At 39.3% G+C, this 102,714-nt stretch overlaps 2 protein-coding genes across 4 annotated transcripts; one reads left to right on the top strand and one right to left on the bottom strand.

The window, feature by feature from the left end:
- Positions 1 to 251: 251 nt before the first annotated feature.
- On the top strand, positions 252 to 7,241 carry ATP5PF (ATP synthase peripheral stalk subunit F6). 2 transcript variants are annotated; one of them, XM_079704432.1, is made up of 4 exons: positions 252 to 378; positions 3,805 to 3,981; positions 6,439 to 6,563; positions 7,068 to 7,241. In XM_079704432.1, exons 2-4 carry the CDS (start codon positions 3,818 to 3,820, stop codon positions 7,103 to 7,105), a joined length of 327 nt encoding a protein of 108 aa, XP_079560558.1. In that variant the 5' UTR covers positions 252 to 378; positions 3,805 to 3,817; the 3' UTR covers positions 7,106 to 7,241. The 2 variants fall into 2 exon arrangements, with proteins under 2 accessions (XP_079560558.1, XP_079560557.1); XM_079704431.1 differs by lacking the exon at positions 252 to 378 and adding an exon at positions 396 to 519.
- Positions 7,242 to 17,853: 10,612 nt separating this feature from the next.
- Positions 17,854 to 85,047, bottom strand: JAM2 (junctional adhesion molecule 2; the record flags this gene model as incomplete). 2 transcript variants are annotated; one of them, XM_079705590.1, is made up of 10 exons in its annotated part: positions 17,854 to 17,930; positions 19,510 to 19,552; positions 22,251 to 22,266; positions 24,021 to 24,128; positions 28,757 to 28,856; positions 32,987 to 33,189; positions 35,944 to 36,096; positions 37,521 to 37,628; positions 44,711 to 44,776; positions 84,966 to 85,047. In XM_079705590.1, 10 exons carry the CDS (start codon positions 85,030 to 85,032, stop codon positions 17,898 to 17,900), a joined length of 897 nt encoding a protein of 298 aa, XP_079561716.1. In that variant the 3' UTR covers positions 17,854 to 17,897. The 2 variants fall into 2 exon arrangements, with proteins under 2 accessions (XP_079561716.1, XP_079561715.1); XM_079705589.1 differs by lacking the exon at positions 37,521 to 37,628 and having other exon boundaries at positions 84,966 to 85,032.
- Between the last annotated feature and the right edge of the window lie 17,667 nt (positions 85,048 to 102,714).

Here is a 102,714-nt window from a genome sequence, read left to right as displayed (position 1 = left end):
CAGCAGGTTGCGCGAAACGAACGCCCAAGGCAACGGGGGCTCACGAGGCACAAGGGAGCCCAACGCCCCCAATCCGCTTTGTTTTACACTCTGTCACTTTGCCTACACAGTCGTACACCTCAACCACCCCAAGGAAGAGGACGCTGACTCGGGGCGGTGGGGATTGAACTAGGGGAAAGGCCAGTCCAAGTGCGCATGCGTACATAACAAGGTTTCCGAGAGGGAAAAAGAGAGCAGGTCAACTTGGGAGAAGGAAAGATGGCGGAGGCGTCGCCATGGGACCCGGAAGCACTTACCATCCACTTCCTCCTCCTGTTTGGCGTCTGTCTCACCTAGAGCCGTCCGGTCGCCGACTGTCTCCGAGACGCTTCCTGTCCGGTGAGTGTCGACCGACTGAAACGGCAGCCCATAATGCATTGCGATGGCGGGTAGGCGGGGGGGGCGGAGCCAGGGCCGGAAGTAAAACGGTAGCGGCGGTGGCTCTGGCAGCTCGGGACCGAGTGCAAGGTGACTGGGAGGGTAAGTGGACTCACTTGGCCTCTAGGGACGAGCATTCTGTTTTTTTTCACGAGGTCTGGGATGCCTATCACCTCCGCCCTTCTGGAAGAGAGAGCAGCCTGTATCCCGGACACCTTCACGGCCTGGCCCGGAGTCATTGCTGACCTCGGCGCCTTTAGGCCTTGAAGTTTGGGGTAGACTCAGTAGGTAGCACTGATAATACCGCTCTCAGGGCCAGCCTGACGCTCAGGGTGGCGTGGGAGGCAGGGGTCCGGCGCTTCATGGACCCGCCGCCCGGCTGGGGCAGCCAAGGTCGTGCCCGCGGGGCCGGTCTGCAGCCAGGCCTGCTCAGCCCTGGCGCGCGGGCGATTGTTCTGAACTACAGCATTTAAAAGTAGAACGTAAGAGGAGAAAGGATAATAGTAATCTTAAAAGTTTGCGACCCACCTAAAAACGTTGGTGGTGCTAAAACTTGGTTAAGCAGCTTTGTTTTACATCACGGATTCCAGGAGGGAGAAAGAGAGCCGGTTAAGTCAGGCGAGTTGTGGATTGACTTCAGCATTGAACATGCGCCAAATACGCAGCGAAAGGCTGGTCGGTCATCACTGTAAACGGGAGAACCGTGCTACCTCTCAGCACAAGGCCGCCTCTTACGCTGTACCCTTTTCTTGCTGTTGCCTTCCCCAGTCTTTCTGAGTGTGTCAAATCCCTATCATAGGCTGGCGTGGCCCCTCATAGTGCTCGAATAGAGAACTCAATCATAGTTGGTATTTTATACCTATTTGTGTAATAACATGTATCTTTCTCACTAGATCTTTACTCAGTGGGGGGAAAAATGAAACGGAATAAAGGAAAAGGAGCAAGGTTTGATAGTGAGATTATGTGTTCATATTTTAGATAAGTTGAATTTGAGGGCCCGGTAGGACTTAGGAAAGGATGAGAGCTGTATAGGTTTGGAGTTCAGGAAAAAGACCAAAATTAGAGATGTGATTTGGGAATCATTCGTACTTAGATGATAGAAATAGAAAAAATGAAAATGGGTTTTACCCATGTTGCAGTAGGAGTAACATGATCTTTGCGATGTTAGACTTAGAGCAGATTAACTGTGGGAATATGAATAATTTAATCACTTTTCTTAAACATTTCCTTATCTGTAAAGGAGGGATAAGAACACCTTCCTCTGTTTCTTGACAGTATTGCCATAAGGGTACAAGGAGAGAATATGTCTAGAAGTACTTTGCAAAATACCTAGGGCTGAACAAGTGTTAGGTGACCACATTGCAGAGTGTTGTGTGTCTTTACGTTGCCAAAAGGGAAAATATACACTGAATTGCACAATTTGGAAAAGTATGTTTGTGTCCTGTCAAATTCTACTGTGTAACCTGGGATCAGGTACTTACCGCTAAGCCTCAGTTTCTGTGTGTGTAAAATGAGAATGCTATTAAGTGGCAACTTAAGGTCGTTTGTTGTTTGCTTGGAGTCTCCCCTCTCCTCCTTTTTTTCCTCTGATGAGGTATAAGAGTGATGTATGATGAAATCTCTAATTTCTTCAAATAGTTTTCTTTCATGCTGGCAAGTGAAGGATATTTGGTTGATTGTAGGATTTCTTTTGGTGGTTTTTATGTGCAATTTCAGGGCTTCTCAACCTTAGCACTGTTGACATTTTCGACCAGATACTTCTTTGTTGTGGGCAGGCTATTGTTATTATTGTTGTTGTTATAGGATGTTTGGCAGCATCCTGGTTTTTATCCACTAGAGGCCAGTAACACTCGCCGCTATCAAGACAACCAAAAATGTCTTCAGACATTGCCAGATATCTCCTGGGGGATACCGCCACCTGTATTTGAGAACTGCTGTGCTCCTCCACTGTCGTCTAGCTTAGTGCTTTCCAACTCTCATTAGTAAAGGGCCATTTTCCCCTCAACCCTTGTGGATATTTTTGAAGAATACAGTAAAAATGAATTACTGGAAAAATTAGTAGATGAAAGACAAAACAATGAAGACACACAAAATATGAACTCTTTTTTGTATTATTAAATTCAACAGATATGAATTACTCTGTCAATTTGCTGTAAAAGTTTCTAAATGCTTATTGCCAATTTTGGTATTGCTATAGACCAGTAAGTCAATACTACCGCTGGTCCCCAGACCACACTTTGAGCAGTAGTATTATAATTTAATAGTAGTCCAGTGTCAGTGAGATGATGCTTATTGTTATTGTTGTTATTAGGTAATTTGGGGGGGCATGGGAATCATGTTAGCGTGTTGGGTTTTCACTTTAAGGTTCAGAAGTTTTACCAGGCTGTACTGAGGTGTGAATCTTTATCATCATTCCAGAAGGGTTTGGTAAGCCCTTTCAGTTTAATCAGGCTTTCTTCATCTTGGGCAGTTTTTTCTAATTATTTATGGTCTCCTTAATTATTTCTTTTCTTTTGGAATTTCTGTTTGCATACAGTTTTTTTTTTTTTTTTTTTTTTTGCATTTGATCTTTTCAGGACACTAAATGAGGTCTCAACTGAGATCATCCTCTAATTTATATACTGTAATTTTTTAGTTAGATGACCATGTATTTTAGCTTCAGGAAGTCTAAGGACTTAGAAGTCTTTAAGTCCTTATTTTAAAAGTTCAGACTTTCTTCTCCTTCACAAATTCTATTTCACTGATTAGATTGTACTGCTTGACTTTTCCTCTCTTGTTGGTGGGCTCCCTTGGACTAGTTCCTGTTTTCCTTGCTGGTTCTTTTGCACTTAGATTTGGTTTTTACAGTGTCCTTGAATGTCTAGAATCCTGCAGTTGTAACAAGCAGAGCAATTTCTTTCCCTGTGGGCCCGGGAAGTAGAAACTGAGGCTCAGGCAACTGTTTCCAGTCTCCCTGCACAGCTCCCTTTTTGCCTTTTGAGGGAGTCAGGGAAACCTGGTACGTTAATTTGGGGGTCAGTATTATTCTTTTTCTGCTGAGGGTGGGCAGCCAAGACTAATAAATTCATGGAGAAGAAAACATCCCATCCCAGATTCTGAGCTTTCTTTCTGCGTCTGACCCTAGTGGAGCCGCACACAGGCCTGAGTGGTTCCTAACTGCTGCTGGGTCCCGGGACCTTTTGGTTAAGAAGAAAAAAACTTGCAGTGTTGGGTAGAGAGGGGAAGGAAGCTATTGTCAGGTGACTGTTCTTAGTGTTTACTGAGTTCTGGTATGATTTAAGTTCTGTAGCAATTAGTAGAATTAGATGCCCACTGTAACATATTAACAAGGTGTTTTACAATTATATCTGTTTTAAAGTATCTTCACATTCTGGTGCTTGTTTCCAGTAACAGAATCACCATGATTCTTCAGAGGCTCTTCAGGTTGACCTCTGTCATTCAGTCTGCAGTCTCGGTCTCTTTGAGGAGGAACATCGGTTTTACAGCAGTGGCATTTAATAAGGAACTTGATCCTGTACAGAAACTCTTCTTGGACAAGATTAGAGAATATAGAACTAAGCGACAGTAAGTGGGTAGATAATCAACCATGGTGTAAGTGTGAATATTCAAAGTATGTAAGTTTTGAGATGGTAATAAAAAATTATTTGGCGTTTGAAAGTGTCTAAGACCTTCACTGAGCTGATCTCTGTCATAAAGTTTCATTACCTGCTCCAAAGAAGAAGATGAGAATCTTGATTTTTTTTTTAAGTCCCAAATTTTATCTTCCTTATATGGGTTCCAAGGGAGAATCCCATTAAATCTAGTGCCATTTTAGATATATCCCTACTATAATGTCATTTATTATAAACTAGAATCAATTCATACAAGTACATGGGATCTTGGAAATCATTTAGGAACCATATTTGAGAAAACTAAGCCCCTTAGACATTGATTAGCCTAAGGTCATAAAACTAATTGTGGGGAAAACGTAATCAAAATATTCTAACTCTCAATTCAGTGCCCTTTCTGTGACGTCATGATTTGGGGGAAATGTATAGACACAGCATTTTTTCTTTAATGCTACTTCCATGTTTGTATATTTCTGGGAATATCAAAAGACTCCTGCTTTATGGCATAAAGCAAGTCCAGGAGCAACATAATAATAGAACCACACAGTTTTGTAGATGAATGATGACCTTAGTCAGCATCAAGTTCAATGCCCAAATCTTTGGAAAAGTGATACAGATCAATTCAGAGTTTTATTTGGTTGTCTACCATGTGCAAAGCACTGGACTATTAACAGTGGTGGGCTACAAAGAAAGAAGCCACTTTGCATTTACACAATATTCTTAAAGTCTGATGGGGTAGAAAGTTTCTAAGCAAGTAAATACAATATAAGTTTAAATAGGTTAGATGCTAAGATAGTGACACATTCAGTGTTTGGAGAACTCATAGGAAGAAATGCTTCTTTCTAGCTGGTGCATTTTGGAAGGCGGCTTGGAAGAGTGAATGTTTCTAAAAGCTTGTGGATCCCAGAGCTGGACAACAGTCATCAAAGTATTTGGTTGAAGGCTCTATCTAGAACTGAACTGTATATCTCTGTAGCTATTAATCACATGTGACTATTCAAATTCTAATGAAGTGTAAATAAAAATTCAGTTCCTCAGTTGCCTTAGCCACATTTCTATTGCTCAATACCAGATATGGCTACTGGTTACCATATTAGATAGCACATACATAGAGCATTTCTATTATCACAGAAGGTTCTATTGCACATGCTGATGTAGAAGAAAATTGGGTCCATAACAAGAAACATCATTAACAAGTTCTTAAATTAGAGCTGGCTCAGTATTTTTTGTGGAAATTCTGTAGCATAAATAAGATCCTATGCTTTTATCATAGGCATGAGTGAAAATATTAGCCTTGATAGAATTTTCACTTATAAATTTTTTTATTATATTGTTCATTGATAAGTGGGCAGTAACATTATGACAAACAGAATTTGTGCAAATAATTAGATCTAATTGGCCCACTGCTGGTCCATGATGCTATATTTATCTTTCCAAAGCACAGCTCTAATTTTGTCATTTTATTGCTTAGCAAACAAAATACAAACTCCCAGGCTTAACATTCTCGGCCTCCAGTGATCTGGTTCCCGCTGGCTTTTCCATCTAGGCTGTTTAGTGTTCCCTACATACAGCCAGTGCTTTACCACCTCCTCATCCTTGCTTTTTCAGTCTTAGAATGTCTCAAATTAAAATCTGACCCAAATGCATGGTTTGTCACAAATGCCACCTTTTTAAAATGAAATTTCCCTGTTTAGCTAAGCAAAAGTGATCCCTCAATTCAAGTAGCTTTTTGTTAAACCGTGTCTTTGTAGGTTATCACCTAACTCCCTTACAGCATAATTGTTTATAAACATGTTATTTTTTCCTTCTAAATGGCAAAACCTCTGGGGGTAGGAAGTAATTTGCTTCTTTGTTAGGCCCCTATTATAGAGACTTAAAGTTTTTGAATGCCGTCCAGTGGTGGTTGATTTAAATCATAGTGATAGTAGATAACTGAGTGCTCACTGTGTGCCAGACACTGTGCTGAGTGGTACATGTACACAATCTCTCTTTCTCTCAACGCCACCATCAGGTAAGACTTTGAGTTGTAGATGTAGAGTTTAGTTCACACAGTTTGCTCTAGTTCACACAGTTACTAAATTGTAGAGCTGGCGCTGAAACGGAAGCAGTCATTCACCCCAGACCCCGCAGACTTGGCCATTATACCTTATTGCTGCTTAGACCCTGAGAGGTTGACTTTTAATAAGTATCCTTGATACTGACAGACCTTGAATGTTAAAGTTTGTTTGAAGTTGCTTCATTTATGTGAAACCTCGTAATAGTTAAAATAGTTTGAGCTGAAATTCAAGTGGAAATGCTTGTTATCTTTCAGAAAAGTCTGCTTTCCCCTACATTTAGAAGATCTATGAAACTTAATTTTGTTTTTGTAAACTAATGCTTAAAATCTGTTTTTACTTGGTCGTTTACACAACAGGACATCTGGAGGACCTGTTGATGCTGGCCCAGAGTATCAGCAAGACCTAGACAGGGAGCTTTTTAAGCTTAAGCAAATGTATGGTAAAGCAGACATGAATACGTTCCCTAACTTCACATTTGAAGGTAAGTCTTTTTAATCACAGATTCATTGTTGTGGGAGATCATTTTTAAGTGGAGAATATTTATACTTACTTGGGTTGTGTAGAGGATTAAATGACAATTACATGTGAATTTATTAGAATAGTGACATGTGCATGGGAAGCTCTGGGATAAATGCCATTGGAGTGGGAGATCACATAGCATAGAGGTTAAACGGCAGGGATCTAAAATCAAACTCCTGACAATATCACTTATGAGCTGTGTGATTTTGGATAGTTAATTGGTCCCTCTTTCTCATCTGGCATTTGGGGATAATTATGCTGTTTTCCTCATAATGATAGTTGTAGTTAAATGACATAGAGAGCCTGGCTCACTGTAAGTCCTGAATGAATCTTAAGCAGTTGTTATATTTCCATGTAGATGTTTCTTTAAAAAATCAGAAGATTGATGAGTTAAATATTAAAACTTTCTAGAAGATGCACTTCATTGCAGTATGGCTAAGCTTGAACCTTTTTTTCCTCTTCTTAGATCCCAAGTTTGAAGTCATCGAGAAACCACAGTCCTGAAGAAATAATGTAAAATTTATCTGGTAATTTGTCCTAGATTAATTGTACAACTGATGAGAAGTAACAGAATCAACATACATTTCACAACTGTCATATGTTCTTTTAATTCTGATTTCAAATAAATTATTTGATGGTGTTGGGTGTACACTTGAGTGTATTGAATTCTGTGTTTTTAGATCCTCCCGTTTGGTTATATCAAAACAGATGGAGACCTTGGATTAATTGGGTACCACTTGCCCATAACTTGCCAGATTCTTCTGAGTGCAGGGGTGTCCTTTTTGTTGCGGAGACTTACTGCTGGAGGGGAACCACCCTGATTTAAGGAATGTTTGCTGTGGAGAATGTTATACCCGTTCCCAGAATATGAAGAAATGGTTCATAAGTCCTTTTTCATAGCTTTTTCAGGAAACTCAAGTGTGATTGTGAATATGTCCAGGAACATCCATTGTGTTTTAACTTCCATCTCTTCATATGTTAAATGGTTTTATTATCCCAGTAACTCAGGTCCCTCCTCTTCCCTTGCAGTGTAATGATCACAGTGTCTATTACGGGGCTATATGGATAGATCAGGGGGAGCTGGGAGCCGGCGAGGGGAGGGTTCTACAAAGGAATTTCCTTTAAAGTATTAAGCTGTATGGTGTTGTTTGCCCAGCTGATGGAAGATCCAGCAGATGTGATGTGCCAGAGAAGTGGCAGAGCAAGCACATCAAAATTTCAGAGAGTAGATGGTTCTGTTTTTAATTATTCTTTTTTAAAAACAGGAAAAACAGCTGTGCCTTTTTCTATCTGACAATCTCTCTGACTTGTGTCAGTAAATACCTGTCTTTAGTAAAGCTTTAGAGATTTTCTTTAAAAATGTGAAGTCAAAAATTCAGCCTTTCTTACCAGGTTAGCTCACTTCAAAAGAGAAATAGATTTTTACTATGGCATGCCATACTAGCTGAAGTCTCAGCCTGGTGAGGAATACCTTTTTCGAAAGATCCACAAATATTCCCTAATGGTATAGGTGTGATTAGTAAGAGGTGAAGAGATGGAATTGGGGAGGGTAAAGTAGTAGGAAGAAACTGCCCAATTTTCTTCAAATGAAGCTAAGCAATGACGGGTCAGTTGGGCTACTTTTAAATAGTTGTAGACGTTGAAACAGAATTCGATGTTTCATTATGGCACCATGAAAGGTAACCAAGGAAGCCTCGTTGATCTGTTCCTTTGTCTAACCTCCCCTCCCCTGAAGTGGCTCTACTTCACGCTCCTGTGGCCGGCAAGCAGCCTGGGGTCAACAGCGACCCTGCCAGTCTAGGTGGAGATGGGGCTGACCCTTTCCGTTCCTGTTTCCCTCCCCCGTTCAGAGTTTACTTGAATTTTACCTTTTATAATCTCACACCTATTATCTTCATAAACTTTTTTTTGTCTGTCTCGCAACTACTTGGGAGTTTGCTTGAACATCCCAATCTCTTCATTATGTAAACAGAAGGACTCTGTGGCTTTCTGCAAGAATACTGTGTTAAGCATCCTGCTCATGCCCTGCATCTTAGGACTATGCATTTAGCTAAATTTTGACCAGAGAAATGCTCTTGTTTTTTCCAACTGAATGCTGTAGTGGTGCTTTGAGTCATGGATGTTAACCATTGCCCCATCTTCCTCATAGCCCCTTCAACTTTCTGGTAAGGCTTCCCCAAATTTGCAAACTCCAGCCTTTATCTCTTACTTCAGCCTACAAGAAAGTGGTCCTGCACTTATTATTTGGGACCACCTTATATGTTATTACAAATGACGTCAACCTTCTAGGATTTTAGCTGTTTAAAATGGCATTTTTCTCCCTTGCCTGGTGGTGTGGGCTGAACCAGGTTCCCCTAAAACTCATATGTTGAAGCCCTAACTCTCAAAACCTCCCAATGTGATTGTATTTGGGGATTGGGACCCTTAAAGGGGATTAAGTTAAAATGAGGTTATTAGGGTGGGCTTGAATCTAGTCTGACCGGTGTCCTTATAAGAAGACTGGTGTTCTTTTTCTTTTTTTTTTTTGCGGTACGCGGGCCTCTCACTGTTGGGGCCTCTCCCGTTGCGGAGCACAGGCTCCGGATGCGCAGGCCCAGTGGCCATGGCTCACGGGCCCAGCTGCTCCGCGGCATGTGGAATCTCCCCGGACCGGGGCACGAACCCGTGTTCCCTGCATCGGCAGGCGGACTCTCAACCAGTGCGCCACCAGGGAAGCCCATGGACTGGTGTTTTTATAAGGGCATATTTGAGTTGAGGAAAGGTACAGGAACTGGAAATGGACATGTGCCTGCCTGTTACGTGTCTAGTACTCTCTTTAATAATAACAGCAATAACCAAAGAGGGCTTTCGTTCTAGGCAATTTTTACTTAAATCCATTTAGTGTAGAATTTTGTTTCTGATTGTTGCTACCCTTGGTGTGGCAGGCCTATAAATGCTTACTCTGGTTAGATTCTTAATGTATGAGTTCTTGGAAGGCTCTGTGGGCTAGAAAGTTTCCTCATTATGCAAATTACCTTAAATGGGAGGTCCGACCCATCCCTTCCAAACTCACCTCAGCTCCCACCTCAATGGTACAGTTCACAGACTCTTGTTTCAGATGTTTGCTCTCAGACGCTGGCAAGAAGGCTCAAGGCCAGCTCCTTTCAAAGATGCCTACTTGACCACAGGAAACTCACACATCCTTGCCCTGAGACACAATGGGAAGATAGGTGCTTCACCATTTCCCCTGCTCTCTACCTTGATATCTTTTTCCAACTCTCTTTTCACTCTGCTCAGATAGCTCTTTGCTTCTTGGCATGTGCCTTCAATTGTTGCAGGTGATTCTCTTTAAAATTCTCTTTACTTGCCTTGGGGGTGAGTTGGGAAATAGAACTCACAACTTTGACAAACTCACACGACTTGGACAACTCATTCTCTGTCTCTTTCCGTTGCTCCCCACCCCCAATCCATCCCTACACACTTCAGTTTATGGATTTTGTGTGGTGGGGTAAAGGAGAGAGGACTAGGGTAATAATTTCAGGGTAGCACAACTGTCTCTTCATGAACATCAAAGCAGGTATTTATACCCAAATTAGTTATGGGTTTCTTTAGAAAATGAGGTACTTGTCAGCCTTCAGGCAACAGGAAAAATCCCAGTTGACATTGTTACATGAATATGTCTTTACGTATAAAACTTCTAATTCTTTTTGCTCTATGTTATCCTAAAATGTAGAAAACTAAGTTTCTTGACCTACAGCAACTTCAGTATAATTCATGGTAGTTAAATATTTGGAAGGAAAGGAGGCTTGAGAATGAAAAGTTAAATGGCAGGGGGCAACTTTAGGAATCTAAGTACAGGTCATAAAAAATCAATTTTTATACCATCTTTAAGAAGCACTTCTGTGTAGCACATTCAGTGTTGAAAACATCATAAAATGGAGTTTTAAAACCGTCTGCCCTCAGTCTTAAAGAAGTTAAACAAGTCCTTTGTTGACACACTATTCATTTGTTTTGAGAACATTTTCTTAGTATAAAGACATACTCTAGTATGTCTTACTTGAAAGTAGAAAAGTATTTTAAGATCTTTTTAAGAACTGTGTGGAAATGGATGCCTAATAACTAATAGGAGTAGACTAAAAGTCATGTCTGTCCAGCCTTAATTCATGGAACATTAATTTGTGTGACTGTATAACAAATGAACTGGATTATAATAACACTGCAAAATACACTATTAATATTCTAAATCTATGGAGAAATTTTATCAGTAAATACTCTTTAAATTGCCCTTTCACAAGTACTCTTTTGATCTTAAAAAATGCATTTAGCACTTACTGGATACTGACTACACATTAGATACAGTTAAATACTTTGGGGCTTATAAATATGTATGTAAAACGTGGCTCTTTTCTCAAAGTGCTTCTATTAATAGATTGGTGGTGATGCCAGAGATGTACATACATAACTGTATTAAGAAATATAAAACCAAGAAGTGCCATAAGAAAACCAAGTGCTATGGAAATTCAGAGAAGAAAGAAACTTCTTCCAGAAGGGAGAACGAGGGAAGGCTGCGTAGAGAAGTGGAATTTGAAAGATGTCCTGCTAGAATCTACATATCTTGTGATTAGGAGAATCAGCTTTCCAGGTAAAGGAGGAGGAAAAAAAGGGTCGTTGAGATACAGTGACCTTAGTTCAGTTTGATGGGTGCATGAGGCAGCTAAAGAGGAACAGGGGAACATGTGGCTGAACAGGTAGGTGTGACAATATGACAACGTGTGTACGTGGGGGGAGGCCCTGAATTTCAGGCTAAAATGTTTAGACCTCGGTGAGAGACTGTAAAGGAAAAGAGTGAAAGGTTTTCAGCAAGGGGATGGGAGAAAAGGGAGAAGGGAGTTGACCAAGAGAGTAATCTGGCAGTAACTGTTAGACTGATGGGGTGTGTGAGGGGGAGACTAGCGGGCAAAGGAGCCTTCAGGACCGGAGAGTTTAAAAGTGCTACTAAGTGTATATATGTCCATGCCACGCTCTCACTTTGTCCCAGCTTACCCTTCCCCTCCCCATATCCTCAAGTCTACTCTCTAGTAGGTCTGTGTCTTTATTCCCGTCTTACCCCTAGGTTCTTCATGACTTTTTTTTTCCCTTAGATTCCATATATATGTGTTAGCATATGGTATTTGTTTTTCTCTTTCTGACTTACTTCACTCTGTATGACAGACTCTAGGTCCAACCACCTCACTACAAATAATTCAGTTTCGTTTCTTTTTATGGCTGAGTAATATTCCATTGTATATATGTGCCACATCTTCTTTATCCATTCATCTGTTGATGGACACTTAGGTTGCTTCCATCTCCTGGCTATTGTAAATAGAGCTGCAATGAACATTTTGGTACATGACTCTTTTTGAATTATGGTTTTCTCAGGGTATATGCCCAGTAGTGGGATTACCACACGTAAAATAGATAGCTAGTGGGAAGCAGCCGCATAGCACAGGGAGATCAGCTAGGTGGTTTGTGACCACCTAGAGGGGTGGGATAGGGAGGGTGGGAGGGAGGGAGACGCAAGAAGGAAGAGATATGGGAACATATGTATAACTGATTCACTTTGTTATAAGCAGAAAGTAACACACCATTGTAAAGCAATTATACTCCAATAAAGATGTTAAAAAAAAGTAGAAACTAAAAAGTAAAACTAACAAAAACATTTGTTATTATATAAAAAAAAAAATGCTACTAAGAGAGGGGGTACTTGAGGGAGGAAGGTACCAGAAGACAAAAGGTGTGAGATAGTAGCCGAAGATAAAAAGTAGTGACAATGGTGCCAATGAATGATGGAGTCTGTGAATAAATGGGAGGTTGAAAACGGAGATAGGGAGGGTGGTAGTGGTAGAGAATATAATTTAAATGGTGGTTAAATTTAAATCGTGGTTAGTTTCAATCTTGAAAAAAATAAGATTAAAGATTTGGGTGTCTGTGGCGAGGGGATGAAATGATCCACCATGGCATTTACCTGGGGTAGGGGCAAAGGGAAGGCAGAAAGCATCACAGGCTGTGAGACTAGGCAGGGTGAAGGGAAACTGTCCTAGGAGAGAAGAATTTGAGAATTTTAAAGGAAGGAATGTTGGGGGCAGAGAAAACACATCTTGTGTAAAACAGCGGGTAGACCTGGGTCACATAGACACTGCCTCTTGTCAGCTTTGTAAACTTGGCAGTCAGACTCAGTTCATCTCAGTTTCCTCATCTGTAAAATGACGACATTGCCCTCTTTATACAATCGTTGAGGTGAATTTGAGATTTTATACAGCCTCAACTCCATCCACCCCCCACTTCCACGACATATATAAAGTGTTCAATAAATAGTTGTGACATTTTACTTTCAGAGCATTTTTTCAGCATTGGAAAGGTTGGCAGGCACCCAGACTGAGAGATGAGATTCTCATCTTAGGCAGCTAAAGCGTTAGCCTTCTAGCTACAGACCGTAAGAGGGACTAGTTTCCTGGGTTTCTTTGAATAACAATAGGTGAATGACTCTTCCCCTGCACCATTAAATGGGGCTAAAAAATTGAACACGTTCAGCTATTTTTATTAATGTAGACTTTAATCAGACAAAACCACCTGTGAGATGAAGTTTTTTGCAAGGCTGTATTGAAAAACAGTTGTTCCAGATTTAGTTAGGTTAAACCCCCAAGTAAAAATAAATTAAATCTAGTTACAATGATAATAATTAAAACAAAACTTGCTATTAAAGATACTAACGCCCTAACCTTTATAAAACAATTTTACTTCACGAAAACAAAATCAAAATGCTCTAAGAATTATAATGATAGTTTTGTTTTTTTTCTTTTCATGCTTCATCACCAAGAGCTGGGAAACTATGCATGTGGGCCAGATCCTATCTGTGCCTGCTGTTTTTTTAAAATCTTTATTGGAGTATAATTGCTTAACAATGGTGTGTTAGTTTCTGCTTTATAACAAAGTGAATCAGTTATACATATACATATATTCCCATATCCCCTCCCTCTTGCGTCTCCCTCCCACCCTCCCTATCCCACTCCTCCAGGCAGTCACAAAGCACCAAGCTGATCTCCCTGTGCTATGCGGCTGCTTCCCACTAGCTATCTACCTTACGTTTGGTAGTGTATATATGTCCATGCCACGCTCTCATTTTGTCCCAGCTTACCCTTCCCCTCCCCATATCCTCAAGTCCATTCTCAAGTAGGTCTGTGTCTTTATTCCCGTTTTACCCCTAGGTTCTTCATGACATTTTTTTTTTAATTCCATATATATGTGTTAGCATACGGTATTTGTCTTTCTCTTTCTGACTTACTTCACTCTGTATGACAGACTCTAGGTCTATCCACCTCATTACAAATAGCTCAGTTTCGTTTCTTTTTATGGCTGAGTAATATTCCATTGTATATATGTGCCACATCTTCTTTATCCATTCATCCGATGATGGACACTTAGGTTGTTTCCAGCTCCGGGCTATTGTGAATAGAGCTGCAATGAACATTTTGGTACATGTCTCTTTTTGAATTATGGTTTTCTCAGGGTATATGCCTAGTAGTGGGATTGCTGGATCATATGGTAGTTCTATTTTTAGTTTTTTAAGGAACCACCATACTGTTCTCCATAGTGGCTGTACCAATTCACATTCCCACCAGCAGTGCAAGAGTGTTCCCTTTTCTCCACACCCTCTCCAGCATTTATTGTTTCCAGATTTCTTGATGATGGCCATTCTGACTGGTGTGAGATGATATCTCATTGTAGTTTTGACTTGCATTTCTCTAATGATTAATGATGTTGAGCATTCTTTCATGTGTTTGTTGGCAGTCTGTATATCTTCTTTGGAGAAATGCCTATTTAAGTCTTCTGCCCATTTTTGGATTGGGTTGTTTGTTTTTTTGCTATTGAGCTGCATGAGCTGTTTATAAATTTTGGAGATTAATCCTTTGTCAGTTGCTTCATTTGCAAATATTTTCTCCCATTCTGAGGCTTGTCTTTTGGTCTTCTTTATGGTTTCCTTTGCTGTGCAAAAGCTTTGAAGTTTCATTAGGTCCCATTTGTTTATCTTTGTTTTTATTTCCATTTCTCTAGGAGGTGGGTCCAAAAGGATCTTGCTGTGATTTATGTCATAGAGTGTTCTGCCTATGTTTTCCTCTAAGAGTTTGATAGTTTCTGGCCTTACATTTAGGTCTTTAATCCATTTTGAGCTTATTTTTGTGTATGGTGTTAGGGAATGATCTAATCTCATACTTTTACATGTCCCTGTCCAGTTTTCCCAGCACCACTTATTGAAGAGGCTGTCCTTTCTCCACTGTACATTCCTGCCTCCTTTATCAAAGATAAGGTGACCATATGTGTGTGGGTTTATCTCTGGGCTTTCTATCCTGTTCCATTGATCTATCATTCTGTTTTTGTGCCAGTACCACACTGTCTTGATTACTGTAGCTTTGTAGTATAGTCTGAAGTCAGGGAGCCTGATTCCTCCAGCTCCGTTTTTCGTTCTCAAGATTGCTTTGGCTATTCGGGGTCTTTTGTTTCTCCAAACAAATTTTGAAATTTTTTGTTCTAGTTCTGTGAAAAATGCCAGTGGTAGTTTGATAGGGATTGCATTGAATCTGTAGATTGCTTTGGGTAGTAGAGTCATTTTCACAATATTGATTCTTCCAATCCAGGAGCATGGTATATCTCTCCATCTATTTGTATCATCTTTAATTTCTTTCATCAGTGTCTTATAATTTTCTGCATACAGGTGTTTTGTCTCCTTAGGTAGGTTTATTCCTAGATATTTTATTCTTTTTGTTGCAATGGTAAATGGGAGTGTTTTCTTGATTTCATTTTCAGATTTTTCATCATTAGTGTACAGGAATGCCAGAGATTTCTGTGCATTAATTTTGTATCCCGCTACTTTACCAAATTCATTGATTAGCTCTAGTAGTTTTCTGGTAGCATCTTTAGGATTCTCTATGTATAGTATCATGTCATCTGCAAACAGTGACAGCTTTACTTCTTCTTTTCCAATTTGGATTCCTTTTATTTCCTTTTCTTCTCTGATTGCTGTGGCTAAAACTTCCAAAACTAAGTTGAATAAGAGTGGTGAGAGTGGGCAGCCTTGTCTTGTTCCTGATCTTAGTGGAAATGGTTTCAGTTTTTCACCATTGAGGACAATGTTGGCTGTGGGTTTGTCATATATGGCCTTTATTATGTTGAGGAAAGTTCCCTCTATGCCTACTTTCTGAAGGGTTTTTATCATAAATGGGTGTTGAATTTTGTCGAAAGCTTTCTCTGCATCTATTGAGATGAGCATATGGTTTTTCTCCTTCAACTTGTTAATATGGTGTATCACATTGATTGATTTGCGTATATTGAAGAATCCTTGCATTCCTGGAATAAACCCCACTTGATCATGGTGTATGATCTGTGCCTGCTGTTTTAAGAACACAAACATGACCATTTTAAAAGTATTGTCTGTGGCTGCTTTCATCTACAATACAATGACTTGAAAAATGGCAGAGTTGAGTACAGTACAGGCAGTTATGGCAGGGACCATATGGCCTACATGTCTTAAAATATCTACTACCTGGCCCTTTACAGAAACTGTTGGAAGGGGTCTGGTGAGAATCACTGAATGTCACAGACAAGTGGGGGCAGTGTGACAACAGTCATCTTCCCAGTGACCTGGTGTCCAGGCACATATTCGGCACTTGGTGAGTACTTAATCCAATTGTCTGTCCCGTGAATCCTGGCGATTAGCTCTGCCTATTGGGCAAAAAGAGTGGACTCCTTTAAAAGCAGTTTAACCATGTTCAAAGTTGTCAAAGTTAGTGAGGGACCTTTTCATCTAGATTTGCCTGGAACTGGAAATGCCCTAGCCATACTGTCTTTTCAATATGAAACGAATAATCAAAATAAGTTCTGGATGGGGCTTCCCTGGTGGCGCAGTGGTTGAGAGTCCGCCTGCCGATGCAGGGGACACGGGTTCGTGCCCCGGTCCGGGAAGATCCCACATGCCAAGGAGCGGCTGAGCCCGTGAGCCATGGCCACTGAGCCTGCGCGTCCGGAGCCTGTGCTCTGCAACGGGAGAGGCCACAGCAGTGAGAGGCCCGTGTACCGCCAAAAAAAAAAAAAAAAAGTTCTGGATGATTATGCTTTTAACACAGTCTAATTACTCTCCCTATTACATGGATCATTGGAATTTTCACTTTGTAACACTAGCTGGAGGTCTTTGTCATCTATCAGTTTAGAAACCAGATGATCGGACCCATTTTTCATTTCATTTCTCCTGTGTTTTCTATGTATCAAGCGTAGCACCAGGTGCCAGTAGCCACACTGAGCTGTTTCATCTCATTTTACTTGTCAGGCAACCTCTCCTCCCCTCCATATCCCTGACTTTGCCATAAGCAGGGTTGGAAAACCACTGGCCGTAACAGTAAGGGACTCGGCCCAATGCAAAATTTCACTGCACGAATTTTAGAGACAGAGAGATGTGATAGTCACCATCATGCAGGGACAAGTATCTGTAGGGTTATGTGTGTTGGTTCCAATGGCGAGTTCTGATGTCAAAGTCACTGATCCTCTTCAAAGGGGTCTTAGGGGAAGGAAATAGCAACAAGCAGCTCTGGGGGTGAAATAAGACACTTGGGTTTGTGTTTAACTCTCAGACCGATGTTTAATGAAGAAATCAACGACACACACCAGGTGAGTGAGCTCTGGTCATTAGGCATTTTTCTTCATGTTGCTTTTGGTTCTCAGACATGAAAATAAACAAAAAGTGCAAATCCTTGGGTATAAGACCCCTCCTGCCACTTCCCTTCTGTGAATATATTAGTGATAAATGAGCAACAGAATAAGGATTGTATTAGGGGGAAAAGGAGGATTCTGGTAGAAATGAGACCAGAGGTTCCTTTTGCATCTGTCAGAGTATTTTCTGAACCCTCTAAATCAGACTCTTGCACAGAGGGTGCATACAGCTTATATTTTCATGCTCTGTGGATTAATTTCACAACCAGTATGATATATTTTTAGTAACTTACTCTAGAAGTTACGATATTTAACATTTCACAAGCCCCAGAATATTACAAAGTATTTTGACTCCTTTAACTTTGTCCAGACACAAGAAGCCAGACTGTATTTTAGCTGCTGACAAAACTATTTGTGTAAAATAAAAATTTCAAGTGATGTAGCAGTCATAAAGATTATAATGAAACACCAATTTCACCTCCTCATGTACCTCTTTGCAAATGTAAGACAAAGCAGAGTTTTATAATCTTTTAATAGTGCAACAACTGTGGTTTTGGTGCATTGCAAAGGTGGAATTCTTTTAAATTATAAAGGATTTTGTGTGCTTGAAATCCTAGGAAAAGAAAGAAAAACCAAGTTTAAATATGATGTATTACTTAACATTTAAAGAAATATAGAAATCTTATGAATACAAAGATACATCCACTATGAGAATCTTGCAGGTACAAACCAGCGTATATTTAATTAAATCTATTTTATGGTGAATTAAATAATTAAATACCAGGAGACAAATCCTTGAAACTTTGCCTAAAGAGTAAACAGGTAGGAGTGGGAATTCGAACAGGAGAAGTCCTGTTTGCTGGGGGGATGATACTGGCATCTAGCAGGTAGAAGTCAGGTGGTCCTAAGCATCCTACAACGTACAGGACAACAAAGAATTATGTGAATTATAAAAAAATTCGTTATATAAGCCTTAGAAGAAATTGTCATTTCTTATATAAATTGTTATATAAGAATTAGAAGAACATGTCAGTAGTGCCAATGTTGAGAAACCCTGCTCTAGGGCAGAATTCAAATTGGATACTCTTGCTCTTGGCTGATGAGGGCAATGGAGCAGAAGACAAAGAAAAAGAGCGAAGCTTTTGTTCTTCCGACTCAGCCACAAAGTGTCTCTTCCTGTTTGGTCAGGTGAGATCATTTTAGTCCGCACTCAAGGAATATTTTCTACAAATTATAGGAGCAAATATAAAGTTAACATGTTGCTTGTCTGCTAATTAATGAACAATATGCTTTGGTATTGTAAACCACAAAATAAAGTGATTTCCATGGTAGATTCTGCAGTAGACAATTTTTAAAATTTTTGGCAGAAAAAGTCTATGGAACAGTATGTAGGTCTTAAAGGTCAGTGTCCATCAGAGTCACTTAAGTGTTTAAAATACACGCCCCACCCCAAGCTCTACTGAAAGGAAATCTAAGCAAATCCCTGCCACAGAGTACTAAGGAATTCAGGAAAGTAGCGCTCCATTTCTCAAGAAAGGGCTTGGACTTCTAAAAGCATCGGGAACCTCCCTTCCCTCACTGTATTGCTGAAAAATAGTCCAGAAGGCTGAATAACCATCCAAAGAGCTACAAAATCTGAGCAATGATGGTATTTACTGCTTCAGTGTAGTGCTTACAAATGCAAAAGTACACAAGGGTCCAAGCATCTAAATTATGTTCCCTTAACCATCTGAATTAGATAATTCTTGCATCTTTTCAAGGATTTCTGAAATGTTCCTTTCTGCAAAAGCAGAGGATATTCCATATCCTCAAAATTTCCAAGTGCTTTGAATAACCACAGGAGAGTCCTGGAACCACAGATCTCTGGAAGTGATCTGCTTGGTCAAGCTGACAAAGAATCAAGGTACCTGGGTCCCAGCTTGGCCATTGTAATACTGTGACAATGTGTGTCCTAATTTCTTCATCTCTAAAATGGAGCCGATAATGCCAGATCTAATGATACTAAGGAGGCCGACTAATAATAGAAAACACCATGAGAGAAAATAATGGGATGGTAAAGCCCCACTGCTCTACAAAAGCTGCCTTCCCAGACAGGGGATAGGAGCTAACATTTATTTAGCTCCTTCTAAAGACCAGCGGTAGACACTAGTACAGGGTATATTAAAAGTGAAATATGCTTTAAAAATACTCACATTTTCACTCATTGCAATGGCTTTAGGTGCAGAACTACTCTTCCTGTTTGTGGAACATAAAAGACAGCATTTACTATATTATTGCTTCCAATTCTAAAACATATATCTTCTTTTAGTTAATGTTACTTCCACACATTTTCTCAACAGGAAGATGAACATTTATCTTAGTAAAAAAGGTACAAAAGCCCCCAGAAATTCTAACTGAATTTCTTATATTTATAGATAGTATTCATAGAGAAAACCATGCAACAAAATATCAATATGTGTGAAGCCCTGTGTGTCTATTTGTAGCCTAGGTCTAGATACTAACGACTTTTGCGGAATATGCAAACCAGAGACTTACTAACTTTTAACTCAACTCATTGACATTTACTATTTTGAAAGTTTAGTCATTATAATCTCAAATTTCATTTTTTCCATGGAAAGAAAGTTTTATGTGGTGACTACGGTTCCAGTTACCTGTTATGGGCTGAACTGTGTCCCCACCAAACAGTCACAGGTTCAAGTCCCAATCTCCCAGTACCTCAGAATGTGACCGTATTTAGAGACAGGGTCCTTAAAGAGGTAATTAAATTAAAATGAAGTAATTAGGGTGGGTCCTAATCCAATATGACTGATATCCTTATAAGAACAGGAAATTCAACATAAAGAGGGATGTTTAAACATAAGATCCTGTGAAGACAGGGAGAACACCACCTTTAAGTCAAAGAAAGAGGCCTGGACTTCTAGCCTCCAGAACTATGAGAAAATAAATTTCTGTTGTTTAAGCCACCAGCTGATGGCACTTTTAAGGCAGCCCTAGCAGACTAATACAACATCCAATTCATTGTCCAACAAATTTTGAGGAGCATGGATTTGACAAACAGAAGATGTGTCTAGGAATAAAGATATCGCCTCCCTGGGTTAATAGAGAGACAGTAATAGGGACTGAATGAAAGAATAATAACCTCCCTCACCCTAGCATTGCCAGCCTTTCTCCATATATAAGATGATGTCTCTCCTCTGTTCATAACCCTCCCTCCAATCACTTTCCATCTTACTCAATAAAAGTGGGAATCCTCACAATTGCCTGGAGCGCGATGGGGAATTGGCCATACCACCATCAGGCTACCCCGCTTTTCAGAACTCACTCCTGACCTGGCTACTGCTAGCCCTGTTAACTTGGACCTCATCCTGGACTTGCACTGGGATATTATGAAGACCATCTTCTTGGTCTTCAAAAGACTTAGGAGATGACAAAGTCTCCGAAGCATGGCATTTGAGAGTAGAGGGGAACGCCCATAGAGTCGAGGTTGGGTCTGCCATTTCCATCCATACAAGAAGGACAGGCACAGATCAACTGCAAATACACTGGAGACTCTGGTGATCTTATCCAGATCTCATGTACCAATGACTCCTAAATTTCTAACTCTAGTTAAGATGTTTCCCCAAACTCCAGATTCATATATTCAGTTACTCACTAAGTATCTCTACGTGGCAGTATAATAGGCATCTCAAATATTGAAATTTCAAAGCACTCCAGACAGACCTCTCTACCTACCTCCACCACCACTCTCAAACATGCTCCTCCTGAAACCTTTCGCACTTCAGTAAATAGTAACTTCATCTTTCCTAGAGCCTTGGAGCCACCTTTGATTTCTCTCTTCTTCTCACAGCCCACATCCAACCAACCAGCAAACTGTTCAAAATATATCCAGAATCCTATCACTTCTCATCATTTCTGACACCATCACTTTGGGACCAAACGCCATCTTCTCGTTTAGATTAGTTAGTAGTTTCCTAACTGTTCTCCCTGCTTCCCCCACCCTCTGTCACCTTACAGTTCATTCTCAACAGAGCAGTCAGTGTGAGCTTCTAAGAATTAAATAAGATGCTACCCCTCTGTTCAAGGTCCTCCAATGATGTCCCATCTTACTCATAACCAAAGCCAAACTCCTCACAACTGCCTGGAACAGACTCCATATAATCTGGCCCCCACTACACTACTTGTGTTCACTCATCTCCTCCCTGCATTGTTCTCACTCTGTTCCAACCAGCACTGGTCCCCTTGTTGTTCCTCAGATACTCCAGGCACGCCTAGCTTCCAGATCTTCCCCTTTGTTCTCTCCCCTCTGCTTATCTGAATATCTCACTCCCTCAGCTCCTTCAGGCCTTTCTCAGACGTCCCCTCATCAGTGAGGCCCTCTCTAACCACCTATTTACAAGGGCAATCTCCACTCCTCCCCTGTGCATTCTCTGTTCTCTTACCTGCTTTATCTTTCTCCGTAATACTTATCACAATCTGACATACTATTGCGCTCATCTGCCTTACTCTACGAGAATGCAAGCTCCATGGGGCAGAGGGGTTTTTTGGTCTATTTTATTCACTGCTCTGTTATCAGTCCCTAGGACAGGGTTGGACAGATATTTGGTATTCAATTAAATGTAAAAATGACTGTTAGGGAAAAATTTATTTGAACATTTTAAATTTAGCAAAACACAGAAAAATAGTTTTTCAAGTAGTACTATGGAAATGCATACAAAGTCAAATTAGTGACTATATTTCTTCACTAGGTAACTAAACATCGTTGACAAGTTGGCATGAGGCATGAGGTGGGATGTGTTCCTTGATGGATTTGAGTCACCGCCCATAGAATTAAACCCACACAAACAACCCAACTTCCCACTTTTGACTTTAAACGGATGATGAACAAAAAAGTAGTTGATATGGGGGAAGGCATGCATTAAGAAAGTATACTTACTGGAAGGAGGTTTCTTCTGCAAAAGAACAAGTATATATTGTTAATGCAAGAATTAATAGGGTATGATACAGATTCATATAAAAATGAGTTTGAGCTTAATTCCTTTTTCTCAGTTTTGATTCTCACTTGCTGACATTGTATACCTTCTAAATCAAACGTTGGCAAACTTTTTCTGTAAAGGTCCACATGGCAAATATTTTAGGCTTTGTGGGCAAAGAGGTAAAATCGAGGATATTAAGTAAGTACTTACATAACAAAAGAGAAAACAAATTTTCAAAAATTTTTATCAATGAATTAAAAATATAATAATAATAAAGTCTCATAATACAGGTCTACTAATTAGAAGAATGGAATTCTTTGGAAGGATAACATTTCTCTTATTTGGGGGTTCAATGTTAGGGTTCTCTATTATCAAATAGACTGCAATGTTTATATGTAAAAACCATTCGTAGCTCGTGGGCCATAGAAAATCAAGTGGCAGACCAGATTTGGTCCATGGGTCATAGTTTGCCAACCCCTGTCTGAAATGCAAGTTCAAGAAAGTGGTTCTCTTAGATAGATTTTCTGCTAGATGAAAACGGGAGTAACATTCTTAGCTAATGAACTAATAATATTCACGTAAAATCTTTAATTAATTCAGCATTTTAAGAAAAACCGTTTACCAAGTCTTTAATAAAAACACTCAGACAGGTATTCTTTGCAGGTAGAGAGAAAAGACAAGAATTTGGAACGAGCAACCTTATCTGTCTGTACTTCCACTGTTGACCAGCAGGGGGACTCAGCCGGATTACATTACACTGGACTGGATAGGAGCACCACACAACAGCTACTATTAATTCACAGAGCAGTTATTCTTAATTATAGGGAATATCCTTGAAACCACATTCATGGAAACATTTTACAATACCTATTTATAAGTATTATTAGAAACCCCCTTTAAATTTAAGTTTTATTTTGGTATAAGATATTTTTTAAACCTAAATTTCAAAATGAATGCTCACTATAAAACAGCAGGTCTAAAATTTGTTCATGCTATAAATTTATTATCCTTAAAAATCTACTTTATACACTATTTTTAGTGGACTTGATGGATTTGTGCAACTTTGAAGGTCTCAGATAATTTTAAAGACTGGGAGTAAAGAAACACATTAAGAGAATAAAACATTTAAAAATCTCATCCATTTACATCAAACCTATTGTATCACCAAACGGGAGTTCCAACAGACCTAAACTTGAAGAATTAAAAACCTCAGAAGCAACTATAATACAATAGGTTTCCAGTTTTTAATTGAACAATTGTCTTCTACATACAGTTGTGCTAAATTTGACATTCAACATTCCACTATTCTATACTGAGAAAACATTTCGCAGATTTATTCCAATGAAATTTCTTATCATAAAACTAGAAATTAATTTTCATATTGAGATATACAATCCCTTACTTAAAATAAAAGGATCTTAAATACATGTACATGCACTATAAATATCCATCCACATGGCACATCTCTCGGTATTGCTTCACTATGCCCCTCCCCGGTGCCTCTCACATATTCTGTGATGATTCCTGGAATGTTGCGATGAGACACCTTTGCCTTTCCTCCCTATATTCGCCGGGGTGCTTCATGAATCACCTTCATGTCATCTTGGACATTTTCTAATTAACAAAAAATATTCTCCAGAGTCTGTTAGAACATCTTAGGAGAAACAGTGTCTCAGAAGAAAACTCTATATCCATAGGAAGTTGTCTGGCAAAGAGTGAAATTCACTTACTTGAAAAGTAGCCTTTCCTCTGAGCATAGCACACGCCAAGGCCACAGACAGAAATCACTAAGGCCACAACTACTACAGCTGCTATGATGCCACTTATGTTGAGATCATCTGGAATGCAAAATAAACCATGCATGAATTCATGGCAAAAAGATGGACCGATGTAGTCATTAAATTGCAAAAGCTCAAAAAACTCCCCTCGGACTTCCCTGGTGGCGCAGTGGTTAAGAATCTGCCTACCAATGCAGGGGACACAGGTTCAAGCCCTGGTCCGGGAAGATCCCACATGCCACGGAGCAACTAAGCCCGTGCGCCACTACTACTGAGCCCACGTGCCACAACTACTGAAGCCCGTGCTCCTAGAGCCCGTGCTCCACAACAAGAGAAGCCACCGCAATGACAAGCCTGCACACTGCGTTGAAGAGTAGCTTCTGCTCGCCACAACTAGAGAAAGCCCACGCGCAGCAACGAAGACCCACACAGCCAAAAATAAATAAATAGGGCTTCCCTGGTGGCGCAGTGGTTGAGAGTCCGCCTGCCGATGCAGGGGACACGGGTTCGTGCCCCGATCCCGGAAGATCCCACATGCCGCGGAGCGGCTGGGCCCGCGAGCCATGGCCGCGGAGCCTGTGTGTGTCCGGAGCCTGTGCTCCGCAACGGGAGAGGCCACAGCAGTGAGAGGCCCACGTACAGAAAAAAATAAATAAATAAATAAATAAATAAATAAAAACAAAAACAAAACAAAACAAAAGCTCCCCTTTGTAGCTATACCATAAACACAGATAGTTTCATGCTTTTTAAGCCTGTTCCACTAACTCACTTTCACGGATATGGTTCAAAATTGATTGAAAATATTAACAGAGCTAAGTCTTGCAAGAATCTTAAATTTTAAAAAGTTCTATGATCCAGAAATAAAATGTATGGTATTCTCTTGCATGCATTTGGAGATGCAATAATCCATATGATTAAATATCAGATTGGAAGTGAGCTTTGAAATTCAGTGAGTTCAAGTATTCTACTACAACACTCCCCTCAAATTTTCCTTAAAATTCCTCTACATAGTCATCTGTGTCAATTTCACAAATACGGAAAATTCATTCAGCCCCAAAGAAAGCCCATGTCACTGTTGTTCTATAAAACTAAGTATCAGAAACATCTTCTTTCTTGAATTTATATGGGCTTGTGCGTGGGTGCGTGTACACATGCACACATACACACCCACATACATATATGCCATTAAACTGTTATCCCACTAAGTTAAACATGAATTAAACTTCTCAAGGCTTTCTCCTGTTACTACTAAGTCATCTTTCCTCTAACCCAATACAACTGCATTTTTTGGACCTAACTTTGAAAAATCACTACCATGTTACCAACTTGTGAGGTTTTTCCAGTTACTGATTCTGTTGCCCAAGAATTAGATTATTGATCTTCTGAGGTTAATATTTCTGCAACTGGGAACTGCACCAAAAATACATTCAAGGGCTTCCCTGGTGGCGCAGTGGTTGGGAGTCCGCCTGCCGATGCAAGGGACATGGGTTCGTGCCCCGGTCCGGGAAGATCCCACATGCCAAGGAGTGGCTGGACCCGTGAGCCATGGCCGCTGGGCCTGCACGTCCGGAGCCTGTGCTCCGCAACGGGAGAGGCCGCAGCGGTGGGAGGCCCGCGTACCACAAAAAAAAAAAAAAAAGTACATTCAAGTCATTAATAAAATGATAAACATGACTTCGGGGAAGAACTATTCAACAGGTTATTAACATATATCTTCATATAACAAAATTTACTAGCATGATTTACAATCCATCTGCACATTCAATTTGGGTCACATCTTTCCATCTTGTCCAAGAGGATTTCATGAGCCATACTCTTCTGTCATTTAGACACTTCTTATGTATTGATTAATACGCAAATTCCTACACTTTTTAAAGGAACAAAGGGTTCTTTTTTTTAAAGCAAGTATTAATTAACATATGGTTAAATAACTTGGAGAAAATACTAGGTACCAGTTTCTCACTAGTAATTTTAGATATTTTAAAGCAGTGCACATTTTGGGAATGATTTTTTAAGAAATATTATTTGAATGAGTCTGCTTATCATAAAACTTCCTGGTCTTAAATTTTTTTCTTAATGCCAAGTGTTATTAATTTTTCCAGATGCCTCTGAGATATTAACTGATTTTTTTTTTAAAAAGGGAACTGGGTCAATCTTTCGAAAGGCTGAGTAATTTAACTAGGGTAGGAAACCTTAATTATTGCTTGATATAAACTCAGTTCATATTTGCTTGGGTATTGGGAGGTGGAGATTCATCTATTTATTCACTTGGACAAAAAATAGCAGAGAGGAAAAAAAGAACTACACAATAATCATAATCTAAGGCAAAATTAAATTAATAACTAAATAAAACTCCTGAGAACCAAACTGCCTACAATTTTCTTTGTAATAGTCAATGATTTGACACCTACAAAGGGTTTAACCTAAGGGCTATAATCACCCTTAGATTGAAATTTTCATTGACAAAAAACTGTCCTGTAGTTTGTCAATGAATCTGACATCCATGAAGGATTCAAGCTAAAGGCAAATTCTAAACAAAAAAACTGTCTTATCCTGTAAGTACTAAGTCATGGTATAAATGTTATTTTATTTTCATCAAAAAATAGAAGATAGAAGACTTGTAAGTTAGAGGTAAGTTGTGTTCATCCCATTTGTCATTACTGTGAGATTCTGAGCAAGTAATATGTCCGCCTTATTATGCCTCACTAAAGAGAAAATGTAATAACACGTATGAAAATACTGTGTGTTCTTTCTTAAAAAAGCCACAATAAAAGGAGGGTATCATTATTCTAAAATAAAAGGAAAGGAACCAAATGCTAAAATGCTAAGTGTGAGCAGAATTTTCTGGAGTTGTACAATGAAGCAGCCTGGGAATAATCAGCAAACCCATGATTTACTTTCTTTCTGTACTTCAGAAAGGATTTATTTAGAACAGTAAACAGATCTGGTTTTGGTTACAAGTTGTTGGTGATAATTCACAAAGAAAACTGGAAATGAGACTTCATGAATTATGTATTTCCAAAGATCTGAATTCCAAACCAAGGATGTAAAACATTGAGGATCAATGGATGAGCTTTAAACAAAGCAATTCTAACTTTTAAGTCAACTTATACCAGAAAGAATAGATATGTGGAAATCATGTTCAAATTAAAGTGATACTACTAGCAAAACACAGAACTCTAAAGTTTGGTATGTATTTATTCACTTCATGCTAGGAAAAATTCAACTAGTATGTCAAAATCATGACTTCACCTATATTATTTCTTAAGATAAAACTAAATTAGGCACTGAAATTAAACATGATCATTTAAAGAAAAAATAAAATGTGATAGTGAATTTTCTAATAACTCCAAAGCAGCATTGAGAGGGATATTTTCTGATAATTTAAGCAAATGCTTATGTTTGACTTTAAATGTCAACACTTGAGTGAGTTGGGTAGATAATATGTGTCCCCGAATTTTAAAAAAAACCTGAAATTCAAACTTACTTGTGGAAATTAGAGTATACTATTGAATATCTTATACTTTAGGATATTGTGAAGTCTAATAAGATTATATTTTCTTTAAAATATCATGCCAAGGGTTAACTGTACACAGACAATATAAATTACTGCCCACGTATCTGCATAGCTCAAGACGCGTTGAAAAAATGAATTTCTGACCCCACAAAGCTGAGGACAAGCTCCTGAAACCTAGGGTGCAGCCCCCTCCGGAGTGACCTTTAACCCCTCGGGTGCCATCTCCAGCTCATTCCTCTCTATTACACAACCATTTTCAAAACACGGCTTTCATACGAGAACGAATTTAACCAAATTGTTAAAAGTAAAATGAAAAACAGTGTTTGCTCTGAAACTCATGTAATCTGAAAAGATAATTGAGCCTGAATTTTACTCAACTCTAAGATGCTTATTTTGTGTAATATAATATATGGCAGCTATGTTTTATAGCAAATTAGATCCATAACTATATTCAATATGCCTTGGGAGTTGCCTGGTGGCCTAGGACTTGGCGCTTTCACTGCCGTGACCCGGGTTCAGCTCCTGGTTGGGGAACTGAGATCCTGCAAGCCGTGAAGCATGGCCAAAAAAATGTCTTTTTGGACAGCCTACTCTGCAATAAGTATAAACGTAGTATTTCAGGGGTTGGAAACAAATTACCAACAATTAAAATAGTCAGTACCTATATAGTGCTCGAAATACACCAGTGCCATTCTAACACTTTTGAATATTAATTATTTTAATCTTCCTAACAACTCTATGAGGACAGTGTATTATAACTTCAATTTTGGGGAGACTGAGGCACAGAGGTTAATTAACTTGCCCAAGAGCCTGTAGTTAATAAGTGGCAGAGCTGGAATTCGAACCCCCATTCTGAATTCTTGACTCTGAGCAACTTATAGGACTCTTAGCTTTTGTTTGAAAGAGGATTGCTCAGATGAGCATATTTTAAAATTAATTATTTGAAAAATTCAAAAATCTGTAAAATACAATGATAAATATTCCTGTCTTGCTTGGAAGCTAGATTAAAACAGCATCTTTGTTTTTTGTAACATTATGTCAAACTGATTTTAAACATTCCCTTACATTTATCCTTCAAATCACTCAGCTCTTACTTACTCCTTGCTTCTTCCACCCCCAAATATTTGCACTAATTGCAAACCATTTGTTCCTCCCAATATTTCGTGCTTACCTACTTGCATTCGTTTCCCAGGACACCTGCGATGTCCAACAGAATTACGGGCTTCGCAGGAATATTCTCCACTGTCCAGTTTTGAAACAGTATTAAATTGCTATTTGTAGAAGAAAAAAATACATATTTATTTAAGCAATAAATCTATCAGTAGACTCCCAAAAGAACTGTGTTCCTTAAATTTATCATTAAGTTGATCTTTCCTTTTCAGTGACTTAGGACTTTATAAATTTTTTTTAAATTTTATTTTATTTTTGGCTGCAGTGGGTCTTCGTTACTGCACGCAGGCTTTCTCCAGTTGAGGCAAGCGGGAGCTACTCTTCTCTGCAATGCGCAGGCTTCTCATTACGGTGGCTTCTCTTGCTGCGGAGCATGGGCTCTAGTCGAGTGGGCTCAGTAGTTGTGGCTTGCGGGCTCTAGAGTGCAGGCTCAGTAGCTGTGGCGCACGGGCTTCGTTGCTCTGCAGCACGTGGGATCTTCCCGGACCAGGGATCAAACCCGTGACCCCTGCGCTGGCAGGCAGATTCCCAACCACTGTGCCACAGGGAAGTCCCTAGGACTTTATACCTTTACAGTGAATTCAGAAATCTGCCATGTCTTCAAGGAGTAATTAGCTAGGCCTCTGTTTAATTTGACAAAGACTTAAATATATACAGAAAGTGTCTTTTTTAGTGTGTGATACTGAAAAAGTAGTACAGTTAGGAAGACAGTGGGCATTTTAAAAAGTTTACAGCACATGGTAGAATTAAGTATTGTAGGTAGTTCTAAGTCCTAGGAAACACCATTTATAAATAAAGGCCTCCTTGGCCTTAAAGGCAGTTTTCTAAGTCACAAGTGAGTTCACTGCAGCAGCAAACAATGAACACTTCCTCTAAAGAGCCAGAGTTACTACCAGGAAGTAGCATAGGGCCTAGGAAAGTCTTACTGTCATTTTTAGGATTACAAATTCTATCGGTTGTAGAATTTGTGAAAATTATGAAAAGATAAAGTCCAACCAATGCTTGTTCTGTCTACTCTGTGCCAAAGCAACTGAAAGGCAAGACGTTGATGTAACAGGCTTCACAGTAGTTTAGCACCTTGGAGAATTTCAGGAAGGAAGGAAGGAAAGAGGGAAGGAAGGGAGGAAAGAAAGAAGGAAGGGAGGCAGGCGGGCAGACAGGAGGAAAGAAACAATGGGTAGATAGGTGGATAGAAGGAGAGAAGTTGTTTAGGTAGTTAGTAAGAGGGGGGGAATTCAGTGTGTTCTGGAAACCTTCAAGGATCCTGCCAGGACCTAAGGATGGTGAGAGGGGCGCTCAGACTCATTCTTTCAGTATCCTCCTGTCACACCCTCGGTACCACAGTGGTTACTGCTGACTGCAACCATCCAAGAGAGGCCATGAACCTCTAAAGAGCACCTCCTTATTGTCTTGTATCCTCATGTAATACAAGTGCCTAAAAACAGCCAGGGTTTTGATCTACTTAAGGCCTTTTCCTCTCTTTTCCCTACCCACTTACCCATATACCTCTTCTTTCTGTATCCTTCAACATGGTGGGATAGAAAGCTTTCCCTTGTGTATTCTCACTTTATGGACTCGTCAGTCCCAAGAGCCAGACTCCTTTAAAGATATTCACCATGAACTCAAAGCCAAGGTTATGTATAAACAATAAGTTAGACTAAAACCGAAAATGATCTTCCAGGATATTCTAACTGGTGATTAAAAGGAAGCCGTTGTCTTCCATACACTGGAGTCTTTGTTTTGCTCATTTTTCAGAAAATAATCCATCCTGGTTCTGCCCTGGTGCACCCCTTTGACATCACAGATATTTCAAGGGTGGAGCTGAGGAAAGTGAATCTATATCTTTTCAGACTTGGCTTGGGGCTTTTCATCAACTGCTCTAAGAAAAAACAAATTTGAAAAGTAAATATAGCCAAGTGTGACAGCAGGTTTTCTGCCCAATTTCTCAGTGTAAAATGACTCAGACCTGCTGACTGAGCCTGCTGACGCTGAAAGGGCCAGAGTGTCCCTTCCTTAGGGAGTAGCCACATCAATCCACCGATAGGTTTATCTTTCAGTCACTTTATCAATATGCTTTATTACTTACCAGAGGATCTAGTTTTTAAATGTTATCATGCACTTGTAGACTGAAGGGATGAAAGGAAATATTATACCTCCTCTAAAAATTTATTAAAATTTTTATTACCATACCTTTAAGATTCTTTTGATAATGGTTGTGAGAGTGATTCTGCCTTGCTGGAAATGCAGCATTTTTAAACTGACATACTACTTTGAATTAAAAAAAAAAAGCTTCAAATTTAATGGTCTTTTTTTACTCCCACCTCTACCCTAAAAAGTCAGAGACAAAAACAGTAAAAATACTTTTATTTGTAAATGTCATTAACTTTAAAGATCTTATTTACAGATTTCCAACAGGATTCCTTAGAAAGGCTTTTCAATCGATCAGACAATCTGGACTAAATCTAAAGTAATAGATACTCAAGTCACAAAGTCAGTTGTTGACGAGCTAGTCATGGAAGAGTTTAATGACACAGACATCCTATCATAGGTTGGCAAGAGTCACTATTCTCACACGGCTGGTACTGAGGTCAGGGCATCCCCAAGAGAGATTTTTTTTTTTTTTTTTTTTTTTTTTTTGGCTGTATGTGGGCCTCTCACTGTTGTGGCCTCTCCCGTTGCGGAGCACAGGCTCCGGACGCGCAGGCCCAGCGGCCACGGCTCACGGGCCCAGCCGCTCCGAGGCATGTGGGATCCTCCCGGACCAGGGCACGAACCCATGTCCCCTGCATCGGCAGGCGGACTCCCAACCTCTGCGCCACCAGGGAAGCCCGAGATTTTTATTTTTTAAAAAATTTTTATTAAAATATAGTTGACTTACAATGTTGTGTTAGTTTCTGGTGTTCAGTTATACATACATGTATATCTGTATTCTTTTTCAGAATCTTTTCCCTTATGGTTGATTACAAGATATTGAATATAGTTCCCTGCACTATACAGTAGGACCTTCTTGTTTACCTTTTTAAAAAATTTTTTATTTATTAATTTTTGGCTGCGTTGGGTCTTCATTGCTGCGCGCAGGCTTTCTCTTGTTTTGGCGAGTGGGGGCTACTCTTCGTTGCAGTGTGCGGGCTTCTCATTGTGGTGGCTTCCCTTGCTGCGGAGCACTGGCTCTAGGCGCGCGGGCTTCAGAAGTTGCGGCACGCGGGCTTCAGTAGTTGCGGCATGCGGACTTCAGTAGTTGTGGCTTGTGGGCTCTAGAGTACAGGCTCAGTAGTTGCGGTGCATGGGCTTAGTTCCTCTGCAGCATGTGGGATCTTCCTGGACCAGGGCTCGAACCCGTGTCTCCTGAACTGGCAAGTGGATTCTTACCCACTGCGCCACCAGGGAAGCCCTGTGTCACATTTTAGAATCCACAGATAAATGATGTCATATGATATTTGTCTTTCTCTGTCTGACTTACTTCACTTATTATGATGATCTCTCGGTCCATACATGTTGCTGCAAATGGCATTATTTCATTCTTTTATATATAAATATAAAAGAATGAAATATATGCGATATATATGTGTGTGTATATATACGTATGTATGTGTATATGTATATATATATATATATATATATATATATATACAGCACATCTTTTTTATCCTTTCATCTGTCAATGGACATTTTGGTTGCTTCTATGTCTTGGTATTGTAAATAGTGCTGCTATGAACACTGAGGTGCATGTATCTTTTCAAATTAGTTTTCTCTGGATATATGCCCAGGAGTGGGACTGCAGGATCATATGGTAGTTCTATTTTTAGTTTTATAAGGAACCTCCATACTGTTTTCCATAGTGGCTGCATCAGTTTACACTCCCACCAACAGTGTAGGAGGGTCCCCTTCCCAAGGGAGTTTTCATGCATTTCCCTGATATTATAAATATGAGACTGCACCTGGTACCTTTCCAGGCCTGATCCATCATCATGACTCCATCTTGGCCTGTGCCAGGCCCCTGGTGCAGACCTTTTTGTGTCCAACTCCCTAGTTCTCTGTTTTGTCTTCTCCTCTCCTGTGGCAGCCTTTTCCATCACTTCTCTGTATGAGTGCCACCATCTTTCCTGCTATCCTTTCCTCTCTCTACTTAACAAGCAATGGTATCAGCCCTCTACTCTCCATTATTTTAGTTCTAATATTTTTTTTTCCAAATGCAAGACAGTTATGAGGCCAATGCTTGAAATGACCTTACCAGAGTTCCAGATTTTGTATTCATTGTGTATGAGCTGTTGGCACTTGGGGAGCCAAGTTTTGGATTCTCTAGCAAACGGATGCCATCCTTAAACCACGTGTATTCAGGAGCCGGGTTGCCTTCTTTGTCTTGACATCGCAACTCCACCACAGTACCACGCAGTGCAGAACTGGGTACTTCACACGATGGAACTGCCGGAGCCACTGGAGGATGGAAGTCAAATGGCATTGGTTATTTACAAGCTAAATGAGGATTTTAACAGCCAGCTAAAGATGGATTTATTGGACACCTGTGACAGAGACTGGCTACTTGTTCAAGAAACTTCCTTTCTTCACAGGCACACAGCTAGACCACATTTGCCAGCCCCCTTGTAGCCAGATGGGATCACATGCATGAGTTCTGACCAATGGAATCTGGGGAAAAGTCATATATGCTATTCCCATGCCTGATCCATAAAAGCTTCCTGTATGATTCTCCATCCATTCCCTCCCCCTCCCCCTCCCACTACCAAGGAGGTGTCAATACCCATGGTGAACTCAGAAAGCTATGTATCAAAGATGTCATGCTTACATTAGCTTGGGTCCCTACTGATTTCATTAAGTAGGGCAATATAGTTCCACCACTGCTATCTCTGTCTCCAATTATTTAGACTTTACTTACATAAGAAAGGAACTTCTATTATGTAAGCCACTCACTGAGAGTTCAGGGCTTACCTGTTACACTTGCAAACACTACATTAGCTACTACAACAGCTATTCTTTTCTAGATAAACAATCGCTACTTTTCCCCTCATCAATGATTTTAATGTATTATTATCAACTACATTCAAACAAAGTCAAACCTGAGTATATTTTCAGGATCAGTACTCAAACTAAAATCTCATTCAGGCCAAGATAGAGAATATCTGAATTAAGGTTATTCTGGTCCCAGGGATTTGTAAAGTAAACCAGACCTTACTTAAATCCAGGAAAACCCAGAACTGTCTGTGTAGGCAGAGTTCTAACACGGTCCCCCAAGTTCCCCGGCCCTGGTGTATGTACACGTGCTCTCAGTTATTCAATCAAACACTAATGTAGGTACTACTCTGAAGGGATTTTAGAGATGTAATTAAGGTCCCAAGTCTCTTGTCTTTAAGGTAGGGGAGATTACTTAGATGGGTCTGCCCTAATGACATGACCTCTTTTTTAAAAAAAATATTTTATTTATTTATTTAGGCTGCACCAGGTCTTGTGGCATGCAGGATCTTCGTTGCAGCCTGCAGACTTCTTAGTTGTGGGCATGCCTGCGGGATCTAGTTTGCTGACCAGGGATCAAACCCATGCTCCCTGCATTGGAAGCGTGGAGTCTTACCCACTGGACCACCAGGGAAGTCCCCACATGACCTCTTTAGAAGTAGTTTTCTCCGGCTGGTCACAGAAGGGAAATTCAGAGATTCAAAACACAAGAAGGATTCAACATGCTTTTGTTGGGTTGTAGATAGAGAGGCCCCATGGCAAAGAATGTAGTGGCTCTGGGAACTGAGCGTGGCCTCCAGCTTATAGCCAACATGGAAAGGGGACCTCAGTTCTACAACCGTAAGGAACTGAAATCTGCCAACAAGAATAAATGAGCTTGACGGCAGATTTACTTCCAGAGCCTCCAGTCAAGAACTGAGCCCAGCTGACTCCTCGATCTCAGCCTTGTGATATTCTGGGCAGAGAACCCAGCCACATTGTGCTGAGCTTCTGATCTACAGAACCGTGAGCTAATAAATGGGTGGTTGTTTTAAGCTGCTAAGTTTGTGATCATTTGGTATGTAGCAGAAGACTAATACACCAGCTGAATCTCCTGCAAGGTTTTCTGAATGAAATTTCTTCTATAACAGTAAGTACATCATTAGAATTTTAGAAAGAGCCTGGACTATGTAGAAAAAGGAAGAGGAGTTGTTTTGTTCTCTTTGCTTAGTAGTTTATAGTAACATCTATGGAGAAGAACTGATCATTTCCTCCACTAGTTGTCATCATGGGCAGTTACTATCTATCAGTGAGTCTTAGAGTAACTAAATATATTGGCTTTGAAGTTAACCCCATCTGGATCCAAATCCTGGCCCAGATACTTACTAGCTCTTCAGCCTTAGGAAAATCACTTAGCATCTATCTCCTCATCTGTAAAAATCAAGTTGTCAGTGAAGATTAAGTGAAATTACACATGTGAAAGAGCCTAATGCATACTAGCTGCATAATAAATGCTAATTTCCTTTCTTTACCAAAACAACTTCTATACTTCCCCAGCCTACATTTTTAAAAAAATTTATTTTATTGAAGTATAGCTGATTTATAATGTTGTGTTAGTTTCTGCTGTACAGCAAAGTGATTCAGTTATACATATATATACATTGGTTTTCATATTCTTTTCCATTATGGTTTATCACAGGATATTGAATATAGCTCCCTGTGCTATACAGTAGGACTTTGTTGTTTATTCATTCTCTCTATATAATAGCTTGCATCTGCTAATCCCAATACTTTTTTTGTTTTATTGCTTTTCTATCATCTCATTTGAGGCTATTTTATATGGTAAGAGAATTACTACCTATGCTGAAAGTGATTGAAAAATAAACTCTTGATAAAGCAGAAACTAACACATCATTGTAAAGCAATTATACTCCAATAAAGATGTTAAAAAATAAATAAACTCTTGGGGAAAGAGTTTATTTACTTCTATGTAGAGTGGAGGACCATTAAGGTTTACCTCAATCTTAATTGAAAAGAGATTTTGTCATAATAAGTTAGTAACAGTAAAATTTCAGCAGCCAACGAGGTGAAAAGGAGTAATAGCTAAGATTTTGCAGGAACAGTGGTGCTGGTGGTCCACCTTTATAACTTTACTCGCTGGGGCCCTGAGTTGCCTCATTGCTCCAGGGCTGGATGATGGGGATGAGGGTGGGAACAGTAATCACACAGATACAAGTACATCACCTAATACTTCTAGAGTGAGTGTATCCTCTTCCAGGTTTTGACCTTGTTCAGATGGGGCACTAACTTCACAACGATATTTCCCGGCATCATTTCTCGTAACATTTTTGATCCGTATGCTGAAATCTATCATCTCAGCTCGATCTTTAAAATCTCCTTTTAGAAAAAGAGGACAATGATGTTAATAATGATATAATAACTTTCTATATACTACCTTTCTCTAGTCACTTCATTCAGTAACCACTGCATTTATTTTCCTATTAATAAATTCAATTTAAAAATTTAAAAATTGTATATGAGTGCTGCTCTTTCAAATTTCTATTTCTTTTTTAGAACGTCATACTGTTCACAAAAGAACACTCAGTTCCGTATTCCCATATTTTATTTTAAAGAATTCAACCCTCATTCCTGCCTCATCCCCTTTCTAGTATGCTAGAATAAATAGATTCACATCTTCAAAAGATACTGGAGAGCCTAGTTTAACTAGCTGGAACAGTAACTTTATGTGTGGTGGCTTGCATGATGCTGCCACAAAAAAGAAGGTGAGGGGGTCTTTAAAAATATTCTTTGGATTAGTTTTTGATAGTAATTTGTGCAGAATTAAAATGATGTTTTGTATCACGTTAGATTAGCATTACAGAAAATTCAAGTAAAGACAGCTGTGCTACTAGGCCTCTGCTGCCCGTAATCCTATCTTAACAGGTAAGAACCAGAGGGATATTTTAAATTTTCTATGAACTTTAAATATTTGCTCACTTGTTTAATTCTTTAAAATTAAAGTAAAACGTATTTTAAAATAATAACCTGTTTACTATACTTAAGTTATATTTCCAACTTTTAAAATAATTATAATGGAAAATTTCAAGCACGCACAAAATTAGAGAGTATAGTAAAATGAACCTCAACAAACCATCACCCAACTGTGATTTTAATCAATGCTACGCCTGTCTTACTACATCTGTACCTTTAACCACTGGATTATTTTTAACTAAATCCCAGACATTGCATTTTATCTATCATTACCAATACTTTAAATTAAAAGCTCACTATATATTCAACAAGAAGGATAGGGAGTATGAAGAAATGTATAACAATAAAAAATGTAAAAAAGAAAGCACTGGATAAGGGTAGCTGTATTTACCTTCCCCTAAGTCTTAACTCCCTAAACTTCTCAGTGATGGCCTTGCTTTCTCAATGGTGATATGGAAATAGGGTAAAGTTACTACAATTGAGCAGTGACCCTCCATCCCAACCCCACACCATCTTTTCTTCCTTTCCCTCAAGAGTTTAATCTACTAGGCCAGCAAGAACAATTGCATCTTACATCCTCTAGAAGTGAGGTGAGAAATGAGGGGTCCAGGGCCTCCATGAAGTTCATGCATGGAGGTGAACTACTTCTGTTCCCTGTCCTCTGTTTTTGTGGTTGTTGTGTTTTGGGTCTCAGCCTCTATTGGTTTCATCTCACACTTACAGAAACACATTCTCAGTCATCAGCCATGTCCTGCCCTCATTGGTTAATTAAAGGGCCTGGGGTATTTGGTGCTCTCTTGCTCTCACCTTATCGAATCCCAGCATCTTACCTTGAAGAGCCTGTTGATAGTAGACAAAGGAGACACTGCGCCCCAGTTTCTTCCACTCCAATCTGGAGGAAATGGTCTTCTTTGGGTATTTACAGGCTAAAATAACCTCTAGGAACAAAACCAAAAATACTTAAAAAAAATTGTCCCTCTGAAATAATATTTTATTTAATTAATAAATTTTCAACAGCCTTAAATTATTCTTTTATTCATTCATTCATTTATTTTTTCATAAATTTCCTCAACAGGTACCACGTTGGCTTAATTTAAAGATGAATTGAAAGCATTATGATTATTTCGGAAAATAATTTTGTGACACTATGCTACTTTCCCTAGTTCTTGAGCCTCAGTTATCATCTGTAAAATAAGATAGTATCTCATAGAATTGTTGAGTCTTCATATAAAATAATATATGCAAAGCACACATGCCTGGACATAGTAAGTCTTTAAAAATGGCAGCTATGATTAATTATTTATCTTTTTCTTCCCCATCTCAGTCTTAAAGGAGTTTACAGTTTGGTAGAAGAGACAAATAAGACAGTGTAATTTCAGTCCAAGGTGATGAGTGCCAGGATGGAGGTAAATAGTGGATACTTCACACCTACTGCCTAAGAAAGGCACTTAGCCCAGCCCAGGTCATGCTATGGAACCCCAAATGGTCCCTCAACACACTACATTCTCACTCAGATCCCTATTTTGATAACCTTCTCTGAAAATACATTAATACACACCCAATATGGTCTCCTAATAAATCATTGACTCCTACCCTTCACCTCAATCCAGAAAAATTATTCAGAGATTTCATCTTGGCATCAGGTTTAACCGCCTCAGTGTAGCTCACTAAGGTTACTTTACCACGGGCAATTTACTGCACTTATGTCATTAAAGAATTCCTGGAACTACCCAAGGAGCCCCCTCTTTTAACTGTCCAAACAAGATGATGGACGGAATAAAAACCCAGGGCTTGCCTGCCAACTGCTTCAAGTTGCCAAATGGAAACCTCTAGTTCTAACTATTTTTAAAGTATGTTTCAGCCAGCTCTCCAGAGTGTCAACTTCATATTTTTTTTAAGTTTTTATTTTATATTGGAATATAGTTGATTTACAATGTTGTGTTAGTTTCAGGTGTACTGCAAAGTGATTCAGTTATACATATACATATATCCATTCTTTTTCAGATTCTTTTCCCATATAGGTTATTTCAGAGTACTGAGCAGAGTTCCCTCAACTTCATATTTCTGAAACATTTTTTCCTCCACAATGCATACAGTTTGACCTAAAAAACACAGTATCTTTGACTAGAAGAGAAACTATGTTAAAATCCTTCTCATACCTCTGATTTTGATGTTAAGCAGACTTAATGCCGTTAAAAAAAATAATTCAGGATATTACATGACATGGTAGATTAGAAAGCAATACTTATAATATTTATCCCAGGTTTTATTAAAAGTATACACATAGATATGGACAAAAAGCCTGTATGAATATGTATGAAAATATTAACCCAGTGATGATTTCTGTGTGACAGAATTATGATTTTTCTGTTAAAATGTAGTTTCTAATTTTTTTTAGCTCCACACACATTGCTAGAAATATAGAAACAGAATAACAGGTAATGGAAGCTAGAAAGTAGGATAGAGAAAAGAAAGACAAGAAAAAAAAATCCAGAAGTTGTTTTTAAGGATGCCTAGTTTTAAAAGCAGGTTTTATGTTACAAACAGACATCATTTTACAGACATGTTTACAACTATGCTACACAGACAAACGTGTGCCGAGGGACTTGTCTGAGGAAACATGGCTCTGTTCTGTTGATTAAGGAGAATGGGTGGTGGCCTTCCGGAGTCTTGAGCTTTAGATAGGTTTCCTTCCCGTATTTTGTTGAGTTTCCAGCAATTAAACACACACCCACACTCATTTTTAGCTCACACTCCTAGGTCTTAGGAATAAATTTACACTCAAATAATCATATTGTTTCACATATTTAACTGGACACACACACACACACACACACACACACACACACTCCTTTTGGTGAATTCTTCTTGATTTCTATGCTCATTACTCTATGGAAAACTGCTGCAGAAATTATGTTAAAAATGTAACCAATGGTTTTCTTAAGTGAAGTGACTCCACTGCAGCCTCAATCTCATTGACCATATAAAATGTAGAGAAATGGTCTATGCAATTTGTCCAAAATATATTGAGTATTTACTGTGTGTCCGGCATTGTTCTTGAGCTATAGCAGTGAGCAAAACAAAGATCCCTCCCCTTTGGGATCTTACAATTTGCAGGGGGTCAGACACACAAGAAACATCACGAAGTGAATTATATAGTACGTTAAGTGGTCATGAGTGCTATGAAAATAAGAGTAGATCAGAGTACAGGAAGTTTGGGAATCTGGGGAATGGGGGTGCAGTTTTTAAAAATAGAGTAGTCAGAGTTCACCTCATTTAGAAGGTGATAATTAACCAAAGACTTAAAAGAAGGAATTTGAATTTTTGAATTTCCTGGAATCCGAATTTCGCCTTGTGGTTCTTTGGGAGTGTTCCAAGCAGGGGAACACCTTGACCTCCAAAACTGTGAGAAACAGTAAATCTACTGAATCATGGGGCCAACATCTGAGGATGAAGAACTAAGTGAACTGGTAAGCTAACTACCATGGACTCTCCTCTCTCTTTTCAGCCCAAATTCAACATTTATGGCCAGCATAATTTTCTGTGTCTAGCCCTCGGTGTTATTATGCCATAATATAGTAGTTTAAGGCACAGGCTTTGAAGTTAGACCTCTGCCATAAACCAGATGTGTGATATTGAGCAAATTATTTAACTTTTTAAAAAAAGATGTGATTGTGTTCACATCTGTAAAATTACAAGAACAACATTACTCATCTTGCAAAGTTGTGGTAAAGATTAAATGAGATAATATATTTACATACTTGGGTGCACATGGTACTCTGCATATAGTCCATGTTCCATAAATGATTATTATTACTTTTACCCATGAGGCACTTCTCTTACTTGTAGTTGTAAGCTTGCCTTGGCATGGTAGAAATTCATACTTAATACCATCATAAATCTACCCTCAAATTACTCAGATTTGAGCTAAAGTGTTTCCTGTGTTTGAGACAGCAAAGAAAATAATACAGACATAAATCATACTTTCTCAAAGCAAGGCATATTAGAACAGAAAAATGCACCAAGTTTTTCTATTAAGATGATTATTACATCTGTTCCAGTTTGGATTGAGAAAAGATAATTCTTTGTTTGTAAAAAGCATTTGTTCAACATGTAGCAAAATAATCACTTTAAGGAATCACACAGCTAGAATCACTGTGAACTTTAATTTTTCTAAGATTCTGTATTGTTGACTCTTGTTTGATTTCATTCTCTGTGCTCAAGTTAAAAATCATCAAAATCTTACATAATGCAAGAAGAGAATGTATACTACCAAAGTAGTTCTGGAGAATTACCATAAATTATTACTTCTGTGGAGAAAAGCATGCTATTAAATTCTGAGTTATTGCTCTCAGGGTTGTGCTCTCTGCATAAGGCTGCTCATGTAACTTACAAACCTGGCAGAGGAGCCCTCGCTTTACTCTCATTCTGCTTTTGGCATCACTATGGGAAGTGATACAGAAAAGCAGTACTGAAAAGAAGGAATTAATTAATTCATGATTTATTGACATCATAGAGGCAAGAGACAAAAAACTGAATGAATTGGGGGGAACACACATACACATATACACAAAGCATAAAATATTTTAGTACAACTCAACAACAAAAAAACAAACCACCCAATCAAAAAATAAGCAGAAGACCTAAATAGACACTTCTCCAAAGAAGACATACAGATGGCCAATAGGCACATGAAAGATGCTCAATATTGTTAATCATTAGAGAAATGCAAATCAGAACTACAATGAGGTATCGCCTCATACCAGTCAGAATGGCCATCATTAAAAAGTCTACAAATAACAAATGCTGGAGAGGGTGTGGAGAAAAGGGAACCCTCTTGCACTGTTGGTGGGAATGTAAGCTCGTGCAGCCATTACAGAAAACAGTATGGAGGTCCCTCAGAAAACTAAAAATAGAATTACCATATGATCCAGCAATCCCATTCCTGGGCATATATCCGGACAAAACTATAATTCAAAAAGATACATTCACCCCTATGTTCATAGCAGCACTATTCACAATAGCCAAGACATGGAAACGACCTAAATGTCCATCGACAGATAAATGGATAAAGAAGAGGTAGTACGTATATACAGTGGAATACTAACTACTCAGCCATTAAAAAAAAAAAAAGCCATTTACAGGGGGCTTCCCTGGTAGCGCACTGGTTAAGAATCTGTCCACCAACGCAGGAGACATGGGTTCAAGCCCTGGTCTGGGAAGATGCCACATGCTGCGGAGCAACTAAGCCTATGTGCCACAACTACTGAGCCTGCACTCTGGAGCCCGTGAGCCACAACTACCGAACCCAAGTGCCAGAACTACTGAAGCCCGCGTGCTCTGAAACAAGAGAAGCCACCGCAATGAGAAGCCTGCGCACTGCAACGAAGAGTAGCCCCCGCTCGCTGCAACCAGAGAAAAGCCTGTGCGCAGCAACAAAGACCCGATACAGCCAAAAATAAAATAAATAAATTAAAAAAAAGAAAAAGCCATTTGCAGCAACATGGATGCCGCTAGAGATTATCATACTAAGTGAAGTAAGTCAGAAAGAGAAAGACAAATACCATATATCACTTATATGTGGAATCTAAAATATGACACAAATGAACCTATCTAAAAAACAGAAACAGACCCACAGACATAGAGAACAGACTTGTGGTTGCCAAGGGGGAGGGAAGGTGGGGGAGGATAGACTGGGAGATTAGCGTTAGTAGATACAAATTATTACATATAGAATGGATGGACAACAAGGTCCTACTGTATAGCACAAGGAACTATATTCAGTGTCCTGGGATAAACTGTAATGGAAAAGAATATAAAAAAGAATGTATAATGTATATATGCATAACCAACCGAGTCACTTTGCTGTGCAGCAGAAATTAACACAACATTGTAAATCAACTATACTTCAATTTAAAAAAGTAAAAACAAAAAAAATATTTTAGACTTTAAGTAAAATTAAGTTACTGCATAAAATATCCTAAAAGTGAAATGTTGAAGAAGATAGATAGAAATTTATTTTTGCTTTATGGAAAGCCAAGTTGGAATGATTGGAGCACATATAAAATAGAATCAAAATGTAATTTTTAATTAAAACGAGCAGAGGCGAGATTAAAAAAATAGAAAATACTTACTTGGGAGTAAATAAGACTAACATTTGATTGCAATAAACATAGAAGGATTTTCTGTTTCCTATCTGTAGAAGGATTTATTTTAAAAATAAAACATACATTTTAAAGTGATATAAAAATGGTACAGGGTTTTAGTTTAGAGTGTTGGAAATGCTTTGAAACTAGATAGAGGTGGTGGTCACACAACATTGTGGATCTAATAAATGACACTTAATTGTTCACTTTAACATCGTGAATTTTATGTTATGTGAATTTCGCCTTAATACATTTTTTTAAAGTAAGACTAAAGAATATACTTTTGGCATCCTAATTCAGATATCATGGCGTAGGGCCTGGGGAGGCAGGGATGAATATCCACGGTATCCAGTTGGACCCAACAGTAAGATCCTCCAGAAAAGTAAAAAGTGAGAGAAATTAACTTTGTTTCCTTTGTCTCACATGGATATCCTGCTCCATCTTTTCCTCTCACTGTGCTCACTCATTGGCTTTTCCAGTCTCCTTTTTGGCATCTCACTCAGCCGTGTTTGTCTTCCCTATAAGTACTCCATAGTCCCAAATTACTACCAATCATTAATTTCTTTTTCCCACCTCTCCCCATTTAAAACTACGTCATGGGCTTCCCTGGTGGCGCAGTGGTTGAGAGTCTGCCTGCCGATGCTGGGAACGGGGGTTCATGCCCCGGTCTGGGAAGATCCCACATGCCGAGGAGCGGCTGGGCCGCCTGCGCGTCCGGAGCCTGTGCTCCGCAATGGGAGAGGCCACAATAGTGAGAGGCCCGCGTACCGCAAAAAAAAACTACGTCACGATAAAGAGTGTTTTATTAGCTTAATCATGTAAAATATTAGGACTTCAAAGAACCTGAATAACCTAAACAATTATTTAAGTGAATGACTGATTCACTGATTCTTATTATAGCATATTATTATTTAACAAGCACATATAACTTACTCTATGCCAGGCATGACTGTAAGCACTGGTTAAATACTAGATCATTTAATTCTTCTCACGTCAGGCCCCTTTTTAAAATCTTTTTCTCTTTACTCCAAACCTATCTCTCTCCAACTGCAGGAAACTAAGACATGCCTAAAGAAAAGGGATCAGACATTTGAAATCAGTTTCTTAAATGTTTATGGTCTAAAGAAGCATCACATTTAAGAAACAGTAATTTTTCAGGTTGCCCAGTATTATTAATGTGTTCTAGGTAAAAAAAACCTTCAGAGAAGTAGTAGATAGTCAACATTTGAAGTAAATTTATAAAGGCTCAGAATTCTTTTTGGTTATTAGATCCTTAAAAATTTTTTTAAATTGTGATAAGATATACATAACTTAAAATTTACCTTCTTAATGATTTTTACTGTACAGTTCAGTAGTGTTAAATATATTCACATTGTTGTGCAAGCAATCTCCAGAACTTTTTCATCTTGCCAAACTGAAACTTTACACCTGTTAAATACCAACTCCTCCCTTATAAATATTTTAAGAGGCTAAAATAAATAGCAAAATGATACCCCAACAATAGGCTATATTAACGTTCTCTTAAATACATAGAGTGGGGTTTGCAGCGTTAATTCCCATTTATCAAATTTAGCTGACTGGAAACTTTGCAAGATCGCCTTCTCCCAGTTTTACAAATTAGACTTGCTTTGTTGCAGATACTTTATGTAATGAGACATTCTTTGTACATCAGGTCTCTCGTAAAATGCCCAAAATTTCTACTGAGGAGATGGAGAAAGAGTTCTCAAGGGGGTAACAGCAGGGAGCAGGATTTCAGCAGGGGAGTTAACGTGAAGTGAGACAGAGGTTCCTGACAAACAGAAAGGCACTAACGGGTGTCATCTCTGTGAGTTATTTCAACAATACAGACCGTGAATATCAGTAAGGTACGCTACCTTGATACTCTATTGCTGTAACTACTTGATGATCTTTCGAGGCAGAGAATCCATAGGCCTTATGATCTGAAAGATTAAAACAGATAGGATAATTAAAATAGTGCAAAAGGCCATTTTCAAATGTTTGGATGGGATGCCATATTAAAGAAAACTAGCCTGAAGTTTGGTGACAGTTTCACACAATTCATAACACATAAGTTTTAAAGTATCAAAATAGGAAAAGCTAAGGCAAACTATATGTTTTTTCCATTTTCTCTATTGTGGTTTTGCTCTTTAAGCATTTCCCAAAGCAGAACTCATGCATCTATTTGCGCCCCTCCCCCCTGCTGCCCCCCCCAGACAACACACTCTCACAAGCTCAACTGTTAAACAAGTTGAGCCTAATGTGCGATCTAGTACTGTCACAGGTATTGCCCCCTGCAAATAAAAGCTAATTATTTTTAGTGCTTTATGTAAGGACATAAATTGCTTTATGAACTTATCCCTGACTATACCTATATCATATAGAAATGAGTCATTCAACGTATTTGCTGTGAAATGTACATAGTACATACATAGTATGTACATGATATATACATAATACATATGTACATAGTATATACATAATATATAATAATTATAAACTTTGTATAATAAAGTTCTGATAAAAAATGCAAACAGAACACCTTTGTTATCCCCCTAAACAGTTCCATGATTTTCCAATCCTGGAAAAATCACTGATCTATAAGACTGAAATCCCTAATGGGATCTGATATGATGATGATGATGTTGTTGATGATGATTGATGGTGGCGATATTATCAGTTTCCCCATCTGATGAAATCCACATTTTTTTCAGGTGGGGAAACTGAGGCACTGAGGGGGTAAGAAACTTGGCCAAGGTTATATTAGTAGTAAGTGGTGGATCTGGGATTTTAACTTACCTAAATTATACCCAAAACCCACATTGTTTGCTGCTGTTCTATACTGGGCCTCACATCACATTCCTCCCAAGCTGAACTATGAGGAAGGACTGCAGATTAACAAAGACGTCTGGTGGAAAAGTCCACTGGTCTAATGAAGATGGCATAGGTTGAGAAACTGGTGGTAATAAGCAAGGCAAGGACTGGCTCAGAAGAATAACAGGAAGGTGGAAGCTAAGAGGCTATGACTGGAGAAGTAGGACACTAAGGTAATCTCAGAGGAAAGCTCTAGATAAAGCTTTTTCAATGTTGACACTATTGACGTTTGAGACTAGATCATTCTTTGTTGTGGGAGGCTGTCCTGTGCATTGCAGGATGCTTTGCAGTATTACTTGCTTCTACCCACCAGATGCCAGTAGCATCCCTACCCCCCTACCCCAAGTCATGACAACCAAAAATGTTCCTAGATATTGCCAAATGTCCCCTGAGTGTAGGATGGGAAGTCCTACCTGGTTGAGAACCACTGCTCTAGACTTACAACTAGACTGTTTTGACAACCTAGGAATAGACTTAAGGAGGGCAAGAAACCATGAGTTCAAGGATTTTGAAAGTTCCTATAAGATCAGAATTTCTTAACTATGAAATAATTTATTACACTTTTGTGAGGGAGAGAAAAATCCTTCATATGACATGGCATCTTGTCTTTCAATCATTTATCTATAAGTACATTGACATGTAAATGAATCTTCCACTGTGCCAGATTTTATCACTCCTGAAGAATACATGCTATTCTGGATATATTTTTTTTCCTTTTTCTCTTCTCTTGGAAGCCTGGACAGCAAATCAAATTGTGAAATTAAAAATCTCAAAAAAATATAAACCTCAAATGTCTAGCTCAACTGTTCAACATTGTTTAACTATTCAGGTTCTACATATCTCTAAATTGCAAACATCTTCACTAAGGAAACTGGCAAATCTATGTGAAGAATGTAGGCCTGAACTGATCCTTTTTACTGCCCTTGTAAATATATTTGTATAAAGCAATAACCCACTTGGCTCAGTCTTAGAGAGGTATTGGAGCCACCAAAGAGTCATTTCAAAATAACTTTTTTGCTTGCATATTTCAAAAACCATGAAGGGGTCCAAGAAATCTTTTAAAATACTCTATTTTCCCTTTTCCATGTACTTTTGTCACATACTAGAAGATGTCCCATAGTCCTCTGAACCGCCCCCCCCCAGCCCCTCATGCCTTTCTTTTCCAGCTTCTCCTCTCCTGCCTCAATTTTATTTTGTAGAGTCCAAAAGGAGGGTTTGGATTTTCAGAGAGCAGAGGAAGGGAAGAGACTAAGCTGGCCAAGCCAGAATCCTCTTAAGTGAGGTGGAGAAAAGTTAGGGTCTCATGGGTCTTTGTGCATTACACCTACGTTTAAATGACATGATCGCTGAACGTTTTTCCTGTGATTCTGATTCTAAACCACTATTCTGTGAAACTTTCGAAGTACACTTTGAAAGAGTCTCTTTTCTCCTTTAGAAATGTGTAAATTAGTTTGCTCAGAGAAGTTCCAGTTATGACTGGCATTTCTCGTGACTTTTGAACTATTTTAGTATACTTTTTAGACAAAACAATGAAGATTCATATTCCCCAGAAACCAGTTGAGGGGACAATGTTGGCAAAATAGGAAAAGATAATCTTTGTTCCCCTCACATCATATCTTTGAACTTTTCAAACACCACACTGCCTACTGAGAATGTTTATTTTCTTTAGGAGACTTGGGCCTTCTTTCATTTGAGGCAAACATTATTCCAATCTGAGACTGGAAGATTTAGGACCAGATTGAATCATCTTTCCCTTTTCCTTTTTTTTTTTTTTTTTTTTTTGTGGTACGCGGGCCTCTCACTGCTGTGGCCTCTCCCGTTGTGGAGCACAGGCTCCGGATGCGCAGGCTCAGCGGCCATGGCTCACGGGCCCAGCCGCTCCGCGGCATGTGGGACCTTCCCGGACCGGGGCACGAACCCGTGTCCCCCACATCGGCAGGCAGACTCTCAACCACTGCGCCACCAGGGAAGCCCTCCCTTTTCCTTTTTAAAAATTAATTAATTAATTAATATTTGGCTGCGTTGGGTCTTTGTTGCTGCATGCGGGCTTTCTCTAGTTGTGGCAAGTGGGGTCTACTCTTCGTTGCGGTGCACAGGCTTCTCATTGCGGTGTCTTCTCTTGTTGCAGTTGCAGAGCACGGGCTCTAGGCGTGCAGGCTTCAGTAGTTGTGGTACACAGGCTCAGTAGTTGTGGCGCACGGGCTTAGTTGCTCCGTGGCATGTGGGATCTTCCTGGACCAGGGATCAAACCCATGTCCCCTGCATTGGCAGGCAGACTCTTAACCACTGCGCCACCAGGGAAGTTCCTCTTCCCTTTTCTCAGTTCCAGTTTTCTACTTGCTAAAACTTCCTTTGAGAATTATTTCTTCAATTTTCAAAAATCACTTTTAAAGTTCTATGGAAAATAACAGCTGTTAACTTCAGGAATTTTATTAATTCCCTCATAACTTTTGTATGTATATATTTGAATAGAAAAAAATGTGTCTCAGACAAGGAAAAAGAAAGGACTGGTTGAATTGCAAAAGCTATGAAGGCAACAAAATTATAACGGGGCTTAGTACTATTACATTAATGAATAGATAGCATTTCTTGGTAGGCTGAATATTTCCTTCAGTGATTTTAACCATCTTCTCCTAGCTGTCTTGCTTCCTCTAATTCCATTTACTTCAAGGTTTGCCTTTAATTAAGTAAAAATATTTTTTAAAGTGTAGTCACTTATGTTGAACTTATTTAAACAGAAAGCTCTAAATCTTAAAAAAATATTATAAGATTTCTACTGTTTTCCAGCCTAAGTCTTCAAATTCAGTTTTATTTTTCTAACTTGAACCCAATAACTCTATTTATGAAAACCAAATGTTTTGTATCAATATTTCACTATCAGATGTTAGGAATAGGATCTGTTGGCCGTATTCTTTTTTTTAAAAATATATTTATTTATTAATTTATTTAATTTATTTATTTTTGGCTGTGTTGGGTCTTTGTTGCTGCACACGGGCTTTCTCTAGTTGTGGCGAGCAGGGGCTACTCTTTGTTGCTATGTGCAGGTTTCTCACTGCAGTGGTTTCTCTTGTTGCGGAGCATGGGCCCTAGGTGCGTGGGCTTCAGTAGTTGTGGCACGCGGGCTCAGTAGTTGTGGCACACGGGTTCAGTTGCTCCGTGGCATGTGGGATCTTCCCAGACCAGGGCTCGACCTGTGTCCCCTGCATTGTCAGGCTGCTGGCTGGTTTCTTGAACTGATTTTTTTTCTTCACTTTTCTTGAGTAAGTTAAGTAGAAAAATAAACAAAAACTTGTCATGTAGGGCCGCTGGTTAAGGTCAAAAATTGTTTTAAACCTAGCTACAAAATGTCTTTCATAGCTATGGATGTGTTCCAAAATCACTGGCAGTTCATAAAATGAGATTAAGAGATGATTATTTCCATAACTTCTAAATCTCCAAGTCAAGTAATTCCTAGTCAAATAAAACCTTTGTGATTCTTTTCTTCTCCCACTGTAAGAATGAAAGTTCTTATATGTCTATCACCCATCTAAAATAATTTGGTTTGACTAAGACTAAATATGTATTCACACTATCACAACTTAAAAAATTACTATAAAAGTATTATTTAAGTGAATACTTTTCATTAAAAACATGATTAGGAAAAACTGAGATGTTACAGAGGTTTTCTGTTTGTTTTAAAAGTACATTATAGAGGACTTCCCTGGTGGTGCAGTGGTTAAGAATCTGCCTGCCAATGCAGGGGACACAGCTTCGAGCCCTGGTCCGGGAAGATCCCACATGCCGTGGAGCAACTAAGCCTGTGAGCCACAACTACTGAAGACTGCGTGCCTAGAGCCTGTGCTCCACAAGAGAAGCCACCACAGTGAGAAGCCCGCGCACCACAACAAAGAGTACCCCTGCTCGCCACAACTAGAGAAAGCCCACGTCCAGCAACGAAGACCCAATGCAGCCAAAAATAAATAAGGACTAATAACTAACTAATAAGGACCTACTGTATACCACAGGGAACTCTGCTCAATACTCTGTAATGACCTATATGGGAAAAGAATCTAAAAAAGAGTGTATATATGTATATGTATAACTGATTCACTTTGCCGTACTCCTGAAACTAACACAGTATTGTAAATCAACTATACCCTAATAAAAAATTTTTAAGTACATTAGAGAGAATACTGTGCATAAAAGCAAGTCATAAAAACTGTGGGTGTAAATTATTTCATAAGTTTTCAAAAATAAAAATTAATAGCCATACGTTTTCTTTTCTAAAATTTATTTATATTATTATTTTTTTGGCTGTATTGGGTCTTCGTTGCTGCATGTGGGCTTTCTCTAGTTGAGGCGAGCGGGGGCTACTCTTCATTGCGGTGCGCGGGCTTCTCATTGCGGTCGCTTCTCTCGTTGTGGAACATGGGCTCTAGGTGTGCAGGCTTCAGTAGTTGGGGCACACAGCCTCAGCAATTGTGCCTCTTGGGCTCAGTAGTTGTGGCTCACGGGCTCTAGAGCACAGGCTCAGTAGTTGTGGTGCAAGGACTTAGTTGCTCCGCAGCATGTGGGATCTTCCTGGACCAGGGCTTGAACCCATGTCCCCTGCATTGGCAGGTGGATTCTTAACCACTGAGCCACCAGGGAAGCCCTTAGCCATGTGGTTTAATCACTTATATACAATTATTAGAGTAACAAATATTAAAAAAATCCATAGGGCTAGCAGTAACAATAATACCATCCAGTATTTATTACAGATAAATATTTATATGGATAGAAAGCAACCTAATGAGGTAGGAATTAGGATATATTAGATAATATCTCTCTCACTATCTGTCATTCAACCATAATAGGTCATAGAAGGGGAGGGAGAGGGCTTCCCTGGTGGCGCAGTGGTTGAGAGTCCGCCTGCCAATGCAGGACACACGGGTTCGTGCCCCGGTCCGGGAATATCCCACATGCTGTGGAGCAGCTGGGCCTGTGAGCCATGGCCACTGAGCCTGTGCGTCCGGAGCCTGTGCTCCGCAACGGGAGAGGCCACAACAGTGAGAGGCCCGCGTACCACAAAAAAAATAAAAATAAAAGAAAATAAGGGGAGGGAGAGGAGAGGGTGGAGGTGGGAGAGGAAGGAAGTAAGGGAAAGGGAGAGAGAGACAGACACACAGACAGACACGTTCTTCTAGTCTCGGGCCATTCTGGCCCGTCTTCTTAATGAGACACTGGCATCCTATGTTCAGAGAAAGGGGAGCCACACCAAAGCGCAAGGAGGAATGAAAGATGTGTTTGACTTTGGAGCTACTCATGGCTGATGTCCTGGTGAGTTAGTGATGACCTGAAGAATTTAAGGGTGATTTTGACAATGAATAAATTTTCCCCTTAAGAACCTAGCATCTAACAAAGATGTGACTCCACTCTGTTAATATCCTTATTTGACAGATGTGACAATTGAGAGAGGTTAAGTACCTTGCTCAAGGTCACAACACTAGAAAGCAGGGAAGCCAAGATGTGCATCTACCTACAGATAAGTTTAGTCTGGCTCCACAGACCTCCTCCCACCCCACCCTCTCATCCCCCATTCTCAAATCTGTGCAAAGCATTGGGAGAAATCAGTATCAAACAATGCTACTCTCAGGCACTCTGCAGACAACGTCACATCCACTATCAATCTTTAGGGTTGTAAAAATATTATTCAGGGAGTTTATAACAAATTGCCATTTTAATAGAGAAAGTGTTAATGGACAGATGTTTATGGTGAATGAATTAATTTAAACAAACTTTGTATATTTGTTATATATTGCACAAAAATTTTATGCTCCCTCCCTTTTTCTGATTTTTTTAATCATTTGAATACAAGAAGGACAAATGATGCTTTGGAACTAAGTATAAGTTGTTTTCATAAAACTATATGCGTTAGTAAATTTAGGGAAACTTTCACAGTTTTCCATTACCCAAACCACTGGACGATTAAATTTTTCATGTGATATTTGCAATGAAGTAAATAAATTAACTTCTTACAGTAAAATAAATTCTCAAAAATTTCAAAGAAATGTTCTTCAAGCACATCTTCAAATGTTTAATGGTGGCCAACAGCATCAGAAAGCCATCAGTAGCTGAATTTCTCACCAGATGCTCACCACTAGGACATGAAAGAAGCCCTTTGAGCATTCTGAGATCTTTCTTTGACACTCCCCAAGTGACAACCTCAGCCAACCACAATTTGTTCACCAGTGGCATTGACTATAGATTTTAGATAAACAACAGTCAACTCAAATCCAGCAGACTCTCAGACAAGATGAGGAAATGCTATCTTCCAACACTGATGCTAATAGGAAGCACATACTCAATGTAAGGCATGGATATTAACCATTCTATGTCCTAATTCGTTCTCCCTAAGATTAAGGTGCCAGAAAACAATGGCCTTAACACTCTGTTAGTGTAAAATAAGAAATCATTACTAAAGATGTCAAGTATCAAAATAGACAATGGCCAAGATACTAAAATGGGAGATAAACCTGAGTGGCTCTCTTCACTAATTGATTTGTAGTCTGGGTTGTGTCTCAGGAACATCCTTAAAATATAGATGGTACATCAGTCTTTGAGAACTTGATGATACTTTAAGATTATTCATTGCCCTTTAACGTAAAATTATAGTTGCTAATTCTTAAACTTCAATACAGATTTTCAAGATTTAAAGTCCAGAACCACCACCGGCATTCGATAGTTACATTTCTCAGCAGCAATAAACATACTAATATAATTGTCAAATAAACAAGTTTTGAGAAGACGTATTGTTAGTCACTTCTCCAGAATTTTGATCAGCTCTGAGCAAAGAGCTAAAACCAAGCTTCTGAATCTGGATTCTAAAGTCTGGTTCTGAATCTCTACGATATGCAAATCTGCACAGAAAGTCCTAACAACTGACAACACAGATTATTCAGTGGCTTTTTGGGCCAGGAGACAATGAAATGGTTATTCTACAGTCATTTGATATCTATAAATCCACTTAGGCAACATATGTGAGAAGACAGCTCTTTACCATCTGTTAAGCTCTCTCTATCCCCTACTCTATATAGATGTTTGTTTTAAACTTTCTTTACACTTCAAGAGTTTTATTTCTCCACCTTACTGACTGAATTTCAGGAATCAATAGCAACCGTTTAATGCAGCAAAAGTTAAGTTTTGAAAGAGTGAACATGCAGCTATGAATACAAATTGTGTTTTACAGAGACTAGCATAAAAAGTATCAAAAAGATCTCTAATATCACCAGTCTGTTAAGTTTATAATCTGCAAATGAAGTTATCTTTGCATTTCTCAAATGAAGATAGTGCACAGCTAATGTTTTCAATCTTTTTCTGAATTAGAAGATTTATAGAATACAATGAATAGACACATAACAGGAGACAGACGGACTGAGTTTAATAAGGCTTAAGCTTTGGGGTCCTCCCTTGCCTGGACACCTCCTAAGGGCCTGGGGGTGAAGTGAAGAGGGCCTAGTAATTTGTGCACATTTTGTAAAATTTTCAAGGACAAGTTTTTTTGTATAATTTTTCTTAGTGAGAACTCTAATAATCCATCCCAGCACACACTTATGGACTGCTCCTTATTAATGAGTTTATTTAGCTTTCTAAATTTGACTACCCACAGTAAAGTGGTCTCCAGGGTCCACTGTCTGATAGTTCAACCTTTAAAATAGTAAGATTTTTTAAAAAATTTTTTTAAATTAATTTATTTCATTTTTGGCTGTGTTGGGTCTTTGTTGCTGTGCGCGGGCTTTTCTCTAGTTGAGGTGAGTAGGGTTACTCTTTGTTGCGGTGTACGGGTTTCTCATTTCAGTGGCTTCTCTTGTTGCGGAGCATGGGCTCTAGGTGCGTGGACTTCAGTAGTTGTGGCACGCGGGGTCAGTAGTTGTGTCTCATGGGCTCTAGAGCACAGGCTCAGTAGTTGTGGCACACAGGCTTAGTTGCTCTGCAGCATGTGGGATCTTCCTGGACCAGGGCTTGAACCCATGTCCCCTGCATTGGCAGGCAGATTCTTAGCCACTGCACCACCAGGGAAGCCCCTAAAATACTAAGATTTTATATGACCAAGTAAATTGTATTCTCTTTCTCAAATTTCAATTCTTAAAATATGAGAGTTGAATAAATTTTAGTTTTTAACTCTCCTGCTGGATGATGATTCATAAAAGCTTTAGCCCTTACATTTCATACATGTGTTATTAATTAAATTCTATTACCATAAATGCTTCCAGAAGAGATCTGAAAACTAAGGGAAAGCTTCCCAGTTTATTGTTGCTTCATGTTTCCCTTGATTAATCTTCAGGAAGCCAAAGGAACAAGAACCATTTATTTTGAAGTGCAGAACATGGAAACAATGGCTTGGCGTTGCTTAACTGTCATATTTTACTACTGTCAGGCAAGATTGCTCAGGGTTAGTTACCCTGATTTCTAGGGTGCTCAAATCCAAGAACTATAATTTCCCCTTCCTTTTATTAAAGACAGTCCTCTGACTCATTCTTTTATTTCAAAACTGGTCCTACACATCCAACTGTGAGCTAACACCAGAATGCATTATTTAGGGCCAGTCAACTAAGCCAATTGAAAGAAATGATTTAATGAACATCTGTGTTATGGATGAATGTTTGTGTCTCCCCAAAATTAATATGTTGAAATCCTAACCCCCAATGTGATGGTATTAGGAGGTAGGGTTCTGGGGAGGTGATTAGGTATTGAGGATGCCGTGCCCTCATGAATGGGATTAGTGTCCTTATAAAAGGGACCCCAGAGAGCACTCTCTTTCTCTCCACCATGTGAGGATATGAGGAGTTGGCAGTTTGTATTATTAATAAAATCCAAAAAGTCTAAACAAACCAAATGTCCATCAACTGATGAATGGATAAATAAAATGAGGTCTAGCCACACAATGGCATATTATTTGGCAATGAAAAGGAATGAAGTTCAGATAACATGATACAACATGGATAAACTTTGAAAATATTATAAGTGAAAGAAGCCAGTCACAAAGGCCATATATTATGACTCCACTTTTATGAAATTTCCAGCATAGGCAAATCCACAGAGACAGAAAACAGTACATAGCTGCCAAGGGCTGGGGAGAGTGACTGTTACAGGTATGGGGTTTCTTTTGGGAGTAATGAAAATCTTTTGGAATTGGATAGTGGTGACAGTTGCACAAATCTGTGAATATGTTAAAATAAAACACTGAATTATCTACTTTAAAAGGGTGAATTGTATGGTATGTGAATTATATCTCAATAAAGCTGTTTAAAAAACAAAACAAACAGGGGCTTCCCTGGTGGCGCAGTGGTTGAGAGTCCGCCTGCCGATGCAGGGGACACGGGTTCGTGTCCCGGTCCGGGAAGATCCCACATGCCACGGAGCGGCTGGGCCCGTGAGCCATGGCCACTGAGCTTGCGCGTCCGGAGCCTGTGCTCCGCAATGGGAGAGGCCACAACAGTGAGAGGCCCGTGTACTGCAAAACAAAAAACAAACAAAACAAAACAAAACAAAAAAAGTATCAGTCTGCAAAAAGGAAGCAGGCTCTCACAGACACCGCATCTTCAAACACATTGATCTTGGACTTTTAGCCTCCAGAACCATGAGAAATAAATGTCTGTTGCTACCCAGTCTGTGGTATTTTTGTGATAGCAGCTCAGCATAACTAAGACAATCTGCATGCATTCAAATCAGTGGGGCCTACAGAGCTACATCCTGGAATGGTCATAAAATGAGTATTAGAGATCCAATTTTTGATCTTTATTAAGATCAAGTATTAAAAAGGTGGACAAAGGTATTTGTGTCCAAATATGACATGCAAAAGTCTAATTGCTGGAACTTCTCTGGTGGTGCAGTGGTTAAAGAATCTGCCTGCCAATTCAGGGGACACAGGTTCGAGCCCTGGTCTGGGAAGATCCCACATGCCGCGGAGCAACTAAGCCTGTGCGCCATAACTACTGAGCCTGTGCTCTAGAGCCCACGAGCCACAACTACTGAGCCCGAGAGCCACAATTACTGAGCCCGCGTGCCACAACTACTGAAGCCCACATACCTGGAGCCCGTGCTCTGCAACAAGAGAAGCCACCACAATGAGAAGCCCGTGCACCACAATGAAGAGTAACCCCGCTCTCCTCAACTAGAGAAAGCCCGCGTGCAGCAATAAAGACCCAACACAGCCAAAAAAAAAAAAAAAAGTCTAATTGCCATAACATAATTCAAGCGAAATGGCTTTGACATCCTGTACAGCATGAGGGAGACTGAATTTGTGGCAGAATCAGCGAGATATTTTGAATTATGTAGAGTCAGTCTCAGCATTTCAAGTTCCTGATGAGGAGATATTAGAACTGACTTCTCACCCATGGGGATAAAGAGTTAAATAGTATTGTACCACCAACACCACCACCTTCCACAGGTGGGTTTTTTGGCCGAATATCATCCAAAGGCAAACAAAAAGCAACATTAAAGTCCAGATGGGTGCAGAAAGGGTAGTCTGATAGAAATGTGACCTAAGTCTTTATTCCAGATGAAAACAGAATCATTCTTTGTCTTCAAGAAGTCAGAACTGACAGAGAGGAAATGAGATCTATCTAGGTTTGAAACCCTTTGCTATGAATGATTAGTCACTTCGCCTTGGGCAAGCTACAGCCTCAATCTTCTAACCCTTAGTTTCCACTTAGGTAAAATGAAGCTACCAATGCCTTCCTTATAGGTTGTAAAGATTAAATTAAAGTATGTAATTGCTTAGCCTCGATCCTGGCAAGGGTCCAATCTCTACAAACATTTGTTTCTCCTCTCCCTCTCCTCACTCCACATTGTTTTTTATCCAATGTGTTGATGCAAATTTAGTGTTTCATAAATGACTCCATAGTAATCATGTATTAGGATGGACTACAAAAATAGAGAATGAATTTTTAGAGTTATTACTTTTTTCCCTTTTAATTAATTAATTAATTAATTAGGCTGTGCAGCTTGCCTTGTGGGATCTCAGTTCCCCCACCAGGGACTGAACCCAGGCCATGGCAGTGGAAGCGTCAAATCCTAACCACTAGACTACCAAGGAACACCTATTTTTCTTCCTTTTTAAAATGACTAGCTTGACTTCTTCATTACAGTGGCTGCCTAGAGAAGGGAAGGCCTAGGTTTAAATTCTTGCTTTGACATATTCGGGATAGTTATAGCCTCTTTGGATTGTGTTTTGTCATTTGTAAAACATGATTTATGATGACACCTTCCCTAACTACCTTAATCTCACAGAATTCATCATACCCTTCTCCTTTATATGCTTTTTGCACTTAACGTCCAGGACAACACACTTGTCTGGGTTTCCTTCTCATGGATCTTATCCTGGGACATCTCCTCTTCTCTGTCTATACTTCCTTCCTTAATGATGTGAACCAAACTCAGGGCATTAAACACTCCCAGATGTTAACAACTCCCAAATACATAGCTTCAGTCTAGGTATCTCTGCTGAACTCTGGACTCAGATCCAAATGCCTATTCAACCTTGAAGGTTTAACAGACATTTCAAACACTACGTCCAAACCTCATCTTTATTTCTGAACCTGCTCCACTTTCCCCACCTCAGATGATTATTCTGGTTGCTCTGGCCAAAAATCTTGCAGTTATCTTTAATGATTCCACTTCCCAAAGCCCATGCCATATCCAGTTCATCAGCAAACCCTATTAGCTCTACCTTCAAAAGGCATCCAGAAACTGTCCATTCTCACTAATTCCATTGCTACCACCTGATCTGAGCACCACTGTCTCTTGCCTGGATCACTGCAATAAATTCCTGACTGGCCTTCTACTCTATCCTGCTCCTGCAGAATTTAATCTCAACACATACACTAAGGTGATCCTTTGAAATGCTAAATCAGATCGTGGCACCTTGGATTAGTTCTTTTTTTTTTTTTTTTTGTGGTACGCGGGCCTCTCACTGTTGTGGCCTCTCCCGTTGCGGAGCACAGGCTCCGGACGCGCAGGCCCAGCAGCCATGGCTCACGGGCCCAGCCGCTCCGCGGCATATGGGATCCTCCCAGACCGGGGCACGAACCCGTATCCCCTGCATCGGCAGGCGGACTCCCAACCACTGCGCCACCAGGGAGGCCCTGGATTAGTTCTTTATTTCACCAGAGTAAGGGTAAAAGTCCTTCATTGGCCGAGATGGCTCTATACAATTTGGCCTCATTGCCTTTCAGGCCTTCTTGCCTTAACTCTTCCCTCTGAGCTCTGCTCCAGGGACAATGGCCTTCTTCTTCTTCCTCAAAACAGGCCAGGCTCTGTCTATTTCCTCTTCCTGAAAGCCTCTTCCTTCAGAGGTCTACAAAGTCCTTCACTTCTTCAAGTTTATTCTCAAAAGATACCTCCTTGATGAAGTCTACTCTGATGACCCTGTTTAATATCACAATCTCACCTGAACTTGACGTTTTCCCTTTCAAACTCCTGCTTCCCTTAATCCTGCTTTGATTTCTCTTTTTTCCATTGAACCTGTCATTCTAACATAGCATATAATATACTTACGTATTGAGGGCAGGGCCCTTTATTTCTTTATCAATAGCCCAAGGGCTAAGAATAATGCTTGGTGTGTAGTAGATACTCAATAAATATTTTCCAAATGAATGGAAATGAATTTACTTATGGAGAAAATGAAAATGGAATATAAAGAGCTATGCTTAATTTTTTAAATTAAGGGATGAGGCGCACAAGATTAAACAATGAAAAATTTTGAAGCAGCCAACTTGAAACTAAAAATACTTAGTGCATCACTATGGATAATCAATTTTCATATTATGCTGCAACAAAAAATTAAACATATTTGATGCTAAAAATGATGAGTCAACTCCTAAAATATCTTTCTGAGTAGTTACCTTAAATGTGATTTTAAATGCCATAAATCACCATTCTTGTTTTAAAAACATCTTTGTCACCTAAAAGTAAAAATTAATTTAATAAAAAATTCTAATTTTAATAACCACAAAGGTGAGAAGTTTTATCTTTTACAACAAAATTACTTGCTTTTTAAAAGTTTTGATGTATGATTTAAAATAGCATTGTGATGGTTAATTTTGTGTTGACTTGGCTGCGCCACATTGTCCAGATATGTGGTCAAACATTTTTTTCTGGATGTTTCCATGAGGCTGTTTTTGGATGAGATTAACATTTAAATTGGTAGACTTTGAGTGAAGCAGATTGCCCTCTATAGTGTGGGTGGGCCTCATCTAATCAGTAGATGTTCTGAATAGAACAAAAGACTGAGCTCCCTCAAGCAAGAAGGCATTATGCCAGCAGACACCCTTGGAACTTGAACTGCAGCGTTGGCTCTTCCTTGGTCTCCAGCCTGCTGGCCCACTCTGCAGATTTTGGACTTGCCTGTCTTTTTACTCGCATGAGACAATTCCTTAAAATAAATCTATATATCTATATATTTATATCTATGTACATGCACATATCCTATTGGTTCTGTTTCTTTGGAGAATTCTGACTAATACAAGCATCATAATGAATTACAGTAATAAATTAATTTTGGAGTGTATAATTTAATACAAGTGTTCTTTGTATCTTAGGAGTTCCTTCTGAGGTTCAGCAATACACTGTAATTTTAAGAAATGTTCCATAATCATTTATGTTCTGAGAAAGCTCATCTAGAATAAACTTACAAAGTCAATCACTCCTCTTTAAACTTTAACAAACACCCTTCCCAGAGCCATGTCTATATCTTGAAGAATATGTTTAATTTAATCTTCCTTATTATTTTCACATAAGTCTTCACTTGGAGGGGAGGTGTGGGCATTAAAATTCTCCACTAAAATTCTTTCCAATCTTCAAGGTCCCTCTTAAGTCTCACCACCTCTAGGAAGTTCTCCTGTGAAAGCTCTGAATGACATTTTGACTACCCATGGAACTTTCCTTTCCAATCTACTTTGATAAAATTAAATAGCATTTTATGATTTGGCTCATTTGGTAGCTTTTGTGACACCATTTCCCTCCTGGTTCTGTTCTCTGATGCTCCTTTTCTGTCTCCCATCCCTCAGATTGGCCATTGACTTTTAGCATTTCATAGAAGATGAAGGTTCCATGGTCATAAAGATTTGACAAACATTGGGTTAGCAAGTTAAATCAAAGTTATCTATTGTAGAACTTTACAGAGCTCTTAATATGCTAAGGATTATTGTGACTTTCCAAGGGGGGGGGTATGATTTATAGTAGAATAAGAGAGAAAAAGTCCAAGAGAAAAGCATATAGAAGATTGAGAAGAGGCAATCAGAGAAGTAAGAGAAACCAGGAAAGAATGATGTCATGGAAATCAAAGATGGGCAGACTTGCAAGAAGGGAGTATCAACAACGTCTGAAGTCCCAGAGGTCAAGTAAGGTTTTGATGAAAGTAAGCTGTGAATTTAAGAACTAGTAAGTTACTGGTGATACAATGATAGCAATTTCAATAGTGTGGGAAGGGCAGTTTGATGCAGGTTGAATGGTCAGTAAAAAATGTAGAAAACAAATATAGAGCATCAATTCAAGATGTTTGACTATAGAATCATGGTGGATCTTTTTCTCTCTCAAAATTGCAGAGACTTGAACATGTCTATAGCCTGTGACAAAAGAGTTAATAATGAAGATAAGTTGAAGATATATGAGATAGGGAATAACGGCTGAAGAAAAGGACCCAGAGACTAGAAGAATAGCATCATGAGCACAAGTAAGGAATTAGCTTTCGACAGGAGACACTCCACTTCCTTTGATTCAGGAGGGAAATATCCAAGAATGAATACAGATGTGGACAAGTTCGCAATTCATCTGCCTCCCTCCTACACGAGTTAGATTCTGAAAACACAATCTGATCATATTTAGCTTCCTTCAGAGGCTTCCCCTTTGCCTTCAGGATGAATTCCAAATTCCTTCAAATGGCCTTTCAGAACTAGCTCCTGTCTTTCAATCTCCCCCTCAATCACTGCCCCCCTCCATACCCTATGTTCAAGTCACCCACCATGGGGCTCCCACTCACGTGGGCTCTTTTCACTCCAAAAGCCTTTGCAATCTCAAAGGCTCTCTGCCTCAAATTCCCACTCCCCAGCACTCTCCTGAGAAATGCTGAACTTCTCTGTATAATTCAACACCCTGCTGAAATATCAGGAAAGGTAAAGGCTTCATCAGCCCCTTCTGTCCTTCTATACATACTCATCCATTCTCCTATCCGGCACAGCACTTTTTATGAGCCCTTATTTGTTTATTTTTACAAACTGTCTCTTACATATCTGATTCTTCCATTGGGTAGTGTTGGCACATGGTGATATTAGGAACTGTACCTATACTGTGCTTAACACACAAAAGGAGATAATTAAATGTCTGTTGTAAACAAGACCGAACATGTTTTGTCTTCAAATCAGATGTATTGTAAATTCTTTTGCAGTATTTTATATGTAGTATAAACTACCTAAAGTAAAACATATTTTAAATATACTATAAACTACATATATATACATATATTTTAAAATTTTATTTACTTATTTATTTATTTTTGGCTGCTTTTGGTCTTCATTGCTGAGTGCGGGCTTTCTCTAGTTGCGGCGAGCAGGGGCTACTCTTCGTTGTGGTGCACGGGCTTCTCCTTCTGGTGGCTTCTCTTGTTGAGGAGCATGGGCTCTAGGTGCGTGGGCTTCAGTAGTTGTGGCACGTAGGCTTCAGTAGTTGTGGCTTCCAGGCTGTAGAGCGCAGGCTCAGTAGTTGTAGTGTACAGGCTTAGTTGCTCTGCAGCATGTGGGCTCTTCCCAGACCAGGGCTCGAACCCGTGTCCCTTGCATTGGCAGGCAGATTCTTAACCACTGCGCCACCAGGGAAGTCCCTAAACTATATATATTTTTAATCTAGCACAATACCTGACATACTAGACCAATGAATAAAACTAGCTGAATTAAAATAAAGTATTAAGCTTTAGTTATATTTTAACATTTCTTTGATTGTATTAAAGGTTTATAGCCTCTTTGTACAAAAATCTAAAATATTGACACTGCATAACTCTAAACTAGCAATACCTTCAGTACATATAAAAGGGAAAAACTACTTTAGCATATTTTAGTGAAATGTGCATATATGCACACATGGTTTTCCTGCAGTGCATTCTGTAGTGTCATTATTTTTAAAATTTTTCTCCCATTTCACTTTCTTTTCTCATGTCAGCTAAAAATGGACCTTGGAAAGGGAAAAATTGGTTCCCTAAAAACAGAATATACAATAAATTTCCTACCTTCAACTGCCACAAACTGAAGAATTTAGTGTAATATGAAATACATGTAATTTACGTTTATTTATTTTAACTCATTTGTTCTCAGCACTATCAGAATCTCTTTTCATAATAAATTTTTGATGCCTCTTTTATTATCCTGAAACAAAAGTTATAGATAATTAACATTATATATTTATATTATATATACAGAATTTGGAAAACTAAATATAAATATAATATTTGTAATAAATATAAATATCTATTATATATTTATAATATATAATAAATATATTTATATATTATATAAATATAATATTTATATAAACTAAATATAAATATAATATTCCTTTAATATTAAGGAGAAGGAAAACAATTTATAGTAACATAATATGTATTTCAATTTATAAATGCTTGTACATGAGTACACTAGAAGACACAGTGAAGAAGTCAGATATTATCCTACACTTATTGACAATAGCCAAGATATGGAAACTACTATCGACGGGCAAATGCATAAAGAAGCTGAATAAATATTATTCAGCCATTAAAAAAGAGTGAAATTTTGCCATTTGCAGCAACATGAATGGACCTTATGCTATGTGAAATAAGTCAGAAAGAGAAAGACAAATACCATATGACCTATCTTATATGTAGAATATTAAAAAAAATAAAATTTCTTAAAAAGCTCATAAAACAGACTTCCCTGGTGTTCCAGTGGTTAAGACGCCACGCTTCAACTGCAGGGGGTGCAGGTTTGATCCCTGGTCAGAGAACTAAGATCCTGCATGCCATGGTGTGTGGCCAAAAAAAAAAAAAAGCTCATAAAAATAATAATAACATTAAATTGGATTTACGAGAAGTAAGAAAACCAGAAGCCATTCCAAATTGTACTGAAAAATAAAGAACCGGGTTATTGTGGACATTAGAATAGAAAATTGTATATTTAGATATATATTAAGGCTGTGCAACAACAAAAAAACTGTGTTCATAGGTAAAAAGTTTGCACTTATATGAACATGCAATGGAATCTGAGAAAGTCATGGAGGATGAAAGGTGAGGGACACAGGGAAATTATTTTGCAGCATGGCTTGGCACACAGATGTTTATCAGCCTGGTCCCTGCCCCGCAAACCACCCATCACTGTGACAATTAAATAGGTCATACAGAACTCCATGACACCCCCTGGGGCAGGAACACCCCTCCTGGGGGTAGTTCCCAGTTGAATTCCTTGAACACACTCTGAGCTAACGGAAATTTGGAAGCTTTGTTTAATAAACTGAAAGTGTTCTCCACTTATACAGCTGATGTAACATAACCATAAAGTTAATTTTTCAAGAGTGAAACTTATGATCAGTATCATGATACACTGGTGGTACCAACAAAACTGCAAATGGGGTACCGGAGAGGATACAGGATTTATTCAAGACCTATTTTATACACTTTGGAGGCTTTTCAATTCAGTTACTTTCTATCTTACCTCTTTCAACTTTGAATTACTCACTGCTCCAAATTGAATCCCAATATAATTCTTCCTACTCACAATATGCTGTATTTCAAAGGACAACATTTTCAGCTAAGAAAACTTTAACTAATTTTGATGAATTTAACTGGGATAATTGATGTCTCTTAAGTCTTCTTATCTCTCAATAACAGTATGCCTAAAACTATTTTATTCTTTTTCAGGCATGTACTATCACCCTTTTAAATGATCTTTAAGATCTCTGATCCACATCTTCAATAAAAATCTTTGAAAAGGTAAGCATATTGTGAAATCATAACCCAGTTTTCTCCACCTTCAAAGGTATAACACAGGGCTTCCCTGGTGGCACAGTGGTTAAGAATCCGCCTGCCACTGCAGGGGACATGGATTCGAGCCCTGGTCCGGGAAGATCCCATGTGCCGTGGAGCAACTAAGTCTGTGCGCCACAACTACTGACCCTGCGCTCTAGAGCCCGTGAGCCACACCTACTGAAGCCCGCGTGCTGCAACTACTGAAGCCTGCCTGCCTAGAGCCCGTGCTCTGCAACAAGAGAAGCCACAGCAATGAGAAGCCCATGCACCACAACGAAGAGTAGCCCCCTGCTCCCCGCAGCTAGAGAAAGCCCGAGCGCAGCAACAAAGACCCAACACAGCCAAAAATAAATAAAAATAAATTTATTAAAAAAATAAGATATAATACAGAGACTCATATTAATTAAGCTATAAGTGTCCGAAGCCTAATTAGAAATCCTGGACTCAACATTCTGAAAGATCTTATAATATTAACTTTTAGAAAAAAGGCTAGAAATTAGGGGGACTTTTTCCATTTCCCTTTTAAATGATCTGTGATGCTCTTAGGTTGACTAAATTCGATAATAAATCCCTGATGATATTGAATATGCTCAGTTTTGGATATTTTTCCCATTTACTTAAACAAGATTTTCAGATCATGAAATATTTATTGCAGGCTTATGGGTTACCCTTCGGGTTAATATTGCTCTGAATTCAATTTGAGTTGTGAACATGGAAGGCATTTATATATGTTGAGACAACCACAGTGCAAATATACAAAATATCAAGAAGTATTTAATAACTCATTAAGATATTTAAACCATGAACCACATTCCAAATATAATATTCAAAGTATTTTCTTATTAAGATAGAAACAATTAGTCATTTTTGCCCTGCGCCTGCAGGGCATTGTGTGCCGATTCTAAATCTGTACATAACAAGACGGAGGGAAGCTCTCTCTCTCCCTGCCTTGTGCATGATGTTGCTGAAGTGAACACCAGGAAGGAGCATCTTCATTTCCCCCCGAATCTCCTCAGCCTTCTACCTTTCCTGATACTTTGTCACCCACAAAGGGAAAAAAAAAATGAGATTTGGAGTCAGCAGTTCTAACTTCAAGTCCTGCCTCTAAGTACTGTATCCCTAAAGACATTCTAAGCCTCTGTTTCTCATTTATGAAACCGTGATAAAAATAGTTCTAGGTACCACAAAGGGATGTTAACATGAGAATTAAATACCATAATTCCGGTGAAAGTATTTTTTTTTAATCCTAGAGTTCTATTCAAATGCTAATTTTGTTCTTTCTTTACTTTTTAATCTCTCAGGTTGCCCGTTACTTCACTCTGATCTTTCCCCTTCTTCATCCTTCTTAGCCTCCAGATAACAACTGACTTGGCAAAATTCCTCCCCTCATCCATGACACTGTTCTGTTGCTTGCCTATTATTTCCCTGGGCACTTTTTCTTCATTGTCTCTGCTCCTTTACATTCTTTTTTTTTTTTTTAACATCTTTATTGGAGTATAATTGCTTTACAATGGTGTGTTAGTTTCTGCTTTATAACAAAATGAATCAGTTATACATATACATATGTTCCCATATTTCTTCCCTCTTGCGTCTCCCTCCTTCCCACCCTCCCTATCCCACCTCTCTAGGTGGTCACAAAGCATGAGCTGATCTCCTTGTGCTCTGTGGCTGCTTCCCACTAGCTATCTATTTTACGTTTGGTAGTGTATATATGTCCATGCCACTCTCTCACTTTGTCACAGTTTACCCTTCCTCCTCCCCATATCCTCAAGTCCATTTTCTAGTAGGTCTGTGTCTTTATTCCCGTCTTACCCCTAGGTTCCTCATGACCTTTTTTTTCTTAGATTCCATATATATGTGTTAGCATACAGTATTTGTTTTTCTCTTTCTGACTTTCTTCACTCTGTATGACAGACTCTAGGTCCATCCACCTAACTACAAATAACTCAATTTCGTTTCTTTTTATGGCTGAGTAATATTCTATTGTATATATGTGCCACATCTTCTTTATCCATTCATCCGATGATGGACACTTAGGTTGCTTCCATGTCCTGACAATTGTAAATAGTGCTGCAATGAACGTTGTGGTACATGACTCTTTTTGAATTATGGTTTTCTCAGGGTATATGCCCAGTAGTGGGATTGCTGGGTCGTATGGTAGTTCTACTTGTAGTCACTTCTCAGCCTCTTTCCAATAGACTATACAGACATTTTTAGTTGGCTATTTTGTTGCCTCCTGAACTATAGACAATAATCACTCCTTTTCCATTTAAATACTATGATTTCTCTGGTTCTTCATGTTTACAATACTTGTAAGTATTGTTCTGATTTCTTTGATGTCCCCTATATTTAATCAAGCACTAAGACTTACCAATTTCTATTTTAAATGTCTTCTGGATTTAACTCTTTTTATACAATTTTTTTGACAGCTACCACTTTAATCTTGGACTCTATTGCATAATACCTGGGCTAAAGTTACCTTTTTCCTCCTGTTTATCCTACATGTAGGGGTCAAAATTATTGTTTACTTCAAATACCAATTTTCTGGCATATTGTTTCACTCATCAAAACTTCCAGCAACTTCCTGTTGCCTACTGCATCAAATAAAAACTAAACTTAATGTACGTGAAGATATGAGCTACATGAATACCAAGCCACTTTTGGAGCCCATGTCTTGCTTCTTTTCAAAACAAACTCTGTGTTTTAACCAATAAGAACTCTGAAAAAGGCAGTTTAGAATTAAAACATGTTCACAACTCCACATAATTTTATCATCACAGGCTAAGTATGGTACATTTCCCCCATTAAAAATATAAAACTTTAATTTATAAAGAACATTATCATCATTAAATCAAACCTCCTCCCTCATTTTACAAATAAGGAAAATAAGACCTGAATAAAATTAAGCCGTTTTCTAAAGCCATATCATTACTAAGAGCAGAACTGACACAATCTTAGTTCCTTGGATCCCAAGCTCCATTTTATTTACATCATACTTTTGCTTCTTTGTGAACAAATGTGACATTTATGGTTTAAAATATAAGGAGGTTCTTTGAACCATCCAGTAGAGACATTTCACATGCATATTTAACCTATAAATTTGATAATGTATCACTGTCAAATATACATTAGAAATATAATTCATAAAATTAATTTAAAAAGTGAAGGTGATTCTGCCCATCATCCCAGTCAGTTTGAACATGCCCCAGAGTCACCCTGTCAGGGAAAATGTAATGGATATTCCTTCAGGTAAAAGATGGGAATCCACTGTCCTCTGGGAAAAAACATTACTATTCTACACACTCATTGGTGAGGTAACTTAGCTTTATAAAAAAAGTACCTCTGTGTCCCACTTCCAAACTTACTTTTCCTTTTTCTTCCTAATAATTAGAAAAATACATTTCTTCAGCTATTCTAGCCCATGTAATACAAAAGGCTAGTTTTGACTGGTCTCATCATTCCTCAGCAGATTTGGGTGTCTCACCGCTAAACATATAAATAGTTGAATGTGTAAAATGGTACGGGCTAGAGAGATACGACTTGTTTGTTCAAATAATTAGGACTCTAAATATAAATTCTATTAGAGGGTTGTGATGCAACCTTGCTTGCACTCTAAAACCAGGAAATAATAGAATGGAAGGTGAAGTGAAACTCTTTCCTCTATTAACATCTACATTCTCTTGCTCATGAATTCATAGCGCATTGGGGGAAAGTGTTGAAAATAGCTTCTGACATAAATGACTAAATTGCTAGTGTGCATAAGCTGCTGACACAGGCTCTGGGTTGCTTCCAAACACCTCTATTTCTTCCATTTTCTCCCCACAACCAGAGTCTTCTCTAGAGAATCTTTAGAGCTTTGGAGTCTTCAGGGTTCAAGGAACTATGGGAAATTAAATCATATAAAGAACTCATTTCGGGGACTTCCTTGGTGGCGCAGTGGTTAAGAATCCTCCTGCCAATGCAGGGGACACGGGTTCGATCCCTGGTCCTGGAAGATCCCACATGCCACGGAGCAACTAACCCTGTACACCACAACTACTGAGCCCACGTGCCACAACTAGAGAAAGCCTGCTCGCAGCAACAAAGACCCAATGCAGCCATAAATAAATAAATAAATAAAGAACTCATTTGGAACTTGACATTAAGTTATTAATGCCATGAGTTTGAACATTAAATATTTTAGAAAGTATGAGCAATTTTGTAAGAGTTGATAATGTCAAATGCTGGATATGCCCTTACCCTATAAGAAGGCTGCAAGTGTTCTCTTTTGTTGTTTAGAAGAGCCAGATGCTTGATAAAAAGGCCTGATTGAGTCAGCCTCCATTAAATAAATGCAGGAGAAAAAATTTTAAATATTTAGGAATTTAATCAACTCACTTTTTTACATTCATCTTTTCTTGCCATCTGTCTATGAATATGACATGCACTCATCTAATGGGTCCTTTCACATTTTAGGGAATAAAATATTAAAGTTCCTTTCAAAATAAATGAACTGAAAGATCCACACTACATCATGAAGAAAAACGGCTGTTATGCAGTGGATTTACTAACAGATTTTGCAGTGTAACCCAGGATCGTGGAGTTCCAGTTAGTGGCAGGGTGTTCATTTGTTTGTCTGAAGGCATTTTATTACTGTGAAAGAGACAAACTAGATTTAAAAGGGGGCTATTTAAACAGAATGTGGGTTTCTTATATTGACTACCCTGGCTAAGGTGTGGAGTTTAAGAAAACAGATAATTCAGATATCTTATGCAGACTCACTTTGGTCTTTTTATTTTCTCTTTAAACCAGTAGACTCTAAGGTAGAATGTATAAGAAAACCCAGAGGGCTGAATAAAAATATTAGAATTTCTATATATCTGTCACATTCTTCTCTTTATTTGTATTTATGGGTTTAAGTAGTTGTTTACTATGAAAAATTTCCAAATAGACATAAAAAAAAGTGGAGAGAACAGAACAATAACCCCCATATTTCATTATTTGGATTCAACAGTTATAAAGACTTTGCCACATTTACTTCATCTACCCCTTTTTGTTGTTGAGGAATTTTCAAGCAAATCATATATATTAAAATTTTTTTCTTTATTAAATATTTAAGTAGGTATCAACTCAAATTGAAGACATATGTCTACAACTCCATTAGAACAACTAACAAAATTTAAAATAATTCCTTGGTATAATCTAATATCCAGCCCTAGTCCAATTTCCTTGATGTTTTATTTGAATCAGGATCCAAACCATGTCTCGACATTACATTTGCTTTGTAGGCTTTTTGTCTTGGTTTGTTCTAATCTAGAGCTAACCTGCTCTTTCCTCCCTTTTATTTTTTCCTTTCATGCCATTGACTTGTTGCAGAAACCTGGTCAGTTATTCTGTAGAAAAGCCCAGTTTCTGAGTTTGTGTGTGGCCTTGTGGGGTCATTTAATTTATGTATCTACTCTCCTTCAAGAAGAAGTTAGCTTGTCTAGAGGGTTGATTCAAGGAAAGGTCACTTTCTTTTTTTTTGAGGAATGGTCAAGAATACTACATAGGGAATGTTATATGCTTCCTATTGTATCACTGAATGTTTGGTTGTCCCACTTGTAATGATGTTAAGACTAAATAGTTGCTTCAGGTGATAAACAGACTGATCCCTCCATTGTAAAGTTTCCCATCAACACTTTTTCTGTTTTTTTACCCATTAATAATCATATCCTAAGCCAATTACAAGTTGCAGGATAATGATAATTAGATTTTATTTATTTCTATTATCTTTGCACATTTATTAGCTTGAATTCTATAAGGAAGAACTTTTCCTTGTCAATTAAGGATGTGGTTACGTATGCAAACATAAAGGAAAGCAGGACAAAGCCTTATTATTGACTGCCAAATATCAGAGTAAGAAGAAACTGACTTAGTTCAGATGGTGACCAAAGGGTGGTAACTGTGTCTTTTTTTTTTTTAATTGACTTTCTCTCTCTTTTTGGTGTCTGCATAATTAACACATTAAAAAATATATTCAACATCTTTAAATCAATTACATTCAATATTAAAAAATTTTTTTTGATTCTCAAATTGCCTCTAATTTGGCCAAAGGGAGCCCTTTTATGTTGATTCCTGTGTCTTTTAGACACAACCTCAGTAGCTCTGAGAGTTCTAACTTGCTTTCTGGTACAACAAAATGTCCCACACTCATATATGCCCAACTCTAAACACGGAATCAGATGTTCCTCCAAAGATCCTAAGTCACTGCTAGTGTGGAATGGTATCTAGATCACAGTGTGATCATTTTTATGGGGTTGTAGAATAGATTATATTATTATTCCCAACTACTCATTCCATTCCCACTTATTATTGCATGATTTCCAGGGCATCCTGGCAGGCAGAATACACTCCCCTACCCCAGTTCCAGGTCTGGCCATGTGACATGCTTTGACCAATGGACATCCATCATGTTAAGTGGATGCTTTCAGAGCTGTTGCATGATTTAGCTCTGCCTCCTGCCTTTGCCCTTGGCCACAAGGACTGTCTCTCCCAAATAGGGGCAGCTCTTTCAGCCTGGGGCCTGGAATGAGACATGTAGAGCAGAGATTTTGCAGCTGACCTGGAGCCACCAAAACTGAAAAGCAGCAAAAATGATGCATATAGTTGCAAACTACTGAGATTTGGGGGTTTTTTGTTACTTCATAAAAGCTGACTGATACAGGTTGTGATTTCACCTAGGGCTTTTTAGTGGACAGACACAGAAAATGTGTCGTTCTTTTTTTTTTTTGTATTTTTCTTTTTCTTTCATTTTTTAAAATTTAAGTATAGTTGATTTATAATGTTAGTTAGTTTCAGGTATACAGCAAGGTGATTCAGTTACTGTATATATATATACATGTATATGTTTATGTATATATATATTCTTTTTCAGATTCTTGCATCTGAAAAAAGCATCATGAGTTCATAGTGATTTTTCAAATCAAATATAACATTATAGGGCTTTAACTTACCTTTTTAAAAAACATTATACATGTATCTCTTTTTTCCTACAATGAAAATCTTTATCTTTCTATATCGATATAATTACTGATTTGAATTGTCCTGTAATACAAAGTAGTTTCAAAAGAACAAAACCACTATTTTAAATTACTTTAGTTTACAAAGTATTTGTAGCTTTATTCATCCCTAAAGTATATTCTACTATTCAGGGGAATATTATTTTCTAAGCTCAGACTGGAGCTTCTTTCCTCTATGTGGTTATATCACTGATTTGATATACAGTAGGTCCATCTCTTTCCATCTGTTTTCAATTTTCACAGATGGATGCTTTAATGAATTTTATCTTTTAAATACAACCTTTAAGTTTTCAAAATCAAATCTATGTAATAAGTTATTAAGAGAAATCTGTTCTATTCCTGTCTCTTCTACCCATTGTGAATAGCTTTCTTGTAACTTCCCAGCATTTCTTTCTTATGAAAAATGTAGCATGTGAAGCTATACAGTTCTGTACCTTGCTTTTTTTCACTTACTATATCCATACATGGAGACTGCCCTCATTCCTTTTCATTACTACATTGCACACCATTTTATTTATTCAGCCAACCCCCTACTGATGGGTATTTGATTGTTTTCAGTCTTTTTTTAATAAATAATTTTGAAATAAATAATATTATGCATGAATCATGTCCTGTTTTATATGGCTCTGGAACAGGCTCCCAGTAGTGGGGTGGATGAGTCAGAGGGTAGATATGTAATTCTTCTACACATTGCTGAATTCCACTCCAGAGCAGACACCTCATTACACTGCCCATCAAGAGTGTGTGAAAGAGCCTATTTCCATACAACCTCAGTAAAGGAACATGCAAATGAGTTATATGTTTTTGCTAATCTGGTAGGCAAGAGATGCCGACTTTGTGAAGGTTTAATAATTTACATTTCAAGTTATGTTGAGCAGAGCTTCATACTTATCAGTTGTTTTTTTTTTTTTTGGCCGCGCAGCTTGTGGGATCTTAGTTCCCTGACCAGGGATTGAACCCGGGAGCCTTGGCAGTGAAAGCAAGGAGTCCTATCACTAGACGGCCAGTGAATTCCCAAGAGCTTCATACTTGAAGAATCATTTGAATTTTTCTTCTGGGAACTCTCTGGGGTTTGCTTGTGTGTGTGTGTGCGTGTGTGTTGGCATGCCCATGTGCCATTTTTCTATTTTGTTCTTTATATTTTTATTCTCTTTCCATTTTTATGGGCTCTTTGTTATATCAGTGATAATACTCTTTGGTTGAGGATTAAACTGCAAATATATTTTCCCAATTAGACATTTATCTTTTGATTTGTGTACAGTGTTTTATTTTTTTCATGCAGATGCTCTTTGGATATATAGTCCAATTCATAGAAGAACATACCATGCTTTGTTCTGTTTTGTTTTGTTTGTTTTGTTTTGTTTGTGGGCAATGGTCTTATTTATTTGCTTACTTACTTACATTTCGATCTCTGATTCATTTGGACTTTATCCCTATGTACACTATCAGGTTCAGATCCAATTTACCTGAAATCACTGCACAACTGTTGTAACAATATTTAATAAGAATTCTCAATGGTTTGAGATGCTACCATTTTATATGTAGATAAATAAACAGATAGATAAATACAGACATATAGAAAGGTAGGTTTAGATAGATAGATCTTTATTTTTATCCCTATCTATCCTAAATTTATAAATGAACTTGAACCAATTTCTGGACTTTATATTCTGTTCCATCGGTCTGTCAGTCTCTTCATGTACCAGTCCCACAGTGTTTTAATTACAGAGGCTTTATCAAATTCTGTAATATAGGGCTACCACCACTTCATTTCTGCCCAAAGGTATTAGTGTTTGCATCTAGTATAATATTTATTTTATGTATATTTTATAATTAATGTAATATATTGATACAAAAATACATGTATATAATTTATAACCAAAAACTTATGTTGGAGCATATGCTCTTTAAAAAAAAAAAAAAGTAGAATATGGAAGCAAAAAAAAGTTTGAGGACCAGTGCTCCAGACAGTGATTTTTTTTAATATTCCAGCATCCTCAGACAGACTTTTGGGGGGAGTAGCACAACAGAGCTGAGATTCTTAAGATGTATCTAATCTTGGCATTTGTCTAATGCTGAACTATGTGATGGTACCCTTGGACTGAGATGATGAGTCACCGGGATTCTGAGGAAATTTTTTCAGTGCTAATGAGGAGATCCCACAAGAAAATGTTACTGGACAAGAATGCCTAGGAAAACCATCTTTGGTTTGGAAATAAAGATCACTTTATCAGGCCCTGTCCCCTCATCTTTCTTAATACACTTTTGACTATTGTGGGACATGAATTGCTATAATATCAACTGAGTGGCAAAGGGATTGAAACTTGAGGGGAAAATCTGGAATCCCTTGTTCCAGAGAGTACTTTTAAAACTCTGTGGGAATTCCCTAGCAGTCCAGTGGTTAGGACTCTACGGTCTCATTGCAAAGGGCCTGAGTTCAATCCCTGGTCGGGAACTAAAAAATTCCACAAGCTGCAAGGTGCAGAAAACAAAACCAACCAACCAAATAAACAAACAAAAAAACCTCGGTAACATCCTATGTTGTGTTTTATCTCAGGCAATTTGTGAGGAGGTATTGTTTAATTCATCTGAGTTTATAATCAATGTTTGTCAATTCAAGAGAAGCTTATGGGGCTTCCCTGGTGGCGCAGTGGTTGAGGGTCCGCCTGCCGATGAAGGGGATACGGGTTCGTGCCCCGGTCCGGGAAGATCCCACATGCCTCGGAGCGGCTAGGCCCGTGAGCCGTGGACGCTAAGCCTGCGCGTCCGGAGCCTGTTGCTCCGCAACGGGAGAGGCCACAACAGTGAGAGGCCCGCATACCGCAAAAAAAAAAAAAAAAAAAAAAAAAAAAAAAAAAAAAGAGAAGCTTATGTGTTTTTATGATGCAAGGAGGCATCCAGCCATCGGCACCTGTTTAAGGCAGCTCTGTCTTTATACTTCCCAGTAACTCAAACGAAGTCTCAGTTAACAAGCAAGGAGGGAGTTCGAGGAGGAGTAAAATCATACATTCATTAAAGACCATGAATTTTACATGTCTCCTGGGATTTTTATTACTAAAAAGTTATGTAATTTTATGAAGCTAAGAGGCAAATAAACAAACATTTAAACTCTGAGTTACTTACTTTTATTTAACTAATTATTAAAGACCCACTATGTGCCAAGCACCACGTTAGGTGCTGGGGACACAAAGATGTGTTGTCTCTGCCCTCAGCGAACTCATAATCCAGATGCATGTGTAAAATGATAACTGTACAGCCCAATTAAGTGCCGTAAGAGAACCAGGAACATGCCAAGAGCACCAAGGTTATAATAAGCAGTAGACTTTAGCTTTGAAAAATGGATGACTTGGAAAGACTTAAAAGAAGAGGTAAGGGATTTTGGACTTAGACCTTCAGAGAGGACTTGAGTTTGGCAACATGGAAAACATTTGAACAAGGACAACAACAACAGTAGAAGAGATGGAAGCTGGGAGGAGAAACATTGTGTCTAGATAAAATGGCATAGAGGTTCACTCCCTTACACACACACACACACACACAGGGCACAAACACAAAAGAATCTGAATTCTTCTGGTACCAAAAGCATTATATGGGGTCATAGTACAATGATACCATAGCTCCAATCAGTTTATGTAAAACTTTTATATATTTTATGGCAGAGCTCACTGTGTTTAGATTATTGGATTAAATAATAATAACCAGTAATTAAATTATTGGATTGAATAGATCAGTGTTTATTTACATTTGAGTCATTGTTTATTTCATTATATCCATTCTACTTCTGATTAGAATCCATCTATTTTAAAGTGACTCTAGAGCATTTTTTTGAAACATAAACACAATTCTCTCTTTTCAAATTTAGCACTTTCCCAGTAGCTCAACGTGTTCCAATTTTATTCATGGTCATTACTTCTTTCCTCTCCTTTAAAAATAGCAGCAGCTTGCACTTGTCTGTAAATCCTAGCTGGTGCTGCTGTCTCTGTCCTCTCTGGCCCTTACTCTCTTCTCCTTTGGATTTTTTCACTGGGTCTAGGTTGGAATTTTTCTCTTTCTAGTTTTGATCACTGGTTTGGGAGTTTATTTCCCTCTGTTTTGTTATAGCACTTGGTTTCACTACTTATATTTAGTGGTTTTAACTAGAAGATAGTCCCTACTGCATCTTGGCATAGGGTTTTAAAAAGGCATCTTCAAGATGTTATCATGAGTCCTGTTTGGTGACCCAGCTTTGGGTTGTGGCTTTAGTTACTGGTAAAAATAGATACTTTGTAGGAAAGCACAGAATATTATACACAATATGATTTGATCTGTTGGAAGGTGCAGAACATTAAGCACAGTAATTTTGATTTTTATTTTTAAAGAAACTATACAGGTACGTTCATATATGCTGGAACTACATTCCCCACCCCCCACAATTTTTCTGGAATCACATGCAAGAAACTTAAGAGCGGACTACTTCATTGATGAGGAAGTGGAGAAAAGGGAACCCTTATACACTATTGGTAAGAATGTAAATTGGTGCAACCACTGTGAAAAACAGCATGGGGGTTCCTCAAAAACCTAAAATCAGAGCTACCATATGACGCAGCAATTTCAGGGCATATATCTGAAGAAAACAAAAACACTAATTCAAAAAGATACATGCACCCCAATGTTCATAGCAGCATTATTTACAGTAGCCAAGATATCAAAGCAACCTAAGTGTCTGTCAACAGTTGAATGGATAAAGAAGATGTCTCATACACACACACACACACACACACAAACACAAACACAATGCAATATTACTCAGCCATAAGAAGAGAATGAAAATTTGTCATTTGCAACAACATGGGTGGACTTGGAGGGTATTATGCTTAGTGAAATAAATCAGAGAAAGACAAATACTGTATAATATCACTTATATGTGGAATCTAAAAAATAAAACAAACTAGTGAATATAACAAAAAAGAAACAGACTCACAGGTATAGAGGACAAACTAGTGGCTATGAGTGGAGGGAGTGAGGGAAAGGGACAACATAGGGGTAGGAGATTAAGAGGTACAACCTACTATGCATAAGGTAAACAAGCTACAAGGATATATTGTACAGCACAGGGAATATAACAAATATTGTATAATAATTATAAACGGAGTATAATCTTTAAAAATTGTGAATGTTGTATATCTGAAACTTATATAATATTGTACATTAACTATACCTCAACTAAACAATCAGATTAAAAGGGTGGGAGTGGAATAAAAACCAGGAGGACTGTAAAGGAGACAGTTCTCATTTGATAACTTTTCTGTGATGTTTGAATTCACCATATACATAAATTATGCTAGTTGAACATGTAAATAGATGCATTTAACAGTGATCTATTTTTGTCTTTGATCATGTCCATCGTAAAGTATTGAGCAAGTTTTCATAGTGTGAGAAAATCTAAAACTGAAAACAGCAGGTGACTGTTTTGACAAGATGTGAGCCAGCAAACCGGAAACACCTTGCATAAAGAAGAGAGACCAGCTAGGCTTCTTCACTCTGTACAAATATAAAGACAAATTTGTCCCAAAATGTCCCTGTGAGGCACTTTGAAAACTAAAACAAAATAGAAAATCCAACGAAACAAATAAAATCTTGAGTCCAATGACATGAGAGAGAGAGAAAGACAAGACTCTTTAGTTAAGGACTAAAACTCATGTCAGTTATACTCACGTGGATGCTTGCTCAGGGCTTTTGGAGCCCAGACAGTGGAAAGCTAAGAGAGTAGCTCTTTTTCTTTTTTAAATCATTCAAGAGCACTTTATTTACTCACATAGAGTCCCCTCTTGTACGTTTCCCCACTTCCAGTTTCTAGAAGGAAATATTTGACATTTTTCTCCACAAAGTTTCTTTCCCAGTGGGCTGTTAGCAATGTCAACAACAGCAGTAGGAGATCCTCTGAAGATCTGGAGAACGCAGTTGAACAGGCATGAATGACCCATTTACTTAGAGTAAAATGAAGTGTTTACCTCTATTTTCAGCAGTTTTAGAGAATTTCTGGGAGGAAAATTATGGTTTAAGCAGTACTCGGCGAATTCTGTCCCTTAGAACATTATACAGTTCTTTGGTTGTACTTCGGGAACCGTTCAAAATTGTTTCCGAAAAATATATTTTTTAAATTATTATTTTTTTATTGAAGTATAGTTGACTTACATTGTTGTGTTAGTTTCAGGTATACAACAAAGTGTATATATATATATATATATATATTCTTTTTCAGATTCTTTTCCATTATAGGTTATTATAAGATATTGAATATAGTTCCCTGTGCTACATGGTAGGTCCTTGCTGTTTATCTATTTTATATATAGTAGTGTGAATCTATTAATCCCAAACTCCTAATTTATCCCTCCTCGCCTTTCCTTTTTAGTAACCATAAGTTTGTTTTCTATGTCTGTAAGTCTATTTCTGTTTTGGAAATAAGTTCATTTTAGAGTCCACATATAAGTGATATTATATGCTATATATATTTCTCTGTCTGACTTACTGCATTATTTCATTCTTTTTATGGCTGAGTAATGTTCCACTGTATATATTTACCACATCTTCTTTATCCATTCATCTATCAATGGACATTTAGGTTGCTTCCATGTCTTGGCTATTGTAAACAGAGCTGCAATGAACACTGGGGTCCCTGTATCTTTTCAAATTAGAGTTTTTGTCTTTTCCGGATCTGTGCCCAGGAATGGGATTGTTGGATCATATGGTAAGTCTATGTTTCATTTTTTAAGGAACCTCCATACTGTTTCCATAGTGACTGCACCAATTTACATTCCCATCAACAGTGTAGGAGGGCTCCCTTTAAGAGAGCAGCTCTTGACCTACTTCACAGGACTAGGTCCAGGACAGCATTTTGCTTCTCTCCTCATAAAACACAAGAACAATTCAAACTGCAGAACACTGCTGACCCACTCATTGGTTTGAAGATCCTGAGTAGGGTTCTGTGGGCCTGTCAGCAGGCATTCATTTGTGCACACACATCCTCTCTCTCTCTCTCTCTCATGCACACACTCATACCCTTAGTAACATAGAAGGCCACTCTTCTTCCTATCACAACTAATCACTAATCAAATCACCCTCCAAAGGGTGGCAACTTGGTGAAACTCTAAAAACAGTTAAAACAATACTGATGGAAGACAAACTCAGGTATTGGAAAAGAGAACAACACTAAAAGAAGAGAAATAGTAACCCAAAGAGCTACTGTTTCACGTTTATATGCTGGGAGCTGAACAGAAGTTGGAAACACCTGCAGTATACATGATTTTTTTAAAAATTCCTTAAAAATCAAAGAACAACTTTTCTTAAATACCTGATTAATTAACTACATTTCAAATAATAAAACAATTTTCTGTGGGTATATGTATATGTTTAATGATATATGTTTGTGTATGTATATATTTCAGTAAACTATATAAAAGACAAACTTAGGAAGTAATTGCCTGGACCACTCCAATCGCTGGTCTCCCCACTTCCAACTTCCCACCTACCCATTCTGCCCATTCTCTATCCTCCATCTACTGTGTTCTCTCTCTCTTTTTTTTTTTTTTTTTTGTGGTACGCAGGCCTCTCACTGTTGTGGCCTCTCCCGTTGCGGAGCACAGGCTCCGGACGCGCAGGCTCAGTGGCCATCGCTCACGGGCCCAGCCGCTCCACGGCATGTGGGATCTTCCCGGACCGGGGCACGAACCCGTGTCCCCCGCATCGGCAGGCAGACTCTCAACCACTGCTCCACCAGGGAAGCCCCTGTGTTCTCTTTTTGAAATGCAAATCTGACTGATATTCAGTGTTTAAAAGTCTTCAATGGCTTCTCCTTACTTTAGGATAAAATCAAAATCCTAATTGTGTCTCACAAAGCCCTCCACCGCCTGGCTGCTGCCTCTCACCCTCCCCTGCTCTCCATACTCTGGCCTTAAAGAACTTATTTTATTCCTTCACCCTCTTCCTGAACGCTCTCCCCCAAGGACATCTGTGCATGCTGTTGGCACCATCAGAAATGGTCTCCCTCATCTTCTTTACCTGGTTACGAGTAAAATCTTTTCATAGATAGACAGATAGAGATGTATGTGTGTGTATTCTGTGGTAAAACTTTAAAAAACACATTCTAAAAAAATTCTTTTTTTAACATTTTAAAGTTTTTAATCTAACATTTTAGTTATTTTATTTTATTTTACTTTTTGGCCATGCTGCGCGGCTTGTGGGGTCTTAATTCCCGACCAGGGATTGAACCAGTGCTCACTGCAGTGGAAGCGTGGAGTCCTAACCATTAGACCGCCAGGGAATTCCCTAAAATAAACTCTTAAAATAATAAAAGTAAATAAAACAGGCTGTTTAAACTAGTACAGTACTTATGAAACAGCCTATTCTTCGTCTATGACTCTCAAAAATGTCAGAAATCCATTATAAGTGATAATATGAATGTTTAACTTCATTGCCCCCAAATTTTAACAACAATAACACAACAGTTTTTTAAGTGCTTTATACATGTGAACACATTTCTTTCTCCCTAAACCTCTATGAGTTAAGTACTGTTATTGGGATTATCACCATTACAGATGGGTCAACTAACCCACACAAAAGTCAAATAACTTGTACAAGGCCACAGAGCTAGTAAGTGAGCAGAGTTCAGCATCAGAGTACGTGCTCTTTACCACTACACTATGCCATCAGAAATACAGCTCAAAAAATGCAAATCTATAACACTATGAAGTATAATTTAAAGGGAAGAGTTATGGTTGCTCCATAGGCTCTAGAATGTTCTTGGCCACAACACTGATTACACACATCCTAATTTTGGTTGCTGTGGTAGGCAAAATAATGTCCCCCCACCAAGGTGTCCACATCCTAATTCCAGGAACCTATAAATACGTTACCTTACAGGGTAAATAGGAAATAAGGTTGTAGATGGAATTAAAGTCGCTAACCAGCTGATCTTGAAATGAGTAGATTATTCTGGATTACCCAGGTGAGCCTGATGTAATTTTAAGGGTCCTTATAAGTGGAAGAGGGAGGCAGAAGAGAGAGAACCAGAGATATGGCAGCCTGGCATCGCTGGCTTTGCATCTGGAGGAATGGGGCCATGGCTGGCCTCTAGAAGCTGGAAAACACATGGAAACAGATTATCTCCTAGACCCTCCAGAAGGAACACTGCCCTTTCCATGCCTCGATTTTAGCCCAGTGAGACCCATTTCACACTTCTGACCTCTAGAAATTTAAGATAATAAATTTGTGCTGCATTAAATTTATCGTAATTTGTTACTGCGACAATAGGAAACTAATACAGTTGGGCTTTTTTTTTCTGAATTCTGACCTCAGTAACACCTTCCAAGAAAGTAGTGCCTAGTGTTAAGTTTTCTTTTTCTTCTTTTGCCAAAGAAAGCACTTGACCCAGGTTCTGACTCACCCTCATCTTCCTCGAAACATCAATCTGGGGGGCTTCCCTGTTGGCGCAGTGGTTAAGAATCCGCCTGCCAGTGCAGGGGACAGGGGTTTGAGCCCTGGTCTGGGAAAATCCCACATGCCACGGAGCAGCTAAGCCCGTGAGACACAACTACTGAGCCTGCTCTCTAGAGCCCACAAGCCACAAGTACTGAAGTCCGCGCTCCTAGAGCCCGTGCTCCGCAACAAGAGAAGCCACTGCAGTGAGAAGCCCGCGCACCACAACGAAGAGTAGCCCCTGCTCAACGCAACTAGAGAAAGCCCGCGCCCAGCATCAAAGACCCATCCAAAAATAAAATAAATAAATTTATTTTAAAAAAACATCAATCTGGCAATACAGGTAGCCTGGAGTATCGGCTCAGCAGTGGTGTCACTACATTGTTATGGGATGTAAAGAAATGTTATTTTAAACAATGGCTTTTACAGATTTCTGCTGGTCTGACTTTAACAAACACAGTGGCTCTTGCTTCTATGGTCTAATACATCTTCTCCACCCACTGGAGGCCCACTGGAGGAAGACAGTGTGATAGAAACCATGGGCAGAGCAAATGTGTGTAAATTCACATGGGCTTCTCTCACTGAACTGCTCATGTGGAGGGGTAAATGAGTGTCCTCAGCCATAGGGAACTCACTGTTCTCTTTATGCTGATATTTTTGCTTTTGACATCTTCCTTTTTAATGTCATGTCTGTTACTGTCTTAAAATGATTATCAGGTCTACCAGCAAGCACAATTTGACCTTTGCATTCATCTTGACTCTGTCAAGATGGAACCAGTTCTCTTCAGCAAGTTGATGATGATGCTTTGCTCTTAACAATGTTGACAGAGGGCAGAATTTTCCTGGCACCGGTTTCCTGAAGTGCTGTTTTGGGTCAATTCCATCATAGAGGCAGAATCTTGTAATTTTTCAGAAGATCCAAACCTCTCTCCCCCTCCACGGTCCTTGTCAGTTGATGAGAGGTGACAAACTCAGGCCAAGTTGCCTGGCTAGGGTTCCAGTCTAGATCTGAGGACCGGCTGCCACCAGCTGTGTATTGCCAAGAACAGCACGCTGCTCTCGTTCACATTCAACTCCTTTTCTTAGGTGTTACCTCAGAGAAATCTGACATCTCACCTACATAGAATAAGTTAGGGCTTCATGATTTATAATATAATCATTAACTCTATCCAGACATTTCTTCCACCCACTCCACCTTATCCCCTTCCCCTTCGACAGGTGTATATTTACCCGTACTGTTAACCAAGCACTTTGCTCAGCACTGGACATACAGTAGTGAGCAAACATCAAGAAATTTCTTCCCACATGGAGCTTCTATTTTAGTGGGAAAGAAAAATATAATTCAACTAAACACACAAATAAATGTCCATCTATCAACAGGTACACTGAAATCATAATTTAAATAACAACAACAAAAAGCAATCCTCCTGACTACCAAAAAGAAACAAAGAATATTGACAGATAGAAGTAAAAGGAAAGAATGGGAATAAGCATGATATTATACATATTAGGATTGAGACAAAAGAGTGGTACAGTCGTATTTGAGATGAATATCAAGAAGATGAGTATCTAATTAGAGCATAAGGAATCCACTGTCTTTTCTTGAATGAAGATGGCAAAAAGAGTTAAGTGCTCAGAAAAATGAGAGGAGTGAAGGCCAGCTATCTATGCAACAAAGTCTCTGATCTTCAAATCCCAGTTCCACCTCTTTCCAGCCTAGATAAGTGAGCTTAGACAAGTAACTTAGCTTTCCTGAGCCTTAGGGTCCCTACCTGTAAGTTGAAGATATGTTCTATCTCATGCTTTTGTTGAGAACTTAAAAAGAGAAAACATACAGGAAAGTCCTAGGAGCAGTGTGATACATAGGTAAGCCTTCCGTACAGTTTTTGGATCTGAACGTGAAACCTGAGTGGATAAATAAAAAATAGGACGGTGGGGTGAAACTTAGCCTCGAAGAACATTCTTGTTTTTTCAACAATACCCTAAAAGCAATGAATGTACCTAGTGCCCAGATCTTGGTTTCTAATACCATTCTCCAATCAAAGGAACCAGGGCTCCTTGGAGCAGTGGCTGATTCTGGAACTGGACCAGAAAATATACAGGATCAGCCTAGAGCATTTTGTGGGACCAGAAAGTAAGGAAGTGTTAAAAACAAACAAACAAACAAACACACATATATACACAATGATGGGGGGATGTCAAAGGGACACAGGAACCAATTTTAAGAACTCCCAATGGCCAAAGCTGGACAATCTAAAATAAATAAAATAGAACTGGACTGTAATCCAAAGTGCAAAATAAATATTGATGAGCTTATACTGATATAAAAAAAATAGATGAATGAATGAATGGAGTGGGGGGAGAGACATCTCTCAAGCAGAGAAATTCCAAGTAATTTATGGAGCTACTCCACTCTCAAGGAGGTGGAGTATAACTCTTCTTCCTTAAGTGTGGGTTGTACATAGTGATTTCCTTCCAAAAAATACAGTATGGAAAGTGGGGGGGAAGGTAACCCATGGAGATACCTGGCATACACTACCCAACCAGGTGATAAAGATTAACATCAACAGTGATAAGTCATGGTCACAGTATGTACCCTTGATATGATGTGATGAAAATGATACTTCACCTCGGAGATCTCCCTCCAGAAAAACCATAAACCCAGTCCAGTCATGAGAAAAATATCAGAGAAATACCAACTGAGGGACATTCTACAAAATCTTTCGCCAATACACCTCAAACCTGTCAAGGTAATAACAAAACAAGGGAAGTCTGAGAAACTGTCACAGCTAAGAGGAGCCTAAGGATACATACAGGATTACTAAATGTACTGTGGTGTCTTGGATGGGATCCTGGAGCAGAAAAGAACATCAGGGAAGAATGAAGGAAATCTGAATAAGGTATGGACTTCAGTTAATAATAATGTATTGGTATTAGTTCATTAATTGTGACAAATGTATCACACTAATGTAAAATATTAATAATAGGGGAAAGTGGGTGAGGTGTATATGGGAACTCTCTATGCCATCTTTGCAATTTTTCTTTAAGTCTAAACTGTTATAAAATTTTTAAAAAGCAAATAAAACATTCCTGCAATACCAGGCCTTTTGGCATTCCAGGAACAATACAGAAAAGATCCCTGCACACTTCCAAATTAATCCCCTGTAGAAGTCAGGGTTAGGAGGACCAAAGTGTTAGCTTTACCCAAAGCTTGAAAAAGCGCTTATTCTGCCTATTCATCTAAGCCTGTGTTTGCCTCTGGGTTATTCTTGGCTACAGTTTCAAACTCAGGGTGTATTGTTTCTATTTTGATTACTGTATAGGAATACCAGAGTAAAATAATTTTCTCTGTTTTTAATTAGTGATAATTCTACACTAAAGTCAGTCCTTTTTATTTCAAGTTTAAGACTGTCAGTGAAATACATAACTTTCCCAGTAGTTTTGTTACAATTCCTCCAGTCTGCCTCTTTGTTGCCTTTCGGCATTAGTGATTTTTTTTTGTCTGTGTGTTCAACATGATACCAATTGATATGTCAAAATTGCGTAATGGTTTTTTATTGTGAAGCCTTGACTTCTTGGTTTGATTTCCTATAATATAGGTCAGCACATGCCCCCTTCACTGAGACAACTTGCACCTTCTTTCCCCACTCAGGGACAAAAACTCGCACGACGTTGAGCTGAGCAATACTCGCTTAGGCAATGAGAGCTCGAGAAAGAGTCATTGTTTTATGCTATTAGACACGCAACCTGCAGGTTATTTTAAGTATTATATTACCAGAACTTGAATAGCAACAACAATAATGCATTCTATTAAAAATAAATAAAAGGAAAGTAAAGAGAAAAAAGAAAAAAAGGAAAAACGAAAGAAAAACTTCGTTTCTTAAGTGTGCTAAAGGTCTATTGTAATCTCCTCCATTTTTTCTAAAACGTTAACGCGAGGAAAGCAAAATAACAGGAAACATTCCCAGGATTTTAAATCTTATGAGCCCAGAAGCCGTGAAAATCCTGTTTAGAACCATCCCGTGAAGTTGGCTTTGGGACGTCTCGCGCTACTGCATCAGAGCTTCTGTATCTTTCTAACAATCATCCCCGTTGCATCAGAGCTTCTGTATCTTTCTAACAATCATCCCGTTGGACGTCCCCTGAGGACACAGCAGCTGGCTGGAGCGCCCAGACCAGACTCCTCGAACTGAATGTAGATGTGCAGGTGGAGAGGATACAAGTAATTCTGGCTCAGCAGCCAGGAATTCCCTCCCACCCCGCGTCCCAAAAGTGCACTGCATAGTAGCGGCACGATTGGGACCCTCAAAAGCCAAGACAATTCTAATGGTGCCCCCCGCTCTAGTGCTAAGAGTGTGGCCGGCGCCTGCCTCCGGGTGATGCCATCTTGGGATCTTAGCATCCTCTAAGGAGTTAGTGAGTTTTGCATGCTATTCACGTCTCCGTGTCTTTGAAAACTCAACCCAACTTTGCAAGAAGATGAGAACCTGCTGGCGTGGACCCTTAACTTTCTCTAACTAGAACTGACAAAATCAGATGCGATTTACACGAAACCGAAGACCTCCGGTCCCCCGCCGCAGACGGCACCCCCGAATTCTGGGCTCGCTGGGTGTCAAGTCAGCTGCCCCACGGCAGACCCTCCGTCCGGGGCCCCAGAGAAAGCCCTCCGCCAGCGCCGAGCGTAGTAGGGGCTGGAGGTTTGGGGGAGCTGGTCTCAGCAGGAGTGGGTGGGAGGGTGGCGGTACCCCAGCAACTTACAGTCCAGGGCGACCACCAGGTAGCGCAGCAGCAACAGGAGGAGGCGGTGGCGGCTCCTCCTCGCCATCTTCGCGGGGTCGGGAGCTGCCGGCTCCTCGGACGCCGAGGGTCCCGGCGGCGGGAGCGCGGGAGCGCGGGAGGCAGCCCGGTGGCGGGGGGGGGGCACTGAACTTCTCGGGGTGGGAGAGGAGAGACTCGTGCAGGGGAGGGGAGGGGCGGGGCCTGATGGCTTGTCAGTTTCCCCCTTCCAGGGGCGTCTTCTTAGCCGGCTGCCTAGAGGCGGGTCTGACCTAACCGAGGGCCTGGGGGGGTCTGGACAGTTCTTTTTTTTGGGGGGGGGGGCGTGTGGGGAGGTTGGGACGGGGCGGGCCGAGGAAGCCGGACGAGGTGTCGGCTGGGTCCTAATGAGGGGGCGGAGGAGGCGACGGGCGGAAGGGAAGCCCTGGCAGGGCGGGCGGCCCCCGCCCCCGCGCCGCCGGGATTGATCGGCTTTGTGTCTGGTCCTGCGCGGGGCTGCCAGCTGTCCCCCAGGGCGAGGAGCCCGGGCGCGGGAGGCGCTGGCCGCAGGGCTTGGGGGTGGGGCTCGGAGGAGGGGAGACTGCGCCTGCCTTGCTCTGACTCCTCTCTTCCCCTCCTTGGCACAAAACTTCTTTGGGGGTTTTCAGCCTAAGGGTGGAGATCTTTGGAAAATTTCTGGCCAACCCGCGAACCTGCGAGGGAGGCGCTCCGGGGAGATGGGGTTTGCCGGCTCCGCCTTGGAGGCGAAGAGGGGGAAAAAAAAGCAATCAAGACTCGAGCTGGAAGGCAGGACTCAGATTTTAGCAATCGCCTTGGCCTCTTCTCGGTGTAAGCTTTCTGCTTCTTTGGAGAGTTGAGGTGTGTTTTGTGTTCTTTGCTTTTCACGTGTCAGAGTTAGAAGTTCATCTAACGGTGTGAAATATTTATCATGTTTCTTTCCAGTTATATAACTGCCGCCTGTGGAGTTTTCCACATGTTAAAACTCTACAGCTGCCCTTTGTCAGGTTTATTTTTGGTCTACAGTGCTTTTAAAAGCGAAACCCATTATGAATTCTCTGTTGCGTGCTTTAAAATTGACCCGCACTTACAGTGCACACAGTGCAAGGGCTAAACAGGCAATTTTTATATTTACTCCTAGGGACCGAAAATGTCTGCTGCATTCAACAGTACTGACAGGTCTGGAAAAAGACCAGTCCCAAAAGAAGAAATAGTTATACGTTTGTTTTTTTTTTTAACGTAGAATAATGGTTAAAGTTCTGTGTAGAAGACAGTTGATTTAGTGGTGTGCACACGAAGAATTTAGTTAGCTCAGTGGACAAAGGCAACCAGAGTTCAGATATGCAGAGCTGTGAGGAATGAGCATCCCTGCTGTTTCCTTGGTGACAGTGATGGAAGCTTAGTATCCATGGCGGCAGAGGGGCAGAGGACCCAGAAAGGAAAGTCAAAATGGCAAAACTGTGAGAGCTATACTCTAGTCAAGCAAGGAGAAAGGATACAGATTCAACAACAGGCTTAACGCCAGTTTTTCTGGACAGTAACAAGAAAGATTTAATGCTTTACAAGAAAAGTTGTTGGCACCCTCTTTTCTCATTCTTGCTCCAACTATCTGCCTCTTTTGCTCCTTGCTAAAGATACACACACACAAAAAGGGTACTTTTAAAAAAAATTCTGTGACACCCTATGTGAATAATTGATTCACTCAGCTAACTGTCCCCCAGTCAAGGCATTTGTCAAATAGCTACAACATGCCAGCTGCTGGAGGACAATGATGAACAAGATCAAGTCTTTGCTGCTAAGGAGCTCACAGTCTTGAGGAAAGAGAGAATGAGTCCCCTCTGGAAAGACCTCTAATACCACGTCATAATACGGTTTTTATTGAGTGCTTTCTCAGCAGTGGAGTCTGAACAGTGCAATATCTAATCCTCCAACAACTCAGAGAGAAAATATTATCATTCCCACTCTACAGATGAGATAACCAGGCGGAGAGATGCTAAACAGCTTGTTCAAGGTCAAGGGTCAAGGCTAAGGGGAGGTTCCTATGTTGGGGATGCATGCAGGACATATAACCTACACACATCCTCCCCTACACTCTTTATCGGCATGGAAAGTTGGGGCAACTTTTGAAAGGAAGGAAATAAGGGAAGGACATTCTAGGCAGAGCAAAGAGCAGGCTCAAAAGCTGAGAGATCTAAAAATTATGGCTTGTTTAGGAAAAGCAAATTTCTACAGTGCTAGAGTAGAACATGTGGAATGGGGGCAGGGGAGGTGGCAGAAACTGAAAAGACGATTGGATTATGAGTGTCATTCAATGTCATACTATAGACTCTAGACCTTATCCTGTAGGTAAAGAGGTTTTTGAAAGCACTAGGGTAGGATATAAAATAATCCACAGTAGAACTGCTCTGTCCATTATGGTAGCCTCTAGATTCATGTGGCTATATAAATGTGAATTCCATTAAATTTAAAATCCAATTCTCCGGTCATACTTGTCACGTTTGAAGTTCTCAATAGCCACATCGAGTAGTGTTTGTCCTCCTGGACAATGCAGATATGTAGCATTGCCATCATACCAGAAAGTTCTATAAGACATTGTTGCCTTAGAATTATGATTCATATGGAAATGTAGAGAATGGTTTAGAGATAAGAGAATCAGAATGTTAGACAAGTCTGAAAACCATTGCAGTGTTCTGAGAAAGAGGTGAGGCATGAAGTAAATGGTCACAGTAAGTGAAGAGGCAGGTAGATTCCAATGGTATTCCACAGCAGGATTGTGTCATCTATCTAGATGATTGTGTCAGCTATAGAGGTGAGAAAGCGGGGGAGTTGTAGTAACGGAGATTTCTAGCCTGGGTGCTATATGTGGTTATAGATAGCATCATTACCTGAAAAAGAAACATAGGCAGCATACATAGTTCCAACAGGATTGGGATGAGTTGACTAAAGGTTATCTAGTGAGATGACCAGCAACTATTAGAAAAATTGGGCTAGAATTCAGGAAGCCCTCAGAATTGATAAAGAAATAAATGTAGGGCTTCCCTGGTGGTAGAGTGGTTAAGAATCCGCCTGCCAGTGCAGGGGACACGGGTTGGAGCCCTGGTCCAGGAAGATCCCACATGCCGTAGAGCAACAAAGCCAGAGCTCCACTACTGAGCCTGCGCTCTAGAGCCTGCAAACCATAACTACTGAGCCCGCATGCCACAACTACTGAAGCCTGTGCGCCTAGAGCCCGTGCTCTGCAACGAGAGAAGCCGCTGCAATGAGAAGCCTGCGTACCACAACGAAGAGTAGGCCCCGCTCACCACAACTAGAGAAAGCCTGCATGCAGCAACGAAGACTCAACACAGCCAAAAATAAATAAATAAAATAAATAAATTTATTTAAAAAAAAGAAGTAGATGTAAATATCATCAGCTTCCCCTAGAACAGTGATCGCTAAGATTGCTCTTTGGAATGTCCTAGAGATCCTTAAATATGATTCTCTGCTTAAAATTATGTTAAAAATTCAGAGTCCCAGAAGTTTCAATCTCAGGGGCACCTGGGAAGCTGTACAGTCTCGTCCTTGGTGTCTGAGGGGGATTGGTTTTGGGACTCCCCGTGGATACCAAAATCTGAGGATGCTCAAGTCACTTATATAAAATGGCATTAGTATTTGCATATAACCTACGCAATCCTCCCATATACTTTAAGTCATCTCTAGATTATTTATAATACCTAATACAATGGAAGTGCTATGTAAACAGTTGCCAGCATACATCAAAATCAAATTTTGCTTTTTGGAATTTTCTGGAATTTTTTTTCGAATACTTTTGATCTGTGGTTGGTTGAATCTGAGGATGCAGAACCTGTGGATACAGAGGGCTGACTGCATTACTGATAAGCACCCTGGTTGACTCTGATGAAACTATTCAATTGACTGGTATTTGAGAACCTTTCTAGAAGATGGGAGAAGCCATGAGAGAGAATGAATGAGATCGATCAGAAAAAGAAGTGAATATTCATCTAGAGGTAAATCTAAGGAAATAAATCCAATAAGAGGTAGGAAGAAGATCTATGTTAAAAAATAAAAAAGAAATCTTATATTTTTCACAAAAAATGAACTCAAAATGGATCACAGACCTAAATGTAAAATGCAAAACTACAAAACTCCTAGAAGATAATGTGGGGAAGGAAAAATAATTTTTCCTCTCCCCTTTTAGGTTCTTGGCTGAGATCCCTCAGTAATGAAAAGACAGGTTAATGGGAGAAAAACAAACACATTTAGTAACTTGTATACCTTCTATATTCAAGGGAGATATCCAAGAACACGGGGTAACTCTCCAAAATGGCCCAAGTCACCACCTTAGATGCCGTCTGTAGTTAAGGACAAAAGGTGTTGTGGTCTCCCCCTACCCCCTCACCCCAGGCCAGTTATGGGAGGTGACCAGCAAAAGCACAGTAAACAACGGTAAGGTTGTTCTGCAGATTTAATTCACTGCCTTCTCCATTAATAAGTGTTTCCAGAGATTTAGGATCACCCTTCTCTTCCAGGTACAGAGAGGGAGATACCCATACAAATAGAGATTTCCCTTAGAAATATAAATGTCTCCTACAAAAGGAGCTTTTGTACTTCTACTCAGTTTTCAGGGCTTTTCCTATGTTTGCTGTTTCTTAAAAGTATCAGCCTAAAATAATTCTCCTGCCAAAGAGGCATATTTTGGGGTGACAGATTCTGCTCCCCTTCAATGACAAAGGACAAAATCTAGAGAACCTTGGGTTTGGTGGTGGCTTTTTTTGTTTACTATGTGCCGGATCTTAGTTGCAGCACACGAGATCCTTAGCTGCAGCATGTGGGATCTAGTTCCCTGACCAGAGATCGAACCCAGGCCCCCTGCATTGGGAGCACTGGACTACCACGGAAGTCCCTGGTAGTGACTTCTTAGATAAAATACCAAAGGTATGATTCAAGCAAGAAAGAATTGATAAACTAGACTTCATTAAAGTTTTTAAAATTAAAAACTGCTGCTCTTTGAAAGACAATTTCAAGAGAATTAGAAGCCACAGATTGGGAGAAAATATTTGCAAAAAAATGTATCTGATAAAGAGCTATTACCCCAAATATACAAAGAACTCTTAAAATTCAACAATAAGAAAACAACCTCATCTTAAAAATTGGTCAGGGGACTTCCCTGGCGGTCCAGTGGTTATAGACTTCACCTTCCAATGCAGCGGGTGCGGGTTCGGTCCCTGGTTGGGGAGCTAAGATCCCACATGCCTTGTGGCCATAAAAACAAAACATAGAACAAAAGCAATATTGTAACAAATTCAATAAAGACTTAAAAACAAAACAAAAAAATGGTCAAAGACCTTAGTAGACACCTCACCAAAGATAGTAAGCATAAAAAAATTAATTAACAGAAACTTCGGGCTTCCCTGGTGGCACAGTGGTTAAGAATCCGCTTGCCAATGCAGGGGACATGGGTTTGATCCCTGGTCTGGGAAGATTCCACATGCCGCGAAGCAACTAAGTCTGTGTGCCACAACTACTGAGCCTGCGCTCTAGAACCCGAGAGCCACAACTATTGAAGCCTGTGCAGCTAGAGCCTGTGCTCCACAACAAGAGAAACCACTGCAATGAGAAGCCCGTGCACCGCAACGAAGAGTAGCCCCTGCTCGCCACAACTAGAGAAAGCCTGCGTGTCAGCAAAGAAGACCCAACACAGCCAAAGATAAAATAAATAAATTAAAAACAAAAACAGAAACTTCAATTAAATAGAGTCGGGGGACCAGAATGAGAAGCTCTCATGCCCTGTGACAATAGCAGAGCCCAAGAGGCATAAGAAAGACTCCTTCCCTGGCAAGGACTCAACCAATGAAAAGCCATGGACTCTGTTTATTTTAGCCCCTCCCAACTTCCTTTTACCCTCTATAAAAGTGTTCTCCTTCCCTTGCATTTCACAGTCTCTGCTCCTACATGACTTAACAGCTCCAGGGTGGTTCTACCTGACAATTAAGTGAAGTTCACCAGTGATCAGTAAATTAGTTATTAATGCTTTCTTTCCTTTTTTAAAAGCACATTTATTATCAACTCAGTGGATGGTGTTTTAAAATTGAAGGATAATTAGCAACTTCATAGGGAATTAAGTAATACGAAAATGACTTTTTAAATGGAATTTTCTTGGGGAAGAGACAGCATTTAACAAACACTTGCCAGGGTCAAACAAAGGATGGACAGGCATCAGTTAGTCTATAAGGATGGAGTCATAACAACTCAAAGTTGGGGAAAAAGGTACTTCCCAACTCCATCCCCTCCCCACATTTCCGCTCCCTCATTTCACAGTTAAGAATGATGAGAGGCAAAGGAGTGATATAATTTACCCAAGGTCAGGCAGCAAGATAAGAAAAGAGCCAGTCCTGGAATGAATGCTAGTTATGTCTTTCCTCTGCAGTCCCCCAAAGAGTGTAGATCCCTCAGCACTGGCTGGGAATGGATTTGCCTTTTTGTATATAACTTGACCCACATTATATCTAATTTTCTCCTGAGACCCCTTGCCTAGGACAGCTACACTTAATATATGTCCTCAATTGAAGAGTGAGTGGGGGAAGTAAAACTCCGCTGGGTTGCGGGAGCTTTGCAGTCTAACTCACCATCTTGGATCTATAGCAATACAGCCCAGATGAGAGGACACTAAAAAGATTTAGGAAAGATGCAGTGATTCTTCCATTTGGTTGCTGTTCTCCAGACTTCTAAAGACGATGATGATATTAATTGTTACCATGTATTAAGTACTATTTTCTGGCACTGTGCAGAGCATTTTATAGGCATTATCTGATAAACAACTTTGTGAAGAGGTACTATTATCATCTTACAGATGAGAACAAAGGCTTAGGAAAGTTAAGTCCCTGACCCAGGACTAGGCAACTAGGAAATAACTGAGCCAGCTTTAAACCCAGATTTGTCTGACTTCCAAGACCCATGATGACTGAGATATCCGAGAAGATGGACTCCAGTGGAATGCATTTCTCTCTTCTCCTAGGGAGAAGAAAAAGCCATCCTGAATGTTGTGACTTGTTCTCTGTCATGATAATGTCATCTTCATTTGTTTGACACGATATTTTGCAGGTCCTTTCATACGCATTTTCTCTTTGGATCTCTGCAACAACCCAATGAGGGAGCTGGGGAAAGGTATGATTATGCATTTTTAAACAGCCCTATCTATAACTGCTGGGTATCAGTAAGTACCTGATCAACTCCAGAGGCTAAACAAATAGAAGATCAAAATCTGTATGATTTCTGTATGATGAATGTTCAGGGTAATCTGAGTAACCAGCTGGGTGTGAGGCAGCCTGGGGACGTGGGAAACACACTATTGGGAGTCTGGCCGGCTGTGATAGGGACCTATCTCTCTATATCTGTCTGGTGAGTTAGAGACTTACTAACTGGCCTACATTCACACAGGTAATGAACCCAAACCAGCTGTCTCTAAAGACCCTGCTATTCCGCATTCCCCTACTTCAGTTATCTTTCATGTTCTAATAACTCTGTAGTCTATATCTCTCTAGCTCAGATCTTTCTCTTGAACTCCAAATCAGTTTTCCCTGTTTTTAGAATATCTAGATGTTCCACTCAAAATCAGTTAAAATTGATATTTAAATATTTAAATTAAAATCAAGTCTAAAATTGAGTTGATTTTATCACCGCTTCACCCCACTTCATTTTTCTTCACTTTTTTACCTTCCTCCTTCTCTTCCATCCTTTCTCTCTTTCATTACCCAACATGCAATAAGCACCTACTATAGGCCAACCACTATGCTGATGGCTTGGGACACAATTATGTGCAATAACAGACAATATCTCATCTCGTGGATGAGATAGACATCAATCAGGCAAAGCAAGCATGGATACTAGGGGGGCTAATTAATTAAGGGTTTGCATATTTGGGAAGTCAGGGAAGGCTAGTCTGAGGGAGGGACGCTTAGTCTGAAAGTTGAAGGGAGTAGGAGAAAACAGGTGGGAAGAACAGTCTCTGAAAAGGGAACACCAGGTGCACAGACCTTGTGACAAGTACACAGAGTGAGAGTTGGCAGGTGGGACTGTGGCACAAAGGTTGAGAGGGAGAGCGATGGGGGCCATGGAGAGCCTGGCTGAAAACCTTCAAGGATTCCAGCAGCTTTTAGAATAAAAGGAGAATATACAGCACCACTTCATTCCCTTTTTCTCATCATGCTACCACAGGGCCTTTGCATATACTCTTCCCTCTTTGCACTTGGATCTTCATTCTTTGTTCTTTCTTTAGTATTATCTAGCATGTATTGAATATTTGCTATATATATATATATATATTAGGCACTATGCTAAATTCTTTTCATATTATCTACTTTAATCCTCATAATCATATAAATGAGAAAATCTATTATTTCCATTTTACAGGTGAGGTCATTGGGACAGAGAGATTGAGTGACAAGCCCAGAATCACAACAACTTGTGGGTGGTAGAGTAAGGTTTGCAATGGCACTGGGCTTAGTCCAGATTCAACGTGCTGAACTGTTATGTGCACTGCTGTCAGTTCACCTCCATCTCAACTGGTCACCACCTCTTCATCCTTCTGTCTCTGCTAAACTTCAATTTCCTTAGGACATTTTCCTGCCCTTGCTGACTAGATCAAATCCTACTATTGCAAGCTCTCGTTACCCTCTCCCTCTCTGGTATCAAAGCTGGGATTTTAAACTCGGTTGGTCACAATCAGTCACCAGTAGTAGACTGTGAACTCCATGAAGACAGAGTCTAAGTTTTAATCTCATTATTGTAGTCTCTTTTCCTAACAAAGTGCTTGTCAGTTATTAAATGCTCAATAGATATATAGCTACTGGTTGGATATATGGATCCATGTATCTTTGACAAGAGTGTGATTGTACTGTAAGTTTTTTTTAACCTAACAACTTAGTTCAGTCTGCTCTAACAAAGCACCAGAGTCTGAGTGGCTTATAAACAACAGAAATTTATTTCTCAAGTTCTGGAGGATAGGAAGTTCAAGATCAGGGTGTTGGGACAATCAGGTTCCAGCAAGGGCCCCCTTCCAGGTTGCAGACAGCCGATGTCTTGTTGTGTCCTCACATGGAGGAAAGAGAACTCTGGCATCTTCTTATAAGGAGACTTATCCCATTCATGAGGGCTCCACCCTCATGACCTAATCACCTCGCAAAGGTCCTACTTCCAAATACCATCACATTAGGATTAGGGTCTCAACATGTGATTTTTGAGGGAACACAAACATTCAGTCCATAACATCTAACAATGTCTTTTTTTTTTTTTTTTCAGTACGCGGGCCTCTCACTGTTGTGGCCTCTCCCGTTGCGGAGCACAGGCTCCGGATGCGCAGGCTCAGCGGCCATGACTCACGGGCCCAGCCGCTCCGTGGCATGTGGGATCTCCCCGGACCAGGGCACGAACCCGCGTCCCCTGCATCGGCAGGCGTCCGATGTGCCACCAGGGAAGCCCTAACAATGTCTTTTTAAAGTCAGTAGTACTGCTTTTAAGCTTCAGTATCTCTACATGCCAATCTCATTGCTAAGTTCTCTGTGTTCATGATCTCCTTTGACTCTACATATGAAGGAACTGAGGGTCTGAATGAGGTCCAATAAATTGCCCCAGGACACCCAGTTGGTCAGTGGTACAACGAGACATGGTTCCAGGTCTGTCTATATATAAAGCCTTTACTCTATAGCACTGCCATGTTACCTCCACTCTTATAACCATTTTTCCAAGTCAGCCAATCTACTGCGGTATCAGTGCTGATGGCACCGTTGTATTCGCTCTAGGGATATAATAACTGTTTAACAGATCCATATTTATTTACTTTTAGGTTGTTTTGATTTTTTAACATCATAAAGAAAGCTGTGATGCACATTCTTGTATGTTTGTACTCGTGTGATTATTTCCTCAGGATAGTTGGTGGTAAAAAAAGTCAGAAGTTTTGATTCATATGGCCAAATTGGCAGCAGTAGAATTTGAGATTTTAGTAGTGGATTCTATTACCTGCCTATTTGCCAAGAGGGTATGTTTTGCCTTTGGCCAACAAAGAAAAACATGACATAAAAATACTCTTTGCATTTTCATTAATTTATCCTGGAGTACAGAAAAAAAGATAAAATCCACTGCAGCCCTTTTTCTTTGGACCTAGTTCTCAAGGCATTTTTTTATTTTTATTTTTTGCGGTACGCAGGCCTCTCACTGTTGTGGCCTCTCCCGTTGTGGAGCGTGGGCTCCGGTCCCACAGGCTCAGAGACCATGGCTCACGGGCCTAGCCGCTCCGTGGCATGTGGGATCTTCCCAGACCGGGGCACGAACCCGTGTCCCCTGCATCGGCAGGCAGACTCTCAACCACTGTGCCACCAGGGAAGCCCACAAGGCATATTTCTGAAGTACAGAATTTAGTATGTACTCCAACTTACGACAGATAAATAGGAGTACTTGTAGCAAAAACAGGCTGCTTTTGATTTGTTTAGTGTTTACTCTGTATCCTGAACACATTTTTTCTCTAATGTATCTGTATAAACGTTTAATTTGTTTGCGTAATCAAATTCTTAATGCTGATGAAATTCTATACCTAAAATGACTTTTATTACCAGCAACTCAACTGCATTTTTCATCTTTAAGACCTTTGGGAAGGGGTTAGAGAACATGAATAAACTTGCTACAGAAAAAATTAGATGGATAGACAAGAAACAGAATGACGCCTTTTTACTCCCAAAGATTTAGGAATCTGCTATGTTCTTGGATCTGTCCCCTTTAAAGCAGGTGGATAGTTTTAATCTTTCTGGAATGCTCTTTTTGACCCTGATGAAAAGTAGCTGACTGGAAGAGCAGCAGAAGGTTAACATTTGGTTTCACGTCCGATATAACGCTCTAAGTGACAAGATTCTGTCTACCAAACAAGCCAAGATTTGTGTTTCTCTGGAGAGGTCAAGAAAGGGCCTGTTTTCTCATATGACAACCTTTAAAACTCTCTTGCTTTTCACTGAATTTTAAGGTTTGCCTTGTGCCTTATAGATGTGAGTGCCCCTAGGAATTGGAAGAGTTTTCAAAAATATTTTTTTCCTGAAAGCGTGATATTCTAACAAAGGCCAGGCTGTTGATTCCCTGAAGTGCTAGGAATCCTCATAGGGACAGAAGTTCAAATGTTTGTCTGCTGGCTTGGAGCCAGTGAACACAATGGCAGGGAACTTTGATGGAGACCTTGAAAATGCTTGATGGGGTGGATGCAGTTTAAGAAGCAGGATATGGGGGTTAGAGCCTATGGCGGAAATGGCCATCCTTGTCATTCCTCCCTAGGATAGGGCCTAAACATCCTGGAGCACTGAAAATCAAATTGGAGATATATTGGCCATTCCAGAAACTACATCTTTTTTCCCTAGAGACACTTTTAGATAAGCCATCTAAAACCTCTGGAACTTTGGCTCCTCATATATAGAAAATGGGACCGAGGTATGTGATTTTAAAGGCATTTTCAACTATAAAATTAGGCTACTCTTCAAATTCAGAAACAGAGAATAAGCAAGTCTTCTAGTAACAATACCATATTTCATTGCTGCTGGAAAGTTGTCAGTATGATAAGCAACCTCTACTCAACTACTACAGATTTTTCCTTTTCCCTCCTGCCCCAACCACTGAAAACACATACACACACACACACACACACACACACACACACACACACACACACACACAGAGTCTCTCTCTCTCATAAACTGTTTAAAGCATATTTAACTTTATCCTAGTAAGTCAAGAATCTTAGAACAGGACTTCCCTGGTGGGGCAGTGGTTAAGAATCCGCCTGCCAATGCAGGGGACATGGGTTCAATCCCTGGTCCAGAAAGATCCCACATGCTGCGGAGCAACTAAGCCCGTGCACCACAACTACTGAGCCTGCGTTCTGGAGCCCAGGAGCCACAACTACTGAGCCCACGTGCTACAACTACTGAAGCCCATGCACCTAGAGCCCGTGCTCCGCAACAAGAGAAGCCACCGCAGTGAGAAGCCTGCACACTGCAACAAAGAGTAGCCCCTGCTCGCCGCAACTAGAGAAAGCCCGCGCCCAGCAACGAAGACCCAACGCAGCCAAAAATAAATAAATAAATAAATTTATTTTTTAAAAAAAGAATCTTAGAACAGAAAGCGATATAGGGAGATTATAGAAGAAAGAGATGCCTTGATTGTGGTATCTGAATTGAGGTTTATAAGACTGTTTCCTTTCTTCTCTCTTCTGATCTTCCTCTTATCATCACTTTTCTCTGTTCTATACTCCCTTCCCTTCTTTCTGCATTCAAAACCTCCAACATGTTGACTGAGATTCTTAATTTAAAAAAAGCTACTGGTATTTAGCCAAATCTTTCCACTGCATTTTTCAATGAGGAGCGCTTTGGCTTTTGGCCTTAGTTGACCACAGTCTTTGTCAATAGTTTAGAATTAAAGAGATTTTTGCTTTCTGATGTCAGGGCCTTTCTGGAAACACCAAAAGATAAAGTCTCAGCTGGTACTTGGACCAATTCTAACAGGTCCAAGTTTTTCCCTCCTCTCCTGCTAGTAAGGGAAAGAGTGATGGGAATAATAATGAAAGCTTTGTGGTACTGGAAATCTCTCCAGTTTTAACCTCAAAAGTTTTAGTCAAGTGTAACTTGCTTTTATGTAAGAAAATGTCATTATTATTAAAAATATACACACTGAAAAATTAGAAGTGAAATGTCATAACATCTGTAATTTATATTAAAATGGTCAATAATATTATAATAGCTTTGTACAGGGACAGATGGTTACTAGACTTACTGTGGTGATCATTTCATAATGTGTGCAAATGTCAAATTGCTGTATAGTACACCTGAAAGTAACATAATATTGTATATCAACTCCACTTCAATTTTAAAAATGAATAAAAGAAAATATTTCATAAAAACATGGAAGAAGCAAAATGTGGCAAATTGTTAATCTAGACAGTGGGTATATGGCATTTGTTATACTATTTTTTCTTCTTTTCTGTACAGCTGAAATGTTTCACACATATTTCATACACATTTCAAAATTTCATACACATAACAAAAAGTGAATGAAAAAGTAACCTCATCTTCATAAATAAGAAACCAAAGACTTAATTTGGTATCCTCTCTTCCTATGCAAACTTGCTGGATCTTCAAAATCTCTCTGCTATGTTACTGGCTCCACTTAGCTGATCCAAGAGAAGTAATCACTATCAAAACAAGTTTAATTTTACAGTGGCCTTGACTGCAAGTTGGAAGGCCAATTCACTGGGGGAGAGAAACAGAAACTTCTCTTCACTGTTTTTATCTTGCTCTCTCCAACTGATTCTAGCACTCCTGCTGTTCTTTGGGGGAGAAGAGCAAAGGAAAGAAAGGGGAGGCAAGGGAGCATGATGACGCCTCACCAGGATTTTCACTTGCCTAGGAGAAGTAAATAAAATAAACTTTTCTGAAGAAAAACAAAACACACCCAACCTAATTAAGCTTAAAAGCTTTTGTACATCAAAGAAAGCCATAAACAAAATGAAAAGACAACCTAGAGAATGGGAGAAAATATTTGCAAATGATGTGACTGACAAGGGATTAATTTCCAAAATATATAAACAGCTATACAACTCAATAACAAACAAAAACCAAACGACCCAATCAAAAAATGGGCAGAAGACCTAAATAGTCATTTCTCTAGACGAGATTGGGCATGTTCAGGATGGTATGGCCGTAGACAGACATTTCTCCAAAGAAGACATACAAATGGCCAACAGGCATATGAAAAGATACTCAACATTGCTAATTATTAGAGAAATGCAAATCAGAACTACAATGAGGTATCACTTCACACCAGTCAGAATGGCTATCATCAAAAAGTTTACAAATAACAAATGCTGGAGAGGGTGTGGAGAAAAGGAAACCCTCCTACACTGTAGGTGGAAATGTAAATTGGTACAGTTATTATGGAGAACAGTATGGAGTTTTCTTAAAAAACTAAAAATAGAACTACCATATGATCCAGCAATCCCACTCCTGGGCACATATCTGGAGAAAACTATGGTTTGAAAGGATACATGCAACCCAATGTTCATTGCAGCACTATTTATAATAGCCAGGACATGGAAGCAACCTAAATATCCATCAACAGGAGAAGATGTGGTATATATATATATATATATCACACACACACACACACACACACACACACACACACATAATGGAATATTACTGAGCCATAAAAAGGAATGAAATAATGCCATTTTCAGCAACATGGATGGACCTAGAAATTATCATACTAAATAAAGTAAGGCAGAGAAAGACAAATATCATGCAATTTCACTTATATGCAGAATCTAAAAAAATGATAGAAGTGAACTTGTTTACAAAACAGAAATAGACTGACAGACATACAAAACAAACTTATGGTTACCAATGGGGAGAGCGAAGGTGGTGGTGGGAGGTTGGGGAGAGAGATAAATTAGGAGTTTGGGATTAACATACACACACTACTATATATAAAATAGGTAAACAACAAGGACCTACTGTATGGCACAGGGAACTATACTCAATATCTTGTAGTAACCTATAATGGAAAAGAATCTGGAAAAGAACATATATATATATATATATATAATATTATATATATACAATTTAGGTATGAATCACTTTGCTGTACACTTGAAATTAACACATTTGTAAATCAATAGAAAAAAAAGAAAGGGTGTTGGATTTTTCAAATGTCTTTTCTTTTTTTAAAATTAATTTATTAATTTATTATTTATTTTTGGTTGCATTAGGTCTTTGTTGCTGTGCATAGGCTTTCTCTAGTTGATGCGAGCAGGGGCTACTCTTCATTGCAGTGCGCGGGCTTCTCATTGCGGTGGCTTCTCTTGTTGTGTAGCATGGGCTCTAGGGGCGTGCGGGCTTCAGTAGTTGTAGCACGTGGGCTCAGTAGTTGTGGCTCACGGGCTCTAGAGCGCAGGCTCAGTAGTTGTGGTGCATGGGCTTAGTTGCTCCACAGCATGTGGGATCTTCCTAGACCAGGGATCGAACCCGTGTCCCCTGCATTGGCAGGCGGATTCTTAACCACTGTGCCACCAGGGAAGTCCTTAAATGTCTTTTCTTCATCTACTGAGATTATTGTTTCTTTGTCCTTTATTCTATTTTATAGTGTATTATACTGATTGATATTCATGTATTAAACCACCCTGGAATTCCTGGGATAAATCCCATTTGGTCATGGTATATAATATTTTTGTAGATTACTGAATTCAGTTTGCTAGTATTTTGTCGGGAATTTGTTTTGCACAGATGGTCGTAAGGGATATTGTTCTGTATATTTTTCTTTCGATATCTTTTTCTGGTTTTCAGAGTAATTTTGGCCTCATAAAATGAGTTGGAAAGTTTTCCTGCCTCTCCTATCTTTTGGAAGAGCTTGTAAAAAAATTAATACAAATTTTCCTTGAAATGTTTAGCTGACTTCACCAGTAATATCATCTGAACCTGGTCTTTTATTGGTGGGAAGGTTTTAAATTACTAATGTGATCTCTTTTCTCCTTATAGGCTTGTTTTCTACTTTTTCTTGAGTCAGTTTTGGTAGTTTGTGCCTTTCTAGGAATTTGTCCATTTCCTCTAAGTTATCTAATTTTCTGGTATACAGTTGTCCATAGCTTTCCTTATAATCCATTTTTATTACATTAAGGTTGGTAGTAATGTGCCCTCTTTCACTCCTGATTTTAGTAATTTTCTTTTTCTCTCTTTTTTTCTTGGTCAATCTAGCTAAAGGTGTGTCAATTTTGTTTATTTTGTCAAAGAACCAACTTTTGGTTTCATTGATTATCTCTATCGTTTTTCTGTTCTCTATTTCTATTTCTCTATTTCTGCTTTAATCCTTATTACTTCCTTTTTTCTGCTAGCTTTGGGCTTAGTATGCTCTTCTGATTCTACTTCTTTAAGGTATAAAGTTAGCTATTGATTTGAAATCTTTTTTTAATGTAGGCATTCACAGTTATATTTTTAGGGAAGGAATGTGGACTATTTTTGGCCTGAAGAAGATGTAATAGTTTGACAGAAACCTACCAGTAAAACTGAATTATAATTTTACTTGGATGTTTTTGCTTAGCCTCTGATTCCATGGCAGACAATCATCCAATATGCACAGGTTACATACATACACCAGTGAGCTTTTGTTTTAGCAGTTACAATTATTGAAAGAGTACATATAATTTTTAATTTTGAAGGGTGATTTACTTGATGACAATTGTGAAACGTTCTCAAACCTGTCACATGTAGTAATTCTGCAGTCTGAGAAATTGTTACTGGCTTTTGCAAGCATGGCAGAAATTTAATAAATTGTCGCCAAACCATTTGCTTGTTTGAATGCCAAGGTTTCCTTCCCCACATCACATGCAGTGTCCTGCTGCCAACAGTTATCAAAATACTCCCACAGTTGTCACAGAAAGAAATGTTCAGGGAGTTACTATTTCTTTATTCTTGTTGTCTCTGTATTTCATTGCTTTGGCCACTTCTACTTGGAGAGTTATTTGAATAACTCGAATAATGTCAGTATAGAGCAGTTAGACACTAAATAATGGATTGAAAAAATAAGAATATCTGAGACATAGCTATAGATATATAGATACACTGTGCAGCAAGATCTGTAAGGATGTCTTTCATACTTTACTCTCTATATGTTCTTAATGTTTGGATTTTCATAGAGAGACTATTGTTTGTGTAATGTAAAACAGCAATAAAAAATGTAAAAATAGTTCAGAGGGAGTCCAGAGGAAAACACTAAGAAAAGTCTAATTAGATCAACTCATTCTAATCAAAGATATGCAATTATTTGGCACAAGCCTTTATAATAGGATTTAAAGATACAATCCAGCTCTCTGAACTACAGATTGACAGAAGCTGAAATTATTGGTTCTGAGTTTGCATTTTCTTTGATGACTCCAGCAAATAAATGCCAGACTCGAACAGGCGAATGCCTGGCCAGGTTAAGAAAGCTCTTGCATCTGAAACACGAAAGATGCAAGACTGGAGGGTGTGACCTTGGACCTCAGTTGCAAATTCAAAGATTCGGGGAAAGTGTAGCCTTTTACCACTATGATAATATTCGAAACTATCATCTGGAAGAAACGTATCTCTGCTTTGTCTTGTATGTTAATGACTTTGGTGGACACTTTGGAAGCACTTATCAATATTTCAAATGATATACATTCGACCAAGCAATTCCACTGCTAGGAAGCTCTTCTACAGGAATACTTATACCTGTGTGCAGATTTTTAGATACATAGATACTCATTGCTGCAAAATATTTCAAATATCCTAAGTGTATCTCAAAGAAAGTATGGTTATGTAAGTTATGGTCCAACTGGCCCAAGGCCAAAGGGCTAAGAAGTAGAGATCTGGGATCTAACTGATGCTTTTACTCCTCACAATACTGTATTTCCTGAGTTAGTCTGTGGGTGAAGGTGGCTTTGGGTGATCAGGACTCAGCTTGTGTGTTCTTCCCAGGGCAGGTCAAGATTGGATGGTGGGGGCTTCCCTGGTGGCGCAGTGGTTGAGAGTCCGCCTGCCGATGCAGGGGACACGGGTTCGTGCCCGGGTACGGGAAGATCCCACATGCCGCGGAGCGGCTGGGCCCGTGAGCCATGGCCGCTGAGCCTGCGCGTCCGGAGCCTGTGCTCCGCAACGGGAGAGGCCACAACAGCGAGAGGCCCGCGTACCGCAAA

The sequence above is a fragment of the Hyperoodon ampullatus genome (genome assembly GCF_949752795.1).
Source record: "Hyperoodon ampullatus genome assembly, chromosome: 5".
Taxonomy (NCBI): Eukaryota; Metazoa; Chordata; class Mammalia; order Artiodactyla; family Ziphiidae; genus Hyperoodon; species Hyperoodon ampullatus.
This window is presented reverse-complemented; position numbering and strand designations above follow the sequence as displayed.

What these genes read in the sequence shown, in the direction of transcription:
- ATP5PF (XM_079704432.1), top strand. Translation starts at nt 3,818, where the DNA reads ATGATTCTTCAGAGGCTCTTCAGGTTGACCTCTGTCATTCAGTCTGCA. An exon ending in GAATATAGAACTAAGCGACA is followed by an intron (nt 3,982 to 6,438) that starts GTAAGTGGGTAG and finishes TTTACACAACAG; the next exon opens with GACATCTGGAGGACCTGTTG. An exon ending in CCCTAACTTCACATTTGAAG is followed by an intron (nt 6,564 to 7,067) that starts GTAAGTCTTTTT and finishes TCCTCTTCTTAG; the next exon opens with ATCCCAAGTTTGAAGTCATC.